The 144,179-nt window shown below is 42.3% G+C and overlaps 5 protein-coding genes across 8 annotated transcripts; 3 read left to right on the top strand and 2 right to left on the bottom strand.

Moving 5' to 3' along the window:
• Nucleotides 1-35,987: 35,987 nt before the first annotated feature.
• On the bottom strand, nt 35,988-39,256 carry stmn1a (stathmin 1a). 3 transcript variants are annotated; one of them, XM_034545971.1, is made up of 5 exons: nt 39,171-39,256; nt 37,402-37,446; nt 37,138-37,310; nt 36,765-36,956; nt 35,988-36,666 (listed from the first exon to the last, which is right to left on the bottom strand). In XM_034545971.1, the coding sequence occupies exons 2-5, from the start codon at nt 37,415-37,417 to the stop codon at nt 36,607-36,609; spliced, it is 441 nt and encodes a 146-aa protein (XP_034401862.1). In that variant the 5' UTR covers nt 37,418-37,446; nt 39,171-39,256; the 3' UTR covers nt 35,988-36,606. The 3 variants fall into 3 exon arrangements, with proteins under 3 accessions (XP_034401862.1, XP_034401863.1, XP_034401864.1); XM_034545972.1 differs by having other exon boundaries at nt 39,098-39,221; XM_034545973.1 differs by lacking the exon at nt 39,171-39,256 and adding an exon at nt 38,994-39,034.
• Nucleotides 39,257-51,725: 12,469 nt separating this feature from the next.
• Nucleotides 51,726-71,462, bottom strand: pkib (protein kinase (cAMP-dependent, catalytic) inhibitor beta). Its single transcript, XM_034545404.1, has 3 exons — nt 71,232-71,462; nt 53,777-53,930; nt 51,726-52,836 (listed from the first exon to the last, which is right to left on the bottom strand). The coding sequence occupies exons 2-3, from the start codon at nt 53,916-53,918 to the stop codon at nt 52,754-52,756; spliced, it is 225 nt and encodes a 74-aa protein (XP_034401295.1). The 5' UTR covers nt 53,919-53,930; nt 71,232-71,462; the 3' UTR covers nt 51,726-52,753.
• Nucleotides 71,463-74,841: 3,379 nt separating this feature from the next.
• serinc2 (serine incorporator 2) lies at nt 74,842-80,155 on the top strand. The gene is made up of 10 exons (XM_034545776.1): nt 74,842-74,977; nt 76,372-76,533; nt 76,877-77,064; nt 77,229-77,308; nt 77,754-77,891; nt 78,063-78,232; nt 78,544-78,634; nt 78,736-78,895; nt 79,072-79,290; nt 79,394-80,155. Exons 1-10 carry the CDS (start codon nt 74,939-74,941, stop codon nt 79,530-79,532), a joined length of 1,386 nt encoding a protein of 461 aa, XP_034401667.1. The 5' UTR covers nt 74,842-74,938; the 3' UTR covers nt 79,533-80,155.
• A 2,471-nt stretch (nt 80,156-82,626) lies between these two features.
• hivep3a (HIVEP zinc finger 3a) lies at nt 82,627-114,767 on the top strand. Of its 2 annotated transcripts, XM_034546115.1 has the most exons (7): nt 82,627-82,732; nt 83,125-83,232; nt 102,849-107,058; nt 107,597-107,775; nt 110,015-110,187; nt 111,279-111,886; nt 113,435-114,767. In XM_034546115.1, the coding sequence occupies exons 3-7, from the start codon at nt 103,222-103,224 to the stop codon at nt 113,975-113,977; spliced, it is 5,340 nt and encodes a 1,779-aa protein (XP_034402006.1). In that variant the 5' UTR covers nt 82,627-82,732; nt 83,125-83,232; nt 102,849-103,221; the 3' UTR covers nt 113,978-114,767. The 2 variants fall into 2 exon arrangements, with proteins under 2 accessions (XP_034402006.1, XP_034402007.1); XM_034546116.1 differs by lacking the exons at nt 82,627-82,732; nt 83,125-83,232 and adding an exon at nt 98,960-99,166 and having other exon boundaries at nt 113,435-114,765.
• Nucleotides 114,768-123,660: 8,893 nt separating this feature from the next.
• Nucleotides 123,661-125,922, top strand: edn2 (endothelin 2). The gene is made up of 5 exons (XM_034545247.1): nt 123,661-123,817; nt 124,412-124,565; nt 124,737-124,853; nt 125,443-125,526; nt 125,642-125,922. The coding sequence occupies exons 1-5, from the start codon at nt 123,748-123,750 to the stop codon at nt 125,739-125,741; spliced, it is 525 nt and encodes a 174-aa protein (XP_034401138.1). The 5' UTR covers nt 123,661-123,747; the 3' UTR covers nt 125,742-125,922.
• Nucleotides 125,923-144,179: the final 18,257 nt, after the last annotated feature.

Genomic DNA, 144,179 nt, shown 5'->3' with positions numbered 1-144,179 from the left:
AGCTTTCACAGACCCAATGTTTTGGCTCTTTTTAAAAGCTATACTCCGAAAAGAGAGTGAGGTCAGGGATGCTTTGTCTCATCAAAATCTGCAGCTGTCGCTTCATCCAAAATTGTTCGGGGAAAACAGAGTTGTGATGACAGAGAGACACCTGGAATCAGCCGACACCGTGTATATTCAGGCATAGTGCACGAAATGTATAAAAGGATAAATGGAAAGGGAAAAACACGAGGAGCGGACTTTACCTTGAGGCAATGGAGGCAAACTGGGTCTGGGGACCATCTAAAGAGGGCCCCAAACTGCTGTAGATTTATTATATATATGCTATTTTTGACAAACAGGATATGCATAATTTGTGACAGGATTCTAACAAGATATATTTACTATTTAAATGTATTGGCTTGAGTTACAAAAGGATCCAACTTAAAAAATATGCAACTCAACTGCATACTATTAACTGTACTCGTCTACTTTTATAGGAACACTTTGCAGTACATTTACCTAACAGAGAGCCCAGTAACATTGTAAATTTAGATTTTATTCGCGAAACATGTAATAATTGAAATATGATGATTTAAATTTTTCTTAAAAGTATTTAGCGTTATAAGTTGAAAGCTCCACCTTGAACAGACAATGAGTAAATGGAAATACATTGTACACTTTGCACTTGAAATAAAGAAAAAAATGAATGCAGGACTTTTACTGTGCGGTGTTCATTGTTTTACTGATATAGTTTTACTTTGGAAAAAAAAAGTGTTTTAAGTACTGTCAATAAAAACTGTCAATATGTCACTAAATTAAGTTTTAAAATGTTTTCATGTAAGAAAGTAACCCTTTAGATTCCCAATATGTAGTCGATATGTGGTTGCCTTGAAGCGTACTTCAGTGAATCCTTTACAGATTTTTCTTCCCTGCCCGCCAGCCTCGGTATAGTGAGATCACATGTTACAGAAAACCATCGGTAATCTTTCTTCACTTTTGGGGCTTTTCATCTAAGAGCACATGATTGAGGACAAAAGCATAAAGAGGCCCCCAAGGGCCAATAAAAAGAGCCTCTTCCAGCCCGGCCTGTGACCGAATTACCACCGAACTCCCCAAAAGCCAGCTCCTTCGGCCCCGGCGGCCAGGCCTATAATGCATTTACCGGCAGTGACGAGGAAAAGGCACACTGGCAGGAGGGAATCATCTTTCTCAGAGATGGTAATGGGGGGGAAAAAAGGAGCCTCCAGCCTCGTTCCAAATCCTAATGTGGCGGGCAGGGCTGCCAGAAAGGAGGCAGTCATGGTGAGAGGCTGCGGGATTGGTGGGATCCTAATGGCTTTTGGAGAGGATGAGAGGTGCAGATGGGCTGCGAGAGGAAACTGGGTCCAAACCCAGAGCCGGACGCTGGACATCATTTGTAGAGATGGCGGCGTTTCGCTCAGCAGTGCATCGTAAATCCAATTAAGCACTCGAATCAAAAATGAATACATGCATATGCATGCGCAGACACGCACACTATTTGTTCTGGGATGCAAAGAAATTCATCAACCAAAAGAGCCTCTGTATTTCTCAAGTATTACAAATCCAAGTGCCAACAAATGTTTGTTTTTTTGTTTCTGCCTTTTGTGGCCTCCTTTACCAGAAGGAAGAGCTGTGGCTCTTCATGAACAAAACAAAACCGCTGTTCTGAATCACAAAGATGCACAAAACAGACACAATCCCTCAGAAAGAGAGTCATGAGGTGTTTTCCCGTTTTTTTCTCGCACAAATCCAAAACCTAACCTCAACAGTTTTCATATCATCTGAGATCATAAACACCACAAATCAATGCTTCAGTTCATTTTTTTTCTTCCTCGCAGACCCAACTGCTGCAGTTTCATACATTTAGCGGCAAAGGACCGATCCCCCGGGGGAACTCAGAGGACGTGTCGCAAAAGATTAAAGTTGGTTCTTCACTTGTAATGACGTAAATGTTGTTTATGACGTACTGTAGCTCTTGTTCTAGTGCTGTAATTCTTATTAATGAACCAACATCTGACAGAGAGACTCTTGTTTTTCAACAAAGTAATTCCGATGAAAAATGGGAGTTATGTGCATCACCCGCAACGTTGTTGTTTTTGTTCAGACAATTATTCAAATGTTCCATTCAATGCTTCAAGAACTACACACACATGTTTAACAATTTAAAAAAACTAAAAACTGTATCAAATGTGTCATAAACTCTTCAAATAAGATAATGTAATTTATGTTTTCCTCATGTATGATGTATTGTTTAAACCACCCTATATAGACTATTAAGATCGGTATATATGGCCTGAGTCTCTCCCTCACAACCGGTGCACTGGGCCCAAGCACACAAATACTTTGCCACATGATTGATTGCAATCAGGCGCACATAAGGGCAAATTACACTCAGCTGCAAAACGTTATGGGCATGTTGTTCTGTAATCATTCTGCATCATTAGCTCAATATCTTTTGTGATTCAGACCTTGAGACGGAGCAGGTAGAGGTTGCAAATGTCGCACAATTCTTACTAACGGTGGTAATCCTTTGTTGAGTCCCCAGTTGGTGGCAGGGCTGGAACCTTGGTTGCATGTCATTCCTCATCTCTATTCAACCTAATTTCCTTTCATATCTGTACTAGCAGCTGTGAAGAAAACCACCAAAAACCGAATAAAAAAATGGACGATCACTCACATTTCAGGTCTGTTTACTTCCTGTTTTACTTTCAAATGAAGTGGTTTGGATAATTTGTCTGAGTATGTTGTCATCATAACTGTTATAAATGATCAGATGTTTCAAATACTTCAAATAAAATACAGTTGTGTAAAAAGCCCAATCATTTTGCAACTCGGGATAGTACAAATGTAAAATAAAACACATTTGCCAAACAATTTGCAAGTAGAGGTTGGCAGATTTAAAATGTCCAAAAGATATAAGTGAATTGATTTGAAGGAGGTGTTGTATTTTCTTCCAGGAGTCCGTTGCACTAAACTTAAAAAGCAGTTTCCATGAAGCGAACGCGTCTGGGAAACCATCTTGAGTGACAAAGCAGTTCTAAAAAAGTAATATGGTCATTTTCTAGTCAGGGTTTTTATAGTTTAAAACACCAGCGAGTATCACATCTTACTTGGAGAGAAGACCACCCGACCCTATCATATACCACTTCACAGCGGGATGATCCAGAATATTACGAGTTGAAGAGACATGAAAACAACCCTTATCCCACAAAATGTGGGAGAGATGGTTTTATGTCTGCTAATATAGCTTATTAACAATAACAATACATAAGTGTTTAAGTTATACAAGTTATATGTAGACTCTGTTTCTTCAGAGATGTACCATATTTTAAGTGACATGTAATTCCCAATTTGGCTGAGTTGAAACGAGGTAAAAAAAAACACAACTGGTGAGATAGGAAAACATTTCCCTCACAACTTAAAACAACAGTTAGGCTACTAACTCTGAATGACTCGCATCATATTTACATTATGAGGCAGGCTACTGCTCCCAGAACACATATCGGGGTATACCTCATTTTTATTGCCAATATTTTGATGCATCTCTCTTTTTAAATTATGTTTTCTTCCTTTTAGATATGTTCCCTTACATGCATGAACATTGGTATAATCAGGTTTTGAGTGGAGTATCATGAAAAACAGTAATTTTGTAATACCATTATATAATACCGCCACAAAACACTCAAACATATTGTGATATACGCCCACGCCTAATAATATAAGGTATCAGAAAAACTCGGAAAGCTTCTGAAATGGTAGAATACAAATACTGTAGAAAGGTGTCTCAAGTCTCAATCTGTCAAACAAAAAAAAGAAGAAGAAAAACACAAGAAATGCTGCATCTCATTTTCACAAAAGAATTTCAAAGATAGGTACTGGTGTTCCTTCACATTGATGGTAATTGCTTTGATAGGTGATGAAAAATGCTGTGTGTATTTGTTGAGAACAATTGAACTTCCTTCCTAAATCGCAGGGAGGAAACGCATGCAGCCCAGATCTTTACTGCCAGCAGCCAGCTATTCTCCCATCTCTCACATGTCTGTCAGATTCGCTCTATGGGACGCTAGTGTGCCAAGAAAAAATACTCAGCTTTATTGCCTTTCCAACATCAATTTAATGCCTCGGAAAAAGAAGAAGAAAAAAAATGGCAGGCATAGCGGGCTGAAATATCACCTCAATACAAAATGCAAAATACATTCATGTTTAATCCCTCTGCCTCCTCGCGGGCGTTTTAGAACATCCGGCCCCTGATTTTGGAAAGGTGTTTTGTATTTTCAAACCCAAAAGAGGTGTCCTGTCTGTGCTACAGAGTTGGGTTAGATGGATTGTACATGAGGATAATGCATTGTTAGGTAAACAACCACTCTGCCTGATGCCTCACCAGCACTTCAATTTAATCCCACCAAGAGTAAATATATGAATTCCTGCTCCTGAACGCTCATTAAGGATGCTCACCATACGGCTCCTTCCTGGAATGAGGCATTTGCAGCTTCGGTAGTGAGAGTAATGACCATCATTCATACTGCCAGCTTTCATTGCCTGGTGGCATGTTTAGCTACACATACTTGAGATTTGGAGGAAGGAAAGCCAATTGTGTTTAATCATCCCCGGGGAGAGATTTGCCTTGAAGATCACATTCAAGTGATCAATGGCATATGCAGACAAGTAAAACGCTCCATACAGACATTACTCTCCTTACATCTCTGTCCAGCACTTCTGACAGCTGCTTTCATGGTGTCCACATTGTGGGATGAGATAACTCTGGAGGATGACATTACTTGAGAATAAGATGAAACCTTTATGTGAGGAAATTAACTGTTGCAGACAAAAAAAAAACCAACAACACGAAATATAATTTTAAAACGCAGTAAACGACATGTACACTTATTCATAGTGATAGCATGTCATTATAATGTATCTGCAGCGACAATGACTCAACACTTCACCCCACTCTTCCTCAGGAAGGAGTGTGATGTATCCACTAAAGGTTTCTGTCAGATGACTCCTTCAATACTTCCTACCAGTGACAGAGATTCATTAAGAATGGCTGCTACCACGTAGCTCTGAATCCTCACACAGAGTACAGGACCGGTAACCCCCTAACCCTAACCATGTGATGAATAAGTCATTTTACTACTACCCTCCCTGAACGTATTCAAAAAGAATGATAGTATTGGTGAGCCAACACTACCTCCTGTCAGCCGAGGTTTCACTCATCTCTCTCCTATACTATGTTATCTCCTGGACGTTGCTTTCTGCAACTCTGGCTGAATCCCATTGAGTGGTCCTGGTGTTTTGTGATGGCGAAAGCTTTTTCACAGAAAGCTGATTCAGGGAAAACAAAACAGCAACTTGTTGTTGTTGTGGTTGTTGTCAGAAAGCCAGTCACAGTCTGTATCGCATGTGTGCTGTGCAGTGGACACTGGTTTGTTGTATGATGTCAAATTGTTTTTCTGGGAATTTGTGGCTGTGAAATAGTTTTTGTAAAAACAGCGACTAATGTCTGTAACGCTACCGGACTGTGGAGGCCTCACAACAATAGTATTACGCATAACCAAGGTCATTTATAAAAGAAAAACTTTCCAATTTACCTTTTTGTTGTATTGTTATTGGATGAATGATACCTGGGGGTGTCCTGGCAGCCAGAGGTTTATTACACACGGCCCCTTTTTCGATTCCAGCTGGGGACCTTTTGTTGCACTTTCTACTCTCGCTCCATTCATTTTCAGTTTGCTTCTACGCTAACCGCTTTCCAATAAAGGTCAGAATACCAAAATGTTTTGATTAGATAGGAACATTGTTTCTTCAGTTAAGGTCACCGTGTAACAAATGAGTCACCCGCCCAATGAGAGTGTGACTCAACATGACTCAGGGCTGAGAAAAGGAAGAAAAGTACATTTAAAACTAATTGCAATGGTGGGGACGCTTGTTACTGTAACAAAGTCATAATTGTGTATCCACATACCTTTTTCCATTATAAGTGACTACAATGCTCCACCTACCCACCAGGGGATCCCGTGTTGTGGTGTTATTTGTTTTGTCGGTGTGTTTGCTTATAAGGTAACGAAGGTTACGACATTGTAACCCTGGTTAGAAAATACTAAAGTAAAAATAAACAAACAACATTGTCTTATCTTGTCATATCGCCCAAGTTGAGCAATTATTAATTTGTGCCCTGCAACTAGCTATATATATGCTTTACTTTGTTATCAGTGATCAGGACATCACAGAGCACATAGATTATCTCACTTTTTTTTTTAAATGGTCACACTGTATGAAGGGATTCTCACAACCAAACAATTTTTATTAATGACTTAAAACTGCATTATACAGTGATTACATGCGGTATCTATTTCACAAATCTTAGTGTAAAATCTCATACAAAATTCCGATTAGAGCTTAAACCATTAGTTGATTGACAAGAAAGGACTCTAATTGAAAAACAATAGTCTCCTTCATCCTCTTTCTGTTCACAGAATAGCTTTGGTATTGTTTACACTGTTTAATGACATCATTCCAAGTGATTCATCCAGAAAATAATTTGCCGCCCTAATGATGTAAGATCAATAAGTCAATACGAACAATCATCAGCTGGAGACAATGAAGAAAAACTTGTATTATTTACTTGATAATAAAGTGTGTGTGCGTGTGTGTGCTTGATTCCTGAACTCCTCCTCTTTTTTTTTTACTGTACTCTGTAGTACGCATGAGCCATAAAAATAAAGACAAGAGTTTGCCCTTTCTAGTTTTCGTGCTCTAGGTTGAGTTGAAATAGTTTTCGTTCTCATTATTATGTTTCCCTTTCGCCAAATGTGATGCTTAATTGCGGCGGATTCATCTGTTGAATCGCAACACTCTTTATTCTTTTTTTTTTTGTGCTCGCTACTTCTGATGGAAGAACGGCGCCAGCAACAACCTTCATATTCTGGCCCGTCGCATTCTCACAAAGCTCCCGGAGCATCAACAATCCAGTGGCAGACGATCAAAATGCGCCCACCCCTCCCACCCCCCTAGTGAGCTCTCGTCAGCGAAAGTGGATGTTTGTGGATGAAACAAATGGGTTTCAAAAAGCTACCTGAGAGCTCGGAGCACGGCTCTTTAAAGTCTTCTCCGGAGCTCCTCGAAACTTAATGTTGTGGAGAGGGGGATGCTATTTACACAAGCGAGAGGGAGTGTGAGGCCACCCACGCTCTGCGGTGGTACAGTCCGTTTCAAAGAGGTCACAGGGGTTAAGATCGGCAATCAGACGATGGTGATTGAGCCCGTGGGATGAGAAACAGGGAGAGCCTCCGAGGATCCAATCAGGAGTCCACGGGCACGGTACAAAGTGTGTGCTTGAGCAAACTCTTTCACATTGGGATTCAATCAGGTGCTTTTGTGAGGAGATGGGGAGCCCTCTCATGTCAAGGTTAGAGATAGTGGAGGAGCGAGAGAGAGAGAGAGATGGACGCATTAGAGCAGCTCTTTAAAGGTGTTAGCGCCGGCAAAACTAGGAGCGGCTGACTCTACCTTTTGAGCTACATCCAAATTGGCTAGCATGTCATCCCGGAGTAAAGTCGCATCAAAGTGAACACTGGGCTGATTGATTGGAGAGAGCTGCATTTAAAAATTGGGAGAGCCTCCGAGGATTTGAAAAAACGTTTCACTTTTCTTTCTCCCTCCCTGTCCTGTGTCCCATCTCTTTCAGGCACTGGACAGATCGGCCTCCGCCCTTAATTCCCATTATTCTTTGCATTTTCAAACAGGCACGTGGATACCGCCGTTGAATTTCAACCGACTGCCCACTGCCTGCCGCTTGTATCGATTTACAACTTGCTGTGAGTTTGCTTTGTTGTGGCGGAGGCAAGAAACATCAAGGGCAACCCAAATATGTTAAGGTGTTTGTTGTTTTAATTACCTTTATTGTCTTGGGATACGTCCCCAAGCCATAGTCCGTTTGGCTGGTCCGAACCAGAGTGAAATATTTTGATAAACAATTCACTGAGTTTTCTTCTAAAAAATAAATATGAAGGCTAAATTAGACATTGGGAGGTTTGTAGGTGGTGTCTTTCATGATTTAAAGAGAGCATTTGATGCAGTTAATTATAGGGTTCTTCATGCGTATGTGTGACCATAAGCTCTCACTGTTATTTAGTTTGTACAAAAATGACCTCCATTAAGTTTGTCCACCTACTGTAACCTTGTCAGCTTAATGCTAGAAACAAGTTGCATTCATGCTCCCTAGATGATTACCTCCTACCATTCGAACATGATGAAAATGGGCACTTTACACAAAGGATTTATTATAATCCACAAGACTATTGTAGGTATAAAAAAATATTCATTTTAAAACCAGGGGAGGAGGGGTAATATTTAGAGAAAAAAACTCAGAAATTAAAGGATAAGTAAATTACATTACATTATCCAAATCATTGGGCGAACGCAGGGTTCACCCTACACAGGTCGCCAGTCCATCTCAGGGCTCATATAGAGACAGACAACCATTCACACCTACGGTCAATTTAGAGTCCAATTAACTTGAGCTGCGTGTCTTTGGATTGTGGGAGGAAGCTGGAGAACCCAGAGGGAGCCATACATGGGGAGAACATGCAAACTCCACACAGAAGGACCGCCCCCGGGCCGGGATCCAAACCCGGGCTCCTCTTGCTGTGAGGCGAGAGTGCTAGCCGCTACACCCCAAGTCATACATTTACGGGGGGAAGAAATCAAATATTGTCTGCGATTAAAGTTGCAAATTGTCGGAAAAAAACGTTACAAAGTCAAGTCCTACTTTCTTTTTTAAACCTCAAAAACATTGTGGAGTGCAAAACCTTAAGTACTGGTCATTATGGTAAAGTAGGCCTCTCAGCGAAGGTTTTGAAAGATAAATACACATTTTTCTTCCATGTCTTTTCTTTTATGAACACTAATATTGTAGAAGTTATAGAAAAGTAGTGAAAAATAACGTTTGACTACATTTGACTGATGCCAACCGTTGACATTACTTCAGACACGTTGCGTTACCATGGTTCTGGGTGGATGTCCTTAGAGCATTAGGTTGATACAACCTTGCAAAGTGAAGTGGATCACAAAGAAAAATTGTATTTTTCACAACCATTTGCAAAAGATATACCAGCCTGTTTATCAGAATATGTGTTATAGAAAACATTCACACATGTTACACATTTTATAAATGAGATGAAATAAAGGCATTCATAACATTATGTCAACAGGCAACTCTCACTTTTTGCTGATCGCTCTTGTCAATTAAACAACATACATTTAGGCAATTAAGGAGTTAAGAGTTTTTGTATTCCCTCCGGGAGCCCCGTGCGCCGTGGGAAAGAAGGAATACGAGCACGATGGCGAAGAAGAGCAAACAGAAGGGAGACAGATACCTACAAGGTATCCAGGAGGCCTGTGATGGTGAGGGGAAACCCCCAGAAGCTGTCGAAGCTTCTCAGACTAAAGACTTGAATCCAGGTACAGACGTCAGCAGCACTAACAGCCATGACACCAAGGACACCGTCAGTATGGACAAGGGACGGTCTGACGTATTTAATGAGCATGAAGGAGCCGAGAAGGACAGAGAATAAAAGGATCCACAGGTGATGTGCTCCCCGAAGAGGCGGCTTGCGGATGGGAAGGACTCCGGTCCTTGTTAAAAAATGGAAACTGTCAAGTTTCTCTGTGATTGTCATGTATTATTTTTAAAGAAGAGGTGAAACTCCAGCAACACTTCTGTATTTTTCACTATAAAGATATGTATAACTTCATTTTTGGACCAAGGCAAGGACCAACACTTAAACAGCTGCTTTATCAGTATTGAGGCATGTTTAGACTATTTTATACAGCTCTGTAGCGTTAATGATGACCAAACTGTCAGAACGCAGGTTTTTCTAAATAAAGTAATTGTGGCAGTTATTGTTTCGTCACGAGGTTCCTGGGACGCTGGATGTTGTATACTGTACAGATTGTAAAGCCCTCTGAGGCAAATTTCTTTAATCTGTAAAACAAACCTTTCCTATTATATTCAATGATGAGAACAATACCAATATTCAGGCTTCTGTCATTTGGCCCAATGGTGCACTGCAGATATAAACGTTAAATAGAAGACTATTCAGCAAACAACTCACCTGTGGATGCCGACGCAGTCTTCGGGAATTAGAGACGAAACAAAAACCATCAATGTGACAGCTGCATTCCTATAAGATTAAAATAAAATATGCAAAGACAATCAGCTATTCAGAAGTGAAATCAGCCAGTTAGGATCAATCCATTTTTTTATTTGCTTGCGGTAATTAAAGTTTCTTTTAATGTAAAATGAATAATTGTGACAAGAGGAAGGAGGCCTCTGGGGGTGCGAGACAATCAAAAAGGAAAGTCCGTGTTTTAATCGCGTCTCATTAGTTGGAAAAAGGACATGGCAACAGTCTTTTTTTCCAGAAAAGAACTGAAGGCGTGTGAGGAGAGTACGGGAAGAGAAAGGACATTTTTCACCTCCAGGTAATCTCCTCTTTGCACTGCAACAATTATTCAGACTGATGAGGTTATGGACAGAGTAGAGGACACACCGAAAGCCCGCCTTCAGCATTTTGGAAGTACAGAGGAAGCTTTTCTCTGCCATGCAGCCTGCGGTGTGAGCTTTTTTCCCCCAGCCCTTGTTGTTTATTCTGTTGGAAGCCTCTGAACTCCCTGTGAACACTTATGAGGAAAACATCATTAATATTTCCTGGTATTGACTGAGAAGAAATTTGAGCTGAATATAAGCTTTGTCATCCGGTGTAATCGCACACCTGAGCTCAAGGTAAACAGCAAACGGCAAACACCACGGCGGGATAAAAGGTGTTTCTCACAACTGAATAACTCCCGTTAGTTTATCCTGTGGATGAATGAGCAACGGTGTGCAAGATAATTCAGTTCAGTGTACACAATACAGAGCAAAACACAGGCTGCCTCTCACAGTGTGAACACACTGTGAATATTCACAAGCTTCACAAATATGTGAATATTATTATCATGCTTTGATTTCAGGGATAATGTTTCAGATTGCATTTTATTGTGGGAGATTTGTATAATTGTGCCAATTTTCAGCAATTTCAGAGACCACTTGGCCTCACCTGGTGGAGCAACTAAAATGTAGCGATACAGTGTTTGATTTCCAAGATACTTGATAGAAAACGATTGCTTCCCGCTGGATATGTTGTTTTGAGAAAATAGCTACCTGGCTGCTTCTGGGAAATGTTCATTTAAATCATATAAGGGTTTTACATGTTGTCAAATTGGCACCATTAAAAGTATGCTAAATTATCCCTTAGCAGTTTCTGTATGCAATATCAATTTAGCAGAAGTCAAAACTTTCTTTCTGAAGTAAAACCTTTAATTATTAGTAAAACAATTAATACCGCACAGTAAAAATCCTACATTTAATTGTTCTCTTTAATTTCAGAGTGAAAAGAACGGCATATATTAGCACAATACACTTGCTTCTACTTTAATTCTAATTTAATGCAGAATAGTTTGATGAAAAATAATGCATAGTGTCATATTTTTGATCAAACAATATTAGATTTTCATAGTAAAATCTGAATCTGAAACACAACCAGTAAAAATACAATTAGCAGTACACAGCAAATAGTATAGAGGTGATTTGCATATCTTTGATGTGCTTTTGGGGCCTTTGGTGAGTTATTTCAAGGTACAAGGAGTTAGAATAGTAACACAATTAAAATGTTCATATCTATTAGTTTGAGCTTGGGTTTGAGCAGGTTCACACATACAGTACAATGTACAGTATGTGTGAACTTGTAAGTAATTAGGGTTCTTGAGAAAGCTGCAATGGGCACTGCACTACTGTAGTGGAATAGAAGTGTATCTGTATTGAGCAAAGCTGCAACTGCGCTTTGCTCAACTTTCCATCACCACTAAGCAGCAAAACATGTCTCTCACCTCCACATAAGATTCACAAAATGTTATTTGAAGTGTTGTCAGGAACCAAGTGCCACAACATAAAGCTATGCTGCATCCGCGGTAGCATATTATCATTTTGTCAGCGTGCGAGCACTCTAGGAACTCGTTTGTCTCCGGGCCGGGAGCCGTCATCTTCCTACAGACGCGCCACGTAAAGCAGATACTAACTCAAGTGATAGTCTCCCTACGAGCTCTGACAAGTTCATTTGGGTATAATTACTTGCCCCGCTCAGGTACTCTGTCGACATTTGTCACGGAGACACCCGCATTACCCGATGAGATTAATTTGTCATATTTCTTGTGTTAAATATTTTTCCTTCCTGTAAGTGATCTAATCCTCACAGCTCAACAGAGGATGGCAGCCTTTTTACCTGCAGAGCTGGAGTGTTTTGTGCCGAGGGGACCACCGCCAGGTTTATTTATGCGAGTGGTCCCTGCACCCATAGATAACGTCATTTAGCGGGACCCTAGAGAGCGTCCCCTCCGCCCCTGTTTAGACCTGACACCGGGGTGGACGGATTTAGCTCCTCTGCCCCTGCCTCTGCACCACTTACTGTGGCCCATTGCAGTCTCCATTAAGAGAATCGCTTCCTAATGAACCCTCTTTCTTGGGAGGAAGTGATTAATAGGAGTGGCCATCCAGGATTGCATTACCCAGCAACACTCCTCTCTGCAAAACGAGGAGGCGCACACAGGAATACGAAGAGAGTAGAGCGCTAGCATGCTAACAATCGTCCTAATGTTGTCAGATGAAGCGGCTCGTAGCTGAAGCAAGTGAGCGTCTGCAAAACTCGCTGCTTTGGCTGTCCCATTTTGGCTTCACTCAAAATGGCGAGTTATCTGGCAGCAGCTCTATACTAATCCTGTGATTCATAGTGTCTGTTTGAAGTCTAAAACCACACACATCTCAATAGCGATCACATGAGACTTACTTCAAGCACAGTGGAGATAAAGGGATTATGTTGGAAAAGATCATCAGGTCCTTTTAATCAGTTTCACTTTTTCAAAACAGGCTGCCGGGCCTCAAAACAAAACCAATGCCTGCATCGTTCGGAGTCTAGTGGCGTACAGTGAAACTCTGTAACAAAGGAAACCATCAGACAAAGCCACGGGAGCCATATGTCGGTGACAACAGGACGCCATCTCCGCTGCCACCCCCTCCCCAGGGCTCAAATCATGCCAAACTCAGCAGTGTGTTGCCTGCATTTTTGCTTTAACATATGGCAGAGCAATGGCTGGAGAAGATTGTATAGTGTTGCACAGGGGAGAGTGTTGACAGCCGCACAGCTCCATTGGCTCTGAGGGGCTTTCATTTTGCCGGCAATGACACAGACGGAGATCAGGAAGAGTCTCCCTGGGGATCAACATCACGCTGTGGAGAAAAGCTGTTTTCTACAGTATTAATCTACTGATCTATGACTTGAACAAAAGCCTCATAAACTCTGAGGCCAAAAGGCTGCGAGAAAATACAAGTTCTCTCGAGGTGTGAGGTGTGGATGATGTGGCGCGCCGGTAAACTTTGGTGACCCTCGATGCTGTGACCTCTCAAGAGTCGCGCAGGAAATTAGTAGAAAGACCTTTGGCCCTGGAGGTGCATACGATCCTGCCCCCTGTACACCTCCATGAAAGGTTTCATCATTTTTTTTTAAACACAAGACAGGATATAGACGGCCTGGACTCTTGACACCCTTGATGAGGTGGTGAGAAAAGCAGCGAAGGGTAATTAAAAGAGTCTCCAGAGGACAGCAGGAAAAACCTGCTCCAACTCTGATTCATCGGCCACCTTTTAGCCTGCGTGCATTAAGCAGCTTTTAAAAGACGTAGCGGAAGACACGCCAACCAGTCGGTGGCCTCCATGAGGCGAGACATGAAGGGTCGCTCTGGCTGAAGTCCTTTTGTTCCCCCTTCCTTTTCTGGTCAGTTGGCATTCGCGCTCTGCTTCGCTCGTCATGGCGCTCGACGAGCAGCAGGCCGACGTGATGGAGTTTACCGGGCCACGGAAAAAATAGCTGCTATCACAGATGTGTGTGACAGACATGCTGAGGCATTAGCACGCAGTTAATGAACTACAAATGATGATGACGCTGATGAAGGTAATCATACATACATGTGTCCCGGCAGAGAGGTAACGAGCAAATGATCTGGTGAGCCCCGGAGGAAATGGTTTTCTGACAAGGGGAGTGACTTAATCTGTAAGGGTTATGGGGTTTGTTGGGAGTTATTGCTTGGCTACATGCTGTATTAATACACCCTACGCACCCCCCAACACCAACACTCACCACAAGAAGAGTGGATGAAACATTAAGTAATTGTCAATTCAGAATGGGGCTTGCAATGCTTGGCCATCTTGACAACATCATTTTCTGCTTTTCAATTTGGAAGCAGCGCTTTATGGCCGCAGAAAACTGTCAAGGAAAGCCATAAGCAGTGCCTCATTACCCTGAATGTTTTGTTTTTAGCAGCTTATGACCACATTGAAACCCAGATGAGTTCAAACTTGGACTGAAATTAATCGATTCATTTAGTGTGTCAATCAAATGCCGTGTGAGAGCTGCAGTGAGACTGTAGACTAGTCAAGAAAAATCTGCCCTTGGATGCTGTGTGGACAGAATGACGGATTTCAGGTCGAGCTCCGGTGTTTTGGAGTGAATGTGCCCTGCTTTGTCACACATGCAGCCCAAAGCCATCCAAGAATGTAGAATATTTTCCCTTTGACACTTCACCGAGAGCTTAGCATGGGAAATATAGATATCCCTCTGCAAATCCTTAAATGGCAGTTACTCCTCCTCTCCAAAGTGAAGTTAATCCCCTCCTCCTGGCCCACTGGTCGCTGTCTGGTACATATTAGCGCTGCCTGATCACCAGCACAGGTGCCTGCTGCCACTCCCAAATCTGAATTTAAAAAATCCCCTTTTGTTCAGCAATAAATTACGTAAACTGAGAAGCTGCTCTTCAAAGACATAACTTGTTTATGAATGTATTCAGGACTTCAGGAAAGAATTGTGTTCAGAGGAATATATTAGCTGCCTTGTTAATACAACTCTTAAGAGCGGTGTAATAATGGATAAGAAACATCTCCACCAATAAATAATGCAAAGAGTACGAGACAATTTCTTTTCCTGAAAATCCTGTTATTCATTGTGTTGATTCTCTATGTTCTGTCACTGGATATGATGCAGTTTGTTTGATTATACATGTATTGTTATCACCATAGTGGCTGTTGCAGAAACTGAAGACACTAGAAGTAATTGCAGTGATAACGTTTTAATAAGATTCCACATGAATAAAGATGAATGTGTTTATTATTAGTTCTGGTAGATGTGGTATAGCAGCAGTAGTGTTAAAAAAAAGAAGGGAGAAAAAAAAGTGTTTAATGAAAACTCCTAGGATCGACATAAGGAATCTTTGCCAACTTGAATTTGCCTCGTTCACAGTGTTTGGGGTCTTTAAGAGATGATAATTCAGTGATCAACTTAATGCAATGCTCGTATAGACCGAACAAGACGTGCATTCAGCCTCTCTCTGTATCCTACCATGTGCCACTGTCGCCTTTATATTAATCAGATGGCATTCAATTCAGATTTTTGCACAAAAAAAAGGGAAACGAAAAGACAAAATACGATGTTGATCCGTGCCCTCCAAGTCAGAAACTGAGGCAGGTTCAACTTCCCGAGCTGACGCAGGAAGCGCATCCAGATGCACAGCGTACAGATGAGTCATAATTCCCGTGGCTGCTAGAGGGCTTTGTTGCTTGAACACAAACATATGTTGTTTTGAGGCACTTGCTGAAATGAAGGATGTTCGGTTTTTTTCTTGGGAAGGCTGTTACGACCGATTGGAAGCTTCATTGAAAAGTAGCGAGGAGGGATTAACCCGTTAAGAGAGAACAATGTTGGTGTCGGGCTGCATTTATGCCAAATCAGGTGCTGCGGAGAATGGAAGGACGGCAAAATGAAACGCACATGGAGATATGTCAACTAAAATCACATCCGGTCTGCTGTCTACAGTGTGTTTGATTCCCTGTGAATACAGCGTTATTAGAAGGCCCATTTAGCACTTTTTCTGCGGCGTCATTTCCTGTAATTGATCACGTGACGTGCTATTGGCTGCCATGGAGACACAGCGTGTGCCGTGCATCATGATATAGACCCAACTGATCAATAATGAAATACATTGCCAACTGTTTAGCTGTTGCAGCCCTACTAGAGGAGATTATAATAATTAAACACCAAATTTATTAGAAATATGCTCCATGTGAGCACAATATAAGTTAGTATAATGAGCTATTTTTTAAACAGGCTTTCTCGACATGTTTGTACGAGAAAATTTAAAAGAATTTCGTGGTCCCTCTAGGTCCGAGGCCCCGGAGTAGTTTATAATCCAGCCTTGGGTTAGACCGAGTGAGATTGTCCTTGTGAACATTTTTATGTGAAAGCATTTATGCGCTTATTCAGACATAAATGCGATGTTAAATTCCCGTCACATTTATCCAACGTATGCATATCAGTCAGGTTTTATGGGTTGCATGCCCAATGCCAATGTGTCTCTGGGGGGGGGGGGGGGGGAGCATACTGGTGCTGACACTGTGACGACCGCACAGGGCCGCCAAAGTGAAACACATTTCACATTCTACACACAGAGGCTGTATGCCCAACCTTACACCTACAACCTGTATGCTGTCTGAAATACAAGCAGTGAAAAATGGGACAGCTGAAGGATGAATCAAACATTTTTTATCTGCGCACACATTGCAGTGTATTGCATTCATCTTAGGGCAGTGGCAGTACCTAGCTCAGTGATCCCTATCCCCCTCTCTACTCTCAAACAGTAAATTATTACTGTCCATTGCATAATTACGAGGCTAAGTGCAAGTTTTTCCAGCCCGCGTGCACTTATCCGGCAGACGGCGATGTCAAAGTCGGGTTATGCAGAGTGTGCATGCGGTCTTATTTCTGGGGAGACACGTCTGCATAGGAGTAACATTGTGTGGGATCGTGGGATCAGATTTCCTAATCAGGCAGCAGTGAGGGAGCATCGCGTGGTGAAACGAAAAAAAAAAAAAAAAAGAGGAGAGGGAGAATGGGAGGATTAAAAGAATAAGCTGAAATGTGATCAAATATAAGGAAAGAGGAGATGGAATGGGAGCACAGAGATGAGCAGAAACACAGGCTTGTACTTTCTGACAGCGGCTTATAGGATAGTGTAATAAATCAGAAGTCACCCTGCAAGTCCCCTCTATCAGCAGACTTTTCTACATGGGCAACTTTGCATTGACGGGGGAGCCAAGCATGGAGCACGGCTGAGAGTCTCATGATGGGATGGCAGGGCTGTGGTTGCGAGATGACTGATAGGATGAGCTCCCTCAAGCACTCCTGTTACACCTCAGTGGGTGGTGTTGACTAGCTGGCGGAGGCGGCGCTACACTGCTGTACAGTGCAAAAGGTATACCCGCAGACGCCTAAAACAGAAACACAGTTCAACACATATATACTGCTTTTGTGCAGGAACTTTTTTTTTTCTTCATACCCTCCCCCCCCCCCCACCACCACCACAAAGGAGGCACACAGATTAAAGCAATAACCGTAGCCATTGGAAAACATTGGGGTGACAACAAGTGAGCGAGCATCAATGAGGCTTCTGCTGAAAGAGCAAAGGCACGAAGACAGCCGAGGGACTGTGAGGATTTAGATGCAGTTTGATCGGTCGGGAAGTTGCTGGAATCCTGCAACAGCAAGCCGAGCCTGCGAAACCATTCATTTTAAACGAGGACATCGCTGGATGTTAGCGTGCAGATGGAAACAAAGTGAAATGAACTGGAAAAAGGAACGGAGATGCTTTTCCACGAGCCAACACAACAATTTGTGTGATGTTTTTTTTTTCTTCTTTCGTCCAGTTGCAGATGGTCACCAGTGGACGCTGGTGCGTGAAGAATTAGATTATTTCAGTCGGTGAGCTTTTTTCACAGCAGAGCATGGAGCAAATATGGCACTTTATTTGTTTCATAAAAAAACTGACGAATTTGTCTCTATACTGCAACTACGCTCCTCCTGTCAATGTCGCCACCTTTTTAAAGAACAGCTCCCATGGTGCTTTGCAATGAATGATTTAATCAGTGATTCTTTCGGTCCTTGAGAGGTCTCCAGTGGGACCTCGCAGCTCAATGACGCATCTTTTGTGCGTCAAAGCTAAATCAATCAATCACTCACAGAAATATTCTTATGGTTTCTGTCGTACAGCGGCAATGACACTAATGGCCTGTCTGTGACATGGAAATAAGTGAGAACACTTGCAGCAAACAAGGAGCAAAATAACAACTTTGAGATGGATATTAATGCGTTGTGATTGAACCACGGGATCTCATCCTACCTTTCCGATGAGAAACCTTTGACTCTGCTGCAGTTGGAGAGGATTGGAGGTTCAGAACAGGGCTCAGCTGTGTCCATGTTCAACTACTGCCCCCTGCAGCATGTAGCAGGAACTTCTAGCATTCTGAGTGGATGTTTCTCGGTGTCGCAGACCCAATTGATGCTTATTGTTCATAACCGATCAAAACACACTTGAAAATGTGTAAAGCAGCAACAACAAAAGAACAGGAAACATTTGTTATTTACATTTAACAAGTAAATGAAAATAAATGCTTCAGTTGATTATTTATGACTTTCTAGAGATTTCATGAAGAAGTTGTTTTCTTCAATTTCTGCTTCAAAGACTGCATCTTAAAATGAGCCTGATCTGTCCCTGACGGGGAATGAAAACGCTCTCCGATGTCAAAGACCAACGTTTTGTTGACCGATCCGACCAGCTTGACCTCCTCCCTCTGCAGACTTTGTGGCTCTTTTGCAACCTCACACTGCTTCCTCCTTTGCTCCTGATGGCCGCGAGTCGTAAATCATATAGGAACGTTAATGCCTGCTTTTGTCAGGAACCACCGCTGAACCTCCAGTTTGCGCTCAGCATTCTGCCTGTATCACTAACTCTCATGTCATTCCCTCCTGCCGTGCACTATTCCCTTTGCCTCGCCTAGTCTGCATCACTCCAATTACCCACGTGGTTCCCTTCCACTCTGATTAGCCCAATAGATTGCTGCCTTTAACGAACAGTGAAATGAAAAACACATTTTATTAGTTCTGATCGTGTGTCCCTGAGTTAATTGTTCATTAATTGTTACATGAGCAGAGCTATATCGTAGGAAATCTTGGTTGGTAGAATCGTACATTTCCCAAGAATGTGGCAGAAGGTCTAGTTTATCCGTCTCTTTGGATCTAACAACGTGGGTGAGGGAGTTGTGGGTGAAGGCAAACAGCTATGTTTCTTTCTTCACTTTCAGGCTTCACTTTTCCATCACATCTGATTTGAATCACTCTTAAAACGAAACCCCCTGCCGACATATTCCGTTACCCTCATATGTTACATGACTGAAGCAAGCTAACTTCCATTTCTCTGTCTATTAAGGGGCTAAATTATAGATTCAGGTGATAATTTGAAATAATTATCTACAATTGAGGGTGTGCCTCGACACGTCTCTCACCATGGCGATGGATGAGCCGGCGGAAAGCAGCGAATGTCGCTACACTGCCGGAGCTAGCATGCTGCAGGTCGGTAATGGCGTTATCAGCGATAACCGGCCAGAGAGAAACTCGGATAGCAACACACACAGAAGGAGAGGACGTCGTGCCCTGCTCTGGTAAACATTACTCCACTTTATCTTGTCATAGCATATTGTTGTTTGCTGCTATATTATTGCTTTGGATTTAGCATTCAGTCAGCACCTTAAGGTCACACAGTATGCTCAAAACAAACTAGTGCGGTGCTAACGGGACACAAAATGACAGAAGTAGTTTTATCAAGAATGACAAGAAAGAAAAGCATGAGAGAGATGTTCAAACCTGACAAAGTGTACTTTCAAAAAAACTGCCACATCGGGCCAATTGTTGCAAGTAGGCGTAATTGTCGGGTTTGTATATGTTCTACTAAAAATGTTGAATGCAGCAAAAGGTCACATAGGTTTGTGACACGCCTGCCAAGCTTTATCCTTCATTTAATAATTAAATAACATAGTAGACCTGATAGATATATTTACGCTCCGCTTGCTTGACCCGATCCGTTGTCCATTGGTGTCAATATGGTTTCTGGGTAAAAAAGTATCACGATACCACTGACCTCTTTATCCCTTCATCGACGTTTCACAGCATGTTGCGTGTATTTGAACAAATGACTTCTGCTTGAAATGGCAGCGCTTTCTCTGGCTGTGAATGCTGAGAACATAACCACAGGTGATGCGTCTCACAACAGGCTAGTCTAATATCCCTGCTGAGAACTCAAAATCCATCTTGAGTGTAGATGATAAAGATAATATATATTGATAGAGCTATCCTACCGCCTGCGATTTATATGTTGATTGTGTTGTCTGCACTTGCTGTCTTGTCGTGCCGTCTCATCTTGGTAAGTGTTGTACCAGAGGACCACGGTGGATAAAAGCCTTTATTTTAAACGCTTTCTTGCCTTTTCATTATATGTGATTTTCATTGTGTGTACTGACAGCGGTGCAGTATTATGCGTTTTTCCCACCATCAATTTAATTGGATCAATCAATTCACCCTGAGCTATAATTCCTGAGAGAATATGTTCTTCCACACTTTGAATTTGAATCATATACTATTACTTTGGTATATTGCTTTGTACTGCTATGGTATGCCGAAATGTAATATATTTCCCCTCCGAGAAAAAAACACAAGTTGGCATTGTGAGAAAAAACTTTTAGGGAGTAAGAATGTTAAATGACCAGTCCGGGGTGATCTCGATCCAATCAAAACGCAAAGTTGTTCATTTCCATAAGAAGCCAGCATCGGAGCACGCTGGCGCGGAGAGGAAAATCAAATAAAAAGGGAACGTTGGGCTTAAACTGCAATGGTGGTTTTTGTCTTGATTTGCTTGTGGACACCTGAGTCAGCATTCGTCACAGCGCATTTCGTTACGGACTCGAATTCATCTTGCCAGTAAACTTATTTACATGCCGTGGGAGGAGAGGCCCTGTGGTGCATACTATCATGGCCTGAGTGCCAAAAAGTTGATATTCTAAAAGGGACACCATGCATTAGTATTTCATGTGTGAATGCCATTTTCTTAGTATAATCAAAAGTGTTCTTATTTTGCTGTCGCATTTGATAAAGCGCTATAAAACTGTAGCTGCATAGAAATATACGTCTCTAGTGTGCATATTAATTACTGTGTGAATATATTAAGCTGCTGCTGTTAGAAGTATTCACCCCTACCCCTCCAACAAAATGTCCTTGCAGGGCCAGGGGCTTCACTGCTCCTCTGAGAGACAGATTAAACACTCAGATCATTCATTCACATGACGAATCCATCTATTGATTTAACCGTGAAATGTGGGGATAGCTGGATCTTTCATCCCTGCAGCAAGTCAGCTTCCTCTTTAGGTCACGTCAACAGCTGAGCAACAATGTCAAAAAAGTAGTTTAAGTTGCTGATATAGCAACATCTTTAATGACAACTCTGCTGAAAACTTTAATCCAGAAGTTTGATTGATGGCATCTTTGTTGTTTGAAGTGTTGCTTTGGTGGGTGACTGCGGTACTCGGTGCTTCTAGGTGCTGAGGAAAGAGGGGAGAGGGTGGGGGGCGCAGTTTATTGGCCCATCACTGCTAGTGCAATAGTATTACGTCCCATTTGCATTCTAATTTTGTACAAATCCACTGCTTGTTCAATGGGCCTTAGTGAGATGGATGCACAGGTTTATAATAAACAGGGGACATCATTATGCAAATTAAGGAAATATTACACCCAGGAGTCGTAAAAATGTCTGCGATGTGTGTGGTGGGTGGCAGAGTCTCGGGGAAAAAAAGCGTGGCACAACACTGTTCATTTCCTTACGCAAATGTCATTATAGTCAGATTAGAAGGCGAGGGGGACCGAGGGTAGTGAAGCAGTCACTGGCTTGGATAGCAGACTGATAGGTTTGGCATGGGAGTCTGTCTGTACTACAGCATCATGCGCTGATTGCGCGGAAGATGTACACAGCTTTTAATAATCAGATTTACTGAGCACAAAGCAGCTCTAATTGGTTTTAAATTTTTACTAATTGGCATTTATGGAGAGGCAATCAGCGGTAAAGAGGGATGGCGAGGAAAGGGCGGGTTTTGTGAGTGAGCGGCCCCGGCGGAGTCGCTACACACCCGGGGAGGCTGGCTGTCTGTCAGCTCGGTGACTCACACACATTGACTCCTCCGTGGCGAAATAAATAAATAAGAATAGCCAAACACACAGTGGGAGAGACACAGCGCTACTTAGTAAAGCGGCCCTCGTTAGTATTCAAAGGGAAAAGTGTCGATTAAGGTTCATTTTTAGTCTCTCCCTAGAGCTAGCTTAATGGACAGGCGCTCTAGCAGCCGCTGGCTCAGAGTCCCAGACTAAACTGAGCTCTGACACAAACACACGGCTGTGTGAAGAACTCAACCTGCATCAAACGGTGCATTAAACAGTCTGAAGGCGCCTCCTAAGACTTTACACCGTGGGGAAGGCCCGGCGCTGCTTTTAGTGGCTTTTACAGTGCATCATATTATAGTCACACTTTACGACAATAAACACGCTAAGCTAACCTCCTGCTTATTCACTGCTTGCATTAAAACTATCAGTCATCTTGACAATGGTTTTCTTTTAACACATTGCTCTTCATGGTCACGGGTGAATTGTGCTTTATTAGTCTTTATCTTAGCCCATCGTATTCATGTTGCATTATATACCTCTCTTTATAAGCAGTGCAGCGGGGGCCTGAGGCCTGCTTGCTCGGTGGCACGGATGTGATGAATGGCTGCCAGGGAGCTGGCAGTGCCTGCTGATGGATGGGGGCGAAAAATGCTAATGCCCTATTGTTTTAAGGCTTTCGCCTGCCGTAACTTATGGCATTGTGAAATCCTTTCGCCGCAACCCGATCGATTTGTCACGACCCAAAAGTTCAGAGTCAGAAAACAAAAAGGGAGAAGGGCTGCTGTGTGATTTAAAGTCAAATGTGGAACCAGAGAGCACACAGTGAAGTAGAAAATGCTGGAATGCCTGATCAGCCATATGTTTCACGGCATGTGTTAGCATAACATACAGATTGATCTTGTGAAGTGGATATTTTTCGTTATAGTGTGCAGAGTGCCGAGTTGATGAAACATCTGTGGTGATGGCTGTGGATGATAACTCAGTGGGTACAGCATCAGGAAAACCAGCAGCCTGCAGATTATAGTCTCTATGCAGTAAAACGAAGAAGACTTTCTTACCTATGCAGTATGTCATACAGTATATGAGTTGCAGATTAGCCTCAGACAGAGAGAAGTAGACTTTGTGAGAAGTGGATTTGAACCCCGTTGAGTTGACGCCTCTTCATTTCCAGTGTCAGTGTTGTACTTGCAAGAAAGCAGGAACATTCCCAGGAGATCAAGTCTCTCGGTCCTTGGCATGATTATGAGTGGCAGTACATTGATCCCACCTGTTCTGGAGCTCTTATTATCACAGACATTTAGCAGCATTGGACACAGACCCACAGAAGACGGTTTGCGGAATGTTCGCAGCATGGATTTGCAGACAATTAAAGCACACATATAAAGCTTATACTAATGCAGTCAAAAACAACCGCCCTGCAGTAAATCCTACCTGGTTTGTGCTGCTGTTCCACTGTGTTGGATTATACTGAGAGGTATCCGTTATTTAGCCTACCCTCCCCGAAATAATGGGGTGGACAAAATAACAGAAACACCGGCGCCCCCACAAACAAACTGCATCCTCCGTAAATGACTGTCCAGTTGAATCAACACATTTTGAACAACAACTGAACACTCGTGAAGGTAGGACTTACTGATGCATTAAACCGCATTAGTTGTTGGGAGGTGTTCCTAATAAACTGACAACTAAGTGTATTATGACCTAATTTAGTTGATGTAGCGAACGACTTGGCAAACAATTCCAGCCAATACGGTGCATTTGGGGTCATTAGCCTGGAAACATTTTGACTGCAAGACTGTCGTTCTACTTTCAGCTCTGTTTTAGTCTCCCTGAGTCACAACCCCTAAGGGAAATGTCAGGCTCTTTAGCTGCTAAAAGCTCCACTTTGTTCACCAGCTTGCTACCTAACTGCTGTTTTTCTTTTGGGGTCCCTATGGCGGCGACAGTCTAGCTTTGAAAATAGAAATTTGGGGCACTTCATTTGATGATTTAACTTTTTTCTCACACCGCAAATGAGACAACAATTAGCCTCACTCCCCTTCAGATAGCAACAACATTTCATGACACAACCATGGTTTATTCGGGGAAATTGTTTAAGGCAACAAAACCACTTTGTTAAAGAAAAACATCACAGTTGGGCTTTGGTTTAGGCAATAAATGCACGAACGTTTAGATTTAGTCAACAACACGGTGTTGGAACACCGGGCTCCTGGCTCTGCCTGTGCTTGTTGGACCCATCCACCTCCCAAAATTTGAATGAGAAAAGTATATATAGTATATATACAAATATTTGCTTCCACCAATGTATCCCTGTGGAGCTGCGGTGTACAAGGTATCAGGAACGATATCCAGGAGAAATGGAAAACAATTCAGTTGTAACTAAATTGTGGAGCATTTCACAGCTTTCCATTCTGCGAGACAATATGCACCCTAAATGTATCCCCCCCCCCCCCCCCCCGTCCCCCCTTAGCCACACTCAATCTCTCACTTTCACACCTCCTTCCCCTTTTTATTTATTTATTTTCCCTGTAATCTTTCTCATTTTATATATTCACAGCAGACATCCAGATCCAGGCAGATACATTTCTAACAATGAACAATTTGCATAACAAGTAACATGATATGTGACATCAAAGACTTTAATTGACTGAAGTGCTTTGTGATGAAAAAACTTCACTGCACTCTCTCCTGATACTGATTCTGAGTCTGATGTGGGATTTAAGACCTTGAATCTCTACAAGAATGGATGCAAACAGATAATAACCTGGAACATCCATTCTGTGGAGCAGCTGTGACCCTTCATTTTCTTCCAGACCTCCATAATCTCTTCACAGAGCCCACCAAATACGATGTCCATACTCTCCCTCAGTGCAAGGTATTTCAAATAACTGTTGATGGAATTTGGTAATGTAGACATGAGTCTGTATATCATTCTGCATTTTTGGACAGCTCCATAGATAAGCGTTTTGTTGGTCACATAACCTTGAATATATTATCTCAGAGGTCACTCAAATGGGAGCCCTTGGGATTGTTTCTCTTTATTATCAAAAGGAGCTGAGGATGGTGATTAATATCAATTTTTTCCTAAAGCGCTGCTCACAAGGCAAAGTCCCTCCGCATGTCCTTGTGAAAGTGCTTTCATTTATATTGAATACAAATACTTCAATTTCATTCAACTTTCAGCTTTTGTTTTCTAGAGGCTCTTCTTTTTGAAAAAGGAGACACATTAACGCCGATCTGTTGGATGGACTGTTTGTTTTTTAGGATTCAATTGTTGAGTAAATGCAACGGGGTTCAACGCTTAGTTCTTCAAGCAATAGCGTGAGCCCTCGGTGCCTGTAGCCCCACCAAGGTACATAACCACCAGCTGCCACAGCTGGACTGGGCAACAAACACAGCTTTAGACTTCTCACCTCTCCGTTAGCTCAACGTTGCACTTTCAAGGCGATTCTTGCTGGTCGGTTGTGTTCATTTGCATGTCACAGTTTGAACGGGATGCAAAACAATGGCAAATCGTATACTTTTGTAGCAATTTAATTAAAAGATTTCTATTGAGACATTTCGCCATTTCGATTGCTGATATGACCAGCCCATAACACTTTGGCCAACCTCCGTCTATCAGATTGCCAGGATATTATTCAGGGGTCCTCAGAGGATAAATCATCTTTGGATTGTTTGATGACCTCCTTGACTTTTGTAGATGAGAATACAGACACAATTGCCCTCCAGGCCAAGCTGAAAGCGAAAGAGTTGAAAGTGTTTCTGACTCTGACTTCATAAACCTACGGAGACGAGAGGAAACACACAAAGCCGACGTACACTTTGATTCATCCACCTTTTAGGAGCAGCGTTTCCCAGCCTTGTGGTTTGGAGGCGGCGTGAGGTAATTAACAGCGAGGGAAAACTTAAAAAAACATGTCTACCGCACAATGTTTGCAAAACCTGCAAGCTAACCGCTAGAGCTTGCAGCCGCTGACACGGCCACAGGTGATGTTTCTAAATAGTTTTTGAATATAATTTAATAAAATGAAAATGTTGAGCAATGATTTGCTTTCAGAAGGTCTTTGTGTTAATGGCCTTGGTCTCACCAGCGTCTATAAGGTAACCCGTAACATTCTGGACTGAAAGGTCCCAAAATGTTATTTATTCATGATTCATTCAATTATTTATGTTTATTAAAAATAAAACTCACCGTGATCAGTTGCTTCACTCGTGGAGGCAAAATAATGTTCCCCTTTCGTGCACATTATTTCAATAACCATTGGACCTTTTGACCATGTCTTTTCATAACATCACAAAGTCTGTGGCTGTGAAGAGCTACTTCACTGCCTGTAGTTTGAATCACTATTATGGGACAAAACACAGCAAAAAAAAAACTGTTTTATACGATGTGAATTCAATTTAGATGTAGCTGAGTCACCCGAGCCTCCTCGCTGCTGCTCTCTTCACTTGGAGACTGAAATTGTTGACTGAAAACTTCAAACTGTGGAGAGCAAAACACGGCCCATCTGGGGGCGCAACTGAATGTATCGTATCACAAATATGTCACAAGAACAGTGTCCAAAAAAAAAAGTACAACCGCAGACTAAAAAAGGGAGAATCTCATTTGCGGATGGTAATTGGAATCACATTTTTTTCATTTTTTTTCCAGATAAATCTTTATCTAAAGCTCGCAGATGTAGCCTCAGTGTATTTGGATACACAAATATTCATCCAAGCAAGCTGTGTTTGATGTAATTAGGCATTCTTCCAGTTTAATCAAGTAACCCCCGCCGACACCAGACACACACTGTTTTGAATGCAACTCAATTTCCAGGCAGAAACATCAAGCAGTGTTTCTGCCTGGAAAGTTAAACTTCCCATTCACATTTCTGTTTATCTGCTCTTCATTACAGACTCCCTCTATCATCGCCGCTCAGAGTTGCTGCGACTTGACACCCGCTTCCACGAACGTGCTTCACCTCTTAGAGAAACAACTGCACACTCACCAGTCAGGATTTAGTTGACTTTCCCACATTGGCTTTGCATAAATCAACTTTGGAAGCCTTTCTCGAAGAGGAGGAGGAGGAGGAGGGGGGGAGTTCATCACGGGGTCTGAATCGTGATAAAAATCCAACAATCAGTTATAATTCCTCACAATAATGGGAGAAAATAAATTGCAGTACCAGCACACTGTGCCTGAAAAGTGGGTGAGATTTTAGCTGCTCATCTGTAGGTCATCTCCTATAAGCACTGAGGCGTTTGGATGAGCTACTCCTACACTGCTGTACTGTGGGACTGACACACACACACACTGTAGGCCTTTTTGGCTACACAGTGCTGTTGATCAATATGTGTGATGCAACTTGAAGTGTAGAGATGCCTGGCTTTCTGACACCTACACACAAACCAATGCTTACAGAGACGTGACACTAAAACATCCTCCTCCGCTTGACATCACTTGTTTTAATATTTACTACATCAACACTTTACCCGGCGGCTCTGACAACCCGAGAGGTTTTTCGAAGGGTCAAGTGTTGTACCGGCTTGCAGATATTCCCAGGACGATATTTGTCATTTATTATGTTTTATTGCGGTGTGCGATTGGGAGGTTAGAGTGAGGTCGCCTTTTGGGTCCGTTAAACTGCAGGTAACTATGGCAACAGCACTCAAAGTTGTATACCTCATTAGCTGTTAACTCATTGGTGAAATTAACCTAACTGGGTTGAAGTGACTACAAACATGTGTGAAAGGGTCACTGTTCAAAAAACTTGTTTTCCACATTTGGTATGAAGCTACATGTGCAGATAGTTGTATGTGTTGTTGATGCTTTTGCAATATCTTCCTTCTGGGAGTTGCGCAACACCCCTCACCCAGTACAGAAAAGGTGACTAGAACTTTTTTGCAGCAGTAAAATATAACATTTGAGAAACTGAACAGCAACATTTCTTCTGGGAATATAGGTCCTTCTTTCATCCTGAAATGACACACTGTGGACAGGTTTATTATGGATAATTTCTTCTGATAAAAGTTATCCCAAATAATCAGTACTTTCCTAACTCTTTTCCCTTTGCCAATAAATTGCTCGCAAAACCGTGTAATTTCTAGCAGACCTTTCAAATTAAAGAAAAAGTCCCCCCAGTCTCTGAAAATAGTAAGGATCATTCCAGAGCTAATCACCACCATTTATCTATTTTGTGGCCAGTTGTATTAAGATTAAAAAAAAAAAATCTTCTCTGGAATCATCCATGCCAACAATGGACTCCAGCTAATCTTTTATTAGAACAACTTCAGACTTGACATATTTTGACTTTGCACTCTGCATGATTTTAGGTTGCCGATGGAATCCATTGCTGTAAAACTGAGCTTGAATCTAGCACACAATCCTTCATGTGTCAAAAATGTTCAGATGTGTTGAATTTGCGGCCACATCCCAATTAGTGACACCCCAGGAGGAGTCGTGGCTTTAAAAGCAGTTAGGAAATGTCTGTTATGGCATCGCTGAGAGGGGTGGAGCCACAAGTGCAGCGTGTCTTAGAGGTTCAGGCCACAGAGAGCGGTGCAGCGGCCCTCTGTGGGTTAGTCCTGTTTTACCAGCGAGGCCAGTTAACGTTGCAGAAAGAATTCCATTAGCCCGGCTGTCAGTGGAAAACTTCAGACTATGGTTTAAAGGCTTTCCAAATCTGACAAGCATTGCGGGGAAATTACTTGAAAGGTTTGACATGAAAATGGTCAGATTTAAAGATATTAAGCAGAGAAATAACGGCAGGAGCTCTGATTTCAGAATTAAACTTGGATATGGATAAATATAAAACAAAATATACTTGTTTGGTGTTACTAAAAGTTTAACTTTTTAATACCTTTTACATTTGAATACGTTTTTTTTTTCTAAAAAAAACATTGTAATTCGGACAATTTGGACAAACAAAAAATAATGACTTTAATTTGTGACACATTAATTTATTATATTTGACTTGGTTGAGCCCTTACATTTTTATTTAATATAAAAATATTTTCTTTGCTAAATTACCATTATTTATATTTAACAAAATAAAAATGAGTAGACCATGCACTATTTGTTTATTATATGTTTTTTTGTTTGTTTTTTAAATACCTAATAATTACTGCAATTGATGTACATCTAAGTATAGTTTTTACATTAGAATCAAACACATTTTGTAACAGGCAATTTCTTCTGAAGGAGCTGTGCAGAGCTGCCAGTGTCCTGCATGTGGTGCGAGGCGTTCTCCATCAGGGATGAAAGCTTAGCCATCATCCTCCCGTCCCCCACCACCTCCACCGTATCCAGTGGACACATCCAGCACACTGCTGGTCTTTTTTGACAAGTTTGTTCAGTCTCTTCCTGTCAGCTGTCGAGATGCTGCTGCTCCAGAAGGCCACTCCATAAAAGAAGGCTGATGCCACCACTGAGTCAAAGAAGGACTTCAGGAGTGCTCCCTGCACTCCAAAAGACCTCAGCAGATGGAGTCTGCTCTGTCCCTGTTTATAAAGTGCCACTGATGCCCACAGCGGAGGACATCGAGGGTCTCGCTGACTGCATCACGGTCTGTGTTGACAACACCGCACCCACCAGTTAAATTCCGATTCAGTACAAACTATGTATTTTTTTATATGCATTAAACCTTATGCAACCTTTCTGTTACCTCATAAATCCTAGCATGTAAAAAGGGTTTGTACATCTTTCTTTTTAACCGTGTAATGTAATAGCCATTTAGAAGAATACAGATTACTATCCTTTGATAAAATAACCATAATGTATGAATGTCACATTATTTGTTAACCAATGCGACATCAAGAGACCAAAAAACAATGAACCAAGTAAAAATACAGTTGAACTAGTGCAAACTATGAACAAAGGCTGTTCTTTTGTGCATAAGCTAGTAAAAGAAAATACATTATTACTAGTACTACTGAATTGCTGAACATTTGAATTCATCAAAAGTAAAGCATTGGTACAAGTATTCTCCAAAAAGTTTAAACATCTGCTGTGACAAAAAATAAAGTAATACAGAGGTAAATATAATTAAAATATAAAAACACACTACTGTCTTGTGTTTTCATATTTCTATTATACTATATATTTAAATAATAATTACATCTGATTTATTGTGATACTTCAATGAAATATTTGGAAATAATATTTATTTTCCAGGCTTTCACTGCTTCATCTGCACTGCTGCTGCTCTGAAGCAACAAATAGTTCCCACTGTAATTAAAATATATGAATATGTTCCAGCCACATAGGCCTAAGTCGTTTCAGTAGACACATTGTATTTTTAAACATTGTGTTAATTAATGACCACTGGAGGACGAAGAACTCCTCTATAATTATGGGAAGATAGACAAATGTACATGAAAGTAGGATAAGCCTGAAACCATAAGCTTTAAAGTTTAAATATTCAATTTTTTTTAAATCTTGTCTCAAGTGTAATTTTTAATGCAAAACAACTTACCCTATTTCTTAATAAGGTTGTGCACATCTTCCCCAAGGTACCCCATGAGGCACTTCCGCAGACATTTCTCTTTTTAGATTCACGTCGATGGTCGAGACGAGAGCGCAAACACACACATATTGCAAAAAATACACATGTAAAAATACACCGTCCAATGTAGCACCTTGTCTGAAGCTGCACAAAGGTGGAGTTTTTTTAAATGCTACGAGCAGACCAGTTAACGAGCCTTTCACGCTCAGAGCTACATCTTCCAACGTGTAACTCCTCAATCACAATGTGTTGAAAAGTTGAACACCATTATTTCTGTCAACAGTGTTGAGACCTATGTGACGTACGTGGCTGCAAACACGGTGAACAGATAGTGAGCTACGCAAAGTCAACATAATATGTGTAATATTGTATAACCACGTGACAGAGGCCTGTGCTATATGCTTAAATAAACGGGAAACTCCACAAGGATATGAAGTACCAACACGTTCTCATCCCAACACATCACATACTGACGCTTTGTCATACGTATAGCACTAGCACTGGGTAGCCTAGCAAAGGTAAATACGTGGTTAATGTGGCAAATCCAAACAAAAGTACTTAAACTGAGTAAAACGTTAAGAATGTAACATGAAAACAGAAAACACCTTTGCAAACGTAACTGACCGCTAATGAGCCTACAAAGCAGCAGTTCAGTGCAGTCAGATCTCTTCTACAGACCAACTATGATGGAAAATGCAAACAATGTGCTCCGAAAGGTAATCAAATTGTTGTTTACTGCACCTACACAGATTAAGGCCCCAACAGCTCAGCTGTGCCCCCGGGGGCGGTCTGGCAGGTCATTGTGGCCATGGGATCTGTACAAATACCCATATTGAAAACACATATTTAATTGCTATTGGGATCCACTAAACCATTAATAACACTCGAGGTGCAAAAATAAAAGACCTCTCGGTAAACAACACATTTCTTGATGTTAGATTACAGCGTAGAATATCGGTTTACAAGCAGCCAGCTCTGCTCTGCATCAGCGTCTGCCTTAAAAACCCAACGTCGGTCGGTCGAGCCCGGGCTGATATCGCCGAGCGGCTTAACATTATCAGTACGCGTGTCCAACCCGCATGCTACTTTTCACACAAACAGTGCATCTCTTTGCGGCGTCAACAACACAGTCGGCCCCTGTAATAGCATTTTCACATGCGAGGTCATCATTCCTCCCCACCCTTGGCTTTATCTCGCTCTTACTCATCGTCTCTGGCGAGCTGTGGTTCTCAGCCTTAATGTGCCTCCTGCGCCGCCTCCTCTGACCGTGGCCAGCGTCGCTTGCCTTATCCCTCCCCGCCTCGGCCTATCTGCACACCGGCTACGCTCCCCCTGTGGCGCTGGCCTTAGCTTGGCCCTATTTGTTCCCTCCCCACAGACGTTTTCATTAAGATGATGTCAGGATAGACTCAACTCATTCTGCATTATGTTTACTCACGGAGATAAAAGTCCGCCGCGTCTTTCTTCTTTGTTGTGGTCTCAGCGGGCTCAACGTGGCTCTCTTTAAATGAATACATAAATAAATACTCTAATGAAATAAGATAAGAGGAAAGTGGCACAAAAACGATTATTAAGTTCTGTACATTATGGATTTACTGGGATATTGGATGTAAGATACTGAATTAAAATGTCATGGGAGCAAAGCCTTTAAAGCCGTGGTTCCCAACGTGGGAACAAAAGGACGATCAGAGAATTGAACAGCGATTTTAAAAAGTGAAGATATTTTCACAAAGTTGCAAATGTTTTCTGACTTTCCCCATTCTGGGCTTTCTTGTAAAATATTAGGAGACCTTAACCACTTCACTTACTTATTAGCTAACGTTACCGCGTCAACAGCTCAAAAGCCCCGCCTCACGGTGCTGCTGTGGATGTAGAATCGTATCGTCATGTTGATGTGTTTCACCCGAACAACGTATCCTTCACAGCGGTTCGTATGATATTTTTACAAAAAGTTACCGACCGTTTTAAGTGACGTAAATATCAACGTTGAGTTTACGTTTCACATGGGGGCGTGGACATCGGTCTCCTGGGCGCAAAGATCGCTGTCAGTTGGTCCCGCCCCCAGTAGAAATCAAACAAATTACAGCGCATCCATTGTTAGCGAGACCCAGCTCTGTTGCTGTAAGGTGGATGCTGATAACTTCTTCACGAGCTATTCTGCAGGGCTCCTCCAGAACCACAGAAGGCAGCTAATCATTGAGCAGCCCATTAAGTACAAAATTAGATGTAAAATCACAGGAGTGTCCCTGTGAGATGAGTAGAAGGGGGAAAGAATAAATAAAGGAACCACAAGTTCCAATGAAGGCTGAGTGAATTGCTGTGTACTTCCTGTCACGACAACCACAGGAAAGTAAAACAAGGATTGATGGTGGTAAAGCACGTGATTAGTAATCTGCAGGCTGCGCATTAGCGAGCAATGAGTCATAATGAGCGCCCAGCCTCTACTGTCAACACTGTTCAGCTGAGTAAAATCATTCGAGGGGGGAGGCCCGCAGTGTTGTGCCAATTAAAGCTAGTTTTGCGTCAAACTTTGTGACGCTAACACTGTGTGTATTTAACAATAAGAGCGGCCCTTTTTCCTGCTGTGTGTGTCACGGAGCCCTCGTGCATACAGGGCATCACCGCGGAGAAGGTTGTCTCGGGTCACTCCAAGCCAAATCGCAGAGGGTTATATTAGAGGTCATGTGGCTGCGTTTCTTAATCACGCTTCGACTCCCCCTGGTGGAGACGTTTAGCGGTGCGTTTCACTTTTTTTTTTAACCCACACATTGCTCCTTTTTTTAAGGTTTTTTTTTCTTCTTGATTGTGCGAAGAACGGCAGAACATTATTTTATTTTTTTTTACGTTTTTTTTTCTTGATTATGCGAAGAACGGCAGAACACATTTTTGCCGTGATATTTCTTTTGTCACTTCTTTTTGAAAGTCGCAGCACATTTCAGACGAGTGCCAGGCTTCACGAATGACAACCCTGATTGCCGCCTGCATTACGTGTGTTCAGCCGGGTACTTTATGTGAGGGTCTCTCGTGTGGGCTCATGAGGTTTGACTCGAGTTCTGCGGGATTTAAATGGTATTTTAAGGGTAATATGAATGCTCAGCCAGCTGCTCCCGAACTGGTGTCATGTCAGTGGAAAGTAACACATTTAGTCGAGCTCTGTCCTGAAGTACAGTTTGAAGTACTTCAACTTGAGTATTTCCATTTCATACACTTCACACTTTTACGTCACCATGGTTTCCGAGAGAAACTTTTACATTTTGACGACACTTCATTTAACACGTTAAATATGATATGATGTTTTCATTATGCAAGCGGTGTGGTTCTATAGGGGCGGAAAATGTCAGTGCGTCAGTCTTTCACCACTTTTGTCCAAATATCTCAGCAACCGCCAGACATATTGAGATGAAATTGAGCGTGAATGACCATGGTCCCAAGAGGATGCATCCCACTGCCTTTTCCTCCAGCGCCACCAGCGGGTCAAAGTTTGCACACGTATCTCATCACCTACTGGATGGAGCGGCGGAGTCTGTGCAGACGTTCATGATTGTTGTTGACTTTCATCTCTTGCCACCATCAGGTCGAAAATGGAATCTGTGCAATGTTTTTTGTTTATGACTTAATACCTGCTTGACTAAGATGTGTTAGCGAGTAGCTGAAAGCACCGCTAGGCCAAGGTACAACCTCACAGAGCCACGAGCATGCTTGAAGACCATCAGTCCTGTTACATTCAACTTAGAGATACAACTACCCAACAATATCTAAATTACCGAAAACTATGCATGAACATTAATTCCTGACTTTTAAAATAGTGCGGCCCAAAAAACCAATCCTTTTCGAGCTGCTGCAACAATAACCGTGTGCTCACGTGTTACTGTAATAACGAACAAATTATATACAGTATGTATGAAATATGTATATGGAAAAAATATGTCTGGGCCTACTGTATACAAGTACTTACAGTATGATACTTGTATAATTGTACATAAATATAAATGTTGTCGAATTGAGTGAATTCACTGCATGGTCATTCAAGATTTTAATGATAGTCTTAATTGTATTTGGTATGATCGATACTTGGAAAGCAACAGGGAGAAGAAGTAAAGAACAACATTGCCCTCTACTGGTCTGTTAAACAGATGACTAAAAAAACAACACCACTAAATTACAATATGAAAGCAGAAGTTAGGGGTGTGACGTCAAAATAAAAAGCATTCCACCTCAACCTCACCAAACAGACCAGGAAAAAGAAATAAAAACCACACCATTCAGATGATCCAAAGGTGGAAGGTAATGTATTACTCAAGTACTTCAGTACAGTTTTCCTGGTGTATACACTTTACTTGAGTATTTCCTTACTTTTACCTTTCAGATTATTATTAGCCCATCATCACATTGCTATAGATTAAATAGATCTATAAAATAATGACTGTTGATATGGTGCTTACTTTTGTAAATTGATCCTTAATCTTTGTTACAAATGACAGTTAAATATGCTATATAATATTGTAGGATAACCTTCCCTTTAATTGGTGATGTATCCAACTCCATATAAAGAACACTAGAATACAATAGAGCCATCTATAATACTATATATGCAACTTAATACTGTATATCTTCACATTATTCCAATTTAATTTGTTTGTTAATTGTTCTCAAATCTGGTTACCTGTAGTAGCAATACTCAACTTCTTTGTATTGTTAAACATGTTTAATCTAGAATAGAGTCGCATTTAATTTGATTCAGCTCTCTAGTGTCAGTTTGACACCCAGCAGTTTAATCAAACCACCAGCAGAGGGAGACAAAGACCGCAGTTCTCAGAAAAGCAGGTTAACAGAAGGTGCAAGATATCGAACATACACCACATCCGCCATTAACTTGGAGTATTCCCTTTCAAAATGGACTACGTAGTTCAAATAATTCACTGCATCTGATGAGCCACTGGTTTGCGAGGCTGACTGGTTAGAGAACAAGTGCTGAATACCGAGCCAGTTATTCCACCGTCCCTCCAGCAGGGAACATACACGAGCACCCTTACATGACAGTCTGCTGTAGCTTTAAGAGTCATGTGATTAATATATTTATCATTTCTTTACTATATAGGGACACCTCAATAGCCAAAGGTTGGGCTCTGTTGATTGCATCATGTTATAGACCATTATCAGACCGAAACCTTGCATGTCTCATTGACGTTTTATAATGTGAATGTCATTAAAAGGATCTAGACACCTTAAGGTGGGTGTGCTCATTGTGTGCACGAGTCATGGCTCGAGCTCCCACAGTAGAACTACACCAAGCATGTTGTACAAGACACCAACAGCAAGCAAAGCGGTGAGTTTACATTTTTATTTGTTTTAGTACAACAGTTCAAGTCAACTAGCCACTGTATCTAATGAGACGGACATGTATTGCTCGTTTCCATGCCATGTGTAGCCCACTGGTCAGCGATGTCAAGGTGGTGTCCATTTCCATGTCTGGCATGTTTATGTACACTGTGATGTGCAAGGAGCACGAAACACCTGCATGTATAACAGCCGACGCCTTGGTCAAACCTTGTGCTACTTTTTTTTTTCAATATACAGTAAGTGCCAAGAACAGGTGTGGTTCACAGGAACAGTTTTTCAAAACGCACTATGAAATAGGCAGGGATAAAATACCTATGCATAGAAACATGCTTCCTTAATAAACAAAAGAGTAAACACTGCAAATTTCCAAAAAGGGCAGAAGCTGCACTGACAAAGCTACATATCAAATGGAACAGACTCAACAAGTGGGGGAAATGATCCACAAGTAAAACCAGTGAAAGTACACTTATAGCAGGAAAAATTGAGTAGAACTTGGAGTTATTTCCAAAAGGTGGGTAGTGAACACAACAAAAATACTGGTCGAACAAAAAATAAATCAATCTTTGGATACGTAAAAAACCCTGTACAACACCCCATTTGAAACTTCAGTCTTCGGAGCCATCTTTGGTTTCCTTGTTCTTTCGCACCTCTTCCAACTTCTTGTCCTATTTAAAAGAACAGGAATAATAATAAAAAAGGGTTAAGCTTCAACATCCTGGTAAATGATGCAACTTAAATTCCTGTGACTAACTGAAACACTGACCTTCTCCTTGAATTTCTCATTCATTGCTGCCATAAGTGCTGTGCGGTTCTCTTTGTTGGCCTCCATCTTCTGATTGAGCTTCTCCTCTGCCATTTTACTGAAGTTGTTGTTCTCCTCCATAGCTTTCTGTAGCACTTCCTTTTCATGCTCACGCTTCTCAGCCAAGTGCTTCAGAACCTCAGCTTCATGGTTCTGAAGAAAAAAAAAATTATATATATATAAAGTTTAATAGTTTGCCCATCGCTTGTTACCCCTGACAACCCAAGCATTTAACTGCTGATTAACTATATGTGCAAGAGAAATAAAGATTTAAACCGCTCCAAAAATCTAAGACGCCATTAGGCTCAAGATTTTATTATAAATACATTTCTACCTTGCGTCTCTCCTCTGCAGCATCCAGTTTTCTCTGAATTTCCTCCAGCGACACGTCCTTTTTCTTGGGGGGAGACAGGGGGAATTCACCCTTGGCATCTGGGGCAGGAGCACCCAGGATGACCTCAAAGGCCTGGCCAGAGGCCCTCTTGTCAAGCTCCTTGACCTGGATATCTGAACCGACGCAAAAGCAAAGACAATGCATTGAGGCAAAATGAGCCACTATAAACCCAATACTTTAAAATCTTCACTTGACGCAATTTACCTTCAAAGGTTGCCATCTTAAGAGTGCGCTGCAGGTCAATTTTACCTGAAAAGGAGAAACAAAACAAGAGGTTAGCTTGAACACTCTGGTGACTTCTTAATAGCGCCAACAGTGACCTCTAGCGGATGTTTCGCAACACGAGCCAGGTTAAAGACACGGCGCAGTGGCAACAACCCCTGGCCGCCTTCAGCACTGCAAGCAACCACCGCCCATCCACACAAAAGCTGCATGTTACACACACACACACCACATTGATGTATCTTCCAAAAACAACATAAAGACTACTCGGAGCAAAACTAATTATCGAGAGAAGAAAGGCGAGGCCTTCCCCCGAGCCTGCCGCGTTTCGTCGTTAATGAGCAAGACACGAGTCGCTCTGTTGAGACAAAAGGCGGCGATGCGGGCGGGGCTCGGCTGGCAGTGCCAGGTGCAGACAGGCCCGCAGTCGCCTTATTTGAAACGGCCAATATGCATCCTCGGAAATGAGATTAGTGAGCAATGAACATATCTGGGGGGGGTGGGGGGTCCACCAGGGAGCACCTGTTCCTTGCACCATGTGCTTGAGCCGCAGGAGGAGGGGTGGGGGAGAACCACAAGTGAAAGTGCTGCAACAGCCGAATAAACATGCAAGGCGAGATCGACTAGCTTGGACCTTTGTGCTCAAACACAAGGTCAGCGAAGCCATTTGAAAACGTAATATGGACTCAGATTTGATGAGACGTTGGGGAGGGGAGGACAATAGCTGCCATGCCATTTGGTCAAATGGTTGATGTGAATCATCAACGGTGACGGAAAAAAAAATATATAATAATTTGGAGGGGATGAAAAGACCCCTCCCCTGATTGTTCATACATGTTGCCAACTAGTTAAAAGAGTAGCATTTGTTTGCGTGCTTTAACTACAGAAATCCAACGCCTACACCTGGCCATACCAAAGGGACACCACGGATTGCCATTTTTTAAAATAATTTCTATTTGGCTACGCCTCGCTGACACACGCACACACTTTGTGTCAGTTTGCAGTGAGCGTTGTGCGGTCATTAGCTCGAGCATCACAAGCAGCAGCAAACAAAGGAGCTTTTAACGGTGACGTGACGAGCAGCTGCACACAAAGACGAGCTGACGGCAGGATACTGCCGCAGAAAATGTCGAGAAAAATAAAAATATTTAAAAAATAAAAAATGCTGCTAAAGGCTAAATTATAAATTTAAAAGAAAGATTGATAGAACATGACTAATCAGCTACTTACATTCAAAAGACGTGAAACGAGTTATCTTCCCCCCCCCCCCCAAAAAAAAAACCCCTCCCCGTCTGTGTCTGTCGGTGCCCACTGTGACAGTGTCTGCCGCCACACAATAGGCTAACCGACCAGCCCGCACGGACCGAACCAACAAACAGACTTCACGTCAACGATTTTTAGCTTGTTGAAAAGGAGCCCAAACGGGTCAAAATGGCTCTCGTGGGCGAAGATATGCATCCGCCAACAACCTGCCCGTCAGAATGTAACGAACGCTCACGTGCTACGCAAACAAAAACAGTCCATTCACAGAAAAAAAGAAAAAGAAAAAAAAAGACTGTCGGAAAATTACCCACCTTCTAAAAACAATACGAACTAAGCGTTTAAAACACGAAACATGTCTTTGCTGCATACCTTCACACAAAAAAAAGGGTAAGAATTCAACAAAATGTGCACTTACAGACGTAAAAAAAAAAAAAAAAACTCCTCGTGTTACTTCTTCTGTTGTAAAAGATGTTGTGCGTCACACCCACCTTAAACAAGCTCTGGATGATGTGCTCCTCTCTCAAAGAATTTACCGCGAGCCCTGTGCTCGAGCATTGCACAGGCTCGCTCATAAATGGACCAAATTGGGTGGCGTCACGCCGACTGCGGCCAATCATTGGTCCTCACTTCGAGGTGCCTCTGGGAGTTGTAGTTTCTTTTGTTTTTGTGACTTTACGTTTTAGACAATGAGCTCAGCTCGAACTTGTTCTACCAGTCAAAATGGATCTATTATTATCTAGAGCAAATTCGGTTAGTAGCAATCCATTGTGATATTTTGGAAAGCAGTTTTTAAGAAGAAAAAAAACCTGTTAATTGTCAGGGTCATTGTTTCATCTTTGTTTCACTTCATTGCCCCGCCCATTGCCGAGTGGATTTTGGACATTACGCTGTCACAAATTGTTTTATTTTTGGCATTGAGGTACAAGTAACTTAACTAATTATACATTTTTTGTTATATTTTTAAAAAATCTATTTCAAACTCCTTCAAATCATTCTGGAAACTGTAATCATAGCAGCCATGATAACTGAAAACCAATCATCTTCTTTACAACATTAGTTTGGAAATAAGAAAATAATGTTTAGTGCTCACGGAAAAGAGTTCACGACTGGAAACGACCACTCTTGAGCCATACAGGTTATATCAAGCATCATATTCAGTATTTTTTTCTGACCATGACCTCTGACGCCTCTGGGGTAGAGGGCTAAGGAGATACATGTTATGAGAAGTGCAGACAGCAGAAGGTCTGGAAGCAAACTGTCCTGCAGGAATCGATTGGGAGCAGCCTGCTGCAGCGCACTGACTATTCAGCTGATACGGGCCAATGACATCAGCACACACAGCCTTTACGGTGTATGTTAGCGGCGCTGAATTAGCAATAACAACTGGTGCATGAAGGCCATACACAACTGCATTTGGAGGACCAACATGCTGGGCAGAACGGTTAGAAGAAATGAAGTCGTACAACCCTCTGAACCCATCTGTCATAGGCATGTCACCGTGACTGCTCAAAGTGAGAAGGTCATATTTACGGGGCTTCTGGGGATTAAAAGGCCACATGGCAGTAAAAAAAAGTGCATCACAACATGCCATATGTCCTTTTCAAGTCACCCTTTAAAGGTCTGGCGGGCTGTGGGAACAAAGGTAACATTGAGTTTGTGACAGTAACAGAGCAAATTCACCTGCTCCTAGATACAAATGTTCCGTATCCTTGAATCCAATTAATCATAAAAGCTCATCTCTGCTTCCCAGAAGTTAAAGTATCTCCGTGGGCTGCTGCCCTCTCCTTAATTTATTGATGGTGAGATCAAATCTAGCGTTTTTAAGCGAATATCTCATAATATTTGCGTCTGCTGCTCTACGACGTCATGTAGAACTGCCAGGCGTTATGTAAATAGAAAAATGCTTTGGACTGAATTTAGCTTCAATCGACCTAACCTAGACTATTTGATTTCGGACTATTTTTAGCTCTGACGACAAGAGGAGCAGATCAGTGTTTGTTCACGCAGGGCTGAAAGTATTTGTTACTACAGGGCCTGCAGATAGATCTATTTTTACTGTTGCCATGTGGATGTCACTTCATGTTGTGATTTGGGCCACTGATTTATAGTTTTGTTGAAGGCACCTCAGTGGAATGTTTCAGTGCAGTGGGAGGAAGAGAAACCAGTTCATGCTGCACACTGGTGCACCGGGTGAGTGCTGCTCTGGCTGGACTGATGGTGACAGACAGCCTCATTCAGTCTCACACTCTACAGAGTCACTAACAGGGCTGCATGGTTTCACAGTCTGAGAGGAAACATAATTACTCACCATCGGCCCTTAGACAGGATTCTTCGATCCCCAAAGGTCACTGATACAAATCCCCAAAGTCTGGTTTGGAAAATTGAAAAAGTAATGCTCTCACAGATAAGGGGCAAGGTGCCTTTGAGGGCAGACGGGCGCAGGTGTTCCAGCAGGACCAACGTTTTTAGCTTTTCAAAGTGCCGTATAGTTTACACTTTAGGGTGAAAACCCACACATGAACACATTTTTGGATAGAAATGAGACGCCTTCTTTCATGTTAATCAAAAATAATGATTCAATATGATCTTCTGGTGTAATAATCACAATTTAATATGTATTGTAACAACAACAAAATAAAACTTTGTTCACCAAAAAAAAGGAATACTCTAATTTTGAAAAAAAAGACATGAACACTAGAGCAGAACAAATGATGGAAGGTGCCGGAGAGAGGCAACTGGAGGCCTCCACACAGTTGGCTCCACCCACTCCAATATGACAGTATTGGGAGCAGGTGTGGGAAGCCACCCACCATCAGGGAAAAAATAAAAGACTGTCAGTACAGTCGGCGAGTTTGTTTTTGGCCAGGACATGCTGAGAGCGAAGAGTCCACCGAGATCTCCAGGGTAAACTTTTGTTGTATTTTGAACCGATAAGTCGGCTGATTTAGCTTTTGGTTTTGGATGATATGGCTCCTGAAGTAGCTATAGATGTGTGGTTTTGTTTGAAAGACTTTGGGTTTAATAAAAACCCCGTTGGCAGTTAAGCTGAGTCTGGCCCAATCCCAATGTCCCCCTTAAAGCCTTAAAGCCTGAACCCTCAGGGACTGATCTGACGTCACCTGTTAAATGGTTGAGTGTGAGAGGCTACAAGGGCTTGAAATGGTGTGAAAACGAATGGGACATTCACTTTACCATAAAAGGGTTGGGGGGGGGGGGACAGTTAATCCAGTAATTAAAACATTACTTAAGATTAAGAATCGTATGTCTGACATCACTGCTTGTGCATATTCGCATGCCGATGTCTTGTGGCGTTTTTCACCTAATACCAGAAGTCTGTAGTTTCCTGTGAGACCAGTTCCAGTTCAGTGTTGCTGAGCGGCTCTGTGCTGGTGAAGAGGAGCAGATGGCGTTCACGGCCTGCCAGCATCAGTCTCCCCCTCTAGCTGGATCTGTGGGGCTTCGCAGGACAAAGACGGGCGAATGAGAGCCCGAGGGGGCAGGCCGAGGCACAGGGGTGGGGGGTGGGGGCTGTCTGTCAGCCCGGTCCAGTGGCAGTGGTGGCCAAAATGTGCAGATGTGCGTGTGAAAGAGGATTTGGGTCTTGGTATTGTCTGTGTCTGGGGGAACGAGGCTCTAAACTTTGTTTGTGTGTGTTTGTGTCGCTGATTATCTTTTCATATACATTCAGCCTTGTGGCTAAGATTGAAAAAGTCAGTTTTTGGTAATCAGGTCATTTGCTTTGATTTTGGAAATGTGCTCACTCATTAGCAATTTTTTTCAATTATTTAACGACACAACACAAACATTTTCTGTGCCGCAAACGCAGAAATGATTTATCGTCCAATCGGATCACAGGGGAGTCAAATCTGCTTTTTTCGTAGCTCCGAATATCGAGGTCTAGTTGATGTGTTTACAAGAAGTTCAGCTTTTTAGCTTTTTCGCGCTGTCTCCACAGAAATGAGTCAGCCGCACTCTGACAGAGTGTGAACACGTGCTCATGCTGAAGATGGATGACAAACAGGGGGAGCCCAGGGTTTAACTGCATGGTGATTCCAAAGCTTTGTGATAAAAGAGAAGACAAGGTGGTTGCATGATGGGACACTCGGGGGTGAGGAATAATCCATGGCTCTCCTACTGGGCTGCCACTGTGTCACACACACCAGGGTTCACACACATCAGCAGCTGATCTCACAAACAGCTTTTCCTCCCAAGACAGCAGAGGAGTGGGAAGCCTCCTTTCAGAAGCAGTCAGTCATGCTAGTGTGTGTGCTGTGTGGCTGGAGCTGGAAGCCTGACCCATTTTCTTTTCTTTTTTTTCCCCAAACAAACACGGTGCGGGAATTGGGGGCTGGGAGTCCTACATGTGTCCTCCATGTATCCGTTTGTGGTGTACTTGTCCAGATAGGGTGCCTGGCAGGTGTAATGTTTCTCTCTGGGGCATTCGAAGGATGTGACATGTGCAGGTATAGCCATAACAGAAACCGCACACATCCTCATACTTGAGATTTAAGTATTGGAACATGTGCTGCTTATGATGAACGCTGATAAGGTAGAGTAGAGAATTCAAGCCTCTGAGTGACACACAAACACGGATTCACAAGGGACACAAAAGCCTTTTTTGTAAATATTGCATGCAAGACGATACAGTGTGTCCTCTGTTACCTTGTCCTCTGTTATCATCTATAGGGAGTCGTTTCTAAGTGTAGTGATGATACACTTTTATGTAACTGTGGGTTACATAATCACCAACTCAGCTGCTCTCCTCCCCGGGAGGCTGCAGGCTGTCTAGAAGTGGTTTCAGCTTCAGTTGCCCTGCCCCCCATTTGCTCTGCTTATGTGCAATTTGTGTGTGTGTGTGTGTGTTTGTGTTTGTGTTTGTGTTTGTGTATTTGTGTGTCTGAGTGATGTATCCTCACATGCAAAATAGCTTACTGTAGAAATAAGGGCGGCAATTGTGATCTGTGTAAAAGTGGATGCAAAAATCCTCAAAAATATAATATTGGGCAACATTTTTTTACATCAAAACAATTGAGATGAAATAAGAAACGGAAAAACACCACAGTGAACACGTGACGAAGCTACTATACGTTTCAGGTGATTCTCAGAAGTGTCGTTACGATGGACTCCATTTTGGGAAAAGGCCAACTGAAGCGGGAGGACAATAACAACTGGTGGATCGTTTTTGGGGTGAAGTCTACAAAAAAAGTTATTGTGGTGTTTTCCTACAAATGTCTGATCTTGTGCAAGCCTCTGTGGTGTGGAAAGTGTTTAGGTAACAACACATTAAAAGATAAAAGATTGTGGTTTGGATTCAAATAATATGGATATCGTATCTTTACATACGTTACGTGTCAATGATGACGTTGGGACGTTGCTTTTGACTCACCCATCCGCCCCAACCTCACCTCCTCCATACATTGACTTTGTCATTGAAACACAATAATTCGATTTAGCTAGCTAATTAACAGATGCAACTGAATCGTTAACATATAGTGCTGTTAGTGTGGAAAGTGGTTACACAGCTGGAGAACCCCCCCCCCAAAAAAAACCTCAAAAAGTCCATACAAACACATGTTGTGTCATTTAAAACAGAATTCCTAGTTACTTTGGCGTTTAATGCCACAGTAACACAAAAGTATACCGTTTACTTGATTACAAAGAACGCACTGTATAGGCTAAAGCCCGTACACCAGAGCCAGGAGAACAAACAGCAGCCATTTAGCTACACATTTCCATTCCGACTATAGACCGATAACGATTGATAAAGAGGACTGGCTCATTGCTGGTATAGGTAGATATATGAATATACGTTTACCTATAAATAAGTAGTTGAGTGTTTGCTGTCCTTTATTGAGGTTTGCACCCACCTGCTGTCCCCTTGAGGTCAAAACAATTGCCCCTGTCAAGACCTCGATCCCCAACCTCAGCTACCGCCCATCCTTCACTGGCTTGCAGTAAAGATATCCCATTAGCTAATCCTTTAGTCTCTGCATCGCCCCTCCAGCCACCTCGTCGTCAACCTCCCACTGTCCCGTCGCCTCAGTCTGCACACAATAGTCCTGTTTTGGGTTTTTTGTTCCCGACAGATGCTGACACTGAAGACAGGGACACCGCTGGGGGGGGGCGGGATAAACCTTTTCTGTTGCACGGGCCCGCAGGGGAGCATCAGTGCGTGTCACTGTACAGTAGTTTGTACAGCTATTGTGTGAGAGAACATCCAGCAGGAACAAAACATCGAGCAGTGGTTGATATAAGCTTTAAATGACCGCATTAATAATGCATGCTAGCAGCATGGAGGATAACGTCTGTGGCGAATTTGCCTCATCGGCAAATCTTTCACATTCAAAACGGCCTTAAGAAAGCTATGGATTGTTATATGCTCTATGAGTTGTTGAATCTAATCCAATCTGGTGGACATTTGAATCAATTGTACAGCTCAGTTCTCCAACTAAGCGTAAAATATTTAAAGTCTCCTAAGAATTCCTAATAAAGGTAGCACTATAGATGATAATGTTTTACAGCTTGAGTTTACAAGCTGCTCAGACTTTCCTTTGTCTTCATTTGTTTCTTTTTCTTGTTTGCATCATTTTAAATCAAATTAATCTGTTCATATTTGCTCTGTTGAAGCCATTTCTGGCCAGTGTCGAGGATTCTTTCCTACTTTGATTGAAACATTAAACTCAAGCCCTCAAAGCAGAGATTTACTGCTTGACATTTCTTTGCTGTAAGTGAGACTGCAAACACTCTGACCTGAAAATAGGACGCAATCTAGTCTGAAAACAAGGTGAGATGTAACAGTTATTACTTTGATGTCCTCCATATTCATGATTTGGATAAATATTTCTTTTTGGTGTTGCCCTGATGTCTTCCATTAATGCGCTGCGGCAGTCCCAGGCACATGCAGCCCATGGTGAAATAAGAGCGCTGCCCACTTGGGAGAGCTTGTTTTTCAGCACAGTAAAAGGAGTCCGAGCCCTGGAGCCTGCTTAAGGCCGGGTGGGGTGATGGGAGGGGTGGGCCTGTGGTAGGATGGAGGGTAAAAGGAGGATACAAAGAAAGATGAGCCGAGGGATGCAATAAAGATAGCGAGCAACCACTGCCTGGAAAGTGATGCAGGGTGGGGGCAGATAGATGGAACTACTTGGTGCTGATTCAGGGCTGGTTACCATCACTGGGCTCCACTGGGACGATGATGTCAGCCCCGGGACAGAGAAGGGAGGGGAGGCAAACAAAGGGATTTGAAGCGTGTGAGGGAGGCAGGGGTGGAGAGGGGGAAACCACACGAGGATTGACAAAGAAGACCTGCGGAGATGATCCACAGATGGCTGATGAAAGCTGCAGGCAAACACTGGATGTCAATGGAAATGTATTAGAGAGATGCAAATCAGATATTTGTCCCCCGTGATGAAATTAGTGTAAACTTGTTATTGATTTCTGCTGAATTGCGCCGATTGACTGAGTGATGTTTACATACATGTTGCTGAATGGCTTAAACTGCCTCAGCCTTGAAAACCGACATGTTTAGATTCAACCTGATGTATGGGGGGGGGGGGGGGGGGGGGGGGGGGTGAACTCTTTTCGTGTCCTAGTGAGTGTGAATCATAATCCCAATCTGGGCGATTAGTGTTATCCTGATATTATCACACCAACATCCACTCATATAAACCATATGTCTGCGAGTGAAGCTCAGTATGGCTCTCAACTCTTAGGACATGACACTGATTTCTTTAGCCTTGTTGTGAGGTCCCATACAGCTGTCTGTGACTGGTTCATTTACTATAAGTGCATTTTCTAAACAGCATTTGTATAGGAATGATCCATATAAGCATTTGATCAATGTGTTAATCCCTGACTTTTCCTCAGATACCACGACGGGGTTCACATGTTTCAACAACTCTTGGACGAATTACCGAAATAGGTTTCATTCGTTGATGTCACGGTCGCGTTGTCATTTTGAGCATGTGATGTTAGCATTTAGCTCAAAGCATGTCTCGTTCTTATTCTGGTGGATATAGTCAAAAACTGTGGGCAAGATGTTTTTTCAAGTGGAGCTTGGGTGCATTTCATCAAGAGGAGCCATACATAGTTAAAGTCCTGACAGAGGTGGTAGCAGGATGCAGCCACTCATCTTTACTTCCAGGAACGCCTTTCCTTCCGACACGCTCGGGTTTGTTCAGGAACACGGTCGAAGCATTGAAAAGAAAATGTCATTCCAAATACCCAAAATAGCTCCTAGTTTACACTAGACATCACATATTCTTGATGGCGTTTGTTGTTCCTTTGAGAGGGCCCTGCAGTCAGAAGACATGAAATACAACAGTGAGTGCTAGTGTTTCAATGTGCTTCGCCGGCTGAAAGTCTACAAAAGGCAGTCTGCAGCATATAGCTAACAGTGAGCCCACTGACCTATTACTGTGCACAGAGAATATTGATGAGATGGGAACAGGAACAGGGGCTGTCCTCCCTCAGCAGCTGCTGTTGAAGATAACAAATTATGAAAAAGACTTCTGCTGAAAGATAACGGACAGTTCAGAAGTTTAGGGGGTGGGGGACAATCTGACCCTTTCATCTAAGCATATCTTTATCAAGAATGTGCTGGAGAAGAGCAGGAAGATGGGATATTAGAGAGGCCAGCCCGCGGAGATAGCGCCACATAATGTTGGTGCAAAGTGATTCCCTGTGAGAACGGGGTCAGGCTAATGCTCGTTCCATCTTATTGGGAGCGAGTGATGCCGGGCTGAGCTATCTGACAGAGAGCTTATGGAAGGAAAGGAGTTGTGCTATCCAACTGTGTGTGCGAGTGTGTAGGTGTGTGTGTGTGTGTGTGTGTGTGTGTGTGTGTTGCCAGGCTTTCGCTGCCAGTCTCCGCCCCGTCACTGCGCGGGTGATGTCATATGTCTGTGTGTGTGTGTCTGTGTGTGTGTCTACAGCCTTGTGATCCCGCCGCTGGACAAAGAATAAAGCCAACATCAAGGGTGAAAGGAAGAGGGTCAATTTAGAAAATAAATCGAATGGGGAGATGAACAAATTCACCCCATTTTTCACGTTCAGCCCCCCTCACGGCTTGACTCGTCTTGGTATCTCCCATACATGAGGACAGATGATTAGAATAATAATGTTTCGGTTCCACTTCTTATGACATCCAATGAAAAGGCCCAAACCAAACAACGTGCTAAAACGTTCCGACTCTCATTCCCATCTAGCAGCTCTTGTAGCTTATTTCTTTCTCCCACGTTCTCTTGCTCTCTCTTATGTCTTACATCTTTTCCCTCTTTTCTCCATCTTTCCTCCTGAGGCTGCTGTGTGTCAGAAATGGCACGTTGACTTCCACGTGAAGGCTTTTCTCTTTGCTGGGCTGCCTGCCTGGCATCCTCTCTGTGACCCACGTCTGCGTGGCCTCAGTAGCAGTCTCATCATCCACCCATCAATCCCTCCCTTCCTCTATCTCTGTTTCTCTCTTTACGCCACTATAACGCTTGTTGTCTCCTCCACAACAGCGGGCTCACAGAGAGACATGAAGATGGAGATGGAGAGAGTGGTGGAGTGAGTACCTAAAGGCTGCTGCTATTCATTCACTTAGCTTCGATTGACAACGGATCCGTTGCCTATAACTGATGAACCACTGTGCATTGCTGTGAGCCAATTCCTTGAACAATTTCCTTGAGGAAAGACAGTAGCTAACCACTTATACACCACGCTATTCAATTATGTAAGAAAACAGAGAGCTTTCCTCTCTGCTGCTCTTCTGCTCTGTGGAATTAGAAACACGATGTCTTGATGTGTAAAAGTGTGCACAGTCCGATTCACAGTAAGAGAGAGTAATGTCAGCGTTTAGGGTAGATACTGCTTAGCTTCTATATTATTATAATAATGACAATAGGAGGAAAAATGTGCATTCGGTTGAGGCTAATATGGTCCCACACCTTGACATCATGCATATGCCACTTGTCCTCTTTGCAGCCTTCAAATCCATTCTTCACCTTCCCTCTCTGCTCTATAAAAGCCTGACTGCATACAATGCAACAAGGCCCAATCTTCTCTCTGTTACCCTAGCAACAAGTTACGTAGAGGCTGTCATGGGCGAAGGAGCTGCCTCAGAGGAGAGCAGGCTGCCGGAGAACGGAGGCGAAGACTAACAGGGATATTTGAGCAAAAACAATACGTCTCAAACGGATTACACATTTTTCTTGAACAAAATGACCAATATTACCACATGCAGTAGAGCCATCGCTGTGTTTAATTATAAATGATGTTTCTGTTACATCATTTCCAAAACCACAGCATCAGCTAACATAATGCCTCGCACCCAAGTGCTTTACTGTGGCTGCGTCTGCAGACAGACAAAGAGCCCTTGGGTGTACGTGTGCATGGTCTCATCTCCTGTCAGCGGGGCTGCTGGGACGCAGCCAGACAACCAGTCTGCATGATCACAAAGACTCATGGCTTACACACACACACACACACACACACACACACACACACACACACACACACACACACACTCTTCATCATCAACCTCCACAGGTTAGGAGTGAATTAAACCAAAACTAATTCAGACTGTGTCAGCTTTCGTCAAATCGCTCCCAACTGCTTGCACGACAATCGAGACCGCACAGGGTGTGTCCAAGTCTAACTCCTGACTGTGTTTACTTTGAAATACGTGTGCGTGGATGTGAAACCAGAACATCCTAATGATGAGTTTATGCACCGTATTTATGTAACTTAAGGTATTCATATGAATATTGTTGTAAAAACATGAATTTAAGCCATTTTCTTTATACCAGACATAACAAAGAAATTCCCCCGTCGGTGTGGAAGCATGACATGACGTGGTGTGAATGATAATTTGGTAAATGTCTCCATCTGCTGCACACCCAGAAGAACTACTGCATTATGTAACGGGAGTGCGCTAACATCCATCCATCCATTTTCAATACCGCTTAATCCTCATTAGGGTCGCGGGGGCGCTGGAGCCTATCCCAGCTGACATAGGGCGAAGGCAGGGGACACCCTGGACAGGCCGCCAGTCCATCGAGGGCATGCGCTAACATGGCTATTCTAAAAAAAGCAACAGAAAAAGTGCATGTCTGGCCTTGGGCTCCCTTCAGGTTCTCCTTATACACTCTTACTTGACACATACACAACATTTTATTTATCATAAATAGTGGCTGTAATCATATGGAATAGAGCTATGTAAGAGGAATACGTAGAAGACTTGGTCTTGTTATTTACTTTGCCAAAAGATGAATACATCACCTCCAGCTATTACCTACAGCCACACAAGCTACATTTGTGATAATCACAAAAGAAAAACATTAAAATACCACCATTATCATAATTGGACATGCAGCCATCATTCTCATCACTATTTTAAAGAGCGATTTAAAATATTCTTAATGTGTTCCACCGATAATTTAGCACTGCACTCAGTTTTCTTCTTTTCTTTTTTTAAATCAAAATGAATGCAGCGGAACCAGAGATATCTTTTTCTTTCTTTTTTTTTATTCCACTCATTCTACTTCCTTTTCAAAACTTGGCACCTGCATTACCCACAATGCAACTTGGCAGCCAGCACTTTGGACTGTGTTATGCTATTTGCAGAGATAAGAAGTGGACTGCAGATGTCGAGTAATCACATTTCCAACTCCACACCTCCAGATTGTTTTCATTGTCACACTTGTCTTCAGCCCCAAACTGATGCTGACTCAAGTGACATCACGTAAGGCTGGTAGTAGCTGTGTGCGTTGAGCTAACTGCTCATATTAGTATTTGAACATGCCTACTATGGCCATCCTAACATGCTGATATATAGCAGGCTCACGTTTACCATGCTCATCTTTAGTTTAGAATGACATTACGTGACGGCAGGTATTTAGTGAACCAAACCATCGGACACATTTTAAATGGCGGTGGACTAGATGCAAGTCGGGGGATCAATAGTGTCAGTGGGCTTTTTCCATGGAAATCCATTTAGTAGCTGTTGAGCTAATTCAGTCTGGACCAAAGTGGCGTTCTGACCCGACTGACCTCCACACAGAGCCCTGACGCTAGTGTGGCTAAAAAAGAAAGAAAGAAAAAGAAATCGTATTATAATGAGTTCCATATTATCCTAATAGCATTCAACGTATCGTGTGTATGTCAACATGTAAAGACCGAGGGAACTTGCGTAGAAATGAAACTATCCAACACACAGTTGTATATGTAAAGCTTGTGGTTTTAATATGGCAAGTTTCACCACCAGATAGAATCAACACATGGGATTCAATCCAGCTGAATAAAATATATGCACCACTTAGAGATCAGGACACTACAAAATACACCTCTGAGTCATCGAACCCCCCCGCCCACCAAAGAAAGTGTTGATCATACAGCTTGTGTAGACCTTGAACACACTAAGTACAGCATCAAACTCAGCAGCAGCACACCAGGCTTTCCTTGTTGCATTTGTGAAACACATCCACATAGAGACACAGCCACCGGTAAAACATCTTCAAATAGAGACAATTACAGAACAGCATTTCCTATATGGCGACAGTATGAATACAGTCTGATAATCATACAAGCAGCATGTATGACACACACACACATATGGGTTATACTACAATACAGTATATATATATATAGTAGTGAGTGGATAGCTGCTTCTCGCGCTCAGTCTCGCATCCTATTCACAGCTCTGTTTATGTGTTGATGAGTGTGAACAGACTTTTTCCTCCATGCTGGAGAGGCAGAAAGCGAGCGTGATGCCATTTTTTCGGTGCTCACATTGTGGCGGTAGTGTTGCGCGATGCTTGCTCCCCGGTGCCCAGTCAGAAGGGCATATGCTGCAATAAGAAGCATGTTGCGAGAAGTCCAAGAAGCCCTGCCGAAGTTTACGCCAAAAAAAATAAAAAACGGGGAAGAAAAAATAAAAAATGCTTTTCCTGACAAAGTGTTGGTTCTGCAGATGCAAAGTCGGCAGAATATTAGAAAATTGTTTTGTCTTTCATTTACAGTTCAAGCAGTAAAGATGTGTTATGGAACCTCTTATTAAAACTGAGGAGATATCAGTAGCCCAAAATGGTGGATAAACAGTACGTCACAGAGAAAGAACACCACACACACACACACACGTTTGGGGTTGTGAGCTGGCCACTAGGCACATTTTCAGAGGTTTGGAAAGTGAAGAGACTTTTAAAAAGCAGCCTTGAGCAAAAAAAACACCAAAGAAATCTTTTCTCTGTATTATAATGAAGCAGCGTGTTCATTTGACGGCAGTGGGACACTATTCTCTGAAGGAATGTCTCAAGATATGGACGGTTCTTCCACCGTATCACCTCTCACCATATGGACATCTTTTTAAAAAAATGGATCAAATCCCTGTTCAGTGTTACCAGGATCAAAACAGTCTGCAATGAGGGGTTAAAAACTGTACATTTACAATGTAGATACTCTGTACAACAGCCTCCAGTTTGAAAACATACAGTAGACATTTAGTGTAAAAGCAGGAGACGACACAAAGATTTTTCAATTTTCTTAAATCTACTGTTTACTTAATGTGACATTTGATTTTGCATCCAGCTGGATTAAAAAGCTTTAAACCACTATGGGCTGCGATCAAAGTCCCTAATATTGTCAATGTTTAATAACACACATCCCTACAAAACAGAAATCAGCAGGAAATGGAACACATTACAGTTTGACTAATGGGTTCCTGTTTGTCTTTAGTGTCAAATAAATCATACAAAAATAGTGTACAGTGTACAATCTGTCATGGTCCCTTTGATTCTCAGCGTAGTGTCCGCGGTGAGTGTATAACTCACCTAAACATACACACACACACACACACACCTTCTCTCTCTCACTGGTTCATAACTAAGTGACGTCTGACTCTTTTCAGATCGTGCTGCTGAGTGCGAGGCTCCAGTCTCTGGGGAGTCGCTTTCGTCATTCTCCCTCCGTGGTTCAGCTGCTTCACAAACAGACTGACTCTCCAGAGATAATCGCTCTCTTTCTCCCACAGGTTCGCCCTCTAACTCGTTCCTCTCAGGTTATCGTTGCAGGTCTCCGGGGAGTAAATCCAACGAGACCCCTACGATCCCTCTTTCCCCTCCGAGCTCTCCGGCGGCGCAGGAGGCCCCTCCGCCGCGGGTGACTGGGCCCCTCCCGGACCATCTGCGCACAAACGGCAACAAAAAAAAGACACGGAAATAAATCGGTTGCAGTGACTCTCAAGGGACAAAAAGAAAGACGTGTAGAGTCCAAAGCTGTTGTTGATCGCAAAGCCGGTTTCAAAACCACCAAAAGTAGCATAGCAACAATTGCTTTAAAAGGAGCAGTGTGGAAGACTTAGCATAATTTATTGGCAGAAATGGAATATAATAATCATTACTATGTTTTCATTAGTGTACAATGACCTGAAACTAAGAACAGTTTTTTTTTTTCTCGATACCTTAAGAATAAGCCGTCATACATAGGCAGCAGGTCCTTCTACAGTAGCCCAGAACGGACAAAACAAACACTAGCTCCAGAGGGAGATTTTCATGTTTTTTGCATTAGCTGGAGGCCACCGTAGTTCTTTGGCATGCTTGGAAAGGGAGGGCAGAGCAAAAGGGGTGTTCAGCTGGTTGCAATCTGCAAGCTCATCGCTAGAGGCCCCTAAATCCTCCACACTGCTCCTTTTTAAAACGTGCGTTTCTTACACATCTGGGACTAATTTAGTAATGAGCTCCTGCATCATGGGGAAACAATGCTTAGTTGCGCTGGTTCGTAGCTACTTACAAACACAACGTAGAAACGTTTGAAAGTGCACAGAGATTATAAGGATAGAAAGAGTGAGTAATGACAGAATTGTTCTCAATTTACTTTTGGAGCATGCACTAGACATTTTATTATTATATAGGATTTAGCGGCATGCACATGTCCTTGCTATCCATGCAGTCAAAAATACTCAACCCAACAGTGCTCTAAATTTGGCACATACATGGTCTGTTCGACCCAAACTTTTCCCAGACTAAATGAAATTAGCGAGCTTGCATGATACCAGGACTGATTACAGTTTGAATTAGCCTTGTGCTTACTATTATAACGAAAAAGAGAGCATTGTGTGCTTTACCTGTGAGGGACATTTCAGCCAGCTTAAGAGGCAGGTCGCCAGGGTTCACGCCTGCCGGTGAGCCCAGGATGTCAGGTAGGGCATTTCTCCTCCCCGAGCGCCCCGAGGAGGCAAAGTCCAACACTGGCTCTACTTCCGTCATCTCAGGAGCCCTCTGTGATGAAAAGAGGGACAAGGGTACACTGTGACATGTTGTGCCTCTTCATGAAAACAGAAGGTACTATTTGGTTAGCTACAGGTAGGACTAAAATAACCGCCTGGATTGTTACCACATTAAAGCTTGTAAATTAGTGTCATGCACAGAGTGTTATTTCATTTATTTCACAATAAATTCAGTTTATCTTTCTGTGCTAACATGAGATGTAAACAACATTGACTATATTTCAATGTACATTAATTGATCGGTAAGTACTTATTGCCTCCGTTGGTTGGATTGGTTAGGTTTAGGCACGAGGAGGGAGATTAGGGTTTGGGTTAAAACTGTCAGGGAAAGCCAATCAGAGGCAGAGTAGGGCGGGTCATGCCTTTGCCAACCTAGGAAACATCACTGTAATGGCGAAGGAGATTTCATACAGTGGCACACTCAGGCAGACACAGGTACAAGCTGCCGGTGTGTTACGTAACAAGGAAGAGTTATAAAAGCCTTTTGATTTCAGCGCTATCAGAGGTCAAGGGCCATTTACAGAGCGGATGCAAAGATTCTACGAGTAGATAAGAGGACAGTTTATTTTTGTAAGCTGTGAACATGTAATATTTCTTTAATTAAAAAAGAGCTCATAAATGTTGCTATCTGGGCTAATTATAAACATATAGGGATTGTTTACATTAAGTTCAGAGTCTAACTCATTGCCATCAAACATGTTTGTTTGTGCTTTCTTCCTGTTGCCGTGCAAAGGAAAAGCATGTGTAGTCGAGTAGCTAACACGCTATAGTAACATCAAAGTTAACTTGGTTTTAGCTTATACAATATTATTCCATGGCTTGCTTGAATGAAGTAGTTAACCTATAATTTCCCATCCAAACCTGCGTCGACCCTGATCATTTGAATTACATTTCAATGGCAGAACTGCATTTTGAGTTACACAGAGCACGGTGGTGTCCATTTATCTCAGAAAAACAAAATGTAGCTCATCTGTTCAGCGATTTGAGCGTCAAGAGAAAAGATTTATCACGAGAGCGGAAGATGTGTCTGTCTGGTCTCATGGCAACCAGCAGCTGGGGAGTCAGCTCTTGGCTACACTGGTGACAGGCGGAATTACATCCCTTGTCACACACACACACACACACGCACACACACACGCACACACACGCACACACACGCACACACGCACCACAGCGAGCCCCTGTTGCTATGGCAACACTACAGAAAAAGCACCACTGGCAGGTAAACACATGACTCAAATCCATTCTCTCACTATCTCACTTTCTCTTCCCAGTCTCCCTCTTGTGTTGTGTTCCTTGCCTTTAAATAACCATACCATTCTGTGGAGCAAAATCACATATCCTTCAACCCTCTCCTTCAAAGGACAACAAAGGAATGACATGCGAGTTAATGCGCACTTGCAGCTATAAACACACACACACACACACACACACACACACACACACAATAAAGCTCTCCAGAAAAAGGGCCACAGGTTGTCCATCTGTTAGCCTCAAGCGGAATTGTAGCATTGCCACTGAGCTCATAAAAGCCAGTCAGTCAATTGTGACCTATATTTTAAAAATAATTCCATGCATATTTGAACATATTTCCTCTAAAACTTTCCCATAATCCCCTGATACTGCACAGAGTGAGGAATGAGGAAGGCATTTTAAACACAATGCAGTTGTAGTGGCTTGCTGGATTAAAAAAGTGACACATGAAGCATTTGTGAACCTCAACATATAATAATCAAATTAAGCTACGTGCAATTACTTTAAATGATTCATAGTCTTTATTTAATATCAGAAATAGTGGTTATAGTTTGAAATGTGTATGTCCATCCTTCCCCCACAATAACTAATTCATTTAAAATGCTGTTGCACATTTCATTTTGTGACCTGTCGAACACCCTTATAATAATATGAGTACTAATACTGAGGGCATGAGTCTTCCCAACGCATTAGAATCTTTTGTTCAGAATATATATATATATATATTTCTTTTCCAGCTGCTCAAAATGCAATTTCATTAATTTTCCTCCATTTTATGTTAACATTGAGAAACGAATGACTACAGATCGAATATTCTTTTTCTTTTCCACTTGCGAATGGTGGTTTTGTATAAAAAACATAAAGAAATTACTGCCCTAATCCACCACATCCATCCAGTGCATTTATTATTGTTTTTACCACCACTTAAATCCTTAAATGAACATAGAACTCAATGACGGCCATGGCCACTCTAATTTCAGGTCTCCGAATTGAAGTGTTTACCAGTGAACCATTATGTAGCTGCAGTACTAAACTTGGCCTTTTCAGTTGGATCGTAATGTAGGCGTTCCGGGAAGCCAGAACATTGTTCCAGTCTTCCTTCTCTGGCCCCACGGGTCAAAGCTGCTCTTTGTCCTGGAGCAAAGGCCACAGTTAAACTGAACGTCCGACAATAGGAGTCTAATCAGGGCCGAGCAGCAGGAGGGACACTTCGCACCGCTTGTCTCTCCTTGTTGCTTCAGTCCGTCCGACAGGCTTCTCAAGATGAACAACTGACTGTCAAAAAGCTGGGATTCATATGTTAATCTGGATAGTTAAAACTAGACTGTAATGTCAGGTCTCTATTGACCTGACCTGATAATGACCACAATCAGCCACGGCTGACATGACAGCTGATGTGGGAGCATTTACCTCAGCAGTTTCAGGGGCTTTAATCTGTACTTGGATTAGAAGATGCCTAAGTCCACTTTACTCAGATAAAAAATACCATTGGCTTAGTTTTAGCATCCAATGATGATTCAAATGTAGCTTAGAGGTTTTGTATTTTTATGGTTTAATATGAACAAATGAACACAAAGCATTTTCTTTCAGTAGCAGAACCATCCGTGTCAATAATAGCCTCCACCAGCCCTTATTCAAACATCTGTTTGGTAACTTTCTTTAAGCCTCCAGATTAAACTTTGGACAGGAAGTGACCCATCGTCTGAACAGGTTTATTTTAGTTGATAATCCAACAGCAGTTTAGATTGGATTAGCTTGTCAAGAAACTTGACCTAGATACTAAGATGTCCGCGCCGCCTCAGTCACACACAGGAACAAGCCGCAGGTATGTTACGCAACAAAGGTGGGAGTTAAGAAAGCCTTTTGACTGAAGAGCTGTCAGTGGTCAGGTGCAAACATGCCGAGTAGAAAAAAAAGACAACAAAAAGGGCTGTCGCTTCTTTAAATCTGCCAACATGTGACAGCACTTCTATTAAATATGAACTCATTAATGCTGCAAATTGCCATCTGGGCTATTTCTAAACGCAGTGACGTCTATAATTTAGCAACAAATTATAATGTACTTGAAACATTCTCTATATTTCACGGGCGCTGTGTTTAAATAATCATGCAGCTAAAAGTGTCTTCTCAAATCTTGACAGTTGGACAATGTGAAAATGAAAAAAAAAAAAAAGAAGCTTCTTCTATGTGTATCTGTGAACTCGGACCGCCCATAACATTCGATGTTTAAGGGTAGATTTGAAGACAACAGCACTTGGTACCATTTCCGATGCAACCTCACGGGGCTTTCAACGGTGCTCCATTCAGAGGAGGCCTCGCTGGCTCTTTAAGAGAGCACCTGCCTGTTTGAATGGAGATACAGGTCCAAGGAGCACGAGAAAGAAAGATCCTCTCAACATACGTTTCCTCAGATAGAGAATGCAAGCTTTCAGCACCACGGACAGCGCTAGGAACCGAAAGAGATGCTGAGAGCTGGATAACTTGCCTCTTTCTGTTTTGTGTAGAAGATGTCAAAACCAATCTCTATTCAAGTAAGATAAGTAAATATTCCCTTAGTGTCGACTAAATGGCACTTCTGGAACCTTTCAGAAACAGTCAGGATCCACACTTCAATTCATTATACAGCTAATAAAGAAGCTGTTGATACACAAGCGTCAACTTTTAGAAGTATTTTGGTCGTCATTCCACCAAACTTTTGCCACCAAGACAAAGAATGCGGAGCAGCAGCAATGGCCTCACATCACCCGTCGTGCTCGATGGTTTCTAAAAGACTAAAGCGATTGCAATGTGTAAAATGTCAAATAACATTTTACAATTTATAATTCATAATATGTATTCAGAATGTTGCCACTGTGACACCAATACAATACAAACGTTTTAGCTCCAATACTTTGGTTTGTTCTCAAATGTTAATGTTGTCTAAACACAAGTATAGTTATCCAGTAACTTGCCTGAATGCATTCTCAACTTTTGCAGAGTTATGAATGAAATTAGAGACCTTCTGATCAAAGAGCAGAACAAGTGCATGTCTGCTTTTGATATTGGTCTGTACTAAAGCAACACCTAGCTTTTGTAATAACTATTTGTAACATGATATTATTAATTACTCTGACTTTAGTTTTTTTCTTTTGAAAAATGTAAAGTAGTTTCAGAAGTAAATGAGCTGACAAAATATTACATTTCTTAAAAACCACCTCTTTAACAATACGCATACACAGTAAGTTGATCTATTATTGACATAAACATATTGATTAGAGCAGCTTTAACAATTTTGTTATTAGGTGCAGCAGTCGGGCTGCACGGTGGTGTAGTGGCTAGCACTGTCGCCTCACAGCAAGAGGGCCGTGGGTTCAATTCCCGGTCGGAGCGGTCCTTCTGTGTGGAGTTTGCATGTTCTCCCCGTGGCAGCGTGGGTTCTCTCCAGCTTCCTCCCACAGTCCAAAGACATGCTGCAGGTTAATTGATCTCTAAATGTCCCATAGGTGTGAGAGTGAATGGTTGTATGTCCCTACATGTGCCCTCGATGGACTGGCGGCTGTCCAGGGTGTCCCCTGCCTTCGCCCTATGTCAGCTGGGATAGGCTCCAGCGCCCCCGCGACCCTAATGAGGATAAGCGGTATTGAAAATGGATGGATGGATGGAGGTGCAGCAGTCAGTTTTGCTAAATTGGAAATAATAAAAAATACCAGTATTTTTAAAATACTCGTCAGCTTTCTGGAGATGGGCTATATCACCAACAATCAGATTCAATATCAAAATTAGAATTCAGTAAATTTGTCATTTTTGGACACAAGTGGACAGTTGATTTGCATAAAAGAAGCTTTTAAGGATCCACCTTCTGTGCAAAGCAAATGCATGAGCGAAGTTGTTTGAAAATGTCATGTCCATTACAGTCAGTGGTTATGTCAGAATAAATGTGACATGTCCTCTGCATTCTCATCTCCTTGAGTGATTGCAGACACTTGGAACGGAGTTGTTTAGCTATAAACCAGGACTCAGCGCTGAGAAAACCACTCTCTAAATGGGTCAGGAAAGCTCCATCATCTGATCCTCAAACATTACATTTTTATAAAGCAGAGAGCACAACAATCACTTAAAAATGAAGGTGACATGCACAATCTCAGGCATTCCTCATTTTTTTGCTTGAGTGAAAATGCGTTCCATCTTGACATGAGTGAAACATATTGAATCCAACCATAAATCCTGTGAGGGTTTTACACCTCTGTGTGTGGGGGTGTTAACATCACTGACAAGAGCAACATAAAAACAGTCCATGACCTTACTTTGCACATTTTATTATTATTGAAATTAATTCATCAATTGTGTCGTGTATAATGTAATTCTTTATTTGAGAGCGGAACGTACTGTTACGTAACATAAACAAACAATCCCCAGAGAAATGTGTGACCAATGAGATCAGTGGGACATTTTACAGCGTAGGAATTGACATGTCAGTGCTCTCTGATGGACAATCTATGCAGAGTGGTGCAGGAGTGAGTCCTAAAACCCAGAAATGAGTTGGTTAAATTCCTGAAAAAAGGGTCTGTGGTTAACAGAAGCTTAAAAAAAAGACAGACTATCAGTAAATACCCCCCAAAAAGAACCATTGCATTGCTAACTTCCAGGATTGACATAGGCATTTGCGTCATCCCTGCAGCTCTCTATGGGTGACATTTTTTCTAAATGATCTTGAACCATCATTGGCATTTCTGTACATGTATTTCTTGTCACTTATCTGCCAACATACGTGTGCATGTTGCTCCCACTCTCTGCAATAAGCTAATAATAGCCAATATAGCAGCCTGGGCTCTTTATCAGTCTAGCTCTATACTGACTAAAAGACTCTCCAGGCTACAATAAGAATAATTTAAGTGTGACACATGAACATTGTCTGTCTGTAATTTGCTCGAATTATTGTAGTTTCCAGGAAATGTATTCCAGTATATTAGGAACAGATTAAGATATGACAGATCTGTAGGTTTGAGTATTGTAAGTTCAGAGGCTTTTTAAATAGTTTCCATTTTAAATGGACTTAAACTGTTTATATAACAAATACTCACACAAAATATAAGCTATTGGAAGCTTCTAGTCTTCAACTAAAGAAATTCTTTAGATTTTGTCGACTAAGCGATTAGTTACAGACTGAGTTTCTTCACAAAGACTCAAACAATATCACCACTTTAAATTGTGTGTTTACCAGGAGTGTTCTCATTCTTGGAAATAAGTTATTCAGCATGGAAAAAAAACCACTAATCAACAAAAGTAAATCTAAGTCGACTCGGACCGAAGCAACCATTTCGTCAAGTAATCGATCTCAAGCATACAAGTGTACAAGTGTCAGCGCTGGTATACCGGCCTTTAAAAAAGCCAAATCGCTCAACGCTTTCTTCTCTCCAAACAACAGACAATGATATATATCAGTTCTCGCAGCCGAGCAGCCGGGCCCTGCCTGCCGCCCGAGGCTGACCTCTATTCTGCTTCTCATCAGTCTAACGCTCGCCGTGTGACAGCCACTGCACACGCTGCAGCTTCAATATAGTCTCTACATTGAAAATCACTGCGTCTAACAAATGAACTGGCGATTACGTAACATTAAACACGAGTTCAATTACAAATTGCCACTGTGGATGTTTTTTTCAGTGCTCTAGTCTCTATTTTGCAGCCGTTTTCCAATGCGTCACCTAAAAATAATTCCTTGCAATAATCCAGAACTGGTTTCCCTCTACCGGACAACCTCCCCACAGCAAATCCAGCCCCGACATGCCAATCCGGAGTGTGTCGTTGTTGTTGTTGTTGTTGTTGTTGTGTTGCCACTGTATCTCCCCTCTCCATGTGGACATGACACGAGTCAGTTAGTGGGGGTTTAGGTCAGAATACGGCGTGCCTGCACGACGAGGAATTGCAGAAGAAATTATGTTTACACAGCCGGCGCAGACATGAGACGTTTTAGATGAATAAATAATGCCTGGGATTAAGTCCCTTGCTATTTTTAGTCCCTCATACCCTGTGATTATTCCCTGTCCTTCTCCCCACTTTTTTTTTTTTTTTTTTTTTTTTTTACTGTTATCCTAAAGCTTAACATGCTCTAGCTGCCATGGTAACTGCACCATTATAAAGCCAGCTATAAAATGGAGGAGGGGAGCCAAGAAAGCAGCAGACTACCTTTGTACTGCATTGTTTAGTTTTTCCATTTGTCTTTTGCTACGACAACACGAGACTTGATGTTAACAGAGTTTGTGGGGAAACTGGGGTTGTTGCTGAAGGTATAAGCGATGACAAATAATGCAGCAACACAATCAGAGCCGTATGTAGCAAAGCATAATTATGGAACATAAATAGATTAAATAGAGAGAGAACGATGAAAAATGCAGCATTTGTGTTGCAAAAATATAGATGTATGCAGTGCAAAATCATCAAGTTATATGCTAAATCCAGCAACTGAGAAAAGATGTGAAGGCTGGAGGCTCTGCTCATCACATTCACATTAACAGGTTCACAGAAAGTCACACACATATGCACAAAAGCTGGATGGTGAAGCGCAGCTCTGACATCAGTGGTTGATTTTAAAAAAAAAGCTGTATTTCATTTACCAAGCAGCTGGAGAGGGAGAGAGAGAGAGAGAGAGAGAGAGAGAGAGAGAGAGAGAGAGAGAGAGAGAGAGAGAGAGAGAGAGAGAGAGAGAGAGACAGAGAGACTGATCTAATGAGACAGCGGGATCGAGCCTCCCTTCAGATCTCAAACATCCTGGGCAGATCCTTCCGTCTTTTCCTCTGATCGGCGCAGCCCTTTTTCTCTCTATGGCTGCCCGCTTTCATGTTTCAGAAGCCAGGAATCACAGACAAAAATGCATCAGCGCAGGCTTTTACTTTGTAGATAAATTGCTTCGTGGGGGGGGTCTTTCGAAAGTCTGTGCATTTATTGTAAATGTCTCCCAATTAAAGTTCCCCCCCAAGTCAACAGGACCCATTTCTCCATGAATCCAATGGATGGATATTTTCTTAACATTATTATTTCCAATGTTCTTACTTTTAGTGTCCTGTGTAAAAAGTATCTATCATAGTGTTTGAATATTAAATACATTCTCAAGCAATAACTCAATTGATCATTTGCGGAACACAACCAGCAATTATCCAAACCTAGCTTAGCAATCGGCACAACAAGGTCCTTTCAAGCTTTTCTTTTTTTTTTTTTTTCACATGCCAAAGCAAGAGTTTGCAGTTTGGTGTTATAATCTTTACAAAGGCAAAGAAAACAAGAGCAAAATTGTAAGGAATGTGTTTGGTCCTCGGGAAGTTTCAGTCAGGATAACTTCAAAGTCGTGACCCTGTGTTGCCAAAGCAAATGGCCGCAGGGTTTCACCGGATTATTGCTTCAAATGAGCTTGAAACGTTACAAAGTCAGCTGGAGTCAAAGTCTTCACCGAACTCATGGAGTTCATAAACTCTTCCAGCAACAGTTGTGATTTCAATCCAAATTAAATGGATGATTTAAGGGCTAGAAATGAGAAGCTTGCTTTTGGTTACTTCTGTGTGACATTGAGATGTATTGCTTCAAAAATTACAATGAATTTCAAGCAGTAATTCTGAAAGTTACTTTCCAGTAATTGGAAAAGTTGACATGCTGAGTGAAGGGTCAGTGGTTGTGGATCTTAAATATCAATACCAACGTCATTATATGGTATACGAGTCACATTCCTCCTGTAGCTAATGCTGTAACGTAACAAGTCGGTCGGGTTGTGATGTCATTTTGAAAGTAATTTTCCAATTTATCATCACTCAGCTTTAATCCGGTCTTGAAGTTCAATTTCAAGGCCCAATTTCCGATTTCAGGAAACAACCCACGACACTAAAAGGGAGTAACAAGCAGTCATTGATACCATTCAGCTACAATGTTTACTGGTACACAGATCCACACAGGACCTCCCCCTGCAGTCCTTCAAATAGCACCTAAAAGCAATCCGCCCTCTATGTAATTAACTGTGTTTAATGTGCAATAACAACAAGCCATTATACAAAATGAGGCCAACAAAGTGCTCCCTCCACGTTGCCAAATATGAGACAGATTGAGCGGGTTTTCACAAGGGTCAATCACAACAACAGAGCGCCCAGCTATTTACAGCAATTAGCACACTTGACAGAGCTGTAAAGAACGTCTGACAGGCAGCGCTGGCAGAGACCTCAGGGACCGTCTGAAGAACACAACACACGTCGAGCAAGAACGGGCTGTTTTGGGAAGTTTTCGAAGTACCATTTCATTTTTTGTTGTTGTTGTTCTCATTCAACCGATCGTTAACCGATCCCGAGCGTACAAATGGCCCCTCCGACTTTGCTCCACTGGAAAGGTCAAACATTAGAAAATCACATTGACGAAGGTCCTATTTTTGGCCTGGTGGTGGCTTTGATGTATCTACACTCTCCGTCTAATAAGGCAGCAACAGATGGTGGCCTCCGACTTCATGCTTCACCCGTTTGGTTAATCTCAGTGCATTGGTACAGAACTGGATAAATCTCACAAAACAATAACAATGATGTCCGCACGGCTGTTTAACAAGCAGGCAGGGTCCAACACAATGGCACGACTCAAGCTGCATTATGGGAAGTGTAGGATCCGGCATTACTGACACTCGACCCACACCGGGAAACTGTATGTCAGGACTTCCGCTTTTGCTGTGTCAAGTTTGACCATTATGTTTTAATCATTCTCTTGAGAGTTCCCCAACTTTGTGGGAGTGCAATACTCAATCATTGGAGCACTCTTTTAATACCGGAGTAATGCAGACTATCAATCATTTAGACTGCGACTTCAATTTAGCAATGGATGATTTATTAGTGAGATGAAACACAGTTATAAAACACAGTTATACAACTTCAAAAAGGGAAGTTCAAATAGCAAATATAGAACTATCCAAAGTTACCTATTTGGATTCATGTAGGTTAGTTACCTCAGGTTACCTTAAGTTAGACACTCTTAACCTACATTGATTGCACTTTTCAACCACAGTTTATAGGAGTAGTAGGATAAACTAATATAAAATGTAACTGTTATTAAGTTAGACATTACTTTAATAAAATAAAAGAACATAGTTTGAGCTAAGAAGCTAAAGTTCTGACATGTTAACTGTTAACAGAACAGAAGCAGCCTTTCAAGAATTTTGCCTAAAGAAAAGTCTTAAAATTGGAACCAGGAAACAGGAAACTGGTTTTAAATCAGGAAGGATGCTATTAAAGAATACCCCATCTGACCATACAGTTAATGCCAAGTATTGTGGTTTGATGAGCCCAAGGTGAAATCTTCAAAGTGCAAACTCTGTCTAACTAACAGTCCAAAAGACACCAAGATATTTAATTAATCTTGATATAGAATAGAGACGGGCATTGCAAGCTGCTCCGAGAGAGAGAGACAGACAGAGTGGGGAAAACAGCATGTAGACATCTAACTCAACCAAATAGTTGGAACAGTGGAAAGACAAACCGAGACTGATGGGTGAGTTTTCATTGCACGTCTGTTGAGTGTGTTGTACAAAGCATCGCAGCTCCAAAGCATCTCCCAGGTGAAACTACTGGCAGTGCCACGCTGAACACCTGCATGAATATGAATCAGCAAACGACAACGAGTCAAAGTGAACGTGCCGCGCACGTTTTACCGGCATGTTACCGCCAGTAAAAACAAGCGAATATATATTTCTCATCGTATCTCAGCAATTTAATGACTATTCGAAAATCCTGACCCATCCCTGATTTAAAATAGAGAAAAATCTGAAAATATTCACATTTGAGAAGCTGCAGGCCGAGATTCCGAAATAATCTTTTATCAAAGTTTTGACAGACAGTCTTCCATCTATCGGCTACTTGTTTCAGAAGTCCATCCATAACTATAGTCTCGTGTTTCAGGATCCATGCATCTGTCGCACCCTGGTAGCTGGAGTCAAGCCAGGATATAAGAAGTCTACACATGTCCGATATGCGTGACACCGGGAGGACAGTGTGTGCTGCCGTCACATCAATATTTCAGCACAAAGCCCGTTGTTTGGAAGAGTGTGAACGAGGCCGCTCTCCACCCCAAGAGTGTGACCGAGGACGCTCTCCACCCCGGGCGCTCTCTCCTGAACTAGACCATCGTGGCATCGTGCGGCCGCGGCGGCTGCGCGTGCTTCTCCTGCACGCTGGCTGCCCTCTAGCACTCTCTGACAACAACCCTGGCAAGTGAGGCAACGGCTAAGACACGCACACACACACACACACACAATAAAATGCTATAAAAAGGCAGCACAAACACTGCCACCCTGCATCAGCACAAGTGTCAAGCTCTTGTGTGTTGCGTTAGTGTTTGTGATTGAAGCTGCGCTATAGGAAGAAGAGGATTTTGTCTAGAAACCCTGGGATGTTCCCTCATCTTTCCATCCTGCCATCTCCCAACATGTATACAGGTCCGTACATAACAGAGCAGGACTAACTAACATCAATTGAACCAACACTTCCTTCAGCTCCTCCTGGAAACGCCTACGGTGTTCCCAGACCAGACCGGTCAAAGGGCCCCACCTGCTTCTTCTGTCGGTGTCTGAATTCATCATACCAGGGGCATGCAACTTACAATTACTTTCGTTTTAGATTCATCTGCAGATTCTTTTTACCCGAGATGGTGGTATCAGAATGCCCAACCAAAAGTTCAAGTTCTTAAGATATTGAGTTATTACCACTTAAGGCAAAGAAAAGTAGAACATTCTCAAAATTGCTTGGAACCGGAGAATTTGATTTTCTAAATGATTCATTTTTCTTTTAGTCTAATACATACAAAACCAAAACAATGAGCTAAAAGAGACTAAAAAGCTCCCTGTGGGACAAGAGAATCTCAAACTGGGTGATAATTATCTCTTACACATAGTAATTTGATTCATTGTTAATATAAAAATATTGATGAAGTGCAGTTTTAAGTTCTGCCGCAGTATATTATCACCAGTGTGGAAGCCATCAATGCTCCTCTCAGACTCCGGACAAAGCCACAGTCAATCTGACGTGATTAATTTGGTTTCTGGCTGATGGAGATGTTAATATTTCCCTCTTGCAGCTATTTGAAGATGCACATGTGCAAAGCTTCCAGGTGCAGCTGTGAAAGGCATCTCCAGTGACAACCACGTTCGATGGTGCCCATTGAAACTCAATTTCGAAACAACATTTGCACCTTCCGGCCTCTCCATTCGCCAATTTTTGAGATGCCGTGCCTCTTTCTAGGGCAGACGGAATTCCACGCGGTAATTACGAGGGTGGAAACAAAGCAGCTGATTCTATTGTGTGGTCCGATACACTGTAAAGGTCACTGATCTGTGGAATGAATGGATGCCTCTGCAATTACAATAAACCCTTTGTCTCCACAGAGAAACCATCCCATCTCACCTACTGTTCCTTTCCCATCTAATCAGTATGGAGAGGCTGGCAGCAGGAGAGATGACATTGACGAACCATAGTCCTTTCCCATAGAGCCGGGCACAGGCGTGCTGGGGGAAGTCTATTGAGTTAAACCGCCACCACTTGCCTCTCGCCAGGCTGGGCTGCTGGGAAAATGGGCACGGAGAGGTTGAGGTCAGAACAGTTGAACAAGCTTCGTAGGAAACACGTCCCCTCTGTTTTTATTTTCATCCCCCTGTCCTGAAAAATGTAGCCACTGTCGCATATGTCCTCCAGACCCGCAGGTGGGGAAAGAATTGACTGACGTGTTTTAATGGCGGAAAGATAAAAGTAGCCTCGGCCAAATGGCAGCCAGCCAGTGGTCACAGTAAAGGGCAATGGGCTGTGCAGAAGCATCGGCTCAGACTACACTCTCATAGGTCACTGGTCAATACATAGTAATAATGAATGACTGGAATTTAGCCCGGCATATCACTGTTTCCATCATCAGAGTGGCGAGGCCCCACAATCAATGGGAATTCAATTTTACGCCCGGCGGTGAAATTATAAGCGACGGGCTACACTTTCATCTTGCTGCAAAGCAAAGAGACACATTTTAAAAAGGTGAAAAAACACTTTTTCTTTCCTTCAATAGCAATTTTATGGCAGACAGCAAATTGTTCTCTTCCACTTTCCATCTCAAACAACGATTCCGCCGCAGAAGTGAGGAGGGCCGGGTATCATTTGAAATTGCTGGTGCCATAATACCTAAGCTTTTAGGGGCTGATACCAAAATGCCACAGATCTTTGGGGCGGTATAAACATGGTTTTCCATTTTTAACGTTAAAACCAAACTAAATATTCAAAATATTGTCTGAACACAAGCAGCCGTAGGAAGAACTCCACCGAAACAAAATACAGTCATAAAGTTGCAATGTTTTTGGATACATTACAGTGTGGATTTTCTACGTCGGTTGTTTTATGTTTTGGAGGCGTTGTTATTCGCTCAAACCAATCAGCAAAGTGACGTATCGAATTGCCGAAAGGGAAAGTAGACCTATGAGAGAGGTTGTTTCTGTTCATTTGACTGTGAAGCAGCCTAAATCTCATCCAGACATGTCCCCATTGTTGTAGCTATTCTTCTGGCTCTGGCACGCGAAGATGGCGTCACCATTTTTTAATTGTGATTACATAGCTCTGGTTGGGTTGATTTGCCACTGATTGTCTGCTCTGGGAAAATGATCTGCTACGATGTACGAGTGCAGTGTGCCGATCTTTGGTCTGACTTTTGCCTTCATTACGTTTTTTTAATCCAGCGCCTCGAAAAGTTATTTTGGATGCGTTGAAAATATAATTTCCTTCAGCGAGAAAAAAAAAGAACAGGAAAAGAGGTCTGTCGACAAATAGAAGGCTAAATATCACGGTAGAAAAAAATATATATATATTATTATATCATATGAATACCACCACACAACATCAGCCTTTGACAGCTTCAGTCCAAACATATCTGTATCACGCATGAATACAATCTGGTCAACCGCAGTTCATGCGTCCGTCTCGGCTCTTTAAATGAGGGAAAGTGTAAGACAGGGGCTGAAGATAAGCAGCTCAGTCGTGGCCGATGCCGCTGGAGATTAAGAGATCTCACAGGTAAGGCAGTTACCTGTTTACTGATTGCGGTGGCGGCCTTTGTTCCTCATAAAAGATAAAAGGTAAGGCTGACTGAGGCGGTTCAAGAGGTTAATGATGTAGGCTGCCCCCTCTGGGACTCCAGAATCAGAATGGGTGGGCGGTGAGCGCCCGCTGTGATGACATCATCTGTCTGCCTGACTTGAAGCCTGATTTCCAAGAAGAAGAAGAACAGATGATAGGAAGTCGGATGATTCACCGAGCGGTGACGGCGTGAGCAAAGTACCTTAATTCTCATGAATAGATGTTAACTAAGAGAGTTTAAATATGACTAGGAATGAGTGTAGTCCCTCATGCCTACAATACTGCTCCACCAGCACCGTCAATACAGGGACACGGGCACATTTGAAAGATCTGTATTGTAGCTCTTTGGACCAAGGTATCATGAGTAATGTGAAAGGTGACGCTCTCAGTGACACTCCACTCCACCGTGCCTTTCAGCTCTTTGATGCTTTCAGCCTCTTTCAGCTTGTTGTTTTGGTTTACTCTCACTGCTTCCATTATAGGTTCTTTTCCAGCTGCAGCGGGAAGCATTTCTTTTAGAAAAAATAACAAAAAATGCTCTGATAAAGCAAATGCACGCTACATGTCCAGCAGACAGAGACAGAGTGAGCATTTAGGTGCTAAAGAGCCACATGGTTGGTGGAAACTCGGTTTTAAATCCGGGAAACGGGATTATATATAAATAATATAATATATATAAATAATATAATATATATAAATAATATAATATATATAAATAATATATATATTATATATATATAAATAATATATATATATTATATATATATAAATAATATATATATATATATATATATATATATATATATATATATATATATATATCCAAATGGCTGGTACATACAAAATAAAGTTATCACTACAGAATAAGTAAATGCATACAAGTGGTTGTGATCAGGTTCAACCAGTGAAATGCCGTTCACTATAAGCACCCAGACTTCTTCGCTATACATAGGCCACCACATCTCATTTCAATGCTGACTAACAGAAACGCTGTTCTTTTGCCTACTAATTATGAATGCCATCAAATAATACTCTAAAGCCGTCAGGTTGGGAACCCATAGCTTTATGCACATTTCCCCTTGTTGAATTTAGTGTTGCTTGAAATATGTATGAAGAGGATGTTTTACCTTTAAAAATGAATCACTTCCCCAGATTCCTTGAATAGTGTGCTTTTACTCCCAGGACACAACATGTCGAATTTCTTTAGGAAAACTATGAATCTCTAGTGGAGACCAAATCAGGAGTAATAGAATAATAAACTACTGTTCTTCAGGTGACACAACTACAACTGAGTGCTATTGTTGCTCTGTGTGTCATGGATGTGTAAATATATGTGGCCATAATAACTGTATGAGGTGTTGGCGGCTGTGTTGACGGCTCATATACGCTGCCCCCGAGTAAACAAAGAAAAAACAGAACATTTAATGCAGCTTTAAAAGCATCACCAGTTCATTAAAGCTTGTGTTTACTTTTTTTAAACATTATTGCTGGTAGGTATTTCCATGGGGAAAATAACATCACAGGAAGTGATGTGTTTTGTGATCCCAGTGTTTTTTGTTTTTTTGTAATAAACAAAGAATAGCTCTGAGGTAAGCAGGAGCAGTGACAGCTAATCTGGCTGAAAACACAAAGCCAGCCACTGAACCAAGACCAACAAAAATTAGACATGCAGGTAATTAACAAAGGGAAACATTATAAATTAAAGGAGGTGCCATGGAGCTTAAGTGATTATTTAAAGCAGAGAGGATCTTCTAGTACGCCTGCAGATCCGGACTTCATCTCCTTTACTTGACATTGTGCATCACTTTGATGATTCACTAAAGAGCACATTCAAGAACGACGGGACTATAATCGCTACACAAAAGAACCGGGCCCCGATTTAAATTTAAACATTTTACTGGTCCACAATCACCAAAGCATGAAGACTGAGGCTTGTTCACAGGCTTCACGAGGAACTGAGACTCGTCTGAATGGTAGTAGAAGTTCTCTTAAGGATAAGGACAGGCTCAGGCTCAGGCTCTCTCACACACACACACACACACACACACACACACACACACACACACACACACACACACACACACACACACACACACACACACACACACACAGCCTAAAGACAAGGACATTTTCCATGAGAGCCTATTTAAGAGTTTTGCCAATAATAACATTACAACATACATATATATCTTTTCTTTTTTTTATTCCACATTGCTGATTTGAGTTTTTCAGTGGTCTAAGTGGTACATCTTTTTTTTAAGAATGCAGAGTCTCATATACTGCCAACTGGACCCTAGATGTGGCCTTCCATAGAGACTGACCCAACTTTCTATTAACCCCTTAAATCATATGGGTCATATAAATATAACCACGTGTGTTTTTACGTATTCTTCTTGCTCATTTTAACATTTAAAATGTTAAATGTTATTTTTAGTGAATTATTACCATGTTTCCACCGCATGGTTCACGATATCAGGATCCCCCATCTGAAGGTCACGGTTTTCGCACTTCAAACAGATAATCCAGCTGCCATCCAGCTCTTTGTTCATTTTAAACAGCTGATACAGACGTAAGTCCATATGGAGGTGACAGGTGAACTGCTGGAGGTGACTGGAGCCTATTGTCGTTTAACATTGGCTCTAGTGTGGAGTTAAATTATCACATCTGGTGTTAAAATAAATTGCTCACAGGAGGATGTTGTCGTTTCAGCTCGCGTTGTTTAGTTAGTTTTGTCAGTTTCAGAGTATATAATGTCTCCAGCCTCACTGATTCATCCCTGCACTCCAATAAAAATATACTGTAACCAGCAGCTTCTGCTCCATCAGCCTTTTATTTTGGAGGTTTATACGATACGTAGGCGCACGGCAGCAGAAGCCAGTCGGGTGACCTACCTGTGGAGCAGAAACAGGTGACTGTGGTGAAAGTGCGCAGCGACGGACACTCACCAGCTGGATGTCAGTGCGCCTTCGCCGAGGAACCAAAACCGCGGAGTCCGAAGTTGGAACTAGCCGCCGGCCACCATCTCCTGCAGGGACGAAGACGAGTGAGTACGGAGCGTCAGGGGGTCCGTCCGGTGCGACACATCACACCGCTGCATTACAGCCGACACCGCTGGACCCGCGGCGTAGTGGACTACACCGCGCTGACGCCGCACCGACAGCCGAGCACCGTGCGCTCATTCCGAGCGGCGACAGGGAGGAGCGTCAAGGTGCGCACGCGTGGGCCGCAGGACACAGGATGAGAGAAGAGTTGGCCTTCAAAGTTAAAGCAGAGCGGTTCAGAGAACTACTTTAAATATGTTTTTAAGTGACACATTGAAGGGGGGGGGGGGGGGCATCAACTAACAGGATATTCACAGAAATAAAATATAACTAAATGATAGTTTAAAGAAGAGGTTATCTGTGATGGCTATATTGCTCGGACCTACAGACCTATGCATTATATATTGATTTTAATTAGCATGGTAATGCTCAATATAGTAGCCTATATTGTATCCTTCTCTATAGGCCTACAAGTTTTGATCATTTCATTGGTGGCCTTTTTTGTCTGACCCAAAGCTCTCGCTGTGTTGTGGTAATAACAATTAATACAACCAAAGCAAAAAAGGACATCAAGTCTGCTTTTTCAGGTGAAAATATTATTTACCATAATACACCAGTTTATCATTTTTTTGGGTTGACTAGTTAATTTACTCAGCGAAGATGGAAATAGATGTATTGTCGCCCATTGATTGGTAGGCCTTCACTAATTATGTTTGTTTTAATATTAGTAACTTCTTTATCGTTTGTAGTAGTCTTTATAAGCTGTAGTAGTAGTAGTAGTAGTAGTAGTAGTGATGATACATGGAATGTTTTTGTATCTATATGTTTTATTTTATTTTGAAGCCACAGTGGTGCGGTTTCCTGTGTGAGTCTAGCTGTCTTGTCCAGGATTTGTTTTGCCGCTGCTGCTCTAAGGTTTGTACCATTGTCTTTTGAGAAAGGGGTGCACCGTGTCTAAACATTCAAATATGAACACATATAATCGCCTTTTGTCTTTTGATAGAATCAAATCACTCAGTAATGTGTCCCCAGTCCTCAGTTATAAGCCTAAGGATAGATAGTCGTGCCTCTCCTGATTTCATTGTTATTACAGGTATAAATGAAGCTAAGGCACTTTTATACGTGCACCTTCAATAAAAAGAGAAAAGCAGTGGTCCAGTTAAAGCAATGTCAACTGCGTTTTTACCAAAGGCTGTAATGGTTTCAATCAGCAGGTTGTTGTTGTTTTTTTACATCCTCAACATGTTTTGCGTTTTATCTCATATGAGGTGATCAATTAAAGGTATATAATTAACCCGATACACCTGTAAAACACGTCACAATGGACTCCCTGCCACCGACAGGCCACAGGACAGTAAAAGGGAAAACATTGCATAGTAGCCTTATGATAAGGTCCTGGGGTTATTATGAAAATATCAATAATAGAAGAAGAGGTGACTTTAATCTGTCCCTTGAGAAATAAATAATGTAATAAAGCTGTTATGAGATTAACATCAAATTCATTAGGCTGTTCATTAACAAGTGCATTCATGTGAACCATGATTCAGTTTATTTTGTCTTATATTACAAGGCTGCCACTCTTCAGGGGGAAAAAGAAGGTGCAGAGAAGCTTTATCTTTGCAGTGATTATTCACGGGTGAACACCTTCACTGTATCTCTGAAGGTCAGACACTATAGCAGATGGAGGTTTTGCCCCCTGTTGCCTTAAAATCACCCTCTGACTTTTATTGTCACTCTTGTTTACCAACTGTTTGCTGCTATACTGGTGAAACGTAATCAGTATTATTCTTATTCACATCTGTGGCAATATAATTACAGTGTCTTTGCAATGGCCTTATTGTGCATGGGCTCGTGCTTTTTCATATGCTTTCTCCTTAGCAGGAACACAATAATTAGTTTTAATGTGCCATGCATATTACTTTAGGGTATTAATGTGTATAGCTACTGTATGTGTATGCTACTCCTAAAATAGGTTCACTCTCTTACAATACATTGAAAATGTACAAAGTATCTCACATACAAATATATACAAAACACAAGTAATGCAGAAATAGAATAAGTTGAGGGAAGAAGAGCAACTTCTTCTTTTAGAAAATATTGTACCTTTATTGTCAACCTAATGCTGTCCATCTGATTTCTAACTATGTAATTAGTTTGAAATGAAATGCATATCTCATGATGTCATTTAACTCACAATTCCCATCATTCTGCAAAACGGCCCATTTCCAAATATATATTATAATAGAAGTTGTAATTATTTTTACATTAAGTCAGCGTTCATAACTTTAATGTTGCAGCTAAAAGGAGGAACATTTAAAAGAATATATACTGCAGGGTAGCTAGTGATTTTCACTAAGACCTCAATTACGTGTTCTCTGAACTTATAAGGATATCTGTTGATTACACTTTGTTTAATTCATCTGAATCTCCAAAGTAACAGCAGTTAGCAAGTTAAAAGTGCAATATTTGCATATGAATTGTGGAGTAGAATAATTAAGTAACAGGGAAATAAATTCCAAAAGTACCTCAAAATGAATCACCGGATATAAATATTGATGCAAACATCACAACTTAACCAACATGACTATATTAAACCAACTTAACCAGAATTATACTATATTAAACCAACTTAACCAACATGACTATATTAAACCATTTACTGGCAGAGAATACAAAATAAGGCACAGACCTCATTTTCTCAGCGTGATTATAATGAAGGAGGAAAAGGAAAATATGGGGAGGAAAAAGATTGAAGCCCAGTGGCTGATTTGCTGACTTTGTTGCCAACTGATTTGTATTTCCTAGATTAGAATAATATAGGTGATGCTGCAGGAGGCAAAAAGCAACAACATTCTGTGGTAGTATAATATTAACAATAAAATGTGTAATACAGTCAATACATATTGACTGTAATACATGTATTGGCAATATTATTGCAATAAACATTCATTACAACAGCTGCAATGTAGGACCAACTTATTTTTCATACAAAGCTTTGTTTAAATAACCCTAGGTGGCAATAGATGAAACATGGTTGATTTGAAATCAATTGCTTTTGCTGTGGTTTAAAATATATATATATATATATATATATATATATATATATATATATATATAATAAATGTGTCATTGGACATTGTGGATAGTAGGTTTTTTTCCTTTGCACATTAAGATCCAGTTTATCAATCCTTTGAGGGGACAACTCACTAAATCAATCACAGACACTCAGCACTAAGTAAAGTCAAGATGCATTTCTTTCCGTCGGAAGTACAAGTTCAGTGTATCTGCCGTTAAAATAAAACTGAGATCGTAATATCAGGCGACAGCAAAAAAAACACATTTAATAACACTCTAAGGTTTCGTGGTGTTCCTGAAGTACATCGACTAAAACAATACGTAGATAAACAAACCAAAATAATATAACATGCCCCTGAAGTGCGCACGATTTAAACGGCGTAAGGGAAAAGCTTTTATTTTGAAGAGAACAAACGGGTTTCCTCCTATCCTCTTTTAATGAGGTTACTTGACACCGCCATTTTGTCTGAGTTTCTTCCTGTAACTTTTCGATATCTCACGACTCCCGTCCGAATTGTGAATTAAACTAAGCCAACATGGGTGCTTGTTTGGCAGTGGGTTCCCTTGCCAGTTGTGTAAGTAAACATATATCAGTTGTGTTGTTGTTTCATGGACTTAACGCGAGTATTTCACGACATATACTAACTAACGTATGTGTGAATATAGTTAGCTAGTTGAATAACGTTACTAGCTAGCTTAGTTAATGATAACCGGGACAACTTTTAGACCGACTTTGGCAAAGTATTATTTCTTTTTTTCAATCAATTACGTGAAAGTGGAAGTCAATTGACGGGTTTCTTGTTTTGTGTGAAAGCAGCTTTGTTGTCTTTTTGACTTTTATTTACAGGTGGCTCGTTTGGTAATGTATTGGAATGGATACAGTCAACAAGTAAAAGGAACGCGCGAGCTTGTTTATGAAAATGCGCCATTTACGGGTTGCTCTCAGGCCTTCGGGCCACGCCCCCTTCTGACCAGGGCGTTTCTGTTTCGTTTCTCTTTCTCATCGCAGTCTAGCTTTAGCTTTGCTATCCGAGTTGCACGTCAAGGTTATCCACACTAAGTTAATACCATTAACACAACAGGGGAAGGATACAATATACACTGACTACTCTATCACAGTTCTGTAAGGCCACTAATCTAAGATACCCGAACATGTTGGTGTTTTCCTTTTATCCCCATAACATTGACTGGCCGGCCATCAGTGGCATTTTTTCTTTTACTCTTTTATTTATCAAAAGAAGCTAAACCCCTCAAATGTTTAATGTTGTCTAAACACACACAAGCCACACCTAAAGGTATTGTAGAAATTAATAGGCAGAATGCTGAATTCAATCAGCAAACATTTGATAATTTTGAAGTTTTTGTTGTGTCAGAAAAGTATTTTTGAAACATGGCCTTATTCAAATTTGCTAAATAAAACCTGTAAAAAGCACTTTTATTGTTTACATCCTGTGTTATCAACTTGATATTTGGGGCATATTCCTCTTGAGTTCTTTGTTTGCCACGGCTAGTCCGAAACATGGTGACGGGATTCTTCTGTAATGTTAACACCAAAGGCCTGTGTACTCTGGTGCATACTCGTATTTAGTGAAGGGTGGCTGCTCTCCGCTCTAGTCTCCGCCTCAGTGCTTCAGACACCTCTCAGCCGTCTGCATCTGAATCATGCAGGAATCCTCTGCGATCCAGTTCACATCGCTGGCTGAGCGACAGAGAGATTTGTTATGACGGCAGCTCTAATCACAGGCCTGATTACTGCCTCCGTGGAAGCGTGCAGAAGAAGGAGAAAGATGGGCGTCCTGACGGCAGACGGTGTTATTTGTTCAGTTTATTTTTTGTCCAAACCACCATCGTTGCAAGCCATGCATGCATTACCCTGATTATCCCACACCCCAGAGCCCTGTCCCTGAGTTTCATAAAATATGAATCTGAATGAATGCCTAGCTAATTCTCTCCCTCATCTCTTCTCCAGGCGTCCTGCTTGTGTGGCTCGGCCTCCTGCCTCCTGTCATCATGCTGCCCGTCAACGTACAACTCCACGGTGAGCCGGCTGGCCTTCTCTTTCCTGCTGCTGCTCGGGACTCTGGTGTCCGTCATAATGATTCTCCCAGGCATGGAGGAGCATCTTAAACAGGTACATCATATATTCATTTGAATGGTCCACACTGGGCTGCTGCACCGGGCACCTTTTTTAATAGTTTCATAAGGACCATATATCTTTGCTGTTTTTTTTGGACCTACTTGTTATTTCCTATTCAAGAAAAAAAACCAACTGGAAAATAATTCAAAATGGTTTCATAAGGCTGTAACCCAGCAACAGCAATACTGTAGAGAAGCTGGATAGGATTATGGGTTTATTATTTTTTTTAACCAGTAGTCTCAGAAATAGTGGTTATTCAGTATCATAAAAACATGTTTGTTGACCCACTTCAATCTTTTCCTGTTGCCCACCCATTATTTCCTTTTGTGTGCTACAGATTCCAGGTTTCTGTCTCGGTGGCACGTCCATACCTGGCATAGACAACAAGGTGAACTGTGACATCATTGTCGGCTACAAGTCGGTGTACCGCATGTGCTTCGCCATGGCCTGCTTCTTCTTCCTCTTCTCCCTCATCATGATCCTAGTGCGCAGCAGCAAGGACCCCCGAGCCGCCGTCCAAAACGGGTTGGTATTGTTCACAGCCTCAGGACCACAGTCCTATGTGATGCAGGCCTGCTGCGCTCTGCTGGCCAAACATGGGGACTGCACACAAAAGATAGCATTTCAACAGAAAGTAAACATGCTTTTTCTGTGCGTACTTAGAATAACTTTACTTCTTCCCCCCTCAGTTTCTGGTTCTTCAAGTTCCTGTTGCTTGTTGGCATAACAGTGGGAGCTTTCTTCATTCCAGATGGCATCTTTAATACAGGTGTGAAGCTCAGACATCCTATTAGTAACTCATTAGTGGTTCCAGTTTCTTTATTGCCATGTTGCTTTCCATCAATACCATCCAGCAGCTCACACACACCTTCAGATCAATATGATGCGACTGCTTGCTTCACAAGAGCAAAGCTGCAGACTCTCGAGTAAAATTAGAGCTCAGAACTGAGCTTCAACAGTTCTACAAAATGTTTGTACCATGAAATACTGAATGCTGCAAAGAACTGAACGCTGGCATTGAATGCTTGCTCAAATGTTCTACCCTTCTTTCATGAACCGTTTGTACACTTTAAATTGTTCGTTCTGATGTTCATAAATAATAGAAGCATCCGTTTATATAACAAGCAGAACTGATAAATGTTGACCTACAATGGCACATGCTGCATTGAGCTACTAATAACCATGTCCTGAATTGTTTTTCCGTCTGGCCTCAGTGTGGTATTACTTTGGCATGGTGGGCTCTTTCTCCTTCATCATCATCCAGCTCCTTCTGCTGGTGGACTTCGTCCATTCCTGGAACCAGAACTGGCTGGAGAAGGCCGAAAACGGAAACTCCAAATGCTGGTATGCAGGTAGGTTTTAACGGAATTAATCAAATGTAGAATTCGAACCGGCAACGAATGCACACGTATGAAGCTTCAGACCACTCCTCAGAAGTAGGAAACACTGGCTGCACCACGTTTGAGTCGCGTGTCATGCGTTTGCTTAACGGCGCCACTCTTCGCTCGTGTTTTTCCTCGCAGCTCTGCTGACCTTCACCGTCCTCTTCTACGCCTTGGCTTTCACCGCCGTTGTGCTTTTCTACGTGTTTTATACCAAACCTGACGACTGCACCGAGCACAAGGTCTTCATCAGCCTCAACTTCATATTCTGCATCATCGTGTCCATTGTGGCCATTCTGCCCAAAGTTCAGGTAGTGAGACAGATGTTAATATGATATTTCAAAAAATGTATGGGCTACTAAAAGTTGATATTTGTGCCCTAATCCTCCAATGTACATACCAAATGATGATGAAACTTAATCACAATACTCTTATCAGTAACGAATGTATATTAGTAAGAAATGAGGACAACTTATATTTGATGCTTAATCCAGATGACAAGCTAATATGCAATAAACATTTGTCCTTGTGACCTTTTTCTCCTCTCTGAGCGTTGAAGAGAGTTTTGTTTTACTGGCACAGCCATTTATTTTCTAACTCGTCCCATGCCATGTCGCCGCAGGAGGCTCAGCCCACCTCAGGCCTCCTCCAGGCCTCCTTCATCTCCCTTTACACCATGTATATCACCTGGTCTGCCATGACCAACAACCCCAGTGAGTGACATGCCTTTTATTCAGAACAATGGGACTTTGGGAATGAGTAAAGAGAGAAAACACGCCCCTGTAACTGTTGCTTCCTGTGTTTCCGACCTCAGACCGGCAGTGTAACCCCAGCCTGTTGAGTTTGGTCCAGCCCGTGAGTCCAACTCCGCCACCAGGACCTGCTCCTACCGCGTCCCCTGGAGGCACCCAGTGGTGGGATGCACAGAGCATCGTGGGATTGACCATTTTCTTGTTCTGTACTCTTTTTGCCAGGTATTTTTGTAAAATAATAACTGCTGTTTTTAAGTGTCCACTTCTCAGGATTTGTCTTTTTATAGGAACATATTTTTATTTAGAAATGACCAGAAGCTCTTTTAGGTTAGTTTACATAGTGGAGTTGTCCTGTAAGTGTATGTCAACATGACATCATGTGCTCTCACCCGCCGCAGTATCCGCTCCTCCAACAACAATCAGGTGAACAAGCTGATGTGGACCGAGGAGGGCCAGGGTATGACCGCCGAATACGAGTCCGCGTCAGGGGAGGACGGCGGCGTCCGGCGGGCCGTGGACAACGAGGAGGAGGGAGTCACCTATAACTACACCTTCTTCCACCTCAGCCTCTGTATGGCCTCCCTCTATATCATGATGACTCTCACCAACTGGTACATGTAAGTATCGGTTTACAGAATTTCTTTTGCACTGCTCCATCAGAGAGGCCGTGGCCCTCTGCAACACACCGACTCCTCTCTGATTTTGTTCCCGGCTCTTCAGGCCCGACATCGACTACCAGGTCATGCAGAGCACCATGCCGGCCGTGTGGGTGAAGATCAGCTCCAGCTGGGCCGGCCTGGCGATCTACCTCTGGACCCTGGTGGCTCCGCTGGTGTGCTCTTCCAGAGACTTCAGCTAAAGAAATTTTTTTTTTAAAAAGGGGGTAGTCTTTCAACATGTTGCTGGTAGCCTGTTAAACCCTTTGTTTTAAAGAAAGATGGGTTAAGCTTCAAATTGATTATCTTGCACTTACAACTCCACATTCAACATTGAAGAATGAAAGTGTAATGTGCTTTGTTCTTAACTTGACTAAATGTTTATTTGTGCGCCTCGAGTTTAAACTTTCAGTTTTGAAGGAACATAAATTAGTTTGAGTCGAGCTTTATTCACACATTCCAGGCTTTCACCTCAGGTCATTTAATATCTTTCACTGTTACAAATATTCTAATTGAGAGCACCGTGCCTTTTTTATATAGGACAAGACCAAATGCAACTTAAATGATCCCTTTGGGGAATTGATGTTTTGGCTTTGTTTCGCTACAGTTATTTTAGTTGTTAATACTTTTTCCATTCATCTATGAATCAGTTGGATTTTATGGAAAGATGTTGCACACATTGGTTTAATGCTTTTTTTTTTATTACACAGCTTTGCCAAACAAATGGTGCCTTCTCCTAATTTGCACACAAGGACATGTTTTAATGTTGCGTCCTCAATATACTATTTGTTCACTTTTAATTTTAATCAATAAAGTTTAAATTCTATTTGTCTTCATTCTGAGTGTAGGCAACGTTTCTGCCCTGTAGATGGCGCCCTGGTCCATCGAATTAGACTGAGTGCGTAAACTGGATTTCATAATGTAAAATCTATTTAGACGTATGTGTCGATATATATATATATATATATATATATATATATATATATATATATATATATATATATATATATATATATATCACACACATTCTACTTTGTGAGTTGGTGCGTGTCCTCTCCAGAAACGGCAAACACAATGTCATCAAGTGTGCAGCGGGGATTTCCAAACGCTTCACTCTGCCCTCCCTCCATTAATCACATGATCCTGCTAAAATGTGATCTATTGTGTTCCTTCGATGCAGGATTCCCCAGTGTGCATGCATGCAGACACGCACGCACACACACACACACACACACGCATACATACACACACACGCATACATTTGGAAAGTAATGTAGAGGCACTGGGGGGGGGGGGGGGGAGAGTTGAACACTTCATTATACATCAGAATATCAATTCAAGGCTTGACAAATGACCGGCCTCTGAAGTTGAGCTTGGACGTCTAGTGACCAATCTTAGACGCTATACCTGCAACATTACGATGTACATTTCTGCCCACAGTAGTCCTAATATGAGTTGACACCTTCTATGACTTCTCCAAACTTGTTTTGCATATTTCCTGATTAATACAAATGTTTTTTTTTCCAGCTCTACTTTTTCCAGCTCTTTAAACGATTTGAAATTCTCTGTCGAACCACCCAAAATAACCAATCTTTTTTGGGCTCAGTAGGAAAATATGTTGTACTTCTGTAGACTAAATCAAATGTTAGCAACATTTGAACTGCAAATCACAGCTAATCGAACCAAACACAGCCCCGACGAAGCTAAAAAAAACTCTTATTAAAAAAAAAAAAGGATTGTTAAAAGTTTCTTATTATAAAAAGTAAGAACAAAAAATAAAGTCATATCATAACCGAGAGATGAACCCAAAAAGGGAACCAATCCGAGCGAGCGCTGATTGTTGACGTATAGAACAATTTAGCTCAGTGACCAGTTACATCAGTGACCTCTCCGTCCAACTCGTCTCTGTAACTCCAGCTCGCTCGTGCACGTTGCATTTACCATTTAGAGGCGAAAGACATCTGATGCATGGGACATTAACACCCCCTGCTGCACTATGGTACTCTCCTCACACACTTGGAGGAGAGTACTAGATGCCTAAAGTGATTTGGCCCTCAATGTGGCGGGGACAGTCCCTGGTCCGGCTGTGAGCGGCCGGCTGACCTAATGCTGTTATGTAATGCTGTATGAGGCGCTGATCAGTTGCATAAGCCAGTTATGGGATCATGCTCTGGTCGGGGTCTCACCACGCTCCTCTTGTTGTGTTTTGCCATTCTGCGGCCCTCCCAGCGGAGGCCCTTTGCCATCATCAACAGCAACGCCACGGCTCCTCCTTGGAGGGTTTTGAAGCACCTGGCAACCAGTTAAAAAACACGCTCTATGGAGCTGTGACACCGTGGCAACAGTCTTCATGAGACGTTTCTAAGGTTCATCTCTCACTTCACAGGTTTAGAGTGTGAGGGCCAAATAATGCGAGTACATCGCACATTCCTGGAATGTGATGTGAGTGTGATTTATATATAAGAAGGACATATTTTACATTTGTTCAAGTCAATGAAATACTTATAGAATCAAATACATGTTGGAGGAAATTTTTTTTAAATTTTTCTAATGTGACCACTTTGAGAACGAGATCAGATGTTGTGATCCCAGTGCTACTTTCACGTTTTATTTTGTTGTGTTTCATTGCACCATCTTTGTCTCCTGGTGCTCCAAATACGCTCTAAGAGACTTTCCCACACTGACTCGTCTAAATAATAAAAAAAATGATTAGAATTATAGAAAATGTATGAATCACTAAAGCAATTACGTTTATATTAGATTTTTTTTTTTTCATTAGATTATATCTGTTAAACCTGAATTTACGCAAATATGTGAAGCTTTCCTTTCCTTTTTTTTTAATCTCCAATACTAATGTTAGGGGGCGGGGTCTCGCGGTAGTGCGCGTGGGTTTCAGTTTCAGCAGCGTGCCTGTCTTGCGCTACAGCTGTGGCGGGATGTTGGCACAGTCAAGCTAACCGGAATAAGGCGCATTAAAACCGGGGTTTTATTTTCAAAATAAATGCGCAGACATCGACAGGTTTTTGAACACATGCATGCCTTTTCATTTTTCATGCGATTCGTGACATTATAGCGATATATAACGTTACCAAAAAAATAGCTTGAGTTTTTGAGATATCTCGTCATTGTTAGTCCGCTCGCGAACGTTTAGTATTTTTATTTTTTTTAAGCAGTGAATGACGTTATTTCCACTGACCCCATATGCCTCCTTTGCTACGTCGCCACGCTCGCTGGCTTTTGATGAAAAAGTTGTGCCCGGAAATGCTATGTTTTCTGTTTACCACGCGATGACAACGATGACGCGAGCGCGGCGGCATCAACTTTCCGTGCCGCTGCCAGCATCATATGGACCATGTTGTATTTACATCCATTATCCGGGCTGGGCGACTCACGTTGTTTGAAGGTAACAACTAAGATAAAACAGTCTGAAACGAAGCAAATAAAATTATAAATAAATAAAACTAGGTATCTGCAGCTGGAGGTTTCATTTTAAATTAGCTTAATGACTGTGTTAGGTGTTGCTGAACATGCCAGTAGCATTGTACTATCAAGTTTGCTACAGTTAAATATTAGTTAGTTATTTCCGGTGAAAAATACAATATTTTGCTATCAACCGCTGTCTGTCAGAGCTTCAGTTATATACAATATAATATAAAGCTGCATACACGTTACCAGTAGTTTCAAAGACAGACACGCACGTATTTAAGCTACACTTAGCGTTGTGATTCTTTTTTTCTTTTTCTTTTTTTTGTCAACGCCCCAACGCTCGTGTCTTTCCACTTTTATTTTTGAAAGCTACGTCTGAGGACTTCCTGTGTCGATCGAGACGAACGTCAGCTGACTTGACGCAGCTCGCGAAGCCCGTGGTCGCACCGCAGAGAAGTGAAGTTGAGCATCCTGCAGGTAACGTGATGTACATTCATGGTGTTACTGAGTTGTTGTAAATATTACAATATATTTGTGTCGCTTTCTTTCATTGTGAGGTTTCACGTGGTGTGGCAGGACGGCTGTTAGTATTCAGCATATTTTTTATTGTCGCTATATGTCCGGAATGGTAAGATAAAGGTAGCTAACGTTAAGATGGACAGCGTGACCAAAGCGAAGAAGGAGCGCTGTCCTGTGTGTACTGAATTATTTGGGCAGCGTGTTAGGTTGGGGTGTTCGGCTACCTGAACAGGTCCTGGGCTTGTCCAGTCCCAAAACTGGCTTCATTCATTGTCTGTGAGAGGGAGGAGGTGGATGAGGAGGAGGAGGAGGAGGAGGAGGAGGAGGTGGTGGAAAGCTGCGGCAAGTCAGCCAGTATGGGACATAACGAGACCGGAAGTGTAGTGATGTCATCTTCAAAATAAACGTCTTGAATTTGCCTCTTGTAGTAAAATAGACTAGAGTGCGCACGTTGCTCGTTTAGAACAGCTGGGGTGAATAGCCGTGTCGCAGTAGAAAACGGGTCTTTTTTTTAATGAAGCATGAGTAGAATTTGGTCGTTTTGTGTGTGTGTGTGTGTGTGTCTGTGTGTGTGTGTGTGTCTGTCTGTGATGCAGTGTCACTTTATTTGGAGGCTTTGTTATTCCCGTTAGCTTGACGCTGATTGTAGTAGAACAACTGCATGGTTCGGTCTGATGCTACTACGTAGGAGAAGGAAAAAAGAAAAAATTAATATGAATCAATATCGTCCGGTACTGCCACTGTTGCTTTGTTACACATGCGTGTTTTGTGTCTCGAATAATAGCAGCGACCGCCTGATACCCCGTTACACCATTTTGCAATCTCGAAAAAAAAAATGTACACTGGTGTATCATAATTTAGTAATGTGGCTTTTGGCTGTTTTGATTCGACCGCGTGCTCCGTTGCATTCGGCTACATCCCCGTTTGTAGCAACAAAAAAAAAAAACTCCATTCAAAAAAATGCATGTCCCGTTGAGAACATGCTGTGTTATAGACTATTGGTGTGTTCAATAATTTAATTTTTTCCGGCATTCGCTGAGTTCATGAATGCCGAACAAAAATTACGGTATTTATAAAATGCCACTATTCAAGTTTCTTTAATGTAAATGCATCTTGCTGAGACGCATATTTCGACTAAAAATTGGTGATTAATTTAAGGGAACTTGGTGTTTCCCACATGTAACAGAACGAGCCCCGCACGCTGCCTGCATAACGCCTCCCTGCTGCTCGCAGATTTCTGCATATCCTGCTTGCAAGGAATCCAACATGACATCATGCGTGAGAGAAAACAGTACCGTTCGGGGCGGATTTCTCTTCTTTTTTTTCTTCTTTTTTTTGGGGCCTCAGGATCAAATCTCCGATAATATTACATAATCACAACTGAGCTTAAATTGGTGTGCTGATTTGGATGTCAGTGTAGTGGCCAAGTGGATAAGCTTTAAGGTCCCGTGTTACTGTGGATTTCGGCAACCCTTGTGTTTTTTTACTATTTCTATCCTTGTTGAAATCAAACAGACTAAATATGCACATTATTGTGCCTTCATAGAGCAAGAAAATGACCTACTGTACTGGATCAACTGTGCAGCCCTAAAACACTCCTCATTGTGAGGATGCCTGCTGGATTAGAGGGCATCTGAGGACAGCTCTGCTACATTGCTCTGCTGCAAAAACAACTGTGTACAACAAGGCATTTCTCATTTCCTCCGTGTGAATGGGATTGGTTTATCACACGAGTTAGAATATGGCAATTCTCCAAAAGGCTCATAACATTTCTGGGCACAAAGAGGAGCAATATCTGTCTGGGTGTGTATATATATACGATATTTGATCAATAAGATAATGTCTTATTATTATGATAGGAGCTGAAGAGGGAGGGGCATTGGTCTGCAAATGATGATTGTTTTCATTATCGATTAACCTATTAATCATTATTTTTATTTAAATCTATAAAATGTAACGGTAAAATATATGCTGACAAATGCAGATAATACGCAATTACATAGAACGGACAAAAGCAGCAAATACTTACATCACATTTCTTTCGTTGATAACTTATTTAAATGTTAATTGATTAATAAAGTTCCTTTGATTTGTTTTCTGTTGATTGACTAATAGGTAAATTGACCTGATCGTGACCATGTTCGGCTTGTTTACATTCCGCGGAACATATTCGGTACACAATGCGCTGTCATCGCGAGTAAAGCGTCTCGTAAAAACAAGAAAGGTGTTGTGTTATATCAAGAAAACTGAGAACATATTTTGTTGTCACGGTGGCCGCAATAAGCTGCCGTACATCACAGATGCATGTAATGACCCAGGCCAGAGTAAAGTGATTTTCTCTATCAATGCATGACAGTAACGTCTTGGTGTTTGTAGCACATGCAGCCATCCCATCCTCTAACTAGAGCCGAAGGTTTGAGGTTGAGAGGAACGAGCGGTTGGATTTTTGGCAATCTTTTGTCGAGCTGCATCACCTGTATCCATGGAAAAGCCGGCAACTGTGACTGTGGTTGTTTTATTATAATTTTTCTTTCGCCGCCCGGAGTTGTCCTTCACCTTTTGGGGGGGACGTCCTTCACCTCAGGGGGGGACATCCTTCACCTCAGGGAGGGGACGCACAGGGGACGTAACAATCCACGACTCCAGCAAGTCGGGTTTGATGCTCGGCACCTGCATCAATCACCCAACCGGATGATGAACAGGCGCTGGTCATTTGTTGTTGTTGCCGGCTGGCTGGTCACCACAACATTGACCTCATGCATCTATATTCAAAGCCCAGGATTCATTATTTGAGTCATACATTTGTCCGTTTACCAGTTTCCCCGTTATTAGAATAGAATACAATGTTTTGTTGTTGCTTTTTTGGCTGTAGATCAGGAGGGACGACCTGTTGACGAAACCCCACTGAAGATGTGTCCAAGTGCATCACCAGACGTTGCTTGACCCAGAGACTAGAACTTAGGATATTTCCATACTCCGCTGTGTTGCAAGTGTTTTTTTTTTTTCCCATGACAATTTTTTGTGTTTTTATATCCAGAGCAACTTACCGAGCTATCGTGCATGCGTGCGTGTGGGGTTGAGTGGTTTCTTGACACTGGACCTAAGCAACCCGGCCCAAAAGGTAAACCAGGAGTTAACCCTGCACCGGCTCACAACACATACACAGTGGTGGTATGATAAACACGTGCGCGGGGTCTTAGAGTGCGTCCTGAGGTCCCACGACGTGCTGTTGCCTTATGAAATGGCATACACTCGTGTCAAAGGTCCCTCTGTTCATCCAAGGGCAGCGGAGCCAGAGAGGACGACATTGATATTCATGCAGCCCGTTCTTATGGAGGTGCCTCATCCCTCACATATCTATCATTACAGTGTCCATGGTAGCAGGTGAAGTGTGAGGGCACTTCTAGAGCTTCACGGATGTTGTCCATGAACATGCCGAGCAGACGTACTATCCGAACCTTATTTAAACATAAAGTCAACGGTCTTCTAGGTGCGAGAGTAGAACTATATATCCATCCATCCATCCATTTTCAATACCGCTTATCCTCATTAGGGTCGCGGGGGCGCTGGAGCCTATCCCAGCTGACATAGGGCGAAGGCAGGGGACACCCTGGACAGGCCGCCAGTCCATCGAGGGCACATGTAGGGACATACAACCATTCACTCTCACATTCACACCTATGGGCAATTTAGAGATCAATTAACCTGCAGCATGTCTTTGGACTGTGGGAGGAAGCCGGAGAGCCTGGAGAGAACCCACGCTGCCACGGGGAGAACATGCAAACTCCACACAGAAGGACCGCTCCGACCAGGAATCGAACCCACGGCCCTCTTGCTGTGAGGTGACAGTGCTAGCCACTACAGTGCTAGCCACTACAGTGCTAGCCACTACAGTGCTAGCCACTACAGTGCTAGCCACTACACTGTGTATATATATATATATATATATATATATATATATATATATATATATATATATATATATATGTGTATATATATATATATATATGTGTGTATATGTGTAAAGATAAAAAGTAGAATTTTGTCTGTAGCGGCCTTACATAATGTTGTCAGACATTAATAACAATCTGAGCCGTTCAGTGGCAAGAACATCGCCTTCCATACTGGACCAATTTAAAAAATGGTTCTCCCCATTTGTCACATAGACACATGTGAACATGGCAAAGTTACCCTTTTTAAGAAGAAGCCAGTTCAGGACATCACAACATGAATTCTGACCTTCCACTGGAGTTTAAATAGGAAGTAGGAAATGACCTACAGAGGTTACCGTACATATATCGCTGAACTTGCATTACTCTTATTGGAACACATCTCCTCCCAGTGCAATATATCATCAAACTCCATGCTCTTTGCCTTCGAAAAAACCTAGAAAATAGAATATTTTTAACTGTAACTACAGCGGTAATAAATCATTGAGTACTTGTGCAGAACCTGGCGCCTATGATTTAATATGTGTCATGTAATCGGCACTCCCATGCGAGTGAGGACGTGGAGTGCACACGCGCATACATCCTCCCGTAGATACGGGAGACAACATTCCAGCGAGTCATGCAGCGGGGGGACCCTCGGGTGGCCCTGGTCATCAATCATTAGGACTTCCCCTGAGCAGCAGAGCTGTAATGTCAAAACCGCCGTAAGCGAACAGATTTCCTCCCCGCCGGCAACCGGCCTAAGACGACGGGAACGGAAATTGACTCTCATCCTTGTTAATGAAAGGATACACAAGCCTGTGTGTGTGTGTGCGGCGTGTGTGTCTGTGTGTGTGTGTGTGTGTGTGTGTGTGTTTACATCCTCGCCTACGCAGTTGCTTGTGCACAGGGAAACGTGTTGGCAGAAAAGCCTGCACGTGTGCTTTTGAGGACACTTGGGTGTTAAGTGTTGTGTGTGTGTGTGTGTGTTTGTGTGTGTGTGTGTGTGTGTGTGTGTGGAGGTGCATGGCAATCGGAGCATGTGCGCACTCGCTGCGAGTTGTTAGGTCCTTGGCCGAGCTGCAGCCCTCTGCTGGACGGGGTTGGACGCTGTCAGTGACCCTGGAGGCGAGCGTATGGACCCAGCTTGGGTTTCTCTGCAAGGTGGAAGGGCCTCTGGTTTCTGTGACCCCCGTGGAGAGAGCAGCCTGTTAGGCAGAAGGCCTGTCAGCTGCAGTTCTCATTCACAAATCACCTCGTGGACACACACAGACACACACACACACACACACACACACACACACTTATGAGCCACAAGATGTGCCCACATTCATGTCCAAGGATGCCCCTGCGCTCTCTCTCTACATGTAATTCATTCAACGTTTCGAGAGTAGTATTTGATCCATTATTATGGTATTTATCCTGCATATTCTGATTTATAGATAGAACAATCACAGGTTTAATTGAGATCACTTGAGATGTTGTCATGCACAGGAAACGCACACAGGGGAATTCTGCACACTGAAAGATAGTAGTGGAAAAACTCCCGAGGGGAATGGCATAGTCAGGTGATAATTCTATGTGGGTTGGTCTCTCGAGTGACTTGTTTTCCAAAACAATTCTCATCCATTAAATATTGATTGTAGCGGCTTTAACGTAGTGTGGACACGCATTACGTTGCATTTATAGAGCACTCTCTGAGGAGCAAAGTAGTTTCTTAAATGCAAGGAAACTGACCGGAGTGCCTCACACTGACCTCCACACCACACTCGCATTTCCCCACCTGCCCTGTGTCCTATCCTCTGTCCTGTCCTCTGTCCTGTCCTCTGTCCTATCCTCTGTCCTATCCTCTGTCCTATCATCTGTCCTTTCATCTGTCCTATCCTCTGTCCTGTCCTCTGTCCTGTCCTCTGTCCTATCCTCTGTCCTATCCTCTGTCCTATCATCTGTCCTTTCATCTGTCCTATCCTCTGTCCTGTCCTCTGTCCTGTCCTATCCTCTGTCCGGCCTTCTGTCTTATCCTCTGTCCTCTGTCCTATCCTCTGTCCTATCCTCTGTCCTGTCCTCTGTCCTGTCCTATCCTCTGTCCTCTGTCCTATCCTCTGTCCTGTCCTCTGTCCTATCCTCTGTCCTGTCCTCTGTCCTATCCTCTGTCCTGTCCTATCTTCTGTCCTGTCCTCTGTCCTATCCTCTGCCCTGTCCTTTGTCCTGTCTTGCCCTCTGTTCTATCCTCTGTCCTCTGTCCTGTCCTCTGTCCTATCCTCTGTCCTCTGCCCTGTCCTTTGTCCTGTCCTGCCCTCTGTCCTATCCTCTGTCCTGCTCTCTGTCCTATCCTCTGTCCTGCCCTCTGTCCTGCCCTCTGTCCTATCCTCTGTCCTATCCTCTGCCCTCTGTCCTATCCTCTGTCCTATCCTCTGTCCTCTGTCCTATCCTCTGTCCTATCCTCTGTCCTATCCTCTGTCCTCTGTCCTATCCTCTGTCCGGCCTTCTGTCCTATCCTCTGTCCTTTGTCCTGTCCTGCCCTCTGTCCTATCCTCTGTCCTCTGTCTTATCCTCTGTCCGGCCTTCTGTCCTATCCTCTGTCCTTTGTCCTGTCCTATCCTCTGTCCTATCCTCTGCCCTGTCCTTTGTCCTGTCCTATCCTCTGTCCTATCCTCTGCCCTGTCCTTTGTCCTGTCCTATCCTCTGTCCTTTGTCCTGTCCTATCCTCTGTCCTATCCTCTGCCCTGTCCTTTGTCCTGTCCTATCCTCTGTCCTATCCTCTGCCCTGTCCTTTGTCCTGTCCTATCCTCTGTCCTATCCTCTGCCCTGTCCTTTGTCCTGTCCTATCCTCTGTCCTTTGTCCTTTGTCCTGTCCTATCCTCTGTCCTATCCTCTGCCCTGTCCTTTGTCCTGTCCTGCCCTCTTATAATACCCCTGTTGACATTGTCATCGTGGATCAAGGACGGGTTCTCTCTGAGCAGAGACGACTATGTGGCGCTCCACCGCAGGCCCTTTTTGTTATGTAACAGCAAGCTTGTTTATTTTTCTGGATGTGTCCCACAGTAGGTCCGATGTCCATTATCCTCCAGTGATAAAGGGACTGCCGCCGACTGAGCTGGTACCTACAGGTGGAAATAAGTATCATCGCTTTGCATCGCGAGTGTATGTCAAAATACGAACCGCCGGCTACAGTCACAGCAGCGTCTCCGTGTCTCTCCGTGTGTTCGAAGTAGCTTCTCGGACACGTAGCCTCTTTGGCACACTGCCTGGTGCTTGTCTGTTGATTTCACTGTTGGTGAAATAAGAGAACATATGGCTGCTCTCTCCCTGCATTACATCACCTTGATATCCAAGCAGATTGGTTCGCATTTACAGCTCAATGGGGGAGGAGGGGGGATGGGAGGGGGGGGCTCATTGTATTTGGATGGGTTATATCCAAGAAAATTGGCATGCTTTATTTTGGTTGCTTGAAATAAAAGCAGGTTGGGATGTACTTTTATTTATTTTTTTTACTCTGTATCCAGCTTAACCCAGCGCGCACAGCCCGGCCAGATGCATCAGGCTCAACAGTGTTAGTATTGATCCATCTGAGTTATACAACACCATGCTGAGTTATTGCCCGCTGCACGCGTTTAAGACTTTGCATGTGGTCATTTTCAGCTATTCACTGGTTTCCATTAGCTTCCTGATTCAACTTTTCTCACTGATTTTCATGCGCTGATGGACTCTCACTGGTACTGATTTGTATTTGAACATCTTTATGGCCTCTCAACCGCAGCCACTCTTCGTACTATGGCCAAACCACTGTACTATGTTTACTCTTGTAGAACCGTCCCCAATTCTTTTATTCTGAAATAATATTAAAGTATAAAGAGGATTTATTATATTTGAGAATGGAAAGTACATTTTTGACCCCAGGGTGGACCTGTCAGCTTCTTCTGGAGCTCTTTCGCAGCATCACTCATCAGCAGATAGATGGACTTGTGGATGTGGAGACTTGCACATTTGGCAGCTTTCTCGTGCACAGTGTAGAAGTTAAGCACCAAACATGGAAATGGTTAGAACAAATGATTCCAACTCAGTGTCAACTCATTATTAGCGCTACAGTCTCTGTGACAGCTGACGAGTATGTGGTGCAGTCGAATGTTCAAGCGAAAGGCTGATGAGTGAACCTTGAGGTGGGAAATGAAATGGGGTCTTGTGGAGATACATGTTGATATTTCGTAAAGTAAGGACTCCAATCAAGCAAAAGTATAAGACTAATTTGATAGATTCATTGGTATCACATCTTTCACATTGTCCTTACGTCCTTTATTTTCAGTATTATAGTTTGGCGCTGCTGCTTTTGGGGCTTTTCTTGATGTAATTTCCCACAGACCTCTGAGATGTATTCAAACTGCTTGTTTTATTTGACCAGCACTCCAAAACCGAAGCAGTCGACTACAATATGTGACAAAGAAAAGCAGCAAATTGTCACATTTGAATAGGAACTAATACATGTTTGGTAATTTTGAATAAAGCAATGGAGCAATAGTTTTGTGTTTTGACCGATCCAGGAAGTAGAGAACCCGCTCTGACATCATCAGGTTCGCGGGGACAGAGCATCTGTTTCCTGCTGGAGAAATGTCATGTCACTACATGAATCCCATGTCGGGGTAAAAACAAGCATTCATTATTTTAGGTCAGAAACTGTATGCATGCTAAGTAGATGTCATTCCTAATGCCGGCAGGTATGATCATCTTATTTGGTTTAATTAGAATAGTCGTCCATGTCCATAAATGTTGATTCACACAGTCTTCCGAGATGCTGGCTGTTCATTTGGCTGCAGGGGTCGTAGCCTTTAGCAGTCGGCCTTTGTCATCGCGAAGGCGATGAGTGTACTCAAACAGTGTCACAGTTTCAGTCAGCGCCCTTACCCGAAACCCACACTCCCTCCCCGAAACCACAAACACTCGCAGGAACAGCCTAACTTTAGATGTGGGGACAAATATAGCAAAAGTGGCTGGTCATCTGTCCTATATTTAGCATTTCCTCTAAATATTCCCGACTTGTTTTCTCTAGCTTGCACAATGCCTGCCATTCTATGGCTCTTTGTGCGTCTCTCCTTGTTCCTGATTTGGTCTGCTGCTGCTCTAAATATACACGTGTTCCACACCTTTCAGTAAATGAATCTGTTGTCGGCGAGCCTCTGTCTGTATATATCAATACAACACTATTTGTTTTTATTTTTAGATTTAGTTTAAAAAAAAAAAAAATGTGTTCAAAGCTGAGAAAATGAATATCCAGTATCGGGAGACTCTGGCTTTAAAAGCAATTGTACAATGATCACAATGGTTATTGTACACTGTCACTACTTGGAAGTCACTCGTACAAGTACAGTTGCTGTTTTTATGTATTTAAGTGAAGGATGAACTTTTATCAGCCGGCGATGCTGACCAAGGAACTGCAGAAACATCGGCCAGTGTGTCTGGCACGGCTTCCAGCGGCTTGCGAGAAGGGTTTTCCTCGCTCAAAATAGGGCTTTTGGTGGTGGACCACCCGTACGGAGGGCATGACTGACCGAAACTGTGACGGGATCCCTTCACGCTTTGGTGGTCCATGCTTTTGACAAGGATAATAGAGCAGTTAATCAGTATTTATTTTGTGATGCTTAGGTATATTAAATGCATACAGTAACATCAATGTTGTTAAAAGCAACACATATAAGTGAAATGCATCACATAGTATGGACAGAAGGTGACGTAGTGTGCAACTGAGCGATAATGTTTGAGTCTCTTACCTGAACAGATTTTCAGTATTTTTACTCCTCTAATGCACCGATTGCAACTTGAAAAAATAATAAAATAAAAATATATTTATATAATTATAAGCAAGGCTCTTGACTAACCTTTACCACCACCTCCCCGGAACGCCCTGAAAAATAATATTAACCATCTTTAAGTGTAAACCGTCAAAACATCTAATTTATAGATTTGACTTTGTTATTGTCATCTATAGTTATAGTTGTTTGCATAAAACAAACAATGTAAATGATTAGGAAATAACGCATGATTGAATTTAAAAATATTAGTTTTTATTAAAAAGAAGATTCGAGGCACAAGTTGTTTTAATTATATATCACAATTATATTGCATGATAAACAAGCTAGTGTTAGGATGTTAAACAGCTCATAGTTCCCTCTCTAATATCGATTATATATTGCTGTCATTACATACAGATTACAGCGCTATAATTTTTCTCCGCTCAATAATAATTTTTTGTGAGTAGAGCTTAAACACATCATAATGCAAGTCAATGCGATCTCCCTAACAAAAGCTGTCAGCTCCGTTATAAGCAGGGCCGCTCTAGGGTCACTGCCATTCCTCTGAGCAGCATGCATGGGAATTTAATTAGTGTCTGATAAAGTTAGCTTCTTGACTTTTTTTATTTTGGACTTGCAGTTGTGACAAATTGCAAGCTTCATGTCTTCTTCACTGACAACCTCGCGGTTGAACAAATTGATGCGTTAGAGACTTTCTGGGAAAGTGGCCACTCTCCTAGACGGGTGACCTGGGCAATCAGTAGCCGGCTTTGCGCCTTCTCTGCAGCTGGTGGTGAATGATGGATTGAACCTGGGCGGCTTGTTAGCGCTTCAGCCACAGCACCCCTGCATGCAAGGCAATAATCTTGCATTGGTAATTGGTTAATGATTGGTTTAGGAGGGTTGGCTATCGGTCAGAAAAAAAAGATTCACAATTAGATTCCCTGTCCTCAAGTCCCAATCGTTAACAAGAAAGAAAGGAGAAAAAAAAGCAAGAAAATAAATTACTCGACACATGCAAATGTGTTTTTGAAGCAGGGTGTGTGGAATCGGGAGTGCCGTGAAGGCAGTGGGCTGGTAGGTGTATTATGGTCACAGTGCTACGGTGTACAGTAAAAATCTTTATTATTGCACCTTGAGTACACATACAGGCCTCTTCGGTCCATAAAGGTACATTTGTACATGCATGGATTAAGTATGTTTTTGGAACATTTGGTAGTGGGGTTTGAACCGGCACCGCCCACCACAGCCAAGCTCTGCACAACATCTGTCAACGTGTTCTTCTGTTGGGAAGTCCAGGAAGCGGAGCCTATTTTATCTTTTTTCCTCCGATGGCTATTTCTCTCCATGGACTCAGCCTGCCATGCGTTGGTCACACCATTGTTTTCTGTCGCGATCAGGGCAGGTTGAGGTTGAGAGATGGCGTCTGTTCCGTTCTGGTTGGTGGTTGTATGGGAGAGGGGGGGGGGGGGGGGGGGGGGGGGGTTCTCTGGTCTGTTTGTGGCTGGGCGTCTGGAGGGAGGCAAGGGGACCAGTGGTTATGCTTATTTGTCGTTGTTGTTGTTGTTCGTCGTCGTGTCTTCTTCTTCCAGTCCCACATCTTAATAATGCATTTCAGTGGTCACTAACCACAGCAGGCCTACCCGGTAAAGATCACCATGTTCATTCTAAAGTCCTGGAAAACTGATGCTGAGGAGGAACACTGGCTGTGTTTCCTCCCTTCTGACAGGTGGCAGTGTGCCCAGAAACTCCCTCTGTGGCACTGCAGGATGGAGCCCATGCTCGGATGCTGATGCTACTGCTGCTGCTGCTGCTGACGCTCCACCGCAAACCAACCAGGGTCGGGCCGATATATGTGTTCGCCAGTATTGGCCTTTTAGATGAATCAAATATTGACCCGCCGCTGTGTCCCTCCTCCAAGTTGACGGAGGTTCGCCCCCTGATGACATCAGTCAGTCAGGCGTCAATCAGACGTTTAAGCAGAGACTTTAATCAACGTAATCTTTCAAATCTGCAGAGAAACGTCTTTCAAAATAATCTTCTAACCTACTTTAAAGCTACTCTAGGCTTCAGACGTGGCTAGAGGCATTATATGTTCGGGACCTGTCCGTCCGGTCCATTCTTGTAATATCTCAGGAACGCATGGAGGGAATTCTTTTCAAAATGGCACCAAACATCCACCTGGACTCAAGGATTAACTGAATAGATTTTAGTGGTTGAAGGTCAAGGTGACTGTGACCTCTTGTCCGTCACCATTTTCGTGAACGTGATATTTTGGGAACGACCTTGTCCACTTGCACTCAAGATTTGAATTGATTAGAATTTGGGGATCAAAAGTCTTTGTGTCCTCTCAAAAACCCGTTTTTGGCCTTAACTCAAGGATTTAAATTGATATCATGTGACGACATGGATGTAAACGACTGGTTGCCGGAGGCATACGACATGCGGGGAGTTTTTTCTTTTTATGTTAACAATGGGGGAACAAAAGACTACAAGTAATGTGAAAGTTGTCGTGTGAACAAATTATTACCCGGACGTGCAGTTACTAAAGTATATCCTTGCACATTGTTTTGGTTTCATGGCCTGCAGCTTTACTGCTTTTGGTTGTGTTGGGTGTTCGGACTCGAGGTGCATGCAGATGTTCCAGGAAGTTAGTTATTGTCTCTGGTTTTGAAATTGCATACAGGAACTGCAAATAGCTAATTTGGCACACTTTTAAAACTGTCCTGATTTTGGGGTGTCAGATATAGAAAATCCCTGTTTGCAACACAGGCTTTCGAGCCGCTCGGGTGAAGTCAGCCCAGTTATTTACTTTTAACTGTTTTTTCAACCGTGTGATCGCCTTGATGCCCTTCTTGAGCATATAGCAGCCATGTATGAGTAGTAAAACAAATAGCACATGAGCATGTATTTAGTTCTCCCCCTCCCCCCCCCCCATTCTTTTACTTGAATCCTGCGTTCTTCTATGCTGAAGGTTACCTCATCCTGCTGCAGTCGGTTGCAATGTAGATCCCTTTTGAAAGATGATGCCATTGATGACACGGGCGATACAACAATTTAAAAAAAGTTTTTACTTTAAAAGCCTCGTGTCGAGGGGTTAGAGGCCTCGACAAGCTTTCAGCGTGACCATCCATAAATGGCGATTCTTGCATACGCACATGCTTTTGTCATGTCGCAATTTGGCAGTTGTACGCAACCTTTTTCCGATTTGAGCGAAGCATAAGTGTGTGTGTGCTCTTTTCCCCTTGAAAGACCCTTTCTTCCCCCGCCGCTGGTGTATGTCGGCGCTAGAAAACAGGATGGACGCTTATTCTGCAAATGAAAATGGCGGCTAAACATAAATTAGGTAAGGTTTATCCTCCACATCTGCATCTTTTTAAAAATAGCCTCATTTCTATGCAGCCAGTGCTAAATGTTAATGTATTGTGCCGCTCGAGGTATAAAATGAGTTCACCCGTGTGTTCTGTTCGGCAAAAAAAGAGGACAGTATTGTGAGACCGTATCTTTTTGTTTCCCTCCCTTCCTTGTCCTACATTCCCAAACAAAAGGAAATATTCCTGTTGAGGAAATGTGTTCGGTAGCATGATGTTCACACTGTGACAAGGCCATCCAGACAAGCCCCAGCTGCAGCGTGGCAAGCCTCCGCTGTGAAAGGGCTCAACACTGGCAGCTCTGTCACCTCCAGAACAGACAAGTGGAGTAAGACCGATTTACTGAGCCAATATTAGTCTTCGTGTCGTGCTCAAATAATTTGACACCATACCAAAATATGTTGAAAGCAAAAAAAACACCTTTTTTATTTTCAGCAGGTGTGTGCCGCCTATAAACAGTCATTTCTCGTAAATTGCAAAGTATTTAGGATGTTATTTGTAAAAAAAAAGAAGAAAAAAAAGAAACTTTAAATAACGGCAATATCCTCTATTTTTGCCATGTGCAAGTAATTACATGCGTGTTCACGGATATATTACTAATGATACGTAGGCAGACGTGCAGTTAACTGAAAATGTAACCGTGAACAGTGATTTTCAGCGTAAAACTGTTTAATAACTAGAGATGCACCGATATTAATATCGGATATCGGTTAGGTACTCACTCAAATAGCTGGATCCGGTATTGGCTACAACGGGACGTTTTTGGTATTGGATGTCATGATTTTAATAAATAACAATTCAGTACATTTATTTCTGTATATTTATTCGTTACTCTTTGTTTTGCAATGTTAGGAAAGCAATGATTGAGTCGAGCTGGATGTTGCCTTGCAGGTAAAATAATGATCCCAGCCCCTTCCACACAGTGACACATGCAGCCTATGAAATACTCACTGGTATCGGATGGTTTCGGTAACCCAGGACCAATCCAATGTGGTGCAGGTGTTGCCAAAAAAAATTATAATTTGACAATACAATACTAGGATTTTATGGGAAAACTATTGTACACGACTAACACACGGGGAGTGCAGCTGTGGTTGACAATGGAGTAATTTCTGCGGTAATTTCTTCAATTATAAACCTGCTGATGAGTCTGAAAACCCCCCACATTGTCTTTTTGTTCAATGTTACTTGCTGTGATTGCGAAAAGAAGCGAGTATGACATTCCAGAAAATTGGCAAAAGAAAATGCATGTGAATGTGCGTTTCCATCCACTACTGATATGTACATATTAGGAGCTGGTTCATTGGCATTAAACAGTCGGTGGAACTAATTTAGGCTAAATCTGACCGGGGACAGCTGATGAAAATTGGCCTCTCTGGCTCACGTACAATTTTGACTGTTGATTGGTGTGCATTGTTCCTGAAAAATAAACAAATAAAATAACAAATAAATAAGAATTGTCCACCCACATCTCTTCCCCCAGGTTCTTTCATTGACGTTTTGTCTACCAGTCCACCAGAAGCCCTCAGTCCCATCACCTGACCTTCCCCGCCCACCCGCTCGGCTGTTTCCACCTTCCTTCATCAGCCCTGCAGCACACACACCAGCCCTTATCCCCCAGTCGGTTGCCAGATTGTCTTTGTTGTGTGTAAAACCAGGTTTATTTTTGAGAAATACAGGTAGAATCTTACAGTAGATTGAATTGATATCCAATCTGATGTTGGCAGTATTTAAAAGAGCGGCTTTAGAGGTGGCTTTTTAGGGTCAGGTAGCAGTTTATATAATAATGAAATCAAATTGTCTATCAGCAGCCTTAATCCAGAAATGTCACTACCACAGATCTTCGGATACCATTTCCACAAATTTGGAGCCCTACTCACAAGGACTCTCTGTTGCCCTGGGCTCGCTTCCATTCCCCTCCCAGCTTCTCCTTTTCCTGACCGCCTGCCTTCATCCCACCGGCTGGTATTCCCTCAATGCTCCACATGTCTGCAAGCTTTTAGCCTGCTGAAAAAAAAAAAGAAGTCAGTTGGCGGAGGGGTGGAGGGGGGGGGATGGGGGGAGACCCATGGGCAGAGAGTGATGTCAGAGCTGCCTGGATTCGTTTCAGCTGTGGCAGGAGCATGGATGCTGAGCTGTGGTGTGTGTGTGTGTGTGTGTGTGTGTGGACTTTCTCCAGAGCTGCTCTTTAAAAAACTGGATCCCTGTGCCCTTTTTGTAAAAAAATAAAATAAAATTCATGCGGGTCCTTAAATGTTTTCAAATTTTCCAGGGTTTTCTCAGAATGCAGCAGCAATAGCTCTCCGCCTATGCTGGAAAGAGAGACCTGAATGGGGAAACTGTGTTTAAAAAAAAAAAAAAAAAAAATGAAGTAACCCCCTTTTTCCGATCAAATTAAAACACCAACCACTCACCCGGCCCCTCTACCTCTCACCGCTTTGCCAGCTGTGCAGCTCGAGACCGCTGCCAAAAGAAACACAAGCTTACGTCAACTTCCAAATAAGGAGCTGCTACTTCACTTTGACCTGAAAGAGAAATGCTAAAAGGGGGGGGTGTATGAAGGAGGTGGAGATAGATATGGAGAGAGTGTCCCCTCCTCCTCATTCATACGCATAATATACTCCGCTACCTGTTTGTCAGCCCAGTGCACGTAGAGCGGAGACGCGATTACCCCTCTCTCTTCTCCGTCACTCTCATTCATCCTTTCTCTCTCTCTCTCTCTCTCCTTCACTTCACCTCCCTCTGGCTCCCTCTGCTCTCCCCGTTTCCAGTCATTCACAATCCGGAGGACAACACCACCTGCTACCAGGTAAAAATAAGAAAGAAAGAAAACCCATTGATATCCTCTCTGTCATCTGCAGTGATTTTGATGTGTTGTGAGGTGATGTGAGTGACATGATTTGAGGGCTGGGGGATTTTCTCCATTCAGGTTCTTTGTTATTGGCCAAAGGCTGCTACATCAATGAGCCAGTGTGGTGCTGAGAACCCCAAAACGAGACCCGCTCGTGGAATCATCTGAGCAAAGGAAGACATTTTAAATGAATATTTTGTTGTTGCTGTCTTAAACCCATGCAGACCGTGCAGCTTCTGCCGTGTGTGTGTGTGTGTGTGTGTGTGTGTGAGAATCAAGGAGAGGGAGAGTGTGTATAGTGAGTGATGGGTGGACTGTGTATGTATTAAAGCTCAGACCGGCAGTGAATGAGCTCCCTGTGTTGTGCATCCAACCTCCCTTGCTTGGCACTTCCCCCTGTGGACCGGGGAGCACTCCCAAGGTGCAAGCGTGCATGTGCGCGCGCACACACACACACACACACACACACACACACACACACACGGAGGAATGAATGGTTGTGAATGCACTGACTCCCCGTGGGCTCTCCTCTGTCCCCGCAGAGCGCCGCTATCAAGCTGCTGATGAAGCTGCGCTTTTTGACTCGACGGCGTTGCCAATACTCCTCTGACATTGTGGTGCACCAGCAGATGAGGGCATGTGTTGCTTCGTTCAGATGAGTCCGCGGGATGAAGATTTCGGTTGACGGTGGAACGAGTTTTCACTGTTTTCACTGTTTCAACAGGAAATTGTGAATGAAATTCCTACTTTTTGCCTCAACACCTGAATGATTTGAATCATCTCATTGTTTTGGCCCGTTAGCTAATATTCAAACCAATTTACATATTTATTTAATAGGAAAAAAAACAAAAGAAGGTTTTAAAATGGTTTATTTGATGGAATTGTTGAGAACGATATGGCTTAGTTTTTCATGGCAACTGGTCCAGTGTTCTTTGTCATCCCCATGGATGCCTTTTCCTCTCTGGTTCCTCCTGAAAGAATGGAGGAGTATCAGTGTACTACGGATTCAAGACTCCCAAAGTATTGATTTATTTTCTCCAAAAAGCCGTAGCTTCGAGGAGAGAGGCCCCTTCGCCTGCCTCGCTCTCTCGCTCTCTCGCTCTCTGTAGTCGGTGAGGATGCTGGAAGATAAATTTAGCCCTCCAGCTCTCCTTCCATCTGCTACCACATGGTTTAGGGCCGTTACCATAGGAACCACCGCTGGGTGCCCATTAGTGTGAGAGGAGGAAATTGACAAGATTTTAAAAAAGCCATTTATACAATATTCTCTTTTTTGTGTGGTGTGTGTGAATGGATGCAACATATCAGTTTTCTTTTTTTTTTTAATAAATACTCAACTTGAGGTGTTTCAGTGCCTGCGGATTTGAAGCTAACTCTGCAGATTGTATGCAGGAAATATATTTATTTTATATTGTGTCATTATATAAAGTAGCGCACACAAATGCAATACATATTTATATTGTAAACATTGCTCATATAACCGCCTAATGCTTTTATGAGAACAGTCAATTTTTGACAGGTTCATGTAAGACATTGGCAAAAGAAGGTGTAATTAGTAATATTAATGATGACTGCATTACATTAAGGAGTGGCGGCCCATGAATATAGTATTGTTCACAATGGCGCACTGGTGTGTCTCACAGGAACTAAGCCAGTGAGAAAATGGCTATTGTTATTAAAAAAATAAATAAGAGCACTCCACCCATTTAGCTTTGCACTCCTATAACATTGTCGGACTCTTGATGGACAGTTTAAAAAAAAAAAAGGTCATCTTTTATTCCATGCTTTCTTGCAAAAACCTTGCCCTTACCCACAATGCAACTTTATTGCTGCCCGGGAGGGCAAAGAGTTAATTATGTTGTGCTTAACTTGGCTAATGTAGCCTCGAGTTTTTCAAACTTGTAGTCTCAGCCTTCAACCAACGCTGACTCATGTGATGTCACTTGAGGCAAGGTATCAGATTTTGAACAACTCTTTCAAAAATGCCTAATACAACTTGTATGTAGTAGTTTACTTCCTGTAAACAAACTGTGTAGAATCAGTGGGGTTCCCTTTTTAAAAGGAGATGTATTGGTATTTGATGGATTTTAGTTTTAGATGGACGTTGGTATTCTTCTAGTAAATGTGTGTGCTTTTAATTAACACTGATGACATGTCACCCAGATTAGGAGAGCCTTCCTACAGTTCACCTAGAGAGAATTATTGAGGCTGAGAGCCAAGGACAGGAGGAAAACAGGATCCTTGTGGAGAGAAGGGTTGAAGGAAAAAAAACCTGTTTGCTAGGTTAATTTGCACCATAAGAGGTGCAAATTAATTTTAGTTAAATCCGGAAAAAGTGTGACACATGCGAGTGTAAATGAGCAGATGCATTGCATGATTTAAAAGGTGTCACTTGGTTTTAGTTGCCCTTTTTGTCCTGCAAGTTGTCCTGAAATGCTTTTCACTCTAGTGTGCGGAGGCTCTGAGCGTCTCACGGTCCCGATGATGTTACCTGTCTGACATACATTCAACACTCATAGTGTCACTGCAGGAGATGTTACGATGGATAAAACGGGATATTGGTTTAATATTCATCCAATGCTGGCACATATACTCTTCCCACAAGTTAAACCAAAGACGGTTATCCACCTGTCATCAGTAATTTGGATATAATCCAGGAGCTTTGCCGTCTTCCACCAGCACGTGGGTGTAGAAACCAGCTGGTCAGTGCGTGGGATGCCATGTTTACTGTTTCTGTATGCTGGCACAAAATAACATTGGGAGTTCTCTTCAGTATCTCCACTGATGCCACCTTGTGTATGCACTCACAGATAACAGACACCCCTTACCTTCATTTGGCTGGGCGTTTTTAAGTATTACCAATCAAAGATATAATGATCCAGACACTATTAGGTGATGAAGCAGACATCCACCTCCTCTAATGTGGTAGTACAGTACGGTAGTGCTCTCTGATGATCATCATTTTGCCTAAAGCGTGGTTTGAAGCTGGACGACGCAACCAACATGTCAACCCTGCAGTATTACTTCGAGCATGCTGAGACACTGTGCCAGGTTCACTTGCCACAGTTCCTTCGTTCATCGCAGTGTAAATAATTATGCAAAGAAAAGGCAATTCCATTAAAACAACAAAAAAAGGTGCTTTGATGAAATTATAATATGAGTAACTCCTTTGTCAACCAGGAGGATTTGTATTACAATTACATTTATATGGTTTTATTGGCTTGAAAGATTCAGAAAAAAATCAATCTTGCCAAAGCATCAACATAATAATAATAATATTCTTCATTGGGTGTCGTTTTTCTCTTGCAGGATTGACTTTTATTGTGGTCTATGTTCTTGAAATAAGTAATGCATCTCAGATTATGCTGTATCGAAATATTCCTGTCTCTCTTGGAATCGTCGTTTTCATCTGCTACCTCCTGATATATTTTTATACGAAATTGTTACATAATCCATTCTAATTTAACAGTATTCAACAGTCGCGGAAAAGTGAGAGCTGAATGTTATGACACATATAGTGATTATGTAACATAAAACATAATTATCTATATTTGGCAAGCGAAGGGGTCAGAGGGTTGTCTGTGTTTCGAAGTTGAATTGTATGCACGGTTTTTATATAATGAGTTGTTTGTCTTCACAGATCTTCATGTTGAGAAGAGGGAAGAGTCATACATTCCACTGAGTTAACTGAGCATCCGACTGTGCGGCAGCAAGACTGGCCGAGTGCATCACGATGGGACACTTTAAGTTTGCATGGCAGAGGACTTCCTCCACAGCACACGACACATCGCGGCTGCATTCTTTGATGCCGCCGTTCTACATTTGATGGCACCATTCTGCTGTCAAGCCATACAGTCTACGCAAAACAAGTGGAAACTATGAAGTAAACTAAAGTGGATACAATTCGATAGAATTCACTCATCTTCAACCCATTCTCCAGTTAATGATTTGGATTGAAGTCTGTCACAGGCAGACGCATCCCACGTGTCTACCTGAGGCTGTCCTTCCATTTTATGGAGGCCTTGCATAGTCGCTTGACGACTGGGGAGCAGTCCGGAGGTCAAGAGCATTGTCAACCAGAGTCTCCTCACCGAGGACCGCAGCCCAAGTCTCCCTCCCAACCCCGGCAGCAAAAGCAAACTGGCTCCCCAAAGCCCCATGGCACACTGCAGCAGCCCAAACAGTCCAGAAGACAGCATCCTGAACGTAAACGTCTCAGGCACCAGCGACCGAGCATTGACTCGGATGCGGCGGTTGAACACAATCATGAGGCAACAAAAGCAACCACGGTTTCTAGTTTGTCACCAAGCTCAACCACCTCAGCAGGTGGCCCCGCCCAGTCTAAACCAGAAACCCAGGAAGGCACCACAAAACAAAAACGTGAGCGCAAACCTCAGAGACCAGGCAAATACGTCTGCACTTACTGCGGCCGTGCATGTGCAAAGCCGAGTGTCCTACAGAAACATATTCGCTCCCACACAGGGGAAAGACCATATCCCTGCGCCCCGTGTGGCTTCTCTTTTAAGACCAAGAGTAACTTGTACAAGCACCGCAAATCGCACACCCACAGGGTGAAGGCAGGTCTAGCACTTGGGGAGCTGAGAACTTTAGAAGAGCAAGTCACTGAGTCAGAAGATGAAACCAGACAGCTGGTATCATCCTCTTCCCTCGCAGACAGGCAAAGCAGTGTAGCCTCAATCACGAGTCCAGACACAGACGGGGTCAAAGATTGCACCGGAGGAAACGATGACTCAAATGCAGTGAAAAAGAGACTGGCCTTGCGTCTCAGTCGAGGAAAACATGGTCCTCGAGACTCATCTGATGAAAAGACATCATCTCTAATTTTAGGGAGTAAAGGTAGTACAGAATCAGGCTATTTCTCTCGCTCTGAAAGTACTGAGCAATCACAGGACAGCCCGCCGAACACAAGTGCCAAAAGCTATGCAGAGATCATCCTCGGCAAATACGGGCGTCTCGGACACCTACAGAGGATGTCCCGGCAACATAACCAGCAGCCCTCTGGTCAGGAGGACAAAAGCATCGCATTCACAGTCCCCAAGAAGCAGGTCATTGATCACATCACCAAACTCATCACTATCAACGAGGCAGTGGTTGACACCAGTAAAATTGACAGCGTAAAGCCGAGGAGATTCTCACTCTCCAGGAAGAATAGTTCAGAGTCCCAAAAGAGTTCATCTGTGAAAGACACATTCATTCACAGCCCTAAAGCTGGAGATCTGGGCTATAAAAACAGTGGCTCCATCACCATGGGAGTTCCATGTGAAAAATTTCATCATCCGTCCCAAAATGTGGAGCGGCCAGCTGGCCAAACATCCACTGCCCCTTTGGTGAGAAGTCACTCAATGCCATCTGCAGCAAGTTCATTTGACGCCTCCAGTGGTGGCCTCAGTAAGTTCCGCTTAACTCAGTCCTTCGATGAACGGCAGCCCTCTGAAACACAGGCATCCCGTCGTTACCGGATGCTAAAGCGGCAGCCAGCTATCGAAATCCCACTTGGTGCCGAACTTACAAAAGAAGAACAAGAGGGTTCTCGTTCACTTTACACAGACGTCGTTACCACTGTGCCTGACCACAAGCAAAGCCAACCGCAGCCGTATGAGTGCGAGGCCTGTGGCACGGGATGCAAGGATTGGGAGGGTTATAAGAAACACAAGAAAAGCCTGTGCTTAGTACATCATCCTAAAAATGAGGTGGTAATTAGTCAAACGGGGTGCTCGCAGCTGATTAACCACGCAGTCAGAGCAGGGGCTTCAGCAATGCGCAAGAGACGGAAAGAAGAGAGTTTTGAGTTTGATGATCCCTCTTCTCCTTCATTACCTTCTCCGGCCCTCTTGTCAGGACAGTGTAAAGATGAAAGCAATGTAGCTTACGAGGGTCCCCGGAGACCTGCACTACAAACCTGTTCAGTAATTCAACATACTCGTTCGTTTGAAAAACAGGAATCTTTTTGCAATGATAGTCAAGGCGCCATGGCAACAAAAAACTCTCCACCTCATGAAGAATATCAACTGGTGCCTCGGAAACAACCCCAGTGTTCGACAGAACTAACAACTCGGAAGCTGGTCCTGCAACACAGCGTGCAGGTCCCAGAAATACTGGTTACAGAGGATTCAAACACAAGGGCATCAACCTCATTAGAGCCAACATCCACAGTAACGCATTCAGAGAAACCTGATGAGTTTCAGTGGCCACAGAGAAGCCCCTCTCTGGCCCAGCTCCCCATTGAAAAGCTTCCCCCAAAGAAGAAGCGCTTACGTCTAGCCGAGGCTGCCCAATCCTCCGGGGAATCCAGTTTTGAATCTATATCCCTCCCTCGCAGCCCTAGTCAGGACAGTAGTGCATCGTATGCATCGAGTCGTTCCACATCCTTTGAAGAGACAAATAGACCAGACATGGAGATCGCAGGTTCAACACCACTGAGGAGATCAAGAGCTCCTCACATGTTGGCGGTGCCTGGGGTGCATCAGCACCGAGAGATGAGGCGCTCAGCATCTGAGCAGGCGCCTCATGACCCACAACAGAGTGTCCTCATGGCTGAGACCCGCAGTAAGTCTTTCGACTACAGTTGTCTGTCGCCTGAGCACTCTGCAGTTGGCTGGAGAGAAAGAAGAAAGTGTCTCCTTATGAGACACACTGCTATTAGAGATCCAGATGAGGAGGAGCAGCAGCAGTGTGCCATACCGAGACGTAGTCCCGAACATGTCAGCTCCACCCCATCTTCGAAAGCGAGCCCGACTTCTGTGTACTGCAGCAGGTCTCCTACCTCCCCTTTATCAGGTGACACGGTCTTGCGTAATCCAGTAAGATTACAAGGCAAAGAGCGCTTCTCTCAGTGGAAACTCAGTCAAAATATTCAGTTGACGGGCAGCTCAGAACTCACATGTATAGATCATGTAAAAAAAGAGGCCTCACACATCCAAACAGAGCAGCCGCCTCCTCAAGCAACGCAACCCTATCCAACACATGGACCATCGGGGGCAGCCAGAGCTCACTATCTCCCCATGTCTACAGGGCTGAAGCTAGAGATTCCTTTGCTCCACGATGATTATTCTGAGGTTCGAGTAAATCCCTCTCGCATCCAGCACTCTGTGCCTCACATCACTTCCAGTCTGGAACTCATGAGGCCAGTCCCGTCTCCAGCGGTAGCGGTGCGTCTCCAAACAGACACACTCACCCTAGCATGTGCCATATACACTACATTTTCTCAGTCCACCTCCCCCAGGCCACAGGAGGCGGTTGATGCTGTATCACACAATATGGGCATCCCAACAGCTGAATACAGAAACAAAAGTCCAGACCCTCAATTGCGGTCTGACGATGGCCTGAAGATATCAGGCTCAGGAGGCAACAAGCGTATGCTTTCCCCTTCAAACAGTATAGAGCTCCTCCCTGGGTCACAGCAGCAGCAGAAACGAGTAAAGGAAGAAGAGGAAGGGGAGTTGGGATGTGTCGACGAGGCATCAGTGGACACATGCAATCAGGAACTCAAAAAAGAAAATCAGACATGTCTACCCAGTGTTTGTTCTCCCATTGCACATGTTGGCCCATCATACCCCAGTCTGCTGTCCAACACCTGTAATAGCTGGTGCTATTTGAACTACATTAAACCAAACCCATCGACTCTGGATGAACAGAAGCCCTCAGTGTATTCATCGTGGTCCACCAGCAGCTATGACCCCAACCCACCTGGCCTCTCAAGCAAGACGGCTCTCTCTCTGCTGCACTGCAAGCAGAGGCTCAGTCCCTCCATCTACACTGTATCCCCCATGTCAGTCAGGACAACCGAGTCAATGGAGCAAGAGGACAACAAAAGGCCGTGCTCCTCTGAGGTAATTACTAAATAATTACAATTGTAAATCTGTATTTAAATAGCACTGTGTGTAAAAAAAAAAAAAAAAAACCACTTGAGAACATCTGGGAATTTCACATTTATTTGCCTGATCCACAAAATAGAGGCACACGGAAGAGAGGTTAGTTGACATGCAATAAAAGATGTTAAACACATTTGAAACCAAGTTACCACTTTTAGATGGTTGGTGACAAAAACTGTGGAGCCTAAATTCAGGATCCAGGGGGCATCCCTGGCATGGTTTACTTCATCGGTCAGCACAGAAAGCCTCTTGGCTTTTTCTTCAGGTGCATAGAAGGTGCACGATCGTGTGGCAAGATTATAACAAGCAAGATTATAACAAGCATATATATTTTTATATATATATATATATATATAATTCTTAACAATGATGGAAACATATATGTGCTTTAACAAATGCTATTAAACACAACGTTCAATGAGACTTCCCAATTTTTTTCTCCCTGGGCATGCTGGAGCAGAGTTGGTGAATTTGCCCATGTCTCTTTCGGGTGCAGGTTTACAGCCGGTCGTACTGCAGAGACCACGAGGGAACGAGGAAGGCACCGCTGTCAGCAGATGAAAACAGGTCAGACAGAAAAGAAGAGAGGGAGGATGAGAAGAAGAGCGTGGAGGAGGAAGTACAGTCATGCTCCATAAATAAACAACCTCCCGAAGTTTGGATCCCTGAGAGAGGGTGAGTATGAACTTATGACGGCTCAGCATTTCAGTAAAAGAACATTAGCTAATAAAATCCAGTTTCCCCGTGACATAATGTCTGTATTTACAGTGTTACCTCCCCCTTATTCCTGCTTGCGTCGTATATTGTGGAATGTTGTGGAAACCGGTGTCTGTTGTCCACCACGTTGGAGAGGCCAAGGGTTGGCTGTCTGTCGACGGGCTGTAGCCAGGAAACTACCTCGTTCCTTTTGCGCCTGTAGAGATTCATTTACACCAACCATCAACCAGCCAATCACATGGAGCAGCAGCACGTTTCATCATCTTCCACTGACGCCAATGGAATGAGTAGAGCATATACACAGTATATACATGTACACACATGGCATCAGGGGGGGAGCCTGCCATACTGAATGGGATTAGGCAGAAAAACAGACAAACACTGGGCTGTGATGAGAGATCACCAAAGGGAACTCAGTTGGTCCTAAAACAGTAGTCGGGTACCAATAGGACCAGTTTGTCATGCTGTAGTCATTCGCCCTGTCATTCGCAATCTGAGGAAGTCAAATCAAGTGGAAACGTTTTAAGACAGACGGACAGAATTGTTTGTGTAGAATATATCAAATAAAAACACAATAGGCTGTAATGCACTAACACACATCCAACAGTGTAACCGCTGTTCTAAATCAGGTTTTAATACAGCATATTGAATGGTATAATCAAATTTAAAAGGTGTGTCACCGTAGCAGCCGTACTTCTGCTGAAATTACTAGAAATCGACTCACAATGAGTTAAAACTGAACTGTGAGCAACACACCCGGAGGTGTGTTTCTATATCAGGAGACATAGAAAACAGTGGGCTCTTTGTGTTGTTTGTCAGGACGCGTTGCCATGTACAGTGTGATTCTTTTTCATGTTATTGAATTTAAATGGTAATAGTCAACGGGTCATGAAGGTCATTTAATCCATGTAAAAAAAAATAAAAAATAACATGAACAGCAATGACTGATCTTGAGGTAAAGTTAAATGCAGTACGCAAATATGTACGGTGTGGATTTATTTTGACACGGTTCTGTTATTTATTTGTCTTAATTGAAGCACGCGCACTTCTCAAATTAAATTTGCAGCGAGGTTAAACCAGACACGCTCAGTACTCCTGATACCCATCAGAAATAAACGCTGCTGCGATGCGGCCGAGTGCAGGGAGGTGCCATCTGTGTGTCTCTTTTTGGTTTGGGAGTGTATGTGTGTGTGTGTGTGTGTGTGTGTGTACAAATCCCTGTTGTGACTCATGTTGACGCTCCTCACAGCCTTCCTAAAAGAGTGAGTCATCCTCGCGCCTGCTCGCTTTCTCCTTCACTGTCTGTTCAGTCCGTCTGAGGGACGAAAAGACCAAACTGAGGCAGAGAGGAAGTTGAACATTGCTGTTTTCTGTTGTTAGGAAAGGCGAAGGCCGAAGCACTGAGACTCCAGCCTTGGGCGTGAATAGGTGCTGCATGAAAAGCCTATGAATACAGCTGTTTCATAGTGTAGAGTAAAGTAAGAGTAAAGTGTCCCGGCATGATTATAAAGTGTTTCTCTCTCATTCACTTTTTCAAGACCGTAAAAGCCACCGTTAATGATACATGCCGAGTTTATCCAGCCATGAAGCCTGCAGCGAAAATAGGAAGAAAAAAAAAAACAGCCGCTTATAATCAGAACGATTGTTTCTCGTAGGAATGTGTTTTCATTTTTCTGTGTTTTTTCATGCTTATTTGGAGCAGCAGCTGGTCTGGGCCAGGGTTTCCCTCCCTCTCTGGCCTGTTTTTATTGGCTGGCTGCAGCAAACCCCCAGACCTTGGGCCACATCGTAGGCTCCCCCCTTGTTTGGACATGGTGGTGGTATGAGCTGTGATGGGGTTATAAGGCAGTGGGAGGGGGTGTCTGGTTTTGGCTTATGAAAGCTGCTCTGTTGAAGCTAAAGTGGGTGCCTCGCTGAGGGACCCTCAGTGTACATGGAGGGGTGGACCCCGGCCCAGCTGCCACAGTGTGAGCTAACTGTGTAGAAAAGGCCAGACAGATAGTGTACTTACACTGGATAAATACAGGCACTAAAGAGCTGCTTACAGGTGCTAAAGTGCCTGCAGACAGTCTGTCGGCTCCAGTTACACTCGTATTGATTGTGACTATCATCCCGAGAGGAGCGGCATCAATGGACAACTGACAGAGCAAAGCTCTGAGGGCGAGACTAAGACCTCCTGCTCTCTTCACACCCACAGATCGAACGAGAAGTATGCTCTCGTGCCCGGTGGAGGTGGAGGGAAGTGCCAATGTGAGGACTGTGGATTCCACCTTAAGAATACCACCGGTGTGCCGCAAAAGTGCCCCCGTCGCATCACAGAATCCCCGCCATACAACTGCAAACGCAGCGACCGTTCTCTCGAAGCCAAAGGTAAGGGAATCGCGAGTGACGCCTGTGTTCATTGTGCATCCATCACGAGCTCAGCCTCTGTCTGTCGTGTTTCACAGGAAGCCTCATTGAACACTTCAGATCAGAGTCCCGTGGAGAAGAAATCTGTTGTTACCCAGATGGCACAGATGATGTTATGCTATGCTGTTATATTTTATGAACTAGCAAACATCAGCCACGAGTGCCACTGTTCTTTTAATGCTAAAGACTGTTCAAGTCCAACTGACATTAAACTGCATGCTTTTGTTCATAATACAAAGAGGCTTTGTCAATGACGTTGTACTGACTTTTCCATCTTAGCTTACCATTAGCATCCACGTGAGCTTTCTGGTTATTATCTCCTTATCTATGCACGTGGACCAGCATGTGTGACACCTCTGTGAGCTGAGGAAGCATCAAACAAATATCCACCGGGGGAAAATGTTTCAGCTTTAGCACACTGAAGCAACCAGGATGTGCTTTGACACGGTTGGTTTGTCTTTGTGTCATGCCGCCATCACCTTCCACCTACAATAGATTAAATATCTGAGCAGTTTTATGATATAATGTACAGCGCGTGGGTCTGACGTCGTCCTAGTAACATGCTCTGAAAAACAATGACCACTATTAACTTAAATCAGTCCCCTGCCCACACAGCACCAGGATGGGCATACAGCGGTCATGTAACTGTTATGATCAAGGCGGCTGGTCAGACTGTGGTGACTACTGCTGTAACCTGAGACACACGCGATTGTCTTTGAATTGATAAATAACAGCGCTCGCACTCTGTTGACTTCCACACTTTGTCACTTTGATTGAGCCTCTGCATTTCTCATTTGTTTGAAGAGAAACGTAAACATTGGTTCTGTGCATATCGAAATCTCGGGCGTCCAAGATGTAAGAAACATGGGAAAGGAAACATGGGAGAGGCTCTTAGGGAAGAAATGTGGTAGGACTGTGGATTCCACTGTATTTATGTGCATTGGATGGCTAATCAATATCTGATACTGTAAATTAATTTAACTACAGTATGGAGTTGGTGTTAACGTAAAAACACGAGTTGAAAAAGAGACTTTTTTTTTTTTCTGTCCTAGGAGTCTGTGAAGAACGTTCACTTCACCCAGATGATCAAAAAGATCCTCAGCACTCTGATCGGGGGAAAAGTCCACATGAGGAGGCAGACGATGCAAGAGACCAAGATGGCCGACCTGGTGAAGACAGCCGGGCCACGGTGGCTGAAAGCTCTCACACTGCCTCCTCTGACAGTGAGAAGTCTCATCCAGGAGGCCAATCAATGGAGCCTGAACCCAGCCGGTCCGTCCCGCTTTCCCCCGAGGGTTCGACCCCGAAGAGCTCGGCCAGCGCCAGGAGGGCCTTGTTCGCCCGCAGGCGCTTCGACGCGTCAGCATCGGCGTCCTCCGGAGGCTCGCGCTCTCCGAGCACTCACGCCCTGAATCCGCGCAGGGAGCCGTCTCCACCTCGTAGCCCGTCACCCGGACTTCACCAGTCCCCTGCTCCCCTCTCCTCCCCCTCCTCACCCGGTTGTCGTGTCTCCACCTCCACACTGAGACCAGTCTCCCCAGTTCGAGGTCTTTCTCCTGTAACGGTCCGGTCCCCTGGGCCTCCAGGCTCCCTCGCAGACTCCTTCGCACCGTCTCAAGCTTGTCTTCACCCAGGAGACCGATCGTCTAATGCAAGAGCGGTGAGTCGCTTCAGCATTACAACACGTGACACAAGACCTCCTGCAGCATTTTCATTATCTTTCTACGTATAATCTAACCCAGCCATTGTTGTGGTCTTAGTCTGAATCCGTCACAGATGCTCTGTTTTCGCCGTGCGTATAATTAACGCTGGTCAAGCCGTGGCATTTGTTCAAACCACAGTCTTCACTCACCTGTGACTTCCATCTCGGTTGGACGACAGTTTTAAATACATCAGCTTTTGGCTCACAAAGCTAATCTTGTGCAGCTCAGTTAAATCCCAGTGAGTCAACATCTAGAACAAATATAGATAGGCTGGTACATATGAGGCTATTTTAAAAAGTCGCACATTTATTGGAAAAGGGAAGTAAAGGCAACTCTTCTTGTTTTATATCACTCAAACCGAGCCTGCAGCGCCGAACCTTAAAATAATGCAGGAGAGCTCCCAAATAGACGCAGCATGTTGTCTCTGGGCAGCAGGCGATTTAAAACGAGACGCGGGCCGATCGTCGAGCACCAGAGATCTGAACCACATGTCGACGACAACAACAACGTGGGTGAATCGGTTCCCCCGAATTAAATAAATAAAAATGAAAAACAGTTTTATTTTCCTCGTAACCTCGCCACTTCCTCCTTACACTAATTTAGGTCTCACCGGAGGAGATACTAGTTCACATTCTCTGCAGTTTTTTTTTTTTTTTCTGCACACAAAGACATACCTGTTTACATCTGAGCGACACCTGTACACTGGGTGTGTCTAGTAAGGGGAACAATATTTAAATACCTAAATATTGGATGGGTACAGATATGTGAATATATGCTCAAATAAGAACCACAGTTGACTTTCTTTATGATCTTTCTTATATATATTTGTTTACCGCCCGCTTTATTATGTCACTTTCTACCGACATCGCAATTCTGCGCCGTTAAGCCAATCACGTCACGATCCTACCACTCCTGGCTCCCACTTCACGCACACACACACACACACACGCACACACACACACACACACACACACTCTCCTCCCGTACAGCCAAAAAAAAAAAGAAAAGCACTATTTATAAACGTAGCTCTCTTTATCCTTGTCCTCCTTGTGTGTTCTGTTCCCACATTCAGTACATGCCTCTACTGTACATCAACTTACTGGACTCTTGATATCCAAACTGATAGCTATTATGAATACAAAATCGGATCTGAACAATAAATCCAAATTGAGGACAAAGGCTAGTGGATGCAGAGAGAATGTCCCATAGTCCAGCTTTGAAATGGAAATAATGTATGAACTGTCTGCACCTCTGTCGGTGACCTGAGGTGAACCCCACATCTGTCAGCTTCAGCTGCTAATACAATGTCACACTCACAGAGGCGGCTTCAAACTAATCACACTCGGTTCCAAAAGTCAATTTAACACATTTATTTGCTTGGTGCTAACTTACAGCTCTGTTGACTTTAACAGTTGTGTTAATTGTTGTTCACAACACTTTCTTTTCTTTTTTTTCTGTGTGCTGACCAAATCCTTAAAGTTTCACTTCCCCTTGTGTTGTTGTAGTTTGTGGATAACGTTGGTCTGACCCACACCACCCCACATCACACGCGGCCTCGCGGAGCCCACACCCTCCTGAGTCACCTCCCTATGCACTCCCAGCAGCCGAACAGGGCCCCCAGCCTCCTGCTTCCCATCGGGGGGATTCACATGATTCAGCCCAGGTCCACCCTCCCTCTGTACAGCCTGGTGAGCAGCCCCGCAGCAGCCACGGCAGGCCCCGCCGGGAGATCCTGGAAACTAAGTGACGCTCCGAAGGGGAGGTTTCCTCTGCTGCAGCACCAGGATACCCTCAAAGAGCCGTCGCCCAACAGCCGGGCCGGCACGCAGGACCCCGAGGCATCGGGGGGCGTGTCCGGGAGCGGCCGATCGGACGCTTTATTGCACAGAAACGGTCGGGGATGCTTCGGCGTCCGGCAGCCGTCCAGCACCGGGACAGAGACAAGGCCTCCGGAGGTCGTCACGGACGTACACGTTACAGAGGTGTGTGTTTACCCCCAGTCCACTCAAGGCCAAAAAAAGGCTCCTTCCTCCCAGACACAACTCTGATAGGAGGGAGCGTCTGAAGGGACAGTGCAAAAGACCAGAGCCTGTTGTCAAAACACAGCACTGGTTTGGAGACCGAGGACAAAAGGCAAGAGCACTTCAGCACCGCTTCTGAATGACGCTGTTATGTAATCATATGAATAATATATAGACACTATGTTAATTATGCAGTATGTTTTGTAAATCTTTTTTTACCCTCTTGTTTGATGTCATCGGTGTTAATTTATTTATGTGCTATTATGCAAATTCTGTACTATATGCAAAAGCAGCTGGAATGAAGATAGACAAAGTTTTAAATCAGTTTCCCTATTAACCCATTTGACAGCTCTGATATACTATTGCTGTGTTAATGTACTGTATTACCAAAATGGATATAGAAAGGTACCGCAAATATTTATTCACCCCGACCAGTATTTTGAAGTGCAATTTTATGTCGAGATTGTGTCATTCTTAAAAGGCTGTGATTATTATTTGTCAGTTTTTGTTGTTGTTGTTGTTGTTGTTGTCTTTGTTTGAGTTCAAAGAAGCAGGGTTACGATCACCTCCTTTTCTAATGTCTTCAGGAAAAGAAAAGTTTCAGATGAAGACATTTTGGAGTGCACTGACAAATAATTTGATATCCAGAGGAAACCTGTTTCACGTACATGGTAGCTACGGTACAGTTTCTTTTCATAAAACAGATACATGTATTTTTGTGTTGTTGCTTTTATAAATGATACAATCACTCTGTCATCTTCATGTTTACCATTAAACTTCTCATTTTTACAGATTTATATTAAAACTGTTACACGTGTGTGTTTTTTCTTTTCTCAATAAGTTCTTCCTCCCTTTTTTTTTTTTTTTTTTTTTTTTAAATTCTAATTTATGGATAGAAATCGATTTGCTGCTCGGAAGTCAGGAAAAGCACACAAAGAAATGTGAAACTCAACTGTGAAGGAGAATGATTGTAAATTTAGAGTATTCGATTTCTAGTTTAAATGTCAGCTGCCCGATATTACCAAACACCTCCTACAATCAATCTGCCAGACCTTTGTGTTTGTGGCACAATTTACATCACTTATTGACACGGGATGCAAACTATCTGCACAGTATTCCACTTAACTTTTAAATGCACTGCAATTTAAAAAAAAAAGCTAATCAACACATGGCTGTTGCCTCATAGTTAGAAAAATGTTCCACATTTGTTTCCTTTCTTTAAATGTCTCCAACACAACCTTCAAACCGTAGGCACCCAGAAATGAATTAATCAGACATTCAGAAAGTGCAACTGATTTTTGGTTCTAGAAATGATTGATGATAATGATTATTGACAAAACGTGTTGACTTGCACTATATACTAAAGGCAACGCCTCGATAAAATCTCTTCACTCTGCTGTGTGCTTTATCCAGAGAAATTAGGATACTTCATTTGGAGAAAGGATGTTGCCGTTGAATTTTTTTTACCGTAATCTTCAATGTGAGGACCACAGAACTAGAGTTGTTGGGCAAATAACAACAACCCTTTTTTTGGGTTGAACTAACCCTTTGAAGAGCTTAAAAATAAAAAGCCTGAAAAGCTTTATTTAGTTTTCCCGAAAGACTGACTGTGGCACCACACTGTGGTTGTGGTAAGATTGTATTTGGTGTTGAAATTCCACCTCTTAAAAAATGTGTTGTATAGCCTTCCTCGATTTAATCTTGTTATTTATTTTTTAATTGTGTGGTGCTTTACTGAATCATTCTTTTCTCTCCTGTGCTGATTTGGCCGTGGAAGCAGCTTGTCTTTGTTTCCCGGAGCTGAAGGTGTCACATGTGGCCACTGGGTGGCAGTAGAAAGCTACTTTAGGTCCATCTTGGCTCATGCTGCCTGTGAGCTGAAAGGGATGACGTGACACACTTGAAAGTAGCAGACCGGATACTGTTTTCAATCATCCAGCAGATAACAGACAATACAGCAGGAATAATCCCATAGAAGTTACTTTTACATATTTATTTCTAAGGAGAGACACGATAGGAAAAAACAGTGGTTTTTTTTAATGATCTGGTCAATTTTGAGTGCTGGGCTGTTTTGCATCCATACAATGTCTTTACATTACGTTACATGTCATTTTGCTGACACTTTTATCCAAAGCGACTTACAATAAGTGCATTAAACCATGAGTCCAAACTCAGAACAACAAGAATCAAGCAAGTACAATTTCTTCAATAACGTTAAACTACAAAGTGCCATCAGTAAGAGCCATTTAAGTGCTACTAAAGTGTTAAACTACAAAGTGCTATCAGTAAGAGACATTTAAGTGCTACTAAAGTGCTACTACGGCTCTACCTTCCCTATTCAAGGTATAGTCGAAAAAGATGTGTTTTTAGTTTGCGACGGAAGGTGTAGAGACTTTCTGCTGTCCTGATGTCAATGGGGAGCTTGTTCCACCAATGAGGAGCCAGGACAGCAAACAGTCGTGATTTTGTTGAGTGTTTAGCTCGAAGTGAAGGAGTCACAAGTCGATTGGTAGAAGCCGAGCGAAGTGAACGGGCTGGGGTGTACGGTTTGACCATGTCCTGGATGTAGACTGGACCCGATCTGTTCGCAGCACGGTACGCAAGTACCAATGTTTTGAAGCGGATGCGGGCGGCCACCGGTAACCAGTGAAGGTCGCGGAGAAGCGGAGTAGTGTGGGTAAATATCGGGAGGTTGAAGACCAGTCGAGCAGCTGCATTCTGGATGAGCTGTAGAGGTCGAATGGCATTAGCAGGTAGACCTGCTAATGCCATTCGACCGCTTGTATCCAGGTAGACCTGGATACAAGCGGTCGAAATGAGCTTCCTCCGTAGGGTGGCCGGGCTCAGCCTTAGAGATAGGGTAAGGAGCTCGGACATCAGGGGGGAGCTTGGAGTCGAGTCGCTGCTCCTTCGTGTCGAAAGGAGTCAGCTGTGGTGGTTCGGGCATCTAGTCAGGATGCCTCCTGGACGCCTCCCATTAGAGGTTTTCCGGGCACGTCCAACTGGTAGGAGGCCCCGGGGAAGACCGAGGACACGCTGGAGGGATTATATCTCCCGGCTGGCCTTGGAACGCCTCGGGATCCCCCAGAATGAGCTGGAAAGTGTTGCGGGTGAGAGGGAGGCCTGGGTCGGCCTGCTGAACCTGCTGCCACCGCGACCCGACCCCGGATAAGCGGGTGATAATGGATGGATGGATGGAGGTAGACCTGCCAGGAGGGAGTTGCAATAGTCTAGACTGTTAATTAACTATTAAACTTAATTGTTTTTACCCTATTGACCTGCTGCGTGTCGCTTTAAAGTTCATAGTGATTGTTTAATTATGTTTTTAATGATTCTTGTTTTATGATAATTCCTTCCTTCTACAAACAACTGTCCCTTTGGCTCCACAGCAACCAGAACAACAACGGCCAAAGATTCCCTTGAAATCGTGTGTCATATACACAATAAGATTACAGATAATTAATAACTGGCCACTATGACACGTTTCCAAAGGCGGACAGCGGGGATAAGATTTACAAGAAGAGGTGATCCGAACTAAATCATAATCAACATTCATCAGCACAATGACCAGGACTTTACACTAAAACATTTCAAGCCAGTTAAACTTGCAAAACGAAAGTTCACCTGCTGCCTTGAAAATGCAAGTTAACTCAACTTAAAGAATTCCTTTGATTCAACTGAGAAACTAAAGTTAATTAAGTGGATTGAACTACAATGTTCTAGTTGTCTCAACATCATGTTTTAAGTTGTCAGAGTTGATTTAACTTGTTGTCCCTCGTTGTTTAAACTTGATCCACTGAGTTAAAACAAAAACTTTCCTTACCTCGTCGAACAAACACACATTTCTGCTTTATTGTAACTCACTTTCAAGTTAAAATAACTTAACCATGTGTATACAACTTGCAATTTCAAGTCAAAAGGATTTGAATTCCAAATTTGTTTCAACTTGCATACAAACGTGACTTGACTGATAATTGCAAGTTTGCTTGTTTTATTAAAAATAAGACCCATAATTCTTACTTCTGTTCAAAAGGTATAACATTTATTTGAAGAATACACAGGCTTAAACAGTGGGTATAAGTACATCTCAAGAAACCCAGATAGCTGTGTTTAAAATAGTGTTACCTACAAGTGGAGGCAAATCTGACAGACTGACAGGTGGTGTTGCAGACGGAAAGGGGGATTGCACGCTGACAAATGGGATAATAAACAGGTTCATACAATTTCATTAAGAATAGGAACATTCTGCTAGCAGCTAGTAAAAAGGCTGTTACGAAGAGATGGCACACGATTGAACCACCATCACAAGATGGATGGTTGAAAATCGTGACTGATATACATGATATGGAGGTGTTAAATCACAGAATAAGAGCTCAAGAGGAGCAATGTCGTGAGAAGTGGGCGAAATGGACAGTGAACACAAGAAAAGAATGCTTGAATGGTTATCAGGATGTATCAAGTTTTTGAGAGGACAGAGTAAACCAGACCCCCTTTATTTTTTAAAAATATTTTTACTTGCTTTTCATTTCTATATATATATATATGTATTCTATCTGTGGTGAAAAGACACAAAAAAGAATAGGAACAATGTATACACACACAAAAAAAAGCACATGACTTAATTGCATACTTTTAAAAGGGGGAATGATGGAATTAGAGAGATAGAGGTATGGTACAATATCGCTGTGCTGAGGCAACATGTGGGATACTGAACACGTTCCTGTTCATAACATTTCTTAAACAATTCTTAAGATTTGTTTTTTGTTAAGAGAGTTAGGCTCTCACTCCTCCCACGTCAGCAAAACTGAGTCTTACAGCCGTTAACATTTCTCCGATGCAAAATTAAAAAGCTTTTAAAAAAAACTTTTTTTAAATTTGTTTTGCATAAAGGGACTACAGCTGCAATTTGCTGTGCGTCCTATTTCAGTGTGAAGGGGGTCACGACCCCCGACACCTGAGCCAGCTCCATTCATCGAAGAAGGCCATGGAATACAACTGAAAGATGGTTAGCAGGATTAATCTAGAAGGCGAATGGTGCAATTCTTAGTCAGCTCCTAGTCCCATTACTCAGAGCTATGTTCATCTTTTAATTGGTCTCACTGGTATCAGAACCTACAGGTGACTGGTTGTTGCAGACACCCTCATCACTCATATCACACTGAAACCGCCTCACTGGGGTTCACTTTAGTAGTTTCGGTCTTGTAAAGGACGCCGCTATCAAAGCCTCCATCTCCTCATACATGGGCACACATTCTTTACCTTACTCATATCAGGGTATGTCTGTGTGTGTGTGTGTGTGTGTGTGTGTGTGTCACTCTTCCATGCTGTTGTTTTACCTCAGACGCCATCAACAGTTGCTTCCTGTCTTTTTACACATTGATGACGCATTTTTCTCTCACATCTCACATTCCTGATGGTGGTAATGATTTAAATAAGATGGATTCCTGCTCATCTCATACAGAAAGTGTGTTGAAGTTAAATCGCCTGTCTCCTTTATGCTGCACATTCCACATCGGCCCAAAGTTTAAAACAAACAACAACAATCCTTCTACTTATATGCAAGTAGGCTACCTTTTATTAAAAGTGTTGCATCCGAGTACAAAGCCCTGATAAGGGATTTAATCAGCAGCTGCAGCAGCAGAGAGGAAGCTGCAGGTGTGTGGACGTCAACAACCACGCGTTGCCCGGCAACGTGGCGTTGACTTCACCCTGTGGTGTGTCAAAGCTGTGACATTACATTTATTGTCGGTTATTTTTGATTTATTGAATTTTTTCTTTCTTGTTAATTCACGTGAAACCACACTGAGGCCGCTGTATATTTTGCATATTGTTTTCAACTGGGTTGCTCGTTCTAAATCACATGAACATGAAAATATTAATTTGTGTCAGTAAACCTTTCAAGCGCTTATTTCTTGCAACGCACGTAGCCGGTTTACACCGACAATGGTGCCACATTTGCTTCTAGAAATTCATAGTCATGTTTCACACAATTGGCGCCCATTTGTAGTCACCAGCAGGCTTCACATTCTCGTCCGCGACCACTTTTGGAGGCCGAACTCATGAATGCGGCTGGCAGATATTATCAGCTGTGTTTAGCTAAGTAAGCGAAATGTTCTAAACATAAGATCACACACAATATGTAGTCGAGCTATCTAATGGTGTGTTAACTGCGAGCCTTTGAAGTAACGCTGTTTACTTCCGATGGGAGTCGACTGGTTAGCTATGCTAAGCTAACGTAAGAGCGCGTAAACACGTGGCTCTTTACTGGCACGGAGAGCTAATAATATGCTGTTTCCTGCCAATCGTTTCTGCTCTATGGTTTCAGATCACACTTTTCTTTTGTTCTACTTGTTCACTGTTTCCTGAATGAGAGGACTTGTTTACGTGTTATTGCGTCGCAGCCCTTACGTTTAACCTCATTCTGGAGGAATTTTTCGAAGGATTCAGTAATCACGGTTCCGCTATTTGTTTATCGTCGCGCCGCCTCACATTCCTCAGCAGCAGCCGGAAGTTGGAAATAGATAAAGGCACTTCTTTTTTTTTGACACTGCGACGACGGCGGCGACATTTTCCTTTGTCGCCTTGTCTGGTGAAAGCAGCAGGGGAAGGGGACAAGGGTGTTCCTTGAGATTGAGCCCCCCCCCCCGTTCCTCCAGCCTGCGGTCGCTGGACAAATATTTGCTCTTTGATGAGTATTGTTCTTCTTCACTGTACCAAATAGTTGGTCAAATGCCATGCGGTCCTTCTGCGTTGTGACATCCTTTTGCCATTTCCCTCCACCACCTAACCCCTATAGACTATGACCACACACACTTTTCTAGTTTCCAGCATGTGTTTTTTTCCTGTTTTTGTCAGTGTCTCTTTCTATCTTCCGCATTCCTGCTGGAGCCGTGATGTAAAATACGTCAACGTTTGAAAGATTTTTCCATCTTTGAGTTGAATGAGCTAAACAACTGTAATCCTTCCTGTTTCTTATTGCCTTTTTTTTTTTTTTGGTCTGATTTCTACTTCGGTTGGAATTAAAACCATGTATGGTAAAGAGTGTATGAAACATATTTATACTAATATATACCTGACAAATGACCCATAGAAAACTCCCAAAATCACAGAAAATATATGAATGATTTGACTTTTCCTGCATGGAACCGATTGGTCTTTGTTCTTTGATTTTCCAATAGTTATTGTTGTCATACAATATGTATACAGGAAACACTAATAAGAGGTTACGTTTACATACAAGATTTAGCATCTGGAAGTGCTTCAATTCATAAATACAATTAAAACATGTATTCAAGGATTTCTTTCTCGAACTGTGCATGTTTTATTTTTATTTTTAATAGAACACAAACAGTTTCATAAAAAAATGGAAGTTTAAAAATACGGGTCCTTTCTGGAAGCCATGGTGTAAAACATTTTTATAAAAAAATATTTATGAAAGATGCATTTGTGTTACTAAAATAAAATTGGGCAAATAGTTACTTTTAACAATACATAATAACAGATAACGGATGTCATTAAGATAAAGATGTTTAAATGAAAGAGAAACGTGGCTAATAGGTCAAAGTGGACACAATATACAATCTGCAGCATAGAGTATCACACAAATAATAATTAAAATGTTGATTACTGTAATGTATTGGCTGATTGTTGTGATATGAAGCCTTTAAAGTCAGTAGAATAAAATAAATAATTTGTATTTTAAAATACATAGACGTGTTCTTTGCATCGACCACGTTGTTGTCAGTCTCATTCCAAGTTTATCAATCCATCCATTCTTCTCTGTGGTATCCTGTAAACAGATGGACACACTTCATTAGTTCATTTTGACCTGTGGATTTTAATTATATAACCCATTCACTACAGATGAAAAGAATAACAACTCCCGAAGAGTGTTTGCATGACTTACTGGAACTGTTTAGACGGTACGGGCGGCCAGCATTTGGTCAAATTCATGATATCTGTTTTTGTCACTGTCAAGAGAGAGGCAGTGTAAACTGATAGAGAGAGTGTGTGTGTGTGGTCTGTGTGTGTGTGTGTGTGTGGGGGGGGGGGGGGCAGGGGGTTACAGAAAGCTGATGTGGCAGCCGGCTGCGTATCTCTTTACGAAGGTCAAAGCATGTTACACGCTTAGATACGGTTTCTGTGACAGTGTCGGGCCGAGTGGGACGATTGTGCCATGACCTCATCTTCATTTCCTGCGGGGGGTGGAGGGGGTGAAGCCAACAGCTTGACTTCACCGTCGTCATATCAGGCCGCGTGGCACATGCAAGCTCCTCTGTCTGTTTCAACTGCTCATCTCTTCCTCTGCCGCCTCCAGCCTCATCCGATGCCTGCATGCCCGACGTCTCTGGAAAAAGAAAAAGGAAAGAAAAACACAGGGCAGGTCATGGCCTCACACAACCTCCTGTGTCAATGACAGTCGTCTGCTGCCGGACTTGTTTCCAAAATGATTTTTTAAATTATTCTGCATGACAGACTCCAGCTTGCTGGTTCAACAAATAATAACATTAATCAAGAGAGGCAGTTTGCAGATTTCTCGATTTCCCCCATTAGAATTCACAAGCTGTTTGTATTACAGTATCGTGGAGTTGCACGCAGCGACTTTAAGGACATTTTCTATTGTATTTCAATTAAATGTTCGTTAATGCATATTTCAGTAGTCATTTCTTGAAGCTTCCATATATGGTGGATAGACAATTCAGTACAGTTGTAAATAAATGAAAAATGACTTCATGTTTTCTATAAATATTTAATATTTTTGTTATTGCTTTCACTAGTGATGATCACTTTCCGTGACACTTGAAAAAACACCACGTCTGATGAAGCCCATGAGATGCAACTAAAGGCTCAAGAACCAAACGTGCTTTGAATACATGTATTAACAGTTTTAAATCTGCCTGTGATTGATTTGAACATGTGTGTAAACAGTTAATTTACATTTTTTACACTCTGGGGATTTATTCATGTGTGTTTGTTCATAGTTTACGCTATATATATATATTAATTGTCTTGGATTATTATTCTATATGTACAAATTAGTGGTGCAGTGCAACTAAGTACATTTACTCAAGTACTGTACTTAAATACAATGTTGAGGTACTTTAATTCACTATATGTTGGAAGCCAATGTTGCATTTCTTCACTCAATACTTATTTGAATTAAATCAACTAATAATTTAAAATGTTTTGTATTATAATAATAATCATAATAATAATACTTCGAATTTATATAGCACTTTTCTAGACACTCAAATACGCTTAATGTCTTTTACTGATCATTATGATTGATGAAATTACCCAACGGTATTCATGAGTAGTTGAAAGTATCTCCACCTTTATCAGAGACAACATTATAGATGCTTACACATTAATTCATCTAAAATCTAAAGCAAAACAATACTTACAATTAAATTCCTTATGCTGAACTTCAGCCTCTTTAGTCCACCTGTAAATCCAACATGTTGTCACTGCCCTTCTCGGCCTTTTGGGGGCGCTGATGGGACTGTTTGTTTAGGTCACTGCTGGAATGTGAGGAGGGCAGGTGGAGTGTGGGTGAGCGCGCGTGTGTGTGTGTGTGTGTTTGTGTGTGTGTAACAATACTGCTCCGAGTGACGAGTACACTGAGGTAGGAGGGCCATCATGATATCACTCGCAGGGGGGTGTATAAGTAGATGTCCTGGCAAGACAGTGAACACAAAGCACCTGTTGCAGCTCCTCAGCGTAAAGACTCGTCTACACCTCCTGGAGCGTGTCAACGGACTGCTGCTGCTTCTACACATCAGAACATCAGACACAGGATGAGGACGATGGCTTCTCTCGTGTGCAAGACGCTCACTTTATTCTTCGTCTGCATGGCTCTGCAAGAGAGTGAGTAACTTTTATTTGGTTTCTTGGAATTCTAGATTAGTTTTCTGTGTAAAAAAAACAAGATAGATTGTAGATTGTTAAAGTGTACATTTTCTTTCATTATGAATAATTTTTTTGAGGGACATGCAATGAATTATCAGTTATCTCTTGGCTGGTGTAGGTAAAGGTTGGAGGGTTTGAGGATTTGTAAAAAATAGTAAAAACAGCACAAATTAGTTTGGGCATAAGAAGAAGATGCTTGTATGACACTCCTACCTCTGACTCTTTTAGTAATCACAGAAAGTACAATACAAGAGCTGTGTTCAACCTTCCAGGGAATATTTACCTTTGATAACCAACCTCTTATTGAAAAGTAATCACTTTGCTGCTACAGCATTATTGATATGACCACTTCTTGCAGGGATGTTTGACTTGGATTACGTTCCTTGATTTTTAATACAATAAATATTTTCCACCATTAATCACAACTTCATTTGTTTCACTGCACGAGTAGGTGTTAACCCACCAGGTGGATTTCTTTGTGTTTACATGTGATAGTCACAAGGAAGGATTAGTTGGCACTTTTTAATCTCTGGATCCTTTATCTTTTTCTAGGTTGTGGACTCCCGTTATCAGACCGGGCAGAGCTGCCAGCTCAGGCTCCAAACAAACACAGAGTCAGGACCAAACGCTGCTCCTGTAACAGCTGGGATGATAAAGAATGCATCTACTTCTGCCACCTGGATATTATCTGGGTCAACACACCAAGGTGAGGCATCAGAGGACTGCAGACATACACTCAGGGAGCTGTTTTTTTTACTAAATTTGGATTTGGAGTAAACCCTAACCCCAACAGCACCCTGTGACGGTTTTGAAACTAATTCCAGATCCCTCATGCTTTCTCCAACCTTGTCCTAATATGTTTTGTTTTCCTTTACAGTAAGCTCCTTCCTTATGGCCTTGGAAGTCCCCTGTCTCGTCGTCGGCGCCGTTCAGCGATGCGATGCGAATGCCTCGACCGAGCCGATAAAACCTGCTCCGGCTTCTGCCATGCAAGGTAACCCGCCCTTCCCCTTTAATCTACCTAGACCTACAACAAAAGCAAGACTGTCCGATCCCGTACACGCTTCTTTGGATGCTCGATAGTATCAATGCACGTGGATGTCGACAATGCGTCAGAGTGGAGGCAAAATGATTCAGTGTGTGATAATGTAACAACAGTATAAGGGTAGTAGTCACTGGGCAAAGAACTGCCCACGTTTCCTTGGAGGCCTTGAACGAAATTACAAAGAAATTCTGCTATTTTTAGAAAGTTTAGATTACTGCTTTTGTTTAAGGAAACGTTTGTTGCGTCCTTGAGTTATTGCGTTCATGAAACCACAAGTGTGGATTAGTCAGCGCCTCTAGATGTTATCGTAGGTGGTGTTTTTTGGATGGCGCGCCCTGCATTCCTGCCCACAAGGCGTCTTGAGATATATTAGTTTGGAATTCCCAGGAAATTGCTTATTGGACCATGAACGTCTGTTTTTGCTTCAATTAACCTGATAATGCCAGACCGACTCCTCAGTTTGTAGAGGTTTAATTCCCAGAGGCATTGGGAGGCTTACGTGTCCTTGTTTTAATGCTGTTCTTGTATCTCTCAACAGCTCAAAGACTCCGAGGACGAATGTCGTGGTCCCATTAGTGGAGTCTGCAGGCACAGACAGCAACACATTGCTGGAATCTTTCAGGTACGTGAAGAGGATTTAAGGATCAAGTTTAGATCCTTATTGTGTTATAGTGTTTGATGGGCATTTATAGAACATATGAAGCTTACCGTTTTTTTTCTCTTGTTCTTTTTTGCAGATCTGTGGTCAAGTCCAACTTTGCGATCGCAAACAAGGTTCCGTCATCAAACAAGAACCCGGGTGGAGTAAACAGACTGAGCGGCAGAACGAGGAGGTAGAGGACGGAGCAACCACCAGAAGAGGTCACACCTCCATGGATTCAACCTCCCATGGGCCGGAGACCCCTCCAGCTACCTTCAGTGCCAGCATCAGGGTTTTGAAATGGTGTCACGAGTCTCACCTAACTCTGGGGATGTGGAGGTGGAAGGATGGCAGGAAAAAGAAGGAGCGGGTCAAGCATTTGATCAACAAAAACAGAGCTTCGGAGGACTCGCAAGCCCAACGAGACAAAAGCCCGACAGCAGGAACAATGCTGGGTGGAGACGTGGAGAGTTATTTCTTGAACTCTCATTGAACTCAACAACAGATGCCAAAAAAAAAAAATCCATTAAAGCCAAGGACATGGAAAATGGCGTCTGTCCTTTTGGGGAACCACATCAAGAACGTTTACAATGACTAACCAACCAGTCGCCGATCCACGGTTCTTTTGTTTTTGTGAGCACACCTGGGACTCGTCTGATTGGACAGTTTTAAATCCAGAATTCACCTGCACTGAAGATTATAGAATCGTTATAAATCCCAGAGTCATATCAGCTCTGTACTTAGTTGGGAATTGTTTGTCAATGTTTACTCTAGTGTCCTTGATATTAATATTTTATATTCCTCTGTATCAGAGCCGGAATCTGCTGCTCTACCAAGTCTTTAGGGCAAATAAGCAAATTGCTTTTTAATTAATTATCAGGCAGTACTTGAAAGGGAGAGCTTGTTCACTCTTGGCACATATGGCCTCAGTGAAATGAAGGTCATCTCTTTGGAATTTATCTCACAAACAATTAGCTTTATACAAGGTCTATTGTCAGCTCTGACACACACACATAGTCACTCACTTTCTGCTCGCATAACAACAACATTAGGTCTATTGTGTTGGCCCAAGTGTTTATTGCATAGCTCCAGTTTAATGTTTTGATTTAAGATAAGCCAGAAGGTTTCAATGCCTTGCAGCTTGCCAAAAAATGCAACAATTGTTTTTCTCTCCTGACAAATGTTCACTTAATTCCTTTGTAATTAGCCACTGGGAAACAATGACTCTCGACTTGTGTTTTGCACATCAAAAGCTATTTGTCTGGGGCCTGCACTTTTTTTATTTACCATAAACCATTTACTCCATCTGCCGTTTTTGATTGTAGTCAACTCACAGACACATGGAAATATAAACATTCTTTGTCCCTGAAAATATCCATCCTCAAATATCTCAATGCTGTATATGATGGACAGTTTACCACTTTATACATTTACCGCTAAATGTTGAATTGTATATATATATTTATTTATTCTCTAACTTATTCAGAGATGTATTTATATTTGTATGAATGATGCACTGAACTTTGTATGAGAAAATAAAAACTCAAGGAAAGATTCCGTCGCAGATTGGTGATTTTATTATATCACTTTGATAATTAATAATAATAATAATAATAATGCATTTAATTTATATAGCGCTTTTCATAATACTCAAAGACACTTCACATAATTAAAACATCCTAAAAGCTAAAAATAAATAAATAAGAATAGCTAAAATACAGGTAAAAACAAATAAAACAAATAAATAGGGACTTTTGAGTCGCTCAAAATTAGCTGCTGTGTCATTCACTCGATCTTCAGCTACGAACTGCATGTTACAGCAAACACTTTGAATTATTTGAACTATTGTTTAAACTTATTCAATACTACAATGACAGTTTGCACTAAGGGTTTACCACAGATTCATGTTCACTTTTATTTTATTATCGAAAGAAATACTGAACTTCTTCTAGGAACATAGGTACTGACACTGTACACAACACATTATATCAATTTATTCACATATGTTCAATAAACATCGACCCTAATTGTTAATGACTTAACTCTTGTCCTTATACATCACCATTGAACATAAGGGGAAACGTCCAAAAGAAAAAAGATTGGATTTTAAAAAAGGTATAATACTATCTTGACCTTGTTTATAAATTATATCCTAATATTTTCTTCTTCTTTCATCCAGTAAGAAATTAAAAATAATGGAAATTAGCTTTTTAGTTAATCGAAAATTCAAGAAGGCCAGTAAATCATTTCATGTTGGTTGAGGTTTAAATTAAGTTCTGTATGATTATGATGTGATTCATTGTGAACAAATATAATCATGAACAGAAGCCCTGAAGGACACCAAAAAGCCTCACACTTTAAAAGATTCACATCTAATGTTTGGTTCATATAAAACACACTCTTAAGCACAAAAAAACTCTTGAAAACGAGAGCCTCAGACATGATGCGGAGCGATTAAGGTCTGAAAGTTTGAAATCCTTGAGTGCGGGGATTGTCCCTGAAAATCAGATTAAACTGCAGTGTGATGTATCCTACTTTCACAGTTCATTAAAAAGGGCAAATGCAGTACATTAAAACCATAAACCCATTTGACCAATTTTTTAAACTTGTAATTGAAAGGAAAAAAGATGCTGACCACAGCTGCCAAATGGGCTGCAATGTAATCAAGCAATTCCACTAACAGTGGACCGGATCAAGAGAAAGGTAAAAACGTTTTATTTCTCTGGAGATCCTTTCCATAATGCGGTCGTTGGCAACATTATGGACGTACACTTTCCCCAATCGATTACACAGCGGCTCATTTGAGAGCTTGGGGCCCGTTTAGCAGCTGCAGACTAAAGCGTTCTCGCTCAATAATAAACCAATTTCAACTTCACTTAGACACCAACACATGTTTAAAAATACAGAATACTTTAAGTCCATTAAAAAGAGCGTGACATTGAGATCCTGCGTTACAACCTCTTTGCAACGCAGCTCTTTTCCCTCTTGACTCTACCTGTTTTACATTATACCATAATGGACCTGCAGCCTAATAATACTAATATTAATGCACTTATTCTCAAAGAAATAAAAGGGAACCCAAATTGTTGCAATGACATGTCAGTGTGACTGACAATGTTTCAACTTGAGCAACACTTTTGCACGCTTCAGGGAGCTTCATAAACATACAGATATGATGAGGGAAAAGGAGATAATGGAGGAAGATAACAGAAAGAAATTGAGTTTTGGGCTGAATTAACACAAACGGTCCAGTTGACAAACTCTCCCAAATGATCAGAGATGAAGATGTGCTTCTCTATCTGTGTGAACGCCCTTTTAAAGCCTGTCACCGACATGCAACGTCCCCCATGCGGGTCCTCCTGATGATGCACTGATGATGCAGAAGGACAGGAGTCAAAATCCAATCCATCTGTGAGCCTTCATCTTTACAGTTTGACCAAACCACATGTGTGAAAGCACCCTCTCCGACAGTGTTGTCGTCAAATAGCACTGGGAACTGGCTAAGGGCATGTTTTTTAGATGGAACTGGGTGAAACAAAATCATATGATTGGTTGAGAGCGGCACGTGCGTCACACACGGCCGTGAGTTTGTAGCTTCGCACGACCGGCCTGTTGAAGTCTGTTGAACCCTGTCGCTCATGGTTCTTTTACTTCACTTTCTTTGTCATTGCTCAAAGTTTGTAATATTGCCAGAAAAGAAGAACGGTGACATGGTGTAGTTGGTCATTGCTCAATAAATGTTGCTTCTTAAAAGACTACAGTATAACAATGGGTTGAAAGACAGATGTGAGGTGAACTGTAGAACAACTTCCACCATAAAAGTCTAACTTCAATCTTGTTCCATGCAGAATTAAATTGATGGATAACCCCATATAAACATGAATTATGATCAGGATGGCTACCCAATTCATGTTGCTGTCATTAAAATACTTGTTCCTGTTCAAGCCTTCACTTCAGCCTGCAGAAAAACAATCAGGTGGGTCGACTTTGAAGTCGGGCTCAACGTCTCACAACAGAACGGACACACAGTTAAAATGCTGGATGGAGTATGTGTTTACTACATGGAGCATTTATATGTACACAATGTGCTCTGGTTATTTCTTCATGGTGTTGAGTCTGTCCCTTTTTTGCTCCACACACTGATGTTTACTTTAGATAGGCTTTTTCTGCAAGAGGGACGTGGAGCGCGGAGAGAGTTTATTATGGAGGATGTCAGAGGCTTTCATTTACCTTCAGGACGTCCCAGGTGACAGGTCAAGTGTTTAAGGAATGACAGATGATAAGAATAAACGGGTTAATCACAGTCAATCACAGGTTATTAATATGATGTTTGTTTTTTTGCTTGTATTTTATGTGCAGTGTTTGTGTAAGACTATAGGAGCGGAGGTGTTGTCGGATGCAAAACGTAGTGATAACATGCACCTGTGTCTCCATTACTCAATCGAGTGACATCCTAGTTATTTACCCTGACGTCAGGAAGAACTCAGACAAGCCAGCGGCCACTGCAGAGTGTGAAAAAGCTGACTAAGAATGAAAACAGGATGCTTTTTCTGCATTCCTCCCGAATTCCTTCAGCGCAGGAGAGAACCGGGAGCGGAAAAGAAACAAAGGAAAAACAGAAGCATGTCTGCTGTTTGCGCAGGGCACTGATATGGGATGGATGGATGGGGGGGGAGGTTGAGATTGCATCCTTAATCACACTGTTGTCATAACACTAGTTGCATTGTTTTGGATTGTTTAGGTCCTTATTCCATGTTGTTGCCCCCATTTTTTCTCCCTGAAATGCTGGCTGATAATAAATCACGATTGTGTGATTATAATTGTTTGTGAAAGTCTCACTGTGCTCCAGCCTTTTTCTTTGCATACAGACATTTGTGCTTAATGTGCATTTAGCGATCAAATAACTTAATTTAGGGACTGTGTGGAAATGACTATGGTGGGGAGCGGTATTACATCTATACGCCTCATTTAGTTGTGATAAAGTTCAGCTAATTGGTCATTAGAATTGCAGATATTCAGTCTGCAAGCAACTATTATACCCTAATACATTCATGGTGGAGACATAAAATAATGAATTACATGCCATTATTCAATTGCACATTTTTTGAGTGAGGTGTTGATGGACAGTGTCCATGCACTGTACAATTTAGGTAAAGTATAGTGAGAGCCGTCAGAAGAAGGTTTTTGAACTCTTATTCTACATTTCTTGAGGGGTCAGCCAGTCGAAGGTGACGTGGAGGTAGAGATCAGTTATGGTGGTAGAACCGACTCAGCTGAACGGCCACTCCATGCATGAATGTATGTGAGTTTTGGAAAGCTTTTGCGAAGCTCACACTGATTTGGCCTTAGTGAAGAAGTCAGTTCGGAACAATTTGTGACAAAGCGATCGCTTTCTTTGAAAGACTTCACAGAACATTGACATTCACACCAAGAACACTCTTCACGGTCAGACACACGGCTGTCTGTTTAGTTTTACACTGACACACTTATGGAGAGACCAAAGGTGAGCTGAGTTTGGCGTTACACACTGACTTCCTGTTTGCAAGGAACCAAACTCCTCTCTGAATGCAGGGCAGAAACCGCAGAGGCTGCTTTGTGCAGAGGGTGGATTAATATTTAATACTCCACACCAGCGACAGGAGATCGCTTGACTCATCAATTGGTGATGTCATCGACACGGACAATCTCCAAAAGAGGAAACTGTTTTGCATTTCCACCTGCAGACAAACACGCGGAAGTCATGCAATGGGAATGTTTACCCCCACTCCTCTCTACGTGGGGTAACCACGTAGTGTGTTATATATAATCACCAAAATGAACCAATGTATGGCAATGTATGGCAAACATAGCAAATGGTTACACTTGCCAACTTTAAATGACAATATATTTAAAAAAACGTTTGGTTGTGATTCATTTTGGTGAAGATAACTTCTAATGTGATGGGGAAAAACTAAATTCCTGAAACTGTGACAGGATCGTCGTCCTCTGTGTGTAGCAAAGAACACCTTTACGATCCGCTGTGCGCACCACAACCAGACTTTGCTACCATTAAAAATATATATTCTTTTATTAAATCCTGCAAGGGAATGTTGAAATCTGAATTTGAGGTGTTGGAAAGTAAGAAAAAAAGCTTTTTCTCCTTCTCCCAAAACAGACTCCCCATCCTCCAGACATAAGGGGAGGTCAGATCACATCAGCATCACTGTGTGCGAAGTTGCGACGCCGCGGATAATAACAAAATATATATTTTGAAATATGTTAGGACATTTTTTTGCACACTATGGACCTTTGTGACACATGAACTGTTTTTGTGTTTTCACTTGCAGTCTTGCGATTACAGTAAAAGCCGGCGTCTGTACATTCCTGCTCTTCCTGGTTTTGTTTGCTGGTCTCGGGGACCGGCTGGGGGACAGACTGGCCTATCAGCACCGCCGGTCCGAACATGCCCGCTGATACCAAAACATGAAGTCTAGTCATAACCAAACAGCCAGGACCAGCAGGAAGGAAGCAGGCTTGGTCAGGGAGAGAGGGAGACGGTGCTCCGCTGCATAAATGGGCAACTTTCAGTCGTTTCAAGTGTCAAGTGTCACGACTTCAAAGAACTTGCTCGCAGTCCAGAGAATAAACAGTGACATCGATGTTTTGAATAGCTGGCATTCCTGGATGCTTCCTCACCAAAGCTCAAAGGTGAGCCTCATTAAGGCGCAGCACTCAGATCATTCAAAGACAAAAGTGTTTATCGTACATGCAGTAGTGAGAGATATCCTGTCTGTAACTACTCTTGCAGAAATGGCCCCCAGACCGCCAGACATTCCTCCACTTGCTTTAAACAGACATCTGCATTTCTTAATACAACTCCCTGGCATGCCTGTACTGGACGGCATTCTTCACGTTAGAGCCCAGATTGTCATCTGCATCTGTATGCGGGCACACGTACGCCAGATATAGTCTCTCTGTAAACAGCCACTGTCCTCTGTGCGACGCGGCAGATACAAATCTTAATTTGCCATTCAGACACCTGACGATGTCCATCTGCAGTCAGACGTTGTAAATATGTGGCAGGTGAATACGTGACGAATGGTTCAGGGGGTAAACGGGGGCAAATGTGGGAATGCATTTAAACATAAAGATGATAAACAGAAAACTCTGTTATTAACTGTAGCGTAAGTTGGTTTATTACTTCATCTAACAAACACGTCGTTACGAAAATTAAACACTATAGTATATTACTAAGGTATTTAGATTAAGGTTAAAATAATTCATACAGCTAATATACATTTAACATAATTAAGAAAACAAATGAAAACTTGTGTTTTATTACAACTTTTTGCTTTTTTATTGTGCATAAGAGTAAAATAATAGGGACTTTAAGTCAATCAAGACACAAGAGGAAGTCGGTTAAGAACCAAAACACACTCCCAGTAAGCACACATGTTCAGGACATCTTGTCGAGATTGGAAACATCATCAGCTGCTGCTTAATGTGATTTATTATAAAGTCTTATTGCACTGGGCAGGAATGCTCTCCTGTATCTGTCCTCCTGCATGATAACTATTACACATTCACAGTGGAGACATGTAACATTTTTGAGTCAGATGTTAAAAGAAAATGTCCATATACGGCACAATTGAGGGGGAGTATGAGTTGTAAGAAAAACTTTTAAAGCTTTTATTCTACTTTTGTTGAGTAGTTGACAGCAGAAAGTGACTGGAAGAGGCATGTCAGTCATGGTGGAACAGAAGTAGGAGCGTAATGACTATCGACGGCCTCAGCTGAACACCATTCCATGCGTGACTGAATGCGTGTGAGCTTTTGGGAAAGCTGTGACAGTGACAGACACACTGATTTGCAGCTTCCTCGGTCTTTATTGATGAAGTCAGTTGGGAGCAATTTGTAAAACTTGAAAGACTTCACCGAACATTGACATTCACATTAAGAACACTCTAGTCAGACACGGCTGTCTGTTTAGTTTTACACTGACACACTTATGGAGAGATCAAAGGTGAGCTGAGTTTGGCGTTACACACTGACTTCCTGACTTCCAGGGAACAAACACTCCTCTATGAATGCAGGGCAGGGACCGGAGAGGGTGGATTAATATTTAATACTCCACACCAGCGACGTCATGTATCGGTTGACTCGTGAATTAGTAATGTCACAGACAATCTCCAAAAATTGTCATGACCGAACAAAGACTAGAACCCAAATGCACGACTCAAAGGAAAGTAACAACAAAAATCTCAGTTTTAATTAACTGGAAACATACAAACAGAAAAACTACATGAACAAAGTAACATCAAATCGTGACTGATGAATTCCATGAAAATGGCTGGTTTTCTGGCACAAAAGACCAGACAAACTTGCACAGGACAAAGGGAGACACGGACAATATATACACAGGGTGAGGGCACAGGTGGAAACAATCGGGAGCGAGGCAGCCAATCAGACCAGAGGAGAAACACACAGGGGAAGGAACAAGTTGCCTGAAACAAGAGGAGAGTTGACTTTCACAATAAAACAGGAAATCACGAGACAACATGGACACAAGACACGAAACTGATTAATTTAACATCACAGTTTCCTGGACATGACAAACAATGGAAAGACTTTTTACTTTTCCACTTGCAGACAAACACGCGGAAGTCATGCGATAAGAATTCCTTCGACCATTCCTCTCCACTTGAGGGGGGGGGAATCCACTCAGTTGTTCATTAAGTGCTTCCTCACCTATTTAACATTAGAGGGCCATGAATCCACCTCAGGGGACTGAGAGTGAGCCAGTGGATCAATGTGATGCAGTGTATCTGTCCATTAATCATACTGAAAACGGGCAACAGGCGTGCAGCACTTGTTTGATTTTCTGGAGGAGCTCACACTCCCACAGACCTCCGCACTCGTCACCTCATCCAACAAAGCAGTGTTTGTTTCCCAAGTGCACGAGATCCAAATTCCCCAGAAGACATGTTCTTTGTCATCTGATACTAAAGCCCCACCTTCTCAGAAGGTCAAATAGAAGAGACCATCAAAAATAGCAGCGACGGTCATAGATGGTTTTACGGGAATTCTTTTTACTTCAAGTAAACTGTTTTGCATATTGATTCTTATCATCCACTTAAGTAACCAAGAGGTTCCGTGTATGACACACCTGCTTTTAACCAAGTTATCAACACAATCTGTGAGGAATTCTGTTCAAAAGGCCGATTAACCAGGATGTCAGGACGACGTCATTCCTGACAGATGAATGTATCCTCACAGAAATACACAAATACTCAAATGATAATAAGAAACTGGAGTTAGCTGATTAGGATATCTAGGTAAAAATGAGCCAATACAGGTTGGGGTAAGTTTTTTTTTTTGTTCCTCATTTGAATTAAATGTAATACAAACCCAACATGTTCTCATTCCAACTCGGCACATATTTACGCTTTTTCTGACCCCTTTGCATCACTTTCTGATGTGCTGGTTTAAACATTAAAAAAAAACGCTTAACATGAGTACAGAAAACACATCACAAACATCGGTAACTTAACTTTGGGATACAAAACACCAGCCTTCTGGTTGAAAGTCCTGAGTTTCACATTTAGTGCTCTATTGAGTATGTTGGGCTTAGCAGGACGACACATGTGGGAAGATAAACTACATGATGAAGGAACATGTCAACCAGAGCAACAGTATCTTTGCTCATTGATGTGGTTTAATAATTAACACTTGATAACATAACAGTAGATAAACACCATAATTGATTTCTGACTCTAATAAGATAAGATAAGATAAGATAATCCTTTATTAGTCCCTCAGTGGGGAAATTACAGGATTACAGCAGCATTGCTCACAGTAATAAGTAAAACAAGTAGTATAATAACAGAATTAAGATAAAAGAGTAAAAAAACAAGAAGAATATTATAGATACAGACGGAGTAGAAATAGAATAAAGTGGATAAAGTGTATAAAATAAATTTAAAAAAATTTAAAAAGTACTTAAACGTATTAGTATTGCACAACTGGGCAACTGGGCTAAAGTGCTGTTCAGTGCGAAGTCCAAAGTGTTCAAGTGTTTGTGGCCTACTGGGAGCTCAGTTTGTTGTGTAGCCTGACAGCAGCGGGGAGAAAGGACCTGCGGTACCTCTCCCCCAGACACCGGGGATGAATCAGCCGGTGGCTGAAGGAGCTGTGCAGCGCTGCCAGAGTACCCTGCATGGGGTGGGAGGTGTTGTCCATCAGGGACGATAGCTTGGCCATCATCCTCCTGTCTCCCACCACCTCCACAGTATCCAGAGGACACCCCAGCACGCTGCTGGCCTTCCCCACCAGTTTGTCCAGTCTCCTCCTGTCAGCTGCTGTGATGCCGCTGCACCAGAAGACCACTCCATAAAAGATGGATTTAATGATTTGATGAAGTAACGTAAAAATGGAGTAAAAATTTAAAATTAATTTTAATGATTCCAATGAAGACATATTGTATATGTAAATGAGGATTATGCACCTTTACGGCACAGATTTAGTCTTTTAATTAACGAGGTTAATGATGTCTCAGCAGCGAGCCGGTATGCACAAAAGCTGCTCCGTGGGAACTGGCTCACCTGAATGGAATAGGATTAGTGTGATCAGTTACACCTGTGCTCTCCCTGTTATGAGTGTGATATGAGTCCTATTTTCTATGTGTTAACGATCATTACAGCAGTTGCACATTCAAGTTAATTTTCAAATGGCTCGCGAGTTTGTTGTAATAATTTATCACTGCTGAATCGGGAAGACATTTGCATTTTGCGAGACTGTATCAGAACACCATCATCGCTGTATCAGAACACCATCAGAACACCATCATCACTGTATCAGAACACCATCATCGCTGTATCAGAACACCATCATCGCTGTATCAGAACACCATCAGAACACCATCATCACTGTATCAGAACACCATCATCGCTGTATCAGAACACCATCAGAACACCATCATCACTGTAGAACACCATCATCGCTGTATCAGAACACCATCAGAACACCATCATCACTGTATCAGAACACCATCATCGCTGTATCAGAACACCATCAGAACACCATCATCACTGTATCAGAACACCATCATCGCTGTATCAGAACACCATCATCGCTGTATCAGAACACCATCAGAACACCATCATCACTGTATCAGAACACCATCATCGCTGTATCAGAACACCATCAGAACACCATCATCACTGTAGAACACCATCATCACTGTATCAGAACACCATCATCACTGTAGAACACCATCATCACTGTAGAACACCATCATCACTGTAGAACACCATCATCACTGTATCAGAACACCATCATCGCTGTATCAGAACACTATCATCACTGTATCAGAACACCATCATCACTGTATCAGAACACCATCATCACTGTAGAACACCATCATCACTGTAGAACACCATCATCACTGTATCAGAACACCATCATCACTGTAGAACACCATCATCACTGTAGAACACCATCATCACTGTATCAGAACACCATCATCACTGTAGAACACCATCATCACTGTATCAGAACACCATCATCACTGTAGAACACCATCATCACTGTAGAACACCATCATCACTGTATCAGAACACCATCATCACTGTAGAACACCATCATCACTGTATCAGAACACCATCATCACTGTATCAGAACACCATCATCGCTGTATCAGAACACCATCATCACTGTAGAACACCATCATCACTGTATCAGAACACCATCATCACTGTAGAACACCATCATCGCTGTATCAGAACACCATCATCACTGTATCAGAACACCATCATCACTGTAGAACACCATCATCACTGTATCAGAACACCATCATCGCTGTATCAGAACACCATCATCACTGTATCAGAACACCATCATCACTGTATCAGAACACCATCATCACTGTATCAGAACACCATCATCACTGTATCAGGCGAAATAGGCGAATACACTTTCAAAACTTTGAAGGAACTTCATGCCAAAGTTTCATTTTTATGTACTTTTCTGGGACGCTGGCACAAGTTGAGACGAAACGTAAAGGCCTGACATCATTTTTGGTTTTACCAATCTGTTGTGCCGCAACTATCTTTTAAAGCCATTTTTTAAAAACTAAAACAAAAAAGTGTAAAAAATAAAAACGATAGAGCATTTCATGAGTATTTAATCTTTCCTAGACTGAGACTGAATTGTGTCTGTACTTTAAATATGAATCTAGAGCCAAGATGGAAGAACCTGACTTTGTTTAATCGGTGCATTGTAATTTCAGGGAGAGACACGTGTGGAGTTATAGTTCAGCATTGTCCTGCAGGCACGAGTCCTAAAAAAACAGAAATAAGTCAGCATGTTCACACCTCCAGTTCCAGTTTGGTTAGAGTTTGCTTAGTGGTGGTGACGTGAAGTCACGCGATCGTTGTCAAGTTTGTTTATAATGTTTCCTTTTTTACGACTGACGAATGCATTTACTTAAAAAATCATGAACAGTGGTGTTTATTTGTAAAGAAAATAATGTGTAGGTATCATAAACCGGCAATAATCCAAAATCCAATGGACAAATCCCTTGGGCTTTTTGTCGAGGGATCCAATGCGATGTTAACTTCTGAGGTCGGCCGAGAAAAACATGTCATCCCTGCAGGAGTAATGCTCAACATAACAGTAAACACAATAAGGCAGCTAAACTTCAATTATTAACACGGCCTTATTTGCAGTATGATCGTCAGCACAATATCTAATCTTGTTTTAATGTGTCCGGTATTCTTTCATTCTTTTTCTCAGCCTCCCTCCTGATTTGATTTATTTTTTCAATTTTAACATGTACTTGATCCAAACATGTGGGGGGTAAAACCATTACAATGACCTTGTTCACAAAGGAATGTTAATTCCAATGGATAAATTCCACCTCAGTCCTAGACACTACTAACATGTCATTACTGTACATAGCCCTACTGGGAATGTTTATCCTCTTATAAACACCACAGACACAGGCTCAAACCTCCATTTTATCAATCGGTGCTCTCACAGATTCCATAACTTTAGACCCCTTTGTTTAATTTTCTAGCCTAAATATATCTGACACTCTGCAGATCTTTGGGTAACTAATTATAGTCTGAGGAATCTCCCTTCAAAACAAAGACCCTTTTTCTCGAGCAACAATTTTATCAAGTTTCCGTGATGCTCCAGCTCCTATAGGTCTACACCCATCCTCAGCTGCATGGAGCGAAGACGCCCAGGGGGGGGGGGGGGGGGGGGGGGGGGGGGGGGGGGGGGGGGGGGGAATGGCTTTTTTTGTCCCTGATGACACTGGATTGCAATTACTCTGCCACACAATATTTTACAGTATTAAAGCTAGACCACAGCAGAAAGTGGTACAGCTAAATTAATCTGTGCAACATATTTGGTTTTTGTGTGATGCAGTGACTGTAGCCGAGTGGTGTGCTAGATTCTCTCTACTGTTGTTGTTTACAGAGGGAAAATAAAGCTTTCGGGACAATAAGTTCACACTAAGATGTACTGTACCGTCGACTTCAGTCTCATAACTGTGTGCAAACTGTTCCTCTCTTGTGGAGCACTGAATACAACCAAATGCAGTGATCCACGATAGCTTCCTCCAAGGCCAGCACTTGCTATATTGGTCAATGGCATAAATTTGAGGCTCAAAGTTTACCAAAGTTGAACTCAAGAAGAAAATATTTGGATTTACTGTGTCCTCGCAAGATAATTTTATTCTGAAATCACAGCAATAACTGCCACTTAACGCACAAAACGCCATAAAAACAAACTGTCTGCTCTTGTGTCTGTGAATCCATCAACAGACTTTGATGGGTTCTGGGAGAAAGCTTTTTTCCTTTTTGTTGATTCTGTTCAGATGCGGCTTCTGTACTTTTCCTAAACTCTTTTACAATTCATGGAAATGTTTCTAAAAATGTTATCCCTAAAAGATTGTAATACCAACCTTCAAGCTCCCAAAGTGTCACAGCTCTTCAATCCCCCTGTCAATTGAAAATAAATCCATTTCTGAGCCACATCTTGATTAACTGAGTGCATCCCCCATTTAATATTGTTGATTGATGCTAAGACAACTGCAAAAACAGCTTTCACATGCATGATTTCCACATGATTTCCAGTCCAGTTTTATCCTCCAGACACCACCTCAGTTTTTAAGTAAAAAATAATACCCTCATTCCACACACAAGGAAATGTGAGCGAGAGTTACAGATGTCATGTTGAAACCAATCATAACACGTACCAATAAATAACATTTAGCCATGTACACTTACTACGTTTTCGATTGGGATTACAGGCCTGAAATCTTCAGTATATTATATTAGAGGAAGTATTCAGACCATTTACTTGAGTAGAATGTCATATTCTAAAAACATTAAATCTAGCTTTGAAAATGACCCACCCACATAAGTGTGCAGCAGGTCAATTGGAGCTAATTGCAACTGCTTTGTATTATATTTCATAATCTTATTTTATTAGTTTACACTTCACTTGCTCATGTTATGGCTTTGACCAAACATCCCATTTAGGGGGTAACATTTGCAGTGTTTTGTGGCCTAATTTGCAGAGGACTGATGTGAAATTTGTTATTCTGGATAATATCATTATTAGTTAATCTGGTGGAACGTGGTAATGAACCTGTGCGGTGATTGATAACGCTGTTCCGTGTCATTGGGAGCTGTCATAGAGTGATGTTGTCGTGCAAGTTTCTAAAGGCCAGTAATGAGGATTATAATCACGCCGCACACAATCAGTTTTTCAGGATTGCTCGGCATCGGCTTATCTAATGTTTGAGTGAAACCATGATACGGCCGTGTATAATCAGCTACTGTGTCCACAGCGATGAGCTTATTGTTGTCCTGTCTGTTTCCTGCAGGGTGACAGAAGGAAAGTGTAGGCGGCTCTATTATCAGGACAGTGTTTCACCCTTGATACCAAATATAACCTACATTTGTGTTTTTGTTCTGTCACTTTTTCCACCTTTAAATCAGGGTTATGAATTGTTATGTGTTATTCTAGAGATAGAGAGAGAGTCTCTAACAACAGGAATACCACTGAAAGGATGCGTAGCCTCGGTCTACAATTATATACAATAATGTAACACGTCACCATCATTTGGACTGTAATTAACTCCACTCAAATGTATTTTAGTATCCACTGTAATGACAAGCATGCGTCTGTTACATGATGATGAGTGTTAAGTAGATATGCATCTGTTACCATTCTGCAGGAAGGATGGAAATACATGTAACATCATTTTGTTCAGATTTTTATCCACAGCCAGTTCTAGGTGTCGCCAACAGGGGGTGCAAAGTATTTTTAACAAAGTATCTCGTAGGCAGCAACTGTAGTACTACTACTGTATACAAGACAGAACAAATATTGTAGGAGACAGCTGGGCCTGAATAAAACAAAACCACAAACAAGATTTTAGTTTAGATATAATACACACATTTACAAGTACTGAGCTTTAGTACAACTTTGAGGTACTTGAGTATTTTTCTTTTCTGCTACTTTATCTAAGAGGAAATATTGTTCTTTTTACCACACTGCATTGATTTGTCTGCTTTGCAGATGGAGATTTTAAATCAATATAATGTATGCTGTGAAAAAACTGGCAAGTTTGAATGAATGACTTTATTTTAGTCATACAAAGATTTATTCAAAGAAAGATCAAGAACAAACAAAGGAACATGCTAATATAAGAAAATATGCTATTAATTGAAGGTGTTTGCTTCTTCTTCTTCTTAGCTGACCTTCAAAACAGATAGCAGTCAGCCACGGCTATTTAGTTAAACTAGTTACTGTAGAAAGTCATTACAGGTTAAAATTAAAAATGTACGTTTGGACAATTTATTTTTCTCCACAACACACTCACGCTCACTGAACATGCTCACGTTCAGTACGTCTGAAGGTCATGAATGTGTAATGGCCCTTCAAAATGTCAAGTAAGGCCTCTGGCTCCTACAGTAGTGTCTTGACTGCAGACCATGAAGCCTATTTAGCATAGCTATTTATTTCAGTTCTGCTTGTAATAAAGGAAAAAAAACGCTGACTTTACTTTTATTGCGAACGTTACATTTCGAAATGATGGATGTGATTCATGGCTTTTTGTGGAGAGCATGCATAAACTTCTATATCTATTAATTTGTATCAAGTAGTTGAGTGAATTAAGCAGATATTAATCAGCACATTTTCCATCTTATTCATATGGTCAGACGACATTTTTCACACAGGAAATGGGCAGCTAAGAAAAAAGACATGGCGAGAGCTGTACTATAAATCCGCTGACTAATTATAGATTTGAAGACATGGGTGTGGCTAATCACACAGCACATCTATTGTGCAGACTCCATTCACCATGAAATGGTCAGACTATCCAGCATATTTATAGTTTGGCTTTTCAGGGTTCAGTGGGGCAGGTTTCCTCTGTTTGTTCACTGTTTCTCAGTTTATTATGAGCCCGCTCCATGCAACATCTCAGGCTGATTGGCAGATAATTACTTTAAGAGTAAACATACCCACGATGGGATGAATCTGCCTCGTGGAAAAACTCAAGAAAAAGGAGGACATGTGCAATATGTTCAAGAACATAATGTTTCTGTGACTACTATCATATCCGCAGGGAATTATACTGTATCGGTATATAGTCAGGAGCAGGTTTGGGGCTATGATCCTAATCCTTGAAATGTTAATTAATACTGGAAATGTTGTTTTGTTTAAATGGTGTATTCAAAGCTCGGGTCCTGATGGGCCTGTTTTTAACTGTGCGGGGATGAACTCCTTGAATTTTAGTCAAGAGTGTTTCTTAATTGATTTTTTTGTTAATTTTAGCTGAGGATTGATAAGACACTCTGAGGGCGGTGGACATGACTGGAGCACACTGATTGAGTGGCAGCCTTTAAATAGTGCATACAGATCAACACGTCAACACCACTCTGTCTTCATCAGAGTCAACATGGACAAAGACAAAAGGAAATCACAAATATAGTCGACTCACAAACAGAAGTACACTTATCATTGGATAATTAGTTGAGCAGGATTAAGGGAGGCCGTGTCTACAGCCAATGTAATACAAGCACATCAGAGTACAAGTACTGCATCCTTAATAACTGAGAGGAATCACGACTCAGTCACTTCCTATTTTAGGCTCATCTGTGCTCAGAGTATGAATTAAATATATCTTTGTGCAGAGCAGCGAGTTGTTAATGTCACCACCTCAAAGAGAATTGTTTATTTTCCCCCGATTTCTAATGACGCTGCAGTATGTGTTATCATGTGCATAATATTGAGCAATGTCATTCTCCATGTCCAGATCACTGTATGTATTTCCTTTTTGTTCATTATAATTATTCTTGTAATTGTTTGTTTCTGTTTTTTTTTCTGTCAATACCAATGTAAGAAACCTGTTAGGAAGGGCTTCATAGAGTTAAATAGAGGAAAAGTAGCAATCACGTCGTGAAGCTCTTAGAAAATAATATGGCCATGCAAATAAAATGAATTTAGAACTTTTAAAAGACAGATTTGAGGGTGCACTCTGTCTGTCATATAAAGGCTTAACAGGTCAGACAGAACATTGAATGCTGTGTAAGTGACGAATAGCACCTTAAAATGACTTTTTTGGAAACATGTGATAGAAGTTATGTGATATTTGATAGAAAATGCATTGCTGGGGTGGAACAAGTTCATTACATTTGATGTGTAATTGCCAATTTGAATGGATGAATCTAATATTATAGGTCTATAAATGTTCAGAACTGTATCACCTCCTCATTCACTTAAATGCATTTTAACATTAATACATTTTAATAATACATTTATTCATATAGCACCTTTAAAAACAGAGTTTACAAAGTGCTCTACATCGAAGCAAGGTAAAAACATAACATCAATACAAGTAAACATTTCAGAAAATACATGAGGCAAAGGAGACAATGCCATATAGGCAATGAACACAATAGAGGAATAGAAAATTACAAATACAAAATAAAGCAGAACAGACACACTAAAATGGGGGAAACAAGGGGAAACTGCATTAAAGGACGACATCACTTAAAAGCAGTTCTATAAAAATGGGTTTTAAGAAGTGATTTAAAAGAAGCTACTGATTCTGCAAGCCTTATCCCCTCAGGTAGGTCGTTCCAAAGTCGAGGTGCTCTGATGGCAAAAGCACGGTCACCCCTTGATTGACAATAATAGATCTGTCCCACTGTCGTAAACCTCCAGCCTCAGCCAGCAAAACCATTTTTGATTAACACAAGAGTTACTATAAATAAGGAGGGTGGGGAGCCCTGTCTGGGTCAGTAAAACTACACTGGGTCCACCTAAAGGTCACTGGTTGGCTTTTGTGTGACTTTTCTTTCACACGCAACAGTTCCTCTTATGGAGAGCTGGTCAACAGAGTATTCAGTCGAAAAAATAACAACTCTAGACTGGGAATGGCGATGGCAGCTTTTCTCACAGCAGGCAGCGCCGTGCGGTGTGTTTACTTCATAAAACCAGGCAAATAAATGACATGAAATTGAACTGCTGAACTGTATCATCTCTGGCATCGATGCCTTTGTTCATTGGATTACTGCAAACATTAGAGGTGTGTCTGGAAAAGGATCTTAAAAATGTACTTTGATTACAAAATG

Source organism: Cyclopterus lumpus, chromosome 11 (assembly GCF_009769545.1).
Source record: "Cyclopterus lumpus isolate fCycLum1 chromosome 11, fCycLum1.pri, whole genome shotgun sequence".
Classification (NCBI taxonomy): Eukaryota; Metazoa; Chordata; class Actinopteri; order Perciformes; family Cyclopteridae; genus Cyclopterus; species Cyclopterus lumpus.
This window is presented reverse-complemented; position numbering and strand designations above follow the sequence as displayed.

Excerpts from the sequence above, each read along its gene's own strand:
- stmn1a (XM_034545971.1), bottom strand. Across the intron at positions 36,957-37,137 it reads CTGCAGAGGAGAGACGCAAG|AACCATGAAGCTGAGGTTCT; the intron begins GTAGAAATGTAT and ends TTTTTTCTTCAG. Across the intron at positions 36,667-36,764 it reads ATGAGAAATTCAAGGAGAAG|GACAAGAAGTTGGAAGAGGT; the intron begins GTCAGTGTTTCA and ends TCTTTTAAATAG.
- pkib (XM_034545404.1), bottom strand. The coding sequence starts at position 53,918 with ATGACGGAAGTAGAGCCAGTGTTGGACTTTGCCTCCTCGGGGCGCTCG. Across the intron at positions 52,837-53,776 it reads GGCTGAAATGTCCCTCACAG|ATGGTCCGGGAGGGGCCCAG; the intron begins GTAAAGCACACA and ends GTTTGTGCGCAG.
- serinc2 (XM_034545776.1), top strand. The coding sequence starts at position 74,939 with ATGGGTGCTTGTTTGGCAGTGGGTTCCCTTGCCAGTTGT. Across the intron at positions 74,978-76,371 it reads TGGGTTCCCTTGCCAGTTGT|GCGTCCTGCTTGTGTGGCTC; the intron begins GTAAGTAAACAT and ends TCTCTTCTCCAG. Across the intron at positions 76,534-76,876 it reads TGGAGGAGCATCTTAAACAG|ATTCCAGGTTTCTGTCTCGG; the intron begins GTACATCATATA and ends TGTGTGCTACAG.
- hivep3a (XM_034546115.1), top strand. The coding sequence starts at position 103,222 with ATGGAGGCCTTGCATAGTCGCTTGACGACTGGGGAGCAGTCCGGAGGT. Across the intron at positions 107,059-107,596 it reads AAAGGCCGTGCTCCTCTGAG|GTTTACAGCCGGTCGTACTG; the intron begins GTAATTACTAAA and ends TTTCGGGTGCAG. Across the intron at positions 107,776-110,014 it reads GTTTGGATCCCTGAGAGAGG|ATCGAACGAGAAGTATGCTC; the intron begins GTGAGTATGAAC and ends TCACACCCACAG.
- edn2 (XM_034545247.1), top strand. The coding sequence starts at position 123,748 with ATGAGGACGATGGCTTCTCTCGTGTGCAAGACGCTCACTTTATTCTTC. Across the intron at positions 124,854-125,442 it reads TCCGGCTTCTGCCATGCAAG|CTCAAAGACTCCGAGGACGA; the intron begins GTAACCCGCCCT and ends ATCTCTCAACAG. Across the intron at positions 125,527-125,641 it reads ACATTGCTGGAATCTTTCAG|ATCTGTGGTCAAGTCCAACT; the intron begins GTACGTGAAGAG and ends TCTTTTTTGCAG.